At 32.9% G+C, this 121,896-nt stretch overlaps 5 protein-coding genes and 3 long non-coding RNA genes across 10 annotated transcripts; 3 read left to right on the top strand and 5 right to left on the bottom strand.

Annotated features, from left to right (window-relative positions):
• Positions 1-16,324: 16,324 nt before the first annotated feature.
• LOC25489022 (aspartyl protease family protein At5g10770) lies at positions 16,325-20,372 on the bottom strand. Its single transcript, XM_013604425.3, has 3 exons — positions 20,116-20,372; positions 17,435-17,842; positions 16,325-17,333 (listed from the first exon to the last, which is right to left on the bottom strand). Exons 1-3 carry the CDS (start codon positions 20,264-20,266, stop codon positions 16,489-16,491), a joined length of 1,404 nt encoding a protein of 467 aa, XP_013459879.1. The 5' UTR covers positions 20,267-20,372; the 3' UTR covers positions 16,325-16,488.
• Positions 20,373-22,562: 2,190 nt separating this feature from the next.
• LOC25489021 (zinc finger CCCH domain-containing protein 18) lies at positions 22,563-29,239 on the bottom strand. Its single transcript, XM_013604424.3, has 4 exons — positions 29,048-29,239; positions 27,168-27,476; positions 25,071-25,131; positions 22,563-24,023 (listed from the first exon to the last, which is right to left on the bottom strand). Exons 1-4 carry the CDS (start codon positions 29,171-29,173, stop codon positions 23,038-23,040), a joined length of 1,482 nt encoding a protein of 493 aa, XP_013459878.1. The 5' UTR covers positions 29,174-29,239; the 3' UTR covers positions 22,563-23,037.
• Positions 29,240-36,342: 7,103 nt separating this feature from the next.
• LOC112416065 (ethylene-responsive transcription factor 3) lies at positions 36,343-37,791 on the bottom strand. Its single transcript, XM_024779691.2, has one exon. It carries the CDS (start codon positions 37,390-37,392, stop codon positions 36,715-36,717), a length of 678 nt encoding a protein of 225 aa, XP_024635459.1. The 5' UTR covers positions 37,393-37,791; the 3' UTR covers positions 36,343-36,714.
• A 21,836-nt stretch (positions 37,792-59,627) lies between these two features.
• Positions 59,628-64,471, top strand: LOC25489019 (cytochrome c oxidase assembly protein COX11, mitochondrial). Of its 2 annotated transcripts, none has more exons than XM_013604420.3 (8): positions 59,628-60,105; positions 61,699-61,786; positions 61,998-62,364; positions 62,470-62,522; positions 62,980-63,052; positions 63,359-63,463; positions 63,746-63,826; positions 63,905-64,471. In XM_013604420.3, the coding sequence occupies exons 2-8, from the start codon at positions 61,710-61,712 to the stop codon at positions 64,004-64,006; spliced, it is 858 nt and encodes a 285-aa protein (XP_013459874.1). In that variant the 5' UTR covers positions 59,628-60,105; positions 61,699-61,709; the 3' UTR covers positions 64,007-64,471. The 2 variants fall into 2 exon arrangements, with proteins under 2 accessions (XP_013459874.1, XP_024635512.1); XM_024779744.2 differs by having other exon boundaries at positions 59,629-60,105; positions 61,675-61,786.
• An 11,638-nt stretch (positions 64,472-76,109) lies between these two features.
• Positions 76,110-76,726, bottom strand: LOC25489015 (uncharacterized). The gene is made up of 2 exons (XR_003010296.2): positions 76,578-76,726; positions 76,110-76,470 (listed from the first exon to the last, which is right to left on the bottom strand). It is a non-coding gene; the product is annotated as an uncharacterized lncRNA (long non-coding RNA).
• A 1,782-nt stretch (positions 76,727-78,508) lies between these two features.
• Positions 78,509-79,952, bottom strand: LOC25489014 (uncharacterized). 2 transcript variants are annotated; one of them, XR_003010321.2, is made up of 3 exons: positions 79,817-79,952; positions 79,383-79,710; positions 78,509-79,293 (listed from the first exon to the last, which is right to left on the bottom strand). It is a non-coding gene; the product is annotated as an uncharacterized lncRNA (long non-coding RNA). The 2 variants fall into 2 exon arrangements; XR_003010320.2 differs by having other exon boundaries at positions 78,559-79,710.
• Positions 79,953-91,494: 11,542 nt separating this feature from the next.
• Positions 91,495-91,997, top strand: LOC25489013 (uncharacterized). Its single transcript, XR_003009862.2, has 2 exons — positions 91,495-91,609; positions 91,691-91,997. It is a non-coding gene; the product is annotated as an uncharacterized lncRNA (long non-coding RNA).
• Positions 91,998-102,709: 10,712 nt separating this feature from the next.
• LOC25489011 (small ubiquitin-related modifier 1) lies at positions 102,710-104,764 on the top strand. Its single transcript, XM_013604412.3, has 3 exons — positions 102,710-102,893; positions 104,183-104,332; positions 104,430-104,764. The coding sequence occupies exons 1-3, from the start codon at positions 102,804-102,806 to the stop codon at positions 104,493-104,495; spliced, it is 306 nt and encodes a 101-aa protein (XP_013459866.1). The 5' UTR covers positions 102,710-102,803; the 3' UTR covers positions 104,496-104,764.
• Positions 104,765-121,896: the final 17,132 nt, after the last annotated feature.

Below are 121,896 nucleotides of genomic sequence, written 5' to 3'. Positions count from 1 at the left end.
TTTTATCTTAAAGCTTTATATATATATATATATAGGGTTTTGCTAGAAGACACCTTTTATGAAGGTGTTTTTTAGCAAGTTATTCTATGAGCATTTGTTAAAAGACACCAACTAAATTTTATAAATGTGTCTTTTAGCAAAGTTATAACTAAAAAGTGAAAATCACACCTTGAGGCGTGGGTTGTCAAAAGACACCTTCATGGGTGGCTTCTAACAAAACTCATATATATATATATATATATATATATCAACTTCTTTGAAAAATAATTTTTTCACAATGGATTGAGAAATGATTTCAAAACAATGTTTTGAAAGAAGTTTTTTAACAATAGATGTACAAAAAAATATACATTCAAAAGGTAAATAATTAATTTGGTCTTTGAATATGTAAGACAATGTTATTATAGTTCTTAAATGTATCTCATCGTAAATCTCCAAATGTTTTCTTGTTTATAATTTTATGGAATAAATTGACTAAAGATAAACTTAATGACTAAATTGACCAAATAAATCACATTTGAGATCAAAATAATCTTTAGACACTCAAAAATGTATTTGTAATTTTAATACATTTAGCAGCTACAAGTACCGTAGCTCACACATTCAAATACGAATATGGTTGTTTTTGATATAATTTTTTTTTTTTTTGGTAGATGTTTTTAATATAATTTAACTCTAGTGTGGTTATTATTATTCTTAAAAAAAATATAACTCTAGTGTGGTTATTGGTCTTTTAAATATATTTTTATTATTGTTTCCAGTCTAGTTAGTTATCCCACGAAGAATCCACTATCGCCATGAAGTGCCGCACTCGTAAGTTCTCTTGCTAGATAGTTAGGTCTGCATTTTCATTTTTAAAAGAAAATATTATTATCATCTACATTTACATTTAGAATAATATAAAGCAACCAAACCCAGGCAAGAGATTTGGATCCCTTAAAATATATAATCATGGGTTCGCTTTGTGGTTATGCAGAAATTTAATTGGAAGAGAAGAATCTATTTTCTGTTATTCATAGATTTTCCAACGATCAGTCGATGCTAACCGATAATGAAAATTTCATACTAATATCATGATAATCAAACAAAATATATATATATATATATATAGAAAACATGGAGTTAGTTAATCTTCCATTTTCCACTTACCCACTTCAAATAAATAATTAACTAAAATCCTTCATAATCTTTATGTCATGGTGGATTTGATATCCGGCGGCTTATTAAGCATTTGGAGATTATTAAGTTTGCTCTCTATCCAATCTTTCAAATAGATTTGGCTTTGTAGGCGTGTATGAAGTTTGGTAGAAATTACCGGCGAAGCCAAACTAATTTTCACTAGGGGTCCAATGTAAAGATGTTTAGCATTAAAGGTGGTGTAGGAGAGGGGTTGATAGTTGATTTATCGATCACTTACGGAGAAAGGTGGGAGATGTAGTAGGAACTTTATTTTAGTGGGATCCTTGATTGGAGGGAGGTATTCTTAAGGATAGATTTAGTAGTCTTTATGACCTTTTTGATAGCAAATTGGCAACTGTGGCAGATATGTTTTTGTTAGGATGAGGGAGGAAGACGAGGCTTGAAAATGGTAAAGGAGGTTGTTAACTTGAGACTTGGGAGGAAGAATTGGAGTGTGAGTGTTGTTCGTTTTTATTACCTATTGTTTTGCATGCTGATGTGAATGACAGGTGGATTTGACAACTTCATGCCTCATCAAAATACATTGTTACTAGTGCTTACAACTTTTTGACATCAATGGATCAACCTTTAAACAATGACCACACTATCATTTGACACAAGGAGATTACTTTAAAAGTCAACGTCTTCATTTGCGTTTAATTCGAAATCGTCTTCCAATAATTGAGAACTTAATCAGAAGACATGTACTTCAGCCGAATACATCTTTTTATTCATGTGGATGTGGCTCTAAAGAAGATATTGTATCTTTAGGTGGTTTCTCTTAAGAACATTTGTTATGCTTTTTATATGATCTAGCTTTCATGTGTTTGGATTATTTGGTGTGGCAAGAATGTTAGGGTCTTCACACAAAAGGGAGAATCTATTAATCAACTTATAGATGAAATTAAGCTTCAATCCTTCTGGTGGTTGAAGGCAAATCACCTTTTTTTTTTAACTATCACGTGTGGTGGCTTAATCCCCTTTTATGTTCGGGAGTTCATTTTTTATTTTCAATCTCTTTTGTGCTTTTAGCGTGCTTCTCTGTGGTTGTAACACTTAGTTTCTTTTTGGTAACCTCATGTAACAGACACTCTTCTTAGCTCTTCTTTGGCACCTCTTATGCTTGAGAGACTAAGTTTCTGATAAATATATTCGATTTTACCTTCTTCAAAAAAATGCAAAGAAAAATTAAATTGTTTTAAACTTTATAAATTAAATTTAAGGGTTTAATATCTTAAATCTCTATAAAATTAGGCTTCAAAGAGTCAAATATATTTATAATTTTTTTTGAGAGAAAATATATTTATAAATGAATAATTGCTAAATAATCTAACAAACTATTTTTCAAAAATAAATAAATAAGCAATTTGAATTAAACAATCATCTATTTGATCATTAATCATTTTTATTGATGAAAATGCATTCTCTATTGTTGTTGTAGTGACCGAAATGTTAAAATAAGACAAATAAATTATTAATCAAATAATAATTTTTTAACCACTTTATTTATGCTAATTTTTTTGCATGTAAACTTATTTGAGGTAGGAAACAATATATTAATATATTATTGGGGTAGCTAACTATAATAATATACTTAATCATTCAATAGAAATACAAATCTTGGGTAGTCAATGCCACCCTATCACTCCTAGTATAATTCAAGAAAAGTTGAATCGATTCAGTAGTGATATGTTTCAAAAACTTTTGAATTGTACCATTTGAAGTCAGAAACTTCTGATGATACGATTCAAACACTGGTGAATCGATTCAGACACTGAAAAATGATGAATAAGGCTAAGTTCCATATGTGTGAACAATGCACAAGACACCAATGAATCCTAGGTCAATGAGACATAGTTGCTAGGTGATTTAACATGACTATATGCTAGAGAACAAGGAGAAAAACAAACATCAAAAGGATTAACTAAGGAACATCATCAAAATCACAAAAAAGTAAAAAATTATATAAGCTTCAATCTCCCTCTTTTTGATGCTCTCAAAACAAGTTGATGATGTGATAGCTCCCCCTGAAACATAGCATTCAAAAGAAACAGCAAACACAAGCAATAGAAAGAAACATAGGGAATAGCACAAGGACTATAGCTGTCAAAACGGACGGTCCGGCCCTAAACGGGCCGGCCCTAACGGGCTTCGGGCTTTATCGGGCCGGGCCAAAAAGCCCTGTTGAAAAATGGGCTTGAATATTAGATGTAACGCCCACTTTTGTTAATTGCTTATTTAATCGAGTTTAGGCGATTATATTATATTTATATAATATATGCATGATTATGGTATGATTTGAATGATTTACGACTATATTGATGGTTTGATTGATATTGAGATAAGTTATGAGTTTTTGGAAGATTTGATAAGATTAAGGGATTTATTTTATTGTTAAATAAAATAAAGATTGGAAAATAATATAAAATATTTAGTTGAGGGCTGTTTTGATATTTTAGATAGTTTTGGGGGAGAAAGTGAGATAAGATAAGTAATTAGGATGAGATATAAATAGGAGAAGACCTAATATTTTAGAAACTCATTGTATGTGAAAACTTTTGGAAAAGGGAGAAAAAGCTTAGAAGGGAGAAGAGCATAGAGAGGGCTGCGATTTCTTCATAACCAGGTAAGGGTGAGACTAATAACTCAGTAATATTAGTTGTTGTAATTCTGATGAATAATTAGCAAGAATTAGGATTAATTGGAGAAAACGAAAACTAGGTCAAAACCTTAGAATTGATGATCAAACGGTGAGAATTGGTTTAATTGATGTAGAAAGTGTTCCTAGACCTTGGATAATGTTTAGGACGAACTTTGGAATCAAAAACAAGCTTAGAACCATGTGAATCGTCGAGTTTTTGTGAATTTAGAAAACCTGGCCGTAGCGACATTCATCGCTCGCCACGGCGAGCTATGATCCTCGCCTCGCGAGCTATGATCTTCATCGCTCGCCTCGCGAGTCCTTTCCCTTCGCCTCGCGAAAGTTTCTGGCATCGCTCGCCACGGCGAACAACCCTTCCTCGCCTCGCGAGCTAAGGCAGAGAGCATGTCATATTTTGTGTTTCGACCTTTTTAGTTGGACCTTGAATGCCTTAGAGTGCCTGAACATACCTAGTAATGATTAGGAATGAATGTAGGGCAAGATTAGACCCATAATGACTTTAGTTTTGGAATTGTTTAGTACTCGCCATGGCGAGCAAGAACTCTCGCCTCGCGAGCACCTCCAGCTTTGAGTGTTATGAGTGTTGTGCGATCTGTGTCGCACGTTTTGATCAAGAGTGAACCCCTAATTGATAATAAGACCTAATGATGACGTTAAATGCAGTCTGTAAAGCTGTTTAAGATATGTTGTTTATAATGGAATATGATTAACGTGTTGCACAATGGTGTAAGTTATGAAAGTTTAATTTATGATATAATTGATGTGCTATTGATATAATGATATCATCCTGTTATGTGACTTGATTATGCTGTTGCTGTTATTTAACTAAGTGCATTGTATATATTTATATATGATGAAATGATGACGTTTAGCTCCAAATTGTTGGATGCATGTCGATATGTTGATTACGATGTTTTGTTCATAAGAGTCCATGCATAGCATCTCATTGAGCTTAGTCCTCACCACATTTATTAGGAGCTTTGTCCTCCGCACGATTTTTAGGAGCTTTGTCCTCCGCACGATTAAAGTATATTAATACTTATGATGACGATTGGTAACACATGCATATAAGGAGTCTAAGAGCATTGTCATATTGTCATGTCCATAATGCTATGTTGTTGATGACGATTGAATATGTGAATACGTGATATTTGTTTATCGAATATGTGAATACGTGATATTTGTTATTTGATTATGCAAAGTTATTTAAGAATGAATATGATGTTAATGTTAACTATGATTCGAATTACTTGATTAATATTATTTTGTTATGAAATCTCACCCCTTCTGCTTGAAAATGTTGCCCTTCGTATGGGTAACTTGCAGGTGATCGTGCTTAGTGTGCAGTTGCTTCTATGAGTGGCATTGCCTCACTGTGTCGTCTAGGTCGCTCTGATACGTAGCGGGATGGGGTTTATGTTTATGCATGCTTCATTCTCTTACGTGACTTATATGTTATTTTTATAATGTTATGGATTATGATATGAACTGTTTGATGGGGCCTGCGTGCCAAAACGTTTTATGAATTATGTTTATGATTTTCCGCTGCAATGTTTAAGATATTGGTTAAACTATTATTTAACTGTTGGATTACGTTATATGTGATATCCCGTTGTTTTGATGCTTACTCTGATAAATGTTTTTAAAAATTTTTATGTTGGGAAAACGGGGTGTTACATTAGAGCCCGAGCCCGGCCCTATACGGGCTCCCGGGCTAACGGGCCGGCCCATCTTACCTTTTTTTTTAATGTATGTGTAGTGAATTCATAATCCACTTGAGAACAAAGGGCAGAAACTGCATTTTATTGTGAAGGATTAAAATTTATTCTCATTAACTTGTAGAAAAAAAATGAATAAACTTATGAACATTAACAACAGACGTTGCAGCTTCAAAAATCAATTTAACATAATCAAATAAATCCTTTTAACCACATACTCCAAATATTGATTAAAATAATATGCATTAGATCCCAATAAATACATAAACCAGCAACATAGACATAATATTTTTCAGCACAACTTGAGTAATATTAAAGCAGAAATTAAAAATGGAATATAATAGAAATGGATGGAAGAAGACGAGTCAATGAAGAACACGAGTTACACGATGACGGAAAACGAGACGAACGGATGAAAAATCGACTGCGCAGCTGAAATTTTTATGGTTTGTGAAGTTTCCATGGTGAGAGAGTGAATCTGAGGGAGAGAGACGTGAACTGGTTTCTTTTGTTGGATGGGTAGAAAGCTAGAAATTGCTTATTTTGTTGGATTGGGCCAGAAAAGTGAAATTGGGCCACACACACCACACAAGCCCAAACAGTAGCTTCATTTTGTAATTTTAATTACACGGGCTGGCGGGCTACCCGTAGCCCGCACGGGCTAGCCCTAACGGGCTTCGGGCTTTTACGGGCTGGGCCAAAAAACCCTATTTAAATTTGGGCTGCCATTTTTAGGCCCAAGCCCTACATTTTTTTCAGGCTTTCGAGCCGGCCCGTTTTGACAGCTCTAACAAGGACACCATCCAACCATTTCTTCCCCCTTTGAAAACGTCAAAAAGGATAGTAACCAACACAAGTAATTTAAGTAAAATAAGTGGACAATTACAAGTTATAACAACACAAGTAACAATCGCAATTGAAAACAAGTGAACATGCAAATGTAAGCACACAAGATAAGGATACGCATGTAAGAAACTTGAATTAATGAAAATAGATTAAGGAGAATAAATAAAAAGAAGCTCTTGCTTATTTAAAGCAAGAGGTATCCAAGATACCTAATTTCCTACGGATTTTGAGAAAAGACTCGGATGGTAGTGGTTTTGTAAAAAAGTCAGCAAGCTGACTTTTAGTGTCAACGTACTCGAACGTTACATCCTTCTTTTCAACATGATCCCTGAGGAAGTGATGTCAAATCTCAGTATGCTTAGTCTTTGAATGTAACACTGGATTTTTGGTGAGATTTATAGCACTAGCGTTATAACATTAGATTGAAATGCATCCTAGTTTTAAATCATAGTCAAGGAGTTGTTGTTTGATCCATAAAATTTGTGAGCAACAACTCCCGGCTACCACATATTCAGCCTCTGCGGTAGAAAGAGCCACACTTGTGCTTTTCCGGTCTGATTTAAAACCGGCAAAGTCAGAATCTAAAAACCCAACTAAACAACATAACTCCCCCTTGGATACCATAATCCAAAATTAGTAGTGCTACTCAAATATCTGAAAATCCTTTTTACAATTTTTTAAATGTGATTCCTTATGGGAGGCTTGGTATCTAGCACACATACAAACACTAAACATAATATCGGGTCGACTTGCGGTTAAATAAAGCAAAGAGCCGATCATACCTCGGTATTTCTTGCCATCTATCTCGATGTCGGACTCATCTTTGCCAATGGATAGTGCGGATTCCATAGGAGTTGAGATTGACTTGCAATCTTGCATATCAAACTTCTTTAGTAGCTCGAGGGCATATATTGTTTGACTTATAAAGATTCTGTCACGGGTTTGCTTTATTTGAAGACCAAGGAAGAAGGTGAGCTCCCCCATGAGAGACATCTCAAACTCTCCCCGTATCAACTTAAAAAATTCTTAACACATAGGGCCCTTTTGTTACGGATTAAAATCAAAGTGATTTTGACATAAAATAATTTAGAGATTATATTTTAGAGATTTTATGAAAAATCATAATCTATTTTACATTTGTTTACCATAATAATAATCACTTTTTTTAAACAAATAATCTAGTTTGTTTGGATACAACTATATAAAAGGGATTTTTTGTTATAAAATTAGTTCAATCTTTTAAACAATATTTTCTCTCTCCTCTAAAAAAAATCTTTTTTTTGAGAAGTTGCTCTTAACAGCTTCTCATTTAAAGATATTTTTAGATTTATTTTTTAGATTCTGATTTTTTTAGAAAGCTGTAACAAACGGATGCAAAACTCTTAAAAGTGATTATTTTTTTAAAATAAGTGATTTTTTTCTTAAAAAAGTTATAACAAACGGGCTCATAATGTAATTAGTAGAACCGAATATATTATCATCAACATACACTTGGACAAGTAGGATATTTTTTCCTTTACGTTTGCTAAATAAGGTGTTATCTACATTTCCACGAGAAAACCCTTTGTCTAACAAAAACTTACTCAAACACTCATACCAAGCTCTAGGAGCTTGTTGGAGACCATATAAAGCTCTTTTCAATTTGTAAACATGATCCTGATATTCAATGTCCTCAAATCCGGGTGGTTGGGAAACGTAGACATCTTCGTTTAGAAAACCATTTAAAAAGACGGATTTAACATCCATTTGAAACATTTTGAAATCAAGGCAAGAAGCAAATGCCAAAAGCAATCGTATAGCTTCGAGTAGGACTACAAGAGCATAGGTCTCCTCATAGTCAATCTCTTCCTCTTGGTTATACCCTTTACCTACAAGTCTTATCTTATTTCTTATGATTAACCCAGTTTCATCCAACTTGTTCATTAGACGTACAAAGTCTTGAATTGTGAAAATAGTTTAAAAAATTGTATATTTATAGGGATTAAATAATTTGACAAAATTTAAAACTTTTGTCACTCACTAAAACGCATAATAACTTTTTATCTCAAATAGTACAAGTTGTTAAAAAAACTAAAATAAATTTTTATCCACCAAACAATCAACAAGATAAAAAAGTTGTAAAATACCTTAAAAGTTTATCATATATAATTTTATCTTTTGTTGTTTTGTTCAATCTTTATCTTTTGCAAATCAAACAAACCAAATGAGTCACAACGCTTCATCTAGGTTATAACTCTTAGAAATCATGGTTGAACCTGACACAATCAAATAAAACCAACTTGTAAGGTAAGGATTGCCCCCACTTATAAACATATGTTCATGTCATCTTTTATCTGAAGTGGGACTCTTGAATAAACCCCCCCCCCCCCCCCCCCCCCCAATGACCAGCACGATTGAGTTTGGTTCGTTGACATAAATAGTGGGTGACTCAATAGCGAAAACCTGATAATAGGTGGCCTACTGGATCTTAGAGAGACTCTGATACCATCTTAAAAATCGTAATTAAGCCTAATACGGTCCTACAAAACCGGATTGTAAAGTGCAGATTGTTCTCATTTATAAACACATGTTCAGACCATCTTTTATTCGATGTGAACTATTTAACAAGAACGGCATAGTTAAATATCATTTGCATGAGTAAATAGGTGTAGAGAATAACGCGGTATCGTGAAATTCTACCATCTATGACTAGATAAACTTTTCTTAGAATAGATAGATATTGATAGATTGTGAAGGTTTTTCTTTGGGACTTGGGGTCTTTCTATGTCATTTTCCACACGAAAATGTGACTGCCAGCAACTAGCAAAGGAATGCTTGCTCTTCTTAGGATATCATGCGCAATATGTTTGTATGCTGGTGGACCTCACAACCCTTCCATTCCATTCACACATGTATTTGGATTCCATTCATATCCCTTTTAATTTGATTTGGGCATAAAGCACTTTTGGTATACCAATATCGCAATTGTGCGATTTTCACTCCTACATTTTGAAATGATTTTGATCTCAACATTTTTTCACTTTTAATTTGGCATTCTCCCTCTCAATGTTCCCCAAATCGAGTGTTAACTCTCCGAGTTTACCGAGTTTACATTTTTAGGTATCAAAATCGTGTTAACTTAGAGGTAAACTCGATTTCTGGTAAAATCGAAAAGTTTGACGAGTTTGACCGAGTTGACACTCGGTAAACTCGATCGAGTTTACATCTAAAGAAAAAAAATAGGCCCAATTTTTTGGGCCCATTTTTTTCAAAACCCAATTCTTATTCTACAAGTCCAAAGACTGAAACGTTTACTGAATAGTTACCTTTACAGTAACAAATTGCTAGCTTCCTAAATGAAATGTTTCTTTTTCTTTTTTATCTGAGTTCTTAAAACATAAACATGAGAGCACATACCAGTTAGGGTTACGATTCCGACGGGGGAAATTCCGATTGCGACGTCGGTGTTAAGGATGTTGGTTAGGGTTGCGGTGGTGGTGTTTGATGACCTTTTGAAGAAATTAACTAGTTTATTTTTTGGACAGTTTTATTAACAACTTTACGAACTTGTGAAACTTGCTTTTTCGGATGGTTTTATGGATGACTTAAACTTAGAGACTTATGAAACTTATTATTTTGTGCGTTAATTTTTGTATTTTGATGCTAAGTTGAGCATAACGTTTTATTATGGTAGTTTGGTATAATTTTCCTTTGTAATTAAGTCATATTTTTCACTATTAACCTATTTGCAATATTATATTAGCATATATGTCATGCGTATAATAAATTTCATATAATTTTAATTTTAGGTCGTACAAGTTCTCGAGTCGAGTTTATCTAAGCAAAACGAGTTGAGGTAAACTCTCGAATTGCGAAACTTTGCTCTCTCAAAATTACACTGATGTGAGTTTTTTTTTTTTTTTTACGTAAACTATTGTAGTGAATATGACTTTCCTTTTAATAGAAAAGACGATAATAAGTTTGGTGCATGCGACGAAAATTAGAGTTTCTTATTTCGACCCAATCTGCATCTACTTATTTTTTGTTCTTTCTTTATGATTTTAAAAATAATTCACGTTGGCCATAACATTTTGCTGCCAAGTCAATAAATGGTATCACATTAGTGTAAATTTGAGAGAAAAATAAGAGGGGTTACTAGATTAGAAAGAGAAAAAATATAAGGGTTCAAAATTTGCTAAAAAAAGAAGTTATGGGTTAAAATCAGGGACTAACCTAATGTTGGTGCAATTGCTCCCACTTTGTTTTCAACATTTATCCCATTTCCCTTAATACTTGCTTCTTTTGTCAAATAATATAAAATGTTATTGAATTAACAATTGATTTAACATTCGTTTGGAACCTCTGCGAAAATTTACATTCAGTAGAAGTTACTAATTGAGGCTTCACAATTTTCACGTTGAAAGTGCATTCAACGTGGAAATAAGCCTCAATAAGTTGATACAAAAACACTTAATCTCTAAATTAAGACACTCTTCAATTTAGTTCCTCAAAAACATTTTAAGCTTTTTGATTATATCTAAAATTGTGTTGTGATATGATTGAATGTAGACCACATCCAGTACACTTTCATGGGTGGACGAAAGCTGGAACACAAAAAGACATTCGAACCTAAAAACAAAGAGATTAATGAATGATATTTACCTTTGTCATTTCTAAGGGGTCCATTACCATGTTCTTTAGCCATGAAGTAACATCATTGAAATTTCAACATCTTAGTTCCCATTCTCACTGTGACTCAAAATCTCAAAGGAAAATGGTACGAACGAATATATGAAATTTATCCAATTAGCAATCATTAAACTTCTCATAAAAAGCTTTGATTGGAATTTAAACGAATGTTTCTTATAAGAACCGGCACAACATTGAATTTTGTTGCGTGATATATTTAACTTATTTGGATACGACAAAATTGCAAGGAATTTTAATTGGTTAAATAAAAAAGAAGAATTATAGTACTCTACAGTACATGATAATCTAATGGCTTCATGTCCTTAACAAGCTAAATATTGAAATAATTAAGTAGTGTAATTATGTCTTATTTAGTGTTTGGTTTCACACTTGAGTAATTGTCCAATTTATATTGCTTAAGCTAAACTATGCTACAATTAATATTGCGTTAAGATAAAATGATGCAATTTTATTCGTGTGTCCAAATTACCTAAGGTTGAGATAAGGTGCATGGGGCAACATATTTGTCACTTTGTGCAAATTAGAATTAAAACCATTCATGTCGGTAAGAATGTAACCATTACAAATCACTTTCAAAAAAAGAACCGTGTTTAATTCAAACTTCAATTTTTCTTTATTTGTTGATACAAAAACAACGAAATTTTATAGAACAGGTTGTCATAAATATGAATATATATTGAAAAAAAATGATAATGAAATAATGCAACATCCCACATGATATATTTAATCCTAATTATGGTAATACAAGGACGGCATTATGAAATATTCTGCATGTAATGATGGATTAGTAGTTACTATCAAAGAGAATGTGACATATATGTCGTGGTTTAAATAATTTCGTTGCATTTCTAAATTATATAGTTATATTGTTTTTCATTCTAAATTATAGTGTTTGTATAGCATCATATCATCCAAGACAAGAATGCTGCTATCAATGCAACGTGAATTTTTAATTATTAGACCTTTTGCTTGATTATTATTTCATGAACAACTAGAGCTAGTTGAACTTACAAAGTTTCAGTTCACATTTCTGCACCCATGATTTTGTAAGCCTGGTAAAAGAAAATTTCTGACCAATTATATGCCCATATTAAATTTCCGACCAATTAAATATTTAAAGAAATTCCCAAAAAAAAAAAAATTTGAAGAAGTAATGTACTTCTTCCATCCCAAAATATAAGCAGAAATTGATCAACAAAAACTAATATATTTGATTTACATATGTACTAAATACATTAACTTACGCTAAACCATTTTTACTTACATTTTGAAACGGAGGGAGTATCTACCACCATTACCACTGTTGCGCATCACATATATTAGCTATAACTTGCTTCTCTTTAATTTGAGTGTGAATATTTAATAATAATTTTGATCGGCTTACTGAACTTCTTGAAAAGGTTAAACTCCAAACATATTGGTAGTTGAAAGCGAACTACGTTACGTTCGACTTTGAGTATCCCTTTGGAGGCAAAATCATTTATGTTGTTTTCGAGCTACTATGTAATTTCTTTTTTTGCTTCTTTGACTGTTGGTAGCCTGACTGTATTGTACTTAAACTCAAATTTAACAGTTACCTCTAGCACGCCTTATGCTTGAGGGACTTTTGTTATTCCATTAATATAATTTGTTTAGTTTATTAAAAAAAAATTAAGTGTGAATATGTTTCACTCTTCATTTAATTACTATACATTGGGTAAAATTAATTTTACATATACACCTAAATATATATGTTTTCATATTCATTGATTGACGTGACAATAGATCATTGCATAAAAAAATGATATTGCATACTAGTTATTATGCCTAGTAAAAAAATTAAATAATTCAGATCATATAAGCTCATGTAAAAGATTCTTCGTAGGGCCATATTAGATTCTTTATTAACATGTCTTTGATTGAACTTGGTTGTTCATAGGTCATTTCAGGGTTCCGTGTCTTACAAGATTTGGAAAGGTTCTGTCTGATTTCCACCATCACCGCTCATGGAGGAGTCTTGTACTCCCTCCACTCTTTAAACCATATTAAAAAATATGTTTTTTAATTTATTAAATAATTGATATATTATAGATTAAAAAGTCAATTATTCAATGAATCTAAAAATTAATTATTTTTATAATAAAGACTCAAGTGATAGTAAATATAAGAGAAATACTAACTACTAACTTCTGAACATTTGTTAAAAAATTAAATATAATAAAAATATATTAGAGTGTGTAATCAACATTATGAAAGTATAAAAAATTATGAATATATTCTTTTCTTTTTTCCTTTAATTATTTTTTTCTTTTTCTTAAATTTCTCGTAAGAACAAATGAGCATGACCCATAGTCTAATAAATATGTTAAAATATGCTCTCTTTCTAAGTAAATAATAATAGAAAATGAGAGCTAGAGAGAGAGGTGGCGGCCCTAGATCTAACCTACAGCCACTTCGCCGCGATCCTTTTCGTCGGAGGTGAAGAATTTTTGGAAGGGAAGGGTTCCTGTTAGGGTTACATCATATGGGGAGAAGGGGGAGAGTCTCTGAAGCACATATACTCTAAAATGCATGACGTACTGGTATCCGATATGTATACTGCACCGATACTTGTCTGATACGTCCCGATACGTATCAAAAGAGTATTTGGAGATTAAATTTTATTTTTTTAAAAAACAATTGTCCGATACTTTTCAGATACATCGAAGATACGCGAGGGACGGACAGTGGAAAATCGATACGCGCACGATATATGATATTTCTATTATTCTTTAGATATATGTAATGGACTAAGTAATAGTGTTCTCTTTATGGGATATATCATATATGTAATCGACTAATTGTCACTTTTATTATTATAAATTTTACTTATACTTATGTTTTTGTTCATTATCTATTTTGTATCTTTTTGTTGGTTTGAGAACGCTGATATTGTTGATTGTCACGTTAGGACAATTTTATTGTTGTGCCTTATAGTTGTTATATGTCTGTTTCGACTAGGTTTTGCGCCTTCTTTTTTTTTTTTTAATTTTAGTCCATGGTTCATATTTTAAGTTTAAATTTAATTTTTTATTTAAAGTATCCTGGTTGTATCGTCTCTTGAATTTTAAAATTTTCCTGTATCAGTGCAGTATCGTATCCATATCGTATCAAGTATTTGAGCTTCATAGGAGAGAGTGGATTGTGGTGAGTTCAAGATGTCAGAAAGCAATCCGACCAGGTGATCGAGGATAGAACATATCAACGGGTACATATCGGCAAGTATGTTCGTTCGGGCTACAACAAGTTTGAGGTTAGCAAGACAGGGTTTCAAGATAATTGTGATCGCAGACAATGGTTTTCAGGTTTTGGCATAATACGGTCTCACGCTTCAGATTTTGGAAAATATAGGGTCTCGCGTTTCAGGCTTGGACAACATTTACCACTTTGATGAAAATTATAGGTCTCGAGATTCACTTTTTGACAATTGTGAATAGCAATATCATGAATTGAACCTTATTCTTGTGAACATTATGGTGAGCATAATCGTTCATGTTCATCTTCGCAACAATATCATGATCCTTCTTATGGACAACATGAATAACATTACAGTTCTTATTCTCGTGGCTACTAGGTTCGACAACATCACTCCCCTTCACGTGGGCGATCACGCGATCGTCGTAACAAGTTCTGACTTCAATTGCACAATCAGGAACATGGTTGCAGCTTTATGGTGTTCCTTTGCATGAATGGATTATTCAATTTCTTAGTTTATGCTCTTCGATGTTTGGGAGGCTCTTGAAAGTTGATCTTTGTACTAAAAAACTTGAAATGATGGAATTTGCCTGTATTCTTATTTCTATAGCATCCTTGGAATCTATAAATATTGTGTAAGAATCGTTGATTAATGAAAAGTCATGTTTTATAAAACATGTGGAAGAATTAGAGAGTGGGCTCCCTGTTGATGTGTTTTTTTATGCTTCTTTTTAGGGGAATACGAATGTTGTATTTTGTTATAGGCCTTCTATGGGAGCTTCAGGTGGTATTTTATCTTTATTGGATACATCAGAGGTGGAGGTGTGGCATACTAGAAGTTTGGAGAATGCTCTGATTATTAATGGTCGGTTTGTTAAAATTGCTTGCATTTTCTTTGTTTCTAATGTCTACGCTTGTGATTCTAGTGTTTGGGTGAAGTTATTAATATCATGAAAATTGTCCTCATTTTAACCAATTCATTAATAAAAATGTTCTTTTTATTTACCTTTGTATGATCGGCATGGTTTACGTGGTATCTGGGAGATTATTGTTGATGGATAGTTTTGGCAAATGTACCAAATTGTTATCAAGTAATAGAGTGATAAGTGAATATTGTATCCACTCAGATTGTTATTCCAATTAGGCAACTAGTGTTACTTATTTAAAATAGAAAATAAAATAAAAACAATAAATACAAGTTGTAAATCGGGGGAATTTTTGCAAGTTAAGTCTGATTGCACATAATAGTAATGAAGTAGTAACCTGATTTTGATTGCAGAATGTTAACAGCGGTTAGGATTCTTCGAATCCCCTCTATTTATTTATCGGACCTTCGAATGTAATTTATCTATCTTGTAATGTCTTCAGAGACCTTTTGAATCATCATTCATGGTCTTCCAAAATCTCTTCCAAAACACCTAAGTAGTGATTGGTTGCGGGAAAACTAAAAATACATGACTCTAAACGAAGACATTGCAAAATATCCTGAAAATCGTAGACAATTGCTCTAAAACTCCTATATATTGGATCCAAACCTAAATAAAGTGGTTGAAAAATATGCTTAAAATAACGTAAGATGACTTGTCATCACTTTTCAATGAGCAGCCTTGACAAATTATTACTTTCTAAAGATTGGTGTGTTCAGTGGCCTAATATAATTCAAAGAGTTTTACTATGCGATCTCTCATATCATTTCCCCTATTTTGTTATCAATAGATGAGGATAATTGGGGCCCACACCCTTGGCGCATGTTGAAATGTTGGGTTGATAGTTGTATATTCTAAACATAAAGTCATTGTATCTGACCGATACTTCACAGATACTTTTAGATACATATCTATAAAGTATTGGAATTATTTTTTTTTTATTTTTAAAAAGTATTTTATTGAATACTTATAGAATATTTGACGGATACGTAGATACTAATAAGATAGTTCACATTTATGTATCAAGTACACGTGCTACATAGTTAAATAGTAATTGTTTGATTCACAACATTATTCATAACATAATCAAATTTAAACCCATAAGGAAGACACCTAAATAGAGTATGTCACGTTACACAATATCATATTTTTTACGACACAGCCCTTTGGATCAATTAACTAATCATTGATCAATTGGATATATGTATTTGTTCAAATAAGAATGAATCGTTGATCAAAATATTCAAAACTATGTTCACTTGCAACCATTTGGTCCAAACCCAATCTTACCACCACCAACATCATAAACAACTTCTAGTGTTCTTTGTTGCACATTCCCAAAGATAGTAATATCACTATCATCTCTATTCGCTGCAAATGCCAAACAAACTTGCCTCGAACTCACAGTGAAAAGTACTCCGTGTGCACCAAGCTCCACGGTGACACCACCACCAAAGACAAAACTAATCTTCGGAACAACCACATTATTCCTCCCTCTAAGATCGTAGCATGTATCTAAAATGGAAAACCCCGAAGCAGCTGGATATTTCGCCATTTCTTTCCGGAAAGCATTACGAAGGCTAGCATAGGTAGATGGTGGCAGCCGTGTAATGACGGTACCAGAGTCAATAATGGCGCCACCGGAGGAGAAAATAGAGGATGATATTGAAAGCTTGGTTTTGGCAATACTGATTCCAACGATGTCAAGACCGTAGAAGGAATTACTACGTGAGATTGTGGATAAGGGAGTGTATTTAACGGTGTTGTTGGCCACCTTATAATTATCGGTAGCTCCAAATGTGAGGTGGCCAACAACGCTGGAAGTAGAAGGAAGACAATAAGAGAAAATTTTGTTGTATTTTTTAGCGGTTTGTTGGACAAAAGAGATTGGATGACGACCAAGGCCTAATATGCCGGCAGACATGCCGAACAGACCTTGGTTGTTTTCCCCACATCCGAGAAAGAAACCATCAATTGCGTCTGTTGGTGTTACTGTTAGTCGTTCACGGCTGAAGTATCCTTCGGAGAAGGATCCGTCACCATAAACCATACCATATTTACATGCTTTTGTTAATGGATAACATGTTGGAGGATCCATTCCTATAAAACAAAATGAAAACATTTTTTTTGTTTAAATGGTATTGATTTTTATACATAATAGTAATTTAACAAAACAAGTAACTATATAGTAATTTATTTACCTGTGGATGAAATGAGTTGAGTGCAATCTGAAGAAGTACATGAAATATTGCAATAAGAAGTAGACTTTGATGGATCAAAAATTTCATCTTGCTGTGTGTAACAAGGACGAGCACAAGGTTGACACTGAGTCCAAGTGAGATCACTACCAGTATCAAAAACAAGAGACAAGTTCCTTTTAGGAGTACCAAGCCCTACAACAACAAAATAGTTCCCTGTTCCAATAAGGTTACCATAAATAGCAGGTAGGTTATCTGAAGATAGCTTGGAGTGAATATAGTTCACCCTTTCTTTATCAAGACTTAGAATATCACTGTGTGTTGGAAGAATACTTGCTTTGCCATTGTTATTCAGTTGGGAACAAGGCCCATGCTTGGGTACCACATCTAATGATGCTTTTCTTTTTGGACCTGAATTCAGAAATCAACAATGTTCACTGGTGTCAACTTATTGTTGGTTAATCATTAGTTTTCCGATCACTATTTTAAAAAATAAATTCTTTGAAATTTTGGTCGCTATTATAAGCATAAATTAACTACATTTTATATGAAATCTAGAAATAATTATGGAAGGGGAGCGGCGGCCTAGTGCCCACGGCTGTAGGGGTCCAAAAAATAATTATGGAAGAGGCGTACATAGAAATACTTGGTTTAAAGGGGTACATATAACGATAAGCATAAAAAGAGCTCAAACATTGACTAGACTTCCGCTCATCAACTGTTTCATCTTCTTTTTAAAACCCATCAGCATTTCATTTTCACACACTTAACTCAGCGCTTTCATTTTCATCCCCTAACATTTCATTAGTCAAAATGCAAAACTTAGAAGTAAAACATAAATCGCAGAAGCAACACCTAAAACACAAAATATCTACTCCTTTATAGAGACCAATTTTTTTTTAAGATGCTTTTGTGTTTCAAATTGCAGCTACCCGGAATTTGTATTTAGATTTCATAATAAAAGTTTTATGTTTGAGACGTCAAATTTGGTCTTCTATTATTTTTTATTAAAGGTTTTTATGTTACTGGGTATGAGGGAAGTATATTTTATACTATTATATAGATTTATGATGACGAATGATTATGAAGCTCTTTGAGAAATTTTAGAGATAATAAATCAATTGAACTATCAAATCTGATAATGAAACTTATATAATGTTTGGTATGTTTACTATCGTTTTTCTTAATTTTATTGGGTTTGATTTGGCCCGCCCAATTTTATTTTATTTTGTTATTATTTTTTATTAATAATAATATATAGGACAAAATGTATTTGACACACGATGTTTTTGAGTAATAACGTAATTGGGATTTCAAAACATCGTATTATCGTGACCACCATGATCAATGCATATCTCATTCACCATATATAAAAAAATAAAAAATAAAATAATTATGATATATTATATAAGGGGTCCCCTTTCTCAAAGTTGACCTAAGACTCTTAAAATGCTAGGAACGGGTTTGGTATAGTATTTGTCTATAGGAGAACAATTAATAATATGCCAAATAACACGTTTGGTCCTTTTAGTTTGACAGAATTTCCAAGTTAATACTTTAAATTTCGAAAGTTTCAATTAGGTCATTTTAGTTTGACATAATTCCTTTAAGTTTCAAATAGGTCCTTTTAGTTTATAAACTATTTCACCGTTACCCCTACTGTCAGTTAATAATTAACTGAGGTTGATGTATCCTTAAGTTGTTGTCTTGGATCAAAACGTTGTCTTTTAAAAGCTCTAGGGTGCCAAAACGATATGTTTAATCGTCACAAATGATCATTCTAGCACTATAAATGATCATTTGTGACCATTAAACGTAGCGTTTTGACACCATCGAGCTTTTAAAAGACAACATTTTAATTCAAGTCAACAACTTAACGGCTACATCAACATCAGTTAAACGGAGACTGACAGCAGTGGTAACGGTGAAATAGTTTATCAACTAAAATGACATATTTAAAACTTTTGAAACTTAAAGGACCAACCTGAAAATTCTATCAAACTAAAAGAACTTAATTAAAACTTTTAAAATTTAAAAGTCTAACTTAAAAGTTCAGTCAAATTAAAAGGACTAAAAATGATATTTGGTCTTAATAATATAAGGTGGAGTTTCACTAAAAAATACGAGGAGGAGAATGACTTTACCAAGAAGTCAAGAGACATTAGAAGCATGTCTCTCAAAGACTTAAAAGACAAAATCTTATCTCAAGTTGGTTGGATTATTTACCCACCAATAATTGTTTTCTATTATTAAAATTATCATAGAAGTTATAAATAAAGGGAAGAGGATAATAATTTGATCAAATTAACTTCACTAGTTACTGGTTGATTCTTATTATCAATAATGCAAAGTAAAAAAATAATGGACACAATATTCTTATTATCATTTTTTTTTGTCAAAAAAATAAAAATAATGCAAAGTAAAAAAAATAATCATTTGAGAGTGATGGTCACAGTATTAACTATAAATTCCTTCAAAAAAAAAATAACTATAAATATCCCTAGATTAAATATAAATAAGTTAATTAGGAGCAACTTTCTAATTAAGTTTTTTTTAAAGAACTTTCTAATAAAGTTATCGTTTAATTTATGCCACTACCAATTATGTATCTACTTTCTAATCAAGTTAACTAATTAAGCTTATAATACATTGGGAGAGGGAAATATGGAAGATTATGAGTTCACCTTTTGTAAAGCTGCAAGAAGATGATGGTAAGAGAGAACTGATGCTAACAAGATGGTATCTTTCCTCCCATGTTGTTTCATTGGCAAATCTCTTCTCCAAAAAGCATAAGAAAAAGAGAGTAACAAGAGAAACTATGAAGAAATGAGACATTTGAGCTTCTGCACACACTCCTTATTGTGTGCTTGGCCTTTATATATTAAACCATTATTAGCGAATTCATCAGTAATTATTGTGTTCCACTCATTCGGATGTTATAAGTTTGAAAGTGTAATTTGGATGTGTAAAATAATTTTTTCCATCACGTTTGATTTTTTAGTTTTTGAGTTTTAACATATTTTGAGTCCGGATTCTAAAGCTCTAATGTGTAAAACATTTTTTTGTTTGGTTTGTTTAGTTTCAATAATTTTATATGCTTCTAGATTCTATAATTTGCACATGTAAAAAAACGTAAAATACATGTTCGAATCATATAATCTAAACGTGTGAATATTTGCGGATTCAATTTGCAAGTCACATGAACATAATAATTGACAGATTAATTAGATAGAAGTTCATGACAAGAACAAGAACAAAAAAACTTAAAACGATAGTATGAGAACAAAATTATATTAACCAAATAGATAATTTTTGGGACCAAATAGTATAAAATACGCTAAATTGTTCTTTTAATCTCTTAACTATTTATTTGGTATCATTTTGGTCCTATAATTAACTTTTGGTCCATTTGAGTCTCTTAAGTTCATCTTGTTGCACATTTTAGTCCATTTTATTAGTTTTAATTCAAAAAATGTTAACTTAATACAAAGGTGACAAGTAAGGGATGATTTGACAAATATATGATGATGACATAGCATTTGTTACATTGTAGAGAGATAACCCAATTATATTAGAAGGGGGGGGAGGAGAGGAAGGAATAGAAGAAATTTTGAAGGATGAAGAGAATAAGAACAAATTACTGCGAAAGAAACGCGCTTCACTTCATTGAATAAACATTGTTGAGTAAAGTGCTTCCTTAGCAGTGATTCATTCGTCTTTCGTTGAGTTCTAAACCTATTATCTCACCATATTTTTATAATATTATTAATAAAAAAAAAGTTACAATTTGTTAATTTGGATATATTAAAAAATAGATATAAATTAAACCATTTTAAATTAGATTGGATCGGTTTTTTTTTTAATTAGTTGTCCAAAACTGAACTAAACCACATATGATTTTATCTTTGAATCATATGAATTTTTGCCTTAAAACCGCACCCTAGTCAGATTTGCCAATCCAATTTCTTCAATTGTGTTTAGCTTATCTAACATATGTTTATACAATTATTTATTTACTCATTATTTTTTAATAAAAAAAATGAAATTGTTTATTTAGTAGTGTCGATGTTTTTTTAATAATATAAATTCATTTAATTTTTTTATTAATTCATAAAATTTCAAATAGTAAAAAAATTTGAAAAAAAAAATGTAATTGTTTTACGGATAATTTTATCACTTGAGGATGATATATAATATTATCATGGTTGCGATCATATGTGCATAGAATAACCGTTTATCATGTATATATCATATTGTATCCTTATCATCTTCTATATCATATGATATGATATCTATATCAGATCATACCCACCCTTAGAGAGATTGTGAGATAGCTCCCTTGTTCATATAAAAGTTGTTTTCATTTTCAACTCTAATTGACAACCTTTTCACAGCTCATGCATGTTTCTATTTTGATAATTTGAGAATTTTATTGAGCTAGAAAAATTTGTTTGAGTATAGGCTAAGATTAAATGTTGGGGAGTTGACAAACTCCAAGGGTGTGTTTGGTTTGCTAAAAAATGAAGAAAATGACATAACAACTTCAGTTGTCTAGTGTTTGATTTGTAAAACTGTTTCAGGTACAGGACAAACTTGAGGCAAGGGACAGGACAAAATCTCATATTTTTGTCCCTCACCAAACCACAACACAACTTTTTGTCCCACGTACAAGTTGTCTAAAATACCAAAATAGCATTTCTTCGGCCAAAAATCGTATAAAATAAAAATTATTCAATGCCATAAAAATTTGTCCTGTGTCTTGTGTTGTGCTGTTCTGTCTTGTATTGTTCTGTCCAATACTTACTGTTTTGCAAACCAAACACACCCCAATATAGAGAAATTTTCAACCATAATTTTTAGTTATTTTTAGAGAAAATTTAAGCTACTATAAAAAAATCATATATGTATACAAATATCCGACTTTTTAATGGTCATTTTACAACTTTGAACTAGCACCTCAAGTGTATATAAATATCCAATTTGATTTGTTCTATATTTTGCATAAGAGAAATAAAAGATAAAAAATAATGCAAGCCAAATTTGTGAATTACTTGAAGAGTCAAAATAACAATAATATGCCTAAAAGAGTCAAAATAATAAACATTATATATATAGCATGTGAACATTAGACTTGATTTGTTCCACTTTAAAAAATTTACTATGTAATTGAAATCATCCAATCTCAAATCAACGATTAAGATTGCCAACTGCGTCAAACCGAATGAAAAGCCCTAATGTGATGTCTACTAGGGGCAATCCTAGACCCATAATTTCACAATGTAAGTGAAATTGAGATGCGAGATTTACAACTTGGACGCGGAACCAAATAAATGCAAAGTCAATTTCATCCAAAATCACATTTGGCAAACAATCGCCCAAACATACAGTAAACCAAGCAAGCAAACTTACGGCTTAAAGAACAGTGTGTAATGCTGACCACTCAGGTAAAAGAAGGGGGAAAATAATACTACATAGCAATCTACTAGTATCTTGGTAGAGTTACTTGCACCTGTGAGATTAGATTTCTTTCTTTTTCTTCTTTTCAAAGCATCTGCATAAGGATCTATTGAAGGCATTACATTATTGAACTGAGTCCTAAGTACTAACTAAAACTTAAGCCATCTCTTATCTTTTTCTTTGCTAACAACATCATCTGAGGCAGAGGCATGAACTGCTTCAGCCTCAGCCAATGCCTTGCGGGTTTGGACTAATTTTTTCATAGCAGCATCATAAACAGGTTTTTCTCTTTTATTTGCTTCTGCCATTTGTTCAAATTTTAGAACCTGCACTTTCAAATCCTTCACATCATTCTCATAAGCAACCAACATTTTTCTATCCACCTTTTTACCTTCACCTGAACCTTTACTTTGCTGCTTCTTCATTGATCCATTGGAAGCTTCACCGTGCATGGCTAGTTGAGTGTTTATTAGCGAGAAGACATCTGGGGCCGATTCTTCTTCTTCTTTTGCGGCACGAATTGCTTCTGCAAATCTCTTCTCGCGTTTTCTCTTACCACCTCTGGTCCGTTTCTTCCTTTGCTTCTCTGTGTTCCCTTCCACTTTATGAGACTTAAGTGCATGATCTAAGGACTGCTTAGGTGGTAGAACCTTCACTGGTATGGGATCAACCATACCCTGACCAGTTAAGCCTAAACCCATTCCTTCTTGGTAACCCATATTCGCCATCATTTTGGAAGCCATGCCTCTGGTATGGTTCTCCCACTTTGCAAATATAGCAGTTTCGGTTTGAACGCCTTTCTGTAAGTTGGTACTATCCATAAATCCTAAACCCTGTGGTTCCTCTTCCTCTGAGCCGCTGTAATCGGATTGTTCTAAGCTGGAATCACTATCTATGTCACTCATATCTGCATACTCAGATAATACCATATCTTGTGCACCAAGCTTCACAGAACTTCCATCATCTCGGAAAACAACTTGTCCAACTCCAGCTTTTTCGTCCCATGACTCAAGCTCGGCTGCTCTCCAAATGCCTGCATTTGCATTTGAGACTGCCCATATACTTGACCCAGCAAGGGACGGCTTCCAAATTGTTGGAGCATATTCCTTAAGGGAAGTCAGTTGAACATCAACTCCTGTAAACATAGATATTACAAAAGCTATTACATACATAACAAAATATATGAACGCGATCACTAAAAAATAACCAACAAGCAGATGATATAACTATGGGTAGATGCTATGCAAATATATTGGATCTTAATATTATCTCTTAGTATCTCAAATCATCTCTTAGAGCTAACTTCAATATTTATCAATTATTATCATGACTATTTTACCCTGTTTGAACAGTATTAGGAGTTTTGCTCTAGAATAAATAAGGTTTAATACTAAGTTTATGTATCCTCACTCATCAAACTATAATAACAATTCCGTGTCTATAATTTTTCTTCTCTTCCCTCTTTATCTGAAATCCTATAACCTCAACAGGCATAAAACAGCAACCACACATTTGAAAATATATGCATGGTGTATTAGGATCACAATCAGAAACATCCAAACCAAGAGTAAATATCCAGTTTAGAGAAGAGGGGGCCAAAAATAAACAAGGGGATTCCATGGCATCTAACTCTTCATATTCTCAAACAGAAAGAAAAAAGCAACTGAATTAAGAGTACTAAGTCTGTTATTTGTTAATTTTGTTCATTCTTAGCCTGAATGAGTGAAGCATTTCACCCCCAATGCCACAAACATTGAATTGGAAAAGGATTACCATTTTAAAAATAAAGTTCAAACAAATAGCAAGCAATGAACCTAGATGAAATTAAAATGTAGATAGGAATAACTATACCACCCTCCTATAGATTCAAGTACACAAACCACCTAAAATTTTTTCAAGATGATAAACAAAATTTATATCTCATAATGAAAAAGTTTTCCCTTGTGATGATAACCATAGTTATGTATAACGATAAAGGAAAACTTGGACACCAAAAGTTTATTCACATAAACTAGCTCTCGGATCTGAACAAAGACTTGACTCAACAAGAAATCAAAGAAATAACGGTCCATATACTCAGCGAATATCTGCACTTAAAAGTGCAAGTATCACTAAAATTTAGTGAAAGAGCTTATTACAACGAGGTCTGTGTGATTTCTCTTCTAATCTATTAGCAGCTTACCATGGGATAGGCGACAGTTACTACCAAATCGACATCGTTGTTGTAAAAAGAACTTGCACATCTGCACTTTGGTGTTCTAGTGTTAGTAAATGTCATGAAAAACAATTGACTTCATCGAATAATCTAGAACCTAAATTTTGAGGAATTAAAATGCTGAGATAAACATCTTCAAAGAAGTAGCAATTCCATATCTACTTCACACACATATTATCCACATAATGTTCAATCAGAATGATTTTTCTTGTTTTTCATGGTATTATAAGGTAATTAATGGCAGATGAGGTTACTATGAAATCCTTGACAAAATATATGACCGAAATGTTAAGACGACGAAATATGAGACACAGAATAACAAAGACAAAAACCAATATGGCACAATAAAGAGTGTTTACACTTCCAGATTTTACTAGCTAAGAATAGTTCATTGATGGGGGGTGATTGGAACCTCTAAAACAAAAAGAAAAAAAAATCAAGTTCATTGAATAAAAATTATTGTGAGATTTGCCTGAAATTTTACTAATTTAATAACTTAAATCATTTACAAAAGAATGCTACATGTAGTTTGTACTCCCTCTGTTCCTTTTTAAGGGTCGTTGTTTGACCATGTGCACCATTCACATAATCTAATTTGATCATATTTATTTATTAATATATAAAACAATGTTAGCATATAAGATGTTGTTCAATTTGTTTCAATGAATATTTTCAAAATATCAACTTTTATAATTTTTGGTGATAGATAACTAAAGATATTAGTTGTCAAAGTTGTGCATTGACATGTGTGAAGTGGTCAAAAACGATGCTTAAAAAGGAATGGAGGGAATAATACTTCAAAGATGTACAGAATGTATCGTATTTTCATAAAAATGATTTCTTCTAGTATCTTACTTCCAAAAACCAAAAAAAAAAAGTTGGAATTTGAAAATAGCAGCAAAAAAAAAAAATACAGCGTGTCAGAGTTTCAAGAGTTGGGTCAGGGACTCAGGAGGACTACCAATCTACACTAACAAAACACTCGTATAAGCAATATGTCAGATGAGTTACTAAGGTACAAATTCAAAGTATGATGACAAGAACCTAAACTATTGAAACATCAAATTAAGAATACATGTCCCCTAAGCTGCACGATTGTAGCATGCTTCAAAAAGATATGAAATAATGACATGCAGAAACTTCCATTTTCTAAGAAATTTTTCCAATTGTCAGCAAGATATTGGTCATTTTTAAGATTGGCCTATTTAAAAGTCTAACTTGACATAAAAATCATCTAAAACCCTATTTTGCAATAAGAACTTTCAATAAGCATATATGTTCAAGTCTTTTACATAGAACAACAAGATTAAATCTTTAAGAGGGTAAAGAAGTATATGATTTTAACACATGAAAAACTAATACAATAATAGTAGTACTAGTAACAAAAAGAATTATTTTATTATTTACATTTACCTAAATAGATTTAGTCCTATAAGTGATTTTATATGATATGTCAAAATATGCCCACTCACACAAGAACCCTTTGGATTTCAATAAGACCGTCTATATTGTGCGTAAATTCAACTTTTAAAAGAATAATTTGGACCACAAGGATAAAAATCTAAAACACTTGGACACCATACCCTGAATAACTATCCCAAAAGCTAAACTTGTGACTTGTGAGGACTTAACACATGAACGTGGTTTTATATAGTCTCATAAGGACTTAATGACACTTAAACTAAGACAACATTTAGCTGACCATTTTCCTTTTTTGGCATGGGGTAAAGGTGAAGAGGGTAATGAGGGTATTGGAGACAACATATATGACCTAATCATTTGCTTTTTTCTCTACTTCTAAATAAATCTAGGGAAAATTAGAAAGCATCATATGCCTGTGTTGCCTAATTTCCCTTCTATATAAATATTACATTCATTTCAAAATTTGGCGAACTGTTGATTTTTCAGGCTCCCTTATTTTATTTTTATTTGTTATAGCAGCGGAAATTAAGGGGTACAAAAAGTATATTGGTTAAAAATATAGTATAGAATCCTTCAATATACATTTTGTCGCCAAAATAGACGAAAAAATAGATACACTTGACCCAAAATGATTTTACATACCAGCATATTTTCAGATGTAGGAGTAAGAAAAGAAATCTTCGCCACTGAATTATCCAATTGCATCACTTGACCATTGTACCAACGCCCATCTTTGTAACGGAATCTACATTTAGATCCAACAGAAAAGCTTTTTTCTTCTAGCGGCTCTGGTTCAACATCTGCAGGATCAAGTGGCTCCACTTTCTCTTCTTCAGCAAAAATATCAGTACTGCACAGCACTGTGTCTGCTTCGGATAATAATCTCGCACGCTTTAGATGAAGAAGTCCTTCCTCGGCATCCTTAATTGCCTGAACAAGTTCCTCGTGAACCTGGGAATTGAACAATTTTAAGATTCAGTCTAAAAACAGCCTCGGAATTCTTTGAATGACGGTCATAATCATGGTAGTTAAAATCAAACACCAAGCCATATCAATTGAACCTATGTTTTGCACCAGTTTCTGCAATCTCAATCCCATGTGAGAATACAATATTTTGTGATTGAAGATGAATCGCTTGCTTACTTCTAAGAGCACAATGAATCATGTCATACCATCCATTCTAGAATAATTCAACAAAAGCATGTTGGTGGGTCAGGCTGGGGTGAAAACAATTCACCCAGTATATTTAACCCACCCAGACTCGTATAAACAAGGACACCATGAATACGGAAAATAAAGAGAGAGAAACAAAACTGAATTGGTATATTATTTGAATGAATCTGTTATGAATTCTGAACATGGATTTTGTTTATATGCAGAATGGATGACAGATGTACATGACTAACCACCTAAACTAGCTTAGCTAAATAAACAAATTTTAATTACTGAATTACAGACTTAAATTAGCCTTTCGAAACTGTCTTCCTTCCAGCGACCACAACTCGGCTATTGAGTGTAACCAAGGCTATTTAGATTGACTTAATTGAGTTCATATACAGGCATAAGCACTTGTTAGACTGTTTGATAAAGCTTATGACATGTCCATAACCTATTTTCACCTCTTTTTTCATAAGCTGTCCAGTATAGTTCATGAAAACAGTTTCCACTATAGTTCATGAAAACAGTTTACAGCTTATATGAAAACATTTTGACTTTATTTTGAGTCTCTTTGGATTGGCTTATTTGAGATTATCTACCAGCATAAGTTTTGTGGGACTGTTTGGGAGAACTTATGAAAACAGCTTATGACATTGTTCACAAGCTGTTTTCAGCTTATTTTCATAAGTTCTCCAAGATAGCTTATGAAAACAACTTATACATTATACGAAAACAATTTAACTTTATTTTTTGCTATAGAGATATCTTATACATAACCGCTTCTCACGATGAGTGTGTATTCTATAAGCTACAAATAAGCTCTTTATCCCAACCGGGCCTATATCTTTTATCATATGAGACCTTACACATCCGCACTTACATGTTACATTGTTATAAGCGCTTAATTAAGTTGTTTATCCAAACTGAGCTAACATATAAGTATGACCTAAAGTAGCACAGCAATAAACCCTAAAGGTTCCGCTTCTAGAGATGTCATAAATCTGTGAAGCACAGACACTTCTCGGATTAGGTGTGTCCAAGTGTCCGACACCGACACAACAACCATGATTACACTAAATTATGTCATTTTCTCAAATTTCTCAAATTATTATCCATGTCCACGTGTCGGTGTCCGTGTGTGTCCCACGTCCATGCTTCATATGTCATAATTGACTCATGTTTGGTTGCTTTCGAGTAGAACTTATTCTACATGAATCTAGGGTTTGTAGCTTCTGATTCTAGAATTGATTCTTGCGCGCAATTATTTAGTACAATCATTTCTACATGAACGTATCCAAACATAAAATACACCAAACAAAACCTAATAAATGGAGAATTAGATTCAATATTGAAATTGAAGATACCTCGAGGAGTTCAGAATTGGTTGGATCAAGGAGAAGAGCATGATCGATAGCAGTGAGAGAATCTCTTTGTTCATGTAATTGAAGTTCCAGTTGGTTTTCAAGAACTCTCTCTTCTTCGCTACCCATTCCTGTTCCACCTCACAATACAAACCAATTTTCCTTCTTTTTCTTTCTCCCTTTCTCACTTTATTAAATTACTTGTTTTTTGGAAAATTATTTTAAATGGATTTTTGTATTTATTTTTAAGTGATTAAGACTTGCTCTAATTTGATAAATAATTTATTTAGTAAAAAATAGTTAATGGATGATAAATTAATTTGTAGTGGATAAATAATCTAATTGAACTAGACCAAAAAAAAATATAAACTAAATAATCTAATTGAATTTTTAGTAAAATTAAGGATTGAACTAACCTATAAATAAGAAATAATATAAAAAATATATGTTAATTAATATATTTTTCAATTAAGATTCAATGTGAAAAATTGGAATAAAATATGATATGTTATAAGCTTTTAAGTTATAAGTTACTTGAATTAACTTGTCAAAAAACGTTACAAGTTGGTAAAAATAAGTTATAAGCTTATGAGAAAGTAACGGTTACGAAACAAATCTTTTATTGCCAAATAAATTTATAAGACATAAGCTATAAACTCAAAAAAAATGTTTTGTCAAACAAATCCAAAGAAATATAAGTGTTTTTTTATAGCAAATATAGTTAAATTTTTTGTCAAAACTTTGTTTGATAAACTATTACAAAGAACTTATAGAGTTAAGCTCGAAATTGATTGTAGACGTGTTAGCAACCAAAAAAAATGCTTATAGACATATCATAAGCTATTTTTTACTAGTTCTCTTAAATAGTTTGACAAGTGTTTATGCTAGTTGAAAGTTTAATGCTTAGCAACTTGACTCACATTAACAACCCAAAAAAGACACAAATATAGATTCATACAAATATGCTTCCATCTCAAATATTTAGATAATTGCACTAGAAGATAGTCCCAACACTGTCGTTAAGAACCTAACCATCGAAATTGGTGACGGTTGCATCTTAATTCACTTTAGATCTAGTTTCATTAGCATAACTGGTGTTTTTTATGGACCTAGTCGTGGCATCAACGTCGCATCCTTTGGAAAAGGTGGAGATTTTGCTACAGTTGAAGAGGTACATTGACATGGAAAAGGGAAGTGGGTATGCAAGGAATGTCGCATACGAAGATATTAAACTTGGATGAGTCAAGAACCCTCTGATTGTTGATCAATATTATGATCGTCATGGTATGATAGTGCTAGCAAAGTATTGAAAGTGAGTGATGTTGTTTACCTCTACATATGTTGAACCTCCGAAAGCAAGTGAATGACATCACTTATCTTTTGAAAGCATACAATAAAACACTTCTCATTTTTCGGATTTTGGAATGCAAAAGATAAAATAAAAAATGCAAAAGAGTATTTGTGAGGAGAGAATGACACGATAAAAAAAAACTCACCGACCACAAACGGTTTTGAATCCCTCATGGATTACCCGCACCTCATACACCACAAAGTTGTTGAACGAACCCGACTTTTTCTATTACCTCAGCTTACATGAAGTATCTCCTTCTACCCCTTTGCAAGTCTGAGCTTCAACTCACTCCCTCTATGTCCCACACAAGACCCACCTAGTTATAAAAAAACACACATCATATTTGATTGTACTTTTCTCGACTCAAAATAAGATAATTCATTTATTATATCGTCCTTGTTTTTTCAGTTATAATCATTTGATTAATTAGGTTGAAGTTGGTTTTAGTTTCTCTTAATTGTTGTTCTTCATTTCTTCTTTTGTGAATTCAAATAGTTCCACTCCTGATTTAGTCGTAACTCGTAATTCCCCAAGTTCTACCTACCCCTTTCGTTTTTGTAACAAGTGATTCTTCAATTACCTTTTACAATATTTATTCCCTATTTATGTTAATTCACCAAATGATAGTAATACAAGCTTCCAAACTGCTAGTTAATTATTATTTGACACCTTAAATTTGACTCTGGTATAATAGGAGATGAGATTGTACGTTGATGAATGATAATTGGAGATGAGCTAGTACAAAGGTGGGCTCCACAACACTTAATTGTCGATGAATGAAATCGGAGATCAACTGAGGTCATTTTTAAAAGATCGGAGTAGGAATGAGCAAAATAGAAAGGGAGAAGAGCAATTTTTCATTGAAAAAACCATTGCTTCACTATTTGAGCAACAATCTCTAAAACACCTCATAATGCAAGTTTCTCAGCCCAATTCTATTGTCTCTCATAATAAATGCAAATGGAACCCATGACATATTCAATAACCTATTTACACTCTTGTGACCACAATCTCCCCATCAACAACTGCATCAACTCCTTCCCTTCTCAATTAACTCTCATTTCAGTCACTTGTCCTTATCCTTCCCCAATGTGACAGAAATTCGCTGAACCAACAAAGTGGTCCAACTCTAACACTTCCTGTGAAATATTAAATATTACCAACCCTAATCAAAATACATGTCTTGCATTTCAAATATGTAACTCACCTATCACAACCTACTATTGGAAATCTAAATCTAAATTATATTTAACCTTAGGTTCTTATGTAATATTCCAAATTGAAATATTAATTTTTAATATGTAAGATAATATTATTTTTTTACTTATAGTTATCCGTATATACCATTCTGTTTGTATGCTAAAGTGGATTTGGAGCAACTATTTTTTATTTTACCAACATTATTAGTGGCCATACAATCATAGAGCATTTTTTTTTTTATGTAAATACAATCATAGAGCATTAAACAGGGGTATATGATGGGGTATCATACCACTGCTCTCTTATCCTTTTATATTTTTGGATCGGATCAGATTAGGAGAGCTACACCAACTCATCATTCAAGAAAAATCACCAACTTCAATAAGTATTTTAAGATGGAATTTATATATGATTATCAATAGAATTTTTTTCTTTTTTGAAGAATATCAATAGAAAAATTTGAAACTAAATCCAAATTATAATAGTGCCAAGAGAATATATTCAACCAGAAATCAAACGCTTTGTAGCGAAGAAGTTCTTGTACTCCTTCTTTCCACAATTATAAAATTCTTTTCAAACTTTTCTCTGTTGCATAAATATAAAACTCTTTTTAAAATTTATTTTTTTCACAAAAATACCCTATTTGAAGTAGCATTGAAAAATATAAGTATTGTGTTTTCTCTCTTTTCTATACTATATATAAATGACATACATGATTTTAGGTTGGTATTCTCACTTCTAATTATATCTTTAAACAAAATTATTTATATTGTTGGTGTCATTCAAAAAGATAAAAATGTATATTATATTTGTTATGTTGTTAGTGTTCATTAAAAAAGATAAATTCAGTTTGTTAAAATATAAAAGTGTAAAAAATTTATAGATATACTTTTAATCAAAATCAAAATTCTATTATTCATAATTTAAACGCATCAACGCAGTAAAAAGAGCAGTCATACGGACGCAGAATGTCCATCTTATTGTCCGTGATAATGATAATTGTACGAATAAATGTGTAAAAGTAACACCAATTTTTACAAATTTATTATTACAATATAATGATTGATTTTGTTAGTATTTGTGTTTTATTTTAAGAAGCCAACATGATTGTATTAGAAAAACATATGAACCAAGTTAAGTATAATTGTGCCTAACAACATGTTAAAACAAAGAGTCTAATTACAAGACAAAAAATGGGAAAGCCAACAAGCAGCGTTAATCGAAAGGTAAATTAGGCTTGAACACCTTAAACCATCACTAAAATGCAATTTCATCCTATTAACAATATGATCGATATATATATATATATATATATATATATATATATATATATATATATATATATATATATATATATATATTTTTTTTAAAACTCGGTATCCGATCCAAGAATCGATTAATCCGAGGGAACCAATCCCACCGCCCACTTGCGGGGGCTCCGTTTAAAGCCAGAGCAAGCTCTGTATGGACTTAGCCTACCGAAATTGACACCAGAGGGAATCGAACCTGAGACCTCTGGAGGAGCAAACTCCAAGATCCCAAGTCAACCACTAGGCCAACCCCAAATGGGTTAATATGATCGATATATGATTTTTTATTTTGGAAATTTATGAGTAATCTAAATGGAATCCATCCAAATTATATGAAAACAAGTGCGAACATCCTTCTTTAAAAAAATGACCACCAACAAACGGAATGCAAAATGGAATACAAACATTGTCATAGAAATACACTATAAAAACAGATGATTATTCGACTCCTCCATCACACAACCACCAAAACATAAAAGATAGTCAACTTGAAGAATCCCACGGCGAGCCAAATTATCCTTAATTGATAGTCTATTTTTTAACAATCGTCAAACAAGAAGAGACACTTAGATACACATATGTGTTCCATATGATGTCTTTTGTAGAAGATCGAGGTTGTTGATCATCAAAAGTTAATAAGTTGTAGACTCCTTTTACCGACTGGCCTTGAATTGGATCAAGCTTCCAATTTCAAACATCGTATTCTTACATAACAATATTATCGAACAAAGAGTAACACTCCACAACCAATTCCTCCTCTCAAACAAAAAATTGATATGTTTTCTATCTTTGTTGTAGATTCTTATGATAAGGGAAAAAGAAAATATAAAACATTGACATTTTTAGATAAACAATTAATTAAACTCTAATAGCATAAACATTTATCGTATAAATCCTTATGTGTAGACTACTTTTTGATAAAGGATAAAATTAATTAAATATTTATATTTATTGATAAAAAATTATTCATTAAAATGACGCTGATAACCATTTTACAAACATCCTTTAGAAAATTTAAATTTTGTTCTTTGACGTTATAATATTAAGCTTGTACTACCGGGTTGTTATCACATTAACAATTCAAACTATTTGCATATAATCTATAAACTATTTTCATAAACCGATCTTTTAAACACGTTATAAGTTATTTTCATAAGTTTTTTCAAACAACCTCATAAGTACCTCACAAATATTAGTTCATTAGGAGTTAATTCAAATAGATTATTGCTAGTTTAGACAAAGGAACACCATGATCCATGAATATTGATCATTATTCAACCACAAGTTATTGATAACTATTAACAATATGGATCTTAATAGAGATGGATGTTGCGTATGAGTAGTGGACTACTAGACAAGACAATAATATGAGGCAAAATAAGTTGCACCAAGAGGTTAGAATTTAGAATACCACAAGCAAAAGGCAATGGCTAGTGAAACCTACTACCTTGAAAGTTCCATTTCATGTGGTTTAGGAAACAGACAAATAAAAAATTTCAAATTCTAAATCAAAATGGTAATAGTGTTTTTGCATGTTGCAGGCCTCAAAAGCATCAATTCAAACGACCATTTTGTTGACTTTTCAGGAATCTCCTTGGTTGTATGTATGTGACCATCCCTTTGTATTTGTATTCCCTATGTAATGAAGGTGCTGTGTAGGGTCAGTCCCACATCTACTTGCCTTTGGTTGAATAATTAAATAAAGAATAAGGATGCACCTCCTCTTAAAAGAAGGAAATGTGTTTGATACTTGAATGTATTGTATTTATTTTGACTATAGTTTTAGGTATATATAATAAGAGAGCTTAATTTTTGAAAATGTGTCTTTGTTTTGAAAATTTTGAGTTTTAATAAATTTCAATAAAGCATACTTGTTTTTAGATTTTCTTTTTTGTGGCCGTCTTTGTTTTGAAAATTTTGAGTTTTAATAAATTTCAATAAAGCATACTTGTTTTTAGATTTTCTTTTTTGTGGCCGAAGTTTAAATCACCTTGCATATATTATACATTGTTAATAATAACTGAACTAAGCTCAAAAGACTTGATTTTAGATATTTACAAAAATATTATACTACTTAAGAACATATAACAAAAATACAGAAGCAAGTCTAATGATATAAAGTATGCATTAAAGAATTGAGAGGTATAAACAAGAACCTGCTACTTTCATTGCGTCTGAAAAAGTAGTTATTTACTAGCTACAAAAATTAGCTTCAACCTATATTACTTTCTTTGTCATACTCTCTTTAAAGTGGGTTGAATTCCTGTCTATATAAAAAAATGAAAATAAAAAGATATAGAGAATTATTACAAAAATTAAATACACACAGATAATTGATACATCATAAAAAATATCCAACGCCCTTACAGCATTTCAAATAACCATGCCCAGATTTTTTTTTATGTTTTATTTAGTGTAAACCACGTATCATCCACGCGCAACTAGAGAAATTGGGAACACATTTTACGTGCAATCCCAAATTCAAGCACGTTTGAACTCCGATCACGCTAAGGTGAGATGACAAAGTGAACCAACATTTTGTATGTTTATTCATTTTGTCATTTCACCTTAATGACCTACTTGGAAGTTAGATTGATTCCTTTCTTGTACGATATAATTTAGAAAGTAATACTCCTATAAGTTATTATTAGTAAAGAAAAATGACCCAGAAAAAGGAGAATGAATCATCTCTTCTATCAAATCATTCACTCCCCAACATCTAAATTACCCACCCTGCCAAACATCTTGAGTGCTATAGAAGGCAACATCATTGTTCTTTTTTCTATTCCATTGCACACAAAATAAGAAAAACAAGATTAAATTATCACCACCTACATCTACATCCCTCACCTAACAAAGTTTCTTCCCAACCTATAACAAAAAGATTATAGACACAAAATTAAATCTAAGGGAAAACACTATAGTCATGAGAAAAGCATTATGTGCCCTAAAAAAAGCTATGTTTTAATTGCTAATCCTATCTTCCAACCATATATATTGTCAAATATCAACTACTTGAGAAATTTCTCAAGTATTATGAGGGAAAAATATGTGTAATTGAGATCAAATACTTAATGAACATCACCTAATGACGAATCTTTAGAGAGAACCCAACAATTTTTTATCAGACTTTATCTTTTCTTCGATCGAACTCCAGACTATTAGAGTAGGGAAAAGTTAAAAAAGTAAGCATAGGTAAAATGTTATTAATTCATACAGCAAATAAATAGAATCTAATCTGATTATAGAAAAGTGATTTTGGTCAGAGAAGTGGGTGATGCAAAGATGAAGACCAAAATCATATGAAGCCCCTAATCTATAATCATTCCAAATTCTATCTAAAAGATAGATCTTAATAAACCAAAATCAGATGAATCCCAATCAATAATCATTCCAAGAACTAATTATAATGGATAGATCACAATAATTTCCAGTTATTTCTCACCATCCTTAAAATCTAATAGATAGATCATAATAATTTCCAGTTTTTCCTCACAATCCTTAAAAATTTGAGAACAAAAACATAGAAAATAAAATTATGATGAATAATAATATTAGCCTTTTTTTCGTACATCAAAGCAGAAGAGAAGACAAACTCTCACAGAAATTAAGATTATATTATCATAATCTCATAACCGATCATCAATCATAAATTTCATCTTCATTTTCATTTTCATTTTTTCCGCATAATAAAAAAAAGAGGAAAAAAAGAAGAAAAAAAAATTAAAAAGTGAAAAATTTAAAATAATAAAAAAAAATCATAATTTCTTCCACAAACCAATACATGAAGTTCATATCATTTTTCATGATCAGAGGCATAGAACGGTGCAGTGTAGATCCTCACCACCTGCCACGTCAGCATCCTCCAACGGCGGCGCGTTGAGATCAAACGGCAGAGGAGCGCGTTTAAACGAAAGCATCACCGACGAAGCCGCGTTGTCGTTGTCGCCGTCATCGACAACGGAAGATGATGAATCACAGTCACTCCGGCAATCTTCAGGTGCAACCGGCGGTGTACGAGGATACCTTCTTCCGGTCACCGCCGACGGGATAGCCGGTGGAAGAAATGGGCGTGGACCGCTGAAAGATTCAACGGTACTGCTCATACCAGATGAAGTAGGTCTCCGATGATCTTGATACTCACCGGCAACAACTCCGGCACCGGCGCCGGTGAAGAAACGTTGATCGGAAAACGGATCTCCTGCTGCGTCAAGATTATGGTAAAAAGGCTGTTGAAGAGGAAAATTCGTCTTTGCTTTTGGTCCACGGAGGTTTCTAGCGGCGGTGTCGTATGCACGCGCCGCTTGTTCCGCCGTGTCGAAAGTTCCGAGCCAAACTCTTGCTTTCTTCAAAGGGTCTCTGATCTCGGCGGCGAACCGTCCCCACGGTCTTTTTCTAACACCACGATATCTCGGCTCTTTGAAAAAAACCGGGTTTGAACCGGGTTCAGCCGCTGTTGTTGCGGTTGCGCCGTTTCCACGACCCATCTTCAAAGGTTCAATCTTTTTTGAATTCTAAGATGACCCAGAAAATCAAATCGGTGAAAAAACGTTTCAAAATTGATGAATTTGATGAATCAAAGGAAAAACCTTTGACCTTTTTCTCTTGTTCTTACAAAAAAGTCATTTTTTTTTTTCAACAAGGGTTGAAATGAAACTTGATGGATGAGATATAGAGAGAGAGAGAGAGAAAAAATGATGGGTTTTAAAGTTTCTAAGGGATTGTTTGGATTAAAGAGAAGATTTTGAAGAGGATGATGGAGGAAGAAGAGAGAGAAAGATGAATGGGTGGTGGGAGAGAGAAAGAGAGATTGTGGTTGAAGGAAAGTAGCATAACAAAGTTAACAACACCTTCTTCTATTGATCTTGTTCATCTATCTATCTATACAAAAATATATATATATTAATTAATATTGAATATTGAAAATGGACCTAAAAGAGTGTTGTTTTCTTTCTTACCTTTCCCTGTGGGTTTTTCTCTGGCTCTGGCTGTAATGCCCTTTCATACACTCTTTTCTTTTTAGTTTTTTACTTTTCTTTTATTGACTAATTTTACTTTGTTTTTGATTTTAATCATTACCTTCTTCTTTTCTTTTTGATTTCTCTCCCATCTTTGTTTTTTATTTTTTTAGATTTTTTTTTTTTGTTTTAACCTTACAATTATTAGGAAAATGAACCATAGAAATTTTAAGTTCAACGATAAGATCAATGAGATCTGATAAAAAATTGTTCTACTAAAAAAATTGAACTTAGGTTTTCTAACACTTATGGTAGAGATTAGTTTGCCAGTAACATCATTAACAAATTACAAATCAACATTTCTTTGACTTCAAAGATATATTCAAAGTCAAATATTTCTAGTAGAGTATAGATGATCGATAATGTAAAAATATTTACACAATTAATGTATTATATATGTTAAATCTTTTAATTTAAACAACTTTTGCTCTAAACCACTTAATAAGTGGTTCATAGTAGAGAATTGATCTTCTACCATGTGTAAAGAGTGTGATCTCTTACCATTTACATAGAGAAACACATAACAAATTTAAATAGTGTAAGTTTGAATAATAAGAAAGTAAATTTTATTCTATCATAGTATATGCAATTACACATGAGAGAATTCACTTCCTTCTTCGTAAACAGTTATTTGAAGATTACTTGAATCTCTAAAGTGATAAATATTGCATTTCAAACATTAAAGTTCAAGATCTTTTTTCCGTTCCTAGGGCTAAGATGATAACTTGATTAATGTTGGTTCCGCAAAAATAAAATAAAATGTGCTTAAAATGTAACTCAAATATGTTATGTTATCCTTTATTGTCATATTGGTCGAAGATAATCATATTTGAAGTGGATCAGACACTAAATCTAAATATAATTTTTAGTTGCAATATAAACTTTACTTTGTCACTTCCTAAAATAAAACTTTAATTTGTCATGTCGTGGAGTCTAACATCTTCGACCTAACTTTATTGTTATTATTTTTTTTAAAACTCAGTATTTAGTCTAAAAATCGACTAATATGATGAGTATAATTCTATCGTCCAGTTTCAAATCCCCCATTTAAAAAGAGAGCATAACTCAATATGGACTTAGTGTATGTTTTTTTTTGTGCGGTGGAGAGAATTGATTTTGATTAAAAATAATTCTAGTTAAAAGTGATTTGTGTTTAGATATGTTCAATTTAATAATCAAAAGATATAAATCCTAACTTCAAGTATAATCAATTATAGAGACAATCAATTTTTTTTTATCAAATAGCCTAGTGGTGGAGCTCACCTAGCGCCTACATATATTATACAATATATCTATCAACTGAGTTAAGCTCACATGAACATACATAATCAATTTTACTTGACAACAACCAAATATGTCAAAATTAATTTTACATTTCTATAATCAATTTTGATCCCTCTAAAAATAAAATTATACATACACTTAATCTATTGATATTTGCATGGAAAAAATGAAAAATAAACTTTAAAAGAAAACACAGTTTTAAAATCTCAAACTAACATCACTAAACCAACTCAAACTAGTTCACCTCTATTCTATTTTTAAAAGAGATTGTTGATTGATTATCATCAACATTTCTAGTAAAATTCTTTTCCAAAATAATAGTCCATGGTAAACCACGTAGTAATATAGTCCACGGCACAGCTTGCCTTTATTTTATTTTATAGTTTTCTTGCACACCTATCATTTATTTATTTATTATTTTAGGTGATGGAATTTAGGTGGTATCTTGAAATGACTAGAAAACCCTTGTGGTTTGTACGCGTAAGTAATATTGAGATGAACGAAAATGAAGTTGGAAGGTGAATGTGAATGTGAAATAGGTTGGTTTGGTGACTCATTGTGGTGTTATTGGTAAGGTCTCTTTCATGATATCACAACTGTTCCTAACTTTTATTTATTTTTATTTATTTTCTTTGATTTTCTTCTGTTTTTGTTCAGCGTTACAGACGGTAATATAGGCAGAAAAGTGATAATGCACGTGGATACTTTAATTAGATTTACTTGCTTGAGAACAGAAGCAATAGATTTTGGATTTTGGAGAGGTTTCTACGCCAGGTTTTTATTATAAGGTAATAAATATTTTTACAATTTAAAGCCAAAAAAATATGTTTTTACTATTAGAAGAAGAATGAGTATTTGTTAGCTATAGAATCACATTGAATACCACCATTCATAGCTACGGGAATAAATTATAAATCTCTTTATTTGTAATTATCAAATCAGCTTTTTATGGAAGATAATTATTTAAAATAATTTTCGAAAAAAGATATTCAAAATAATCAAAATACATGATAATAATGTAAAAATAATTAAAATAATATTCAAAAAACTATATGTAATAAACAAAGCTTAATTGCGGTTTTGGCCTCATAAATATCACAATTTTGCAATTTTGACCCTCTATAAAAAACAATAATAAATCAGCACTAAGTTTACCTCCTTTTGCACTTTGGCTCCAGACCAATTTTGATCAAGTCAATGCATATGTGGCACCCACATCACTTTACTTATTAGACTTAATTGCAGTTTTGACCCTCTAAGTCTCACAATATCTTAAGAGGCCAAAAATGCAGTTAAGTCAATACACTAATAGTAGTATGTGTACGCTCTTAATAAAAGTTGTACACAAATTATTTTTTCTTATGAATTACATTAACAATTAAAAGTGTTCCTCACACTACAAAATGTATTAAAGAGAAACATCAAAGTCCTGCAAATAGAGCACAAACAAGCCAAAAGAAATAGTGTTTAGCCAATGTTCAAATAAGAGAAAGAGCTAAGCCACCAACCATGATAACCAAAAGCTAAATTAACATATTTTGCATTCGGCCACCAATAAAATAGTAACTTGACTTTATATAAAAGATATTCTATTATTTCTCTCTTTCCAAATTACATAAACACATGAAAACCAAATAACGTATGGAAAAGATCGTCGTACTTTTGAATCTCCTGTTAAAAAGACCAAACTGCATAAAATGATCTGAAATATTTGAAGTTTCGACCGAAGAGAAATCAATCCAATATCGAACATACTACCAATACTAGCTGGAACTTTGTGCAACTTAACATTTTCCGAGATAAACAACTCTGCATACTGAGAGGCCCTGTAAGTGGATTTAACAGGTAAGAAATGAGCAGATTTGGTTAATCTGTCTACGATCACCAAAATCGAATCATGTCCTATTTGAGTACGAGGTAAACCGCCTACAAAGTCCATGGATATTTTCTCCCATTTCCACTGTGGAATTTCCAAAGGTTCAAGTAAACATGTCGGCCTTTGGTGTTTAATCTTAACTTGCTGGCACACTATACATCTTGCTACAAATTCTGCAATCTTAGTTTTCATCCCAGGCCACCAATAATCTTTCTTCAAATATTGGTACATCTTGGTAGCACCCGGATGAATAGAGAAACTACTCTTATGAGCTTCTTTTAGAATAAACCTTTTTAGTTTCGTATCATTTGGAACACCAATTTTGCCCTCATATCCAAAACGGGTGCCTGCGCATAAGTGCACTACCAAGACCCTTGGAGGATGCATCACATTAAACAGTGTATCTCTTGTTGGGGTTGGATATAGCCAAAACTAGTGCTTTGGTTAACTTCTTATTCGAAGTTCTACAACTCTTCTCACATTCTTCATCCCAAACAAAGGGCACATCTTTCCTGGTAAGACGTGTCAAAGGCAAGGCAATTTTGGAAAACTTCATGATAAACTTTCGATCATAACCTGATAAACCCAAGAAGCTCCTAACTTTTGAAACGTTCTTAGGTCTAGTCTAATTCTGAACAGCTTTAACCTTCGATTGATCCACTGCCACTCCTCCATGAGAATTGACATGTTTGATACATCTAACGTTAACGTAGAAAGTAAAAATTCAAACTTTGTCATAATTTTAACTACAAAAATTTGACTTCTGCAAACATGCATAAGCCAATTTTTTAGTTTTTTTTTTTTTTTTTAAGGGAATGTTTTAGCTTTTAAATGACATTAAACTATAGGATTTGTTGAAAATTGACTTAAAATTTGGATGTTGAAGTTTTGGAAAAATTGTAGTACGATGCAGGGCATGGTAGTACGATTTTGGATGGTTCAGGCTAGTGTTGGCACTGGAAAATCGTAGTACGATGGGAGAAATCACAGTACGATTTTGTTGGATAAGGCATAATATTGTACTGTTATCTGCTCCATCATAGTACGATGGGAGAAATCGTAGTAGGATGCTGCGAAATCCTGAACACTAATTAAGATTTTATTCTCAAGTTTTTGGGTATGGCTTAGAGAGAGAAACCTAGGAATACAAAGGAGGTAACTTTAGGGTTTTGAGTGTCTTTGTAGTGAGGTTCTCTTGAGGGTTGGGAAACATCGTAAACACTTTGGGTAGTGAGAATGTCACCATTGGAAGGATCCAAAAGTTTCCTTTAGTGTTTTCTCTTAAGATTCATTGTAAGTGTGAGTGGCATGAAAAATGGGTAGAAATTAGGTTGTGTTCTTTGTGAGCTCTTGTGCTAATTTCTTGTAACTCATTTGTATCACTTTCATCTTAGTGGATTGGAGAGGTGCTCTCTCCTTCAGACAGGGACGGAGCTAAGTAGTAAAGAAATGGGGCAGCCACTGTAACGCCCTAGTTATTTATTTAATTATTTTATTATGTGGAGTATATATATATTATTATATATGATGTTTGATGATTTATGCGGAGTATATATATGCATATATTTGTATATATGTGATTTTTGGATGTTTTATGTGGTGTATTATTTTATTATATGGTTTATTTAATAATAATTAGAATAAGTATGAAATATTAGTTATTTTGGAGTTTGGGGAGTTATTTAATAATTATTAAAATTATGGGGAGCTAATGGAAATATTAGGGAGTTAAGTAATGGGAAGTTAGGAAAAGAAAGAATCAGAAGCAGTTTTACGTGAAACAAAGCCAAGGGAGAGAAAACCAGGAACAAGAGAGAAGAACCAAGGGAATCCATTTTTGCTGTGCATTTTCATTCTGAACTAAGGTAAGGGTGAGGTTTACTTCAATAGTGTAGATTTTAAAGTCTGAATTTGAGTTTAACAGGTTTTTGGAGTGAAATTGAGAAATTGGGTTTTAATGGAATTTATGGTTTTTGGGGTAGATATTGCTGTTTTGATGTTAGAATTGGTTGCGGGTTGCATAGAACACTTAATTATGTATCTGTAAACTGATTTGGGGAGTGATTGGAAGAAAAATGGGATTTTTGGGTAAAACCAGTTTTCTGCCCGTACAGAAGTTCATCGCTCGCCTCGCGAGTAGCTGTGCTCGCCATGGCGAGTGAGCAACTTCATAGCTCGCCTCGCGAGCAGTCCAACTCGCCATGGCGAGTAGCCCAGATTAAAACTTGATTTTTGAAAAGTTGTTATAAGATGTTTTGGGAACGGTTTAAGGTACCTAGATGATATTAATGATGAATGGTGGAAGTTTTAGGTTAAAAAGATGAATAGGGAGCTTAGAATTGGAGTTTGAGTGAGAAAATGTCACTTTTTCCCGAGAGCACCTGATTTCCACTCGCCTCGAGTTCGCCTTGAACTCGCCATGGCGAGCTAGTGTTTTTGGTGAACTCGCCGTGGCGAGCAGATGTGCTCGCGAGGCGAGCAGTGCAGTTTTGCTTGCTTGGATGATAAGGTTTGAGTGTTGTTGTTTAGGCATAATTATATTTAATTGTGCATCATTCTGAATGGTTGAATCTCTGTGGTTGTTGATTGATGATGAGGAATGCATTGTATGTTTTAATTATTAATCATACATGTCGTTTAAGTGGAGTCACATGGAGTTGCATTGCATGGTCAGTTGTATGTAGATATACACAAGTAGGTCCATTGCATATGCATAAAAACAACGGTGAGGGCTTCGGTCCTGGAGTACTAGTTGCTCAACAGCGGTGAGGGCTTCGGTCCTGATGAATGCTTTAACCATTCAAAAGCGGTGAGGGCTTCGGTCCTGATTGGTACCACATGCATAATGCATTTCATTAAGAAGTCTAAGATGGTGTCTTAGCAGTGGTCATGTCATTTGCATGAGTCTTGGTTGTTGTTTCCGTTTTATCTGATGGATGATGTTGATGTTGAATATACATTTATTTATATATATTCATTGTGATCATGTTGTATTGTTGATGTTGTGGTAATATGTACATTGTATACATCCTTATTAAGTGGATTATTATGATGATGTTGTTGTGACTTGTGAATAAGCTATTAATATTTGCAAGATGATATATTGAAGTTCTAGGGTGTTAGATTCAATTGAAAATTTAATATCTATATTTATTGTTGTGAATCTCACCCCTTCTGCTTGAAAATGTTGCCCTTCCTATGGGTAACTTGCAGGTGATCCTGAGTAGTAGGTGGTGGCTCAAAGTCGTGTCTAGGGCTCTGATACGTGGGATGGGATTTATCATTTTTGTTATTGTTGCTTTTCCTTTCCATGTATCAAATTTTGGAACTTGTGGTGTGGAGCCTTTTTGTTGTCTTTGAACTATGATGTTGAATTATGTTAAGGCCGTTAATGCCATAGACTATTGTTGGATGTTCATGAGGTTATGGATTTTGAAAACTATTCCGCTGCTATGTTTTCATATATATAAGTTGATTTGATTAAATAGTTTTATTTTCTATTTAAGAATTTTGAAATGACGTGTAGCATGCCCGTTGTGGGATTACTCTGATGTTTATATGCTATTTTATTGCTTTTGGGTAACGGGATGTTACAGCCACCACCCATAAAATATATAGTACCCTATAGTACTCATGTGTATATAAGCAGTTCGCCCCCCATGTTTTCACTTATACTAGTTTTTATTTTTTTAATTTAATTAAAGGTCCACTCATATTTTGCACCAAAAAAAAAGTCCACTCATATTCTCTCAATAATAGCATACTAATTTAATCAATTTATTAAGTTCTATTCCTATTCCCAAGTAGAAGAAAAATATGAAGAAAAACATGATATTTTTTTTTAGAGGAAAGAAAAACATGATCTCGATGGCTACATTTTGGTATGTATTTTTTTTTGGCAAGATATATGTTTTTTATTTGTCATTAAACTTAGTATACACTTATTAATAGTAGATGTTTGTTTTTTTGGGAGTAGATGTTTATTATTTTTTATCTTATTTATTGTGTCTTATATTCTGCCCCCCTCGATAAATTTTTCTGGCTCCGTCTCTGCCCTCAGAGTAGGTTTTATTGGACATAATTGGGTCAACAATTTCTTGGTGTGTTTGTTTCTCTTCTCACTTTATCTTATGCTTGTGGTTATGAGCTTTTCACTTTGATTCCTAGATTAGATCTAAGTGTTGTTATTGTTGTTGTTTGTGTTTACTTTGATATTGGTTACTACTTTCCTTTGCTTCACACATCTTTATTTCATTGGTGTGAGTTTTGAGTCCGAATTCACAACAGGATTAAATGATAATTTAGGGTTATATTGGACATTAAATTATCTACTCTTGACTTATGGACTAAAAACACATGTAATTTTTTTCTCATGTCAACAATTGAGAGTTGAACAAGTATAGACTAATACCTCAAATTCATCCGTGATTTTTTTAAAATCGGCCAAATTCGTTACTGAATTTTGCGAAATAGCTATTTTGTCCTTGAATTTACAAAATGTCAATCAAATCAGTCCCTCCGTTAAGTTGGTATGTTAACGGAGGTGTCGTGTAACGTTAACCTCTTACAAGGCTTACCACGTCAGATGTCACGCAAGCAGGGACCAAATTGATTGATTTACAGAAAATTGCCAAGAACCAAATTGATGAATTTTCAGAAAATTGCCAACGGCTCTTTCTTCTCTTTCTCCTCTTCCTTATTAACGACTCTTTCTTCCCCAAATATATAAATTTGGAACCCTAATGTTATAATTTGTCACCTAGAGTTTAAAATCCCCCAAATTTCTTCCATGAATTGATGTCAATGTACTTCCCCAATTCAAAAAACTTAAAACCCTAATTTTTTTGATTCAATTCGAAATTCAAAAATCAGTGGTCATCGTTGAAGATTCGGTGTTCAGAAATGATGGGTGGTGGGCGTATGGGCAAAAACAACTACAACACTCGGTCTTCATCTTCAAGCTCTATGTACAATGATAAGGTGAGAGAGCTTCAATGTTGGTGTCCTAAAATTTGTGTACTAAGAAAAACCAACACTGTCAACAATGGTTATGTGATGTGTGAATGATTTGTTTAAATAGTACAGATTTTGTCTTTTGATTGTATAGGATGATGGTGAAAATTGTAAATTTTTTGTGTGGGTTGATGAAGCTGAAGAACTAGGCTATTTTAAAAACAATGGTGTTGGTCGTGGAAGAAATGCAAGGTTGATGGAGAAGCCAAAGGATAGGGGGAGAGAAGAAGTTTTGAGGGCAAGGTTGATGAATAAAGTTGATTGTGTAGGAAGTGAGCTTATGTTGATTAAGACATTGATATGAGTATTTTGTTTGATTGAGTTGTTTAAAATGCTATTCTATTGCGCCAAGTCCATGTAATGTTGTAATGAAAAGAGGTTGTCAATGAATGAATCAAACCTTTCTGTAAAAAAAAATCAATCAAATTGGTCATTGAATTATATACATATCCATCATATCGATCCTCAAATTAGTGAAAATACCATCAAATAGGTCCTTGAATTTTCACAACAATTATCACTGTGGTCCTTGGTGCATACATTTGCTGAACAAAGTAAAAAGTAAAAGACAAACACTTTGATTATAAAAAGATAGACATTTGCATACTATCATAAGTCATATATTTGATGTTCATAAGTCATTACATAGCCAAAAAAATAACATTACATAGCCATCAAGTCAACAAATCATTTGATGTTCTTATGTGAATACATATCCAAAAAAGCATAAACTAAACAAGTCCAAAAAGCATTAATTAAACTGGTCCAAAAGCATAATTTAAACATGCATCAATGCTTTGGAAATCCTGAAGTTGGGATAAACTCCATGTATTGGGGTTGAGTAGAAGTGGATGGCCCGTAATTTGGATTTGGAACTCTACTAACTCCAGGAGCAATTGGATTTTGTGGAGCAGGGCCCCTCACTAGTATTTGTTTATGCATGTCATTTGAAATCACTGGTCCTCTCATGCCATATCTCCTTGTACTCATTCTCTGCAAATAAAATCAATCATATCAGCCCTTAAATTATAACAAAATCCATCAAATTAGTCCTCAAATTATGACAGTAAGTCTCAAATCGATCCAAGACAACACAGGAAAAATTACACTGAAAAATTAAATCTCGAATTTTTACCATTTTCATCAATTTAGTCTTTGTACACGTGGCCGCCTTATTGACACGTGTACATGACAACACAACATGCAAGAGGACACATTATCACCACTAACAGAGCTTTTGGACGGAGGGACCATTTTGATGGACGTCTGTAAAATTCAGGGACTAAATAGATATTTCGCAAAATTCAAGGACGAATTTGGCCGATTTTTTAAAATTCAAGGACAAATTTGAGGTATTAGTCACAAGTATAAGTAAGAATTAGAGTAACGTTTAGGTAGAGGGCAAAAGACTAGAAAACACTTCAGATTCAGATGCATATACTTCACATCAAATTTTGCATTCACTTCAAATCAAATCTTAAAAGGAGAAAAGGAAAATTTATAATATAGAACATGATATGAAAATGTTGATATTAACTACAATAATTCACTTGATAATAAATATATAATCTGGAGGACAATGTTAATGATAATGGTGATGACCCAATTTTTTTTTGCACGCCCTTATTCTAAAATGATTGATTTACAAGGATGACTCTTTAATTTTATATTAATTACAAGTTTTTTATATTAGTTTTTATTTAAATAAAAGATGGTTACTTTTAAGTTTTTAATGTTTCTTTTTATTAAGGATCCAAATTTTAAAATTAGAGCAAAGTCTCCAACCATTTAAAATGGCCATATAATTCCTTTTAAAATTCCTTAACTAGTGCATAAAACACTAGTTAGCATTTTCAAATAAATAGTAGCTCATTTTTCTATTCAGAGCATTTTTTGTTCTTTTTTCTACGAAAAATGCCAGCAACACCACTTTTGAACACGCTATCTAGCACCCACTATTTTATTTGATGGAATTCATATATGTCCCACCATTTTATGTTAGTTATATTTTTAAAACATAGACTCACATTGACTTTAACCAATAAGAGAGTGTAAATATGAAAAAAGTTGTTCTAAAGAGAGCGTTGCTAACATTAGGGGTGTGCAAATGGATTATCCAAACTGACTTAAACTAGATTTATGAATACAGTTTGGATCAAAAATCTACTTTCACAAAAAGATTGGATTTTTTTTAAAACTGGTTTGAGACAGTTCAGTCCGGTTCAGTACTGGTTCATAGTACCTGAATCGGATTTTGTCCTGTGGAGTTTTTGAAATCGCGTTTTTGAAATCGCGTTTTTGAATTTGGATTTTGTCCTGGCGAGGCGAAATGTTCCACTGTGGAGTTTTCGGAATCGTGTTTGATCAAATCAGCAACATCGCGTTTGGAGTTTTAGGGTTTGTGAAATGTTTTCAGATAGGTGGGTTTGAGATGGTAAATGGGTAACGAACACGTTTTAATTGGTAACTGATCAGTTTTGATCTGTTTTAAAATGAATTGGATCAAGTCAAATGAAAGTGGTTTGGGCTTTTCTACTTTGGTTCACCATATTCTCAGGTTGGGTCGGCTGATCCAGTTTTTATACACACCCCTAGCTATCACTACTCTTTTTTTATTTAAAGTATTTTTTGTTCTTGAACAGCGTGCTTCATGACAGCTTTGCTTTTCCCTTTCAATTTTCTTTTCTTGTTAGTTACCTGTATTGCGCGGGAGATTGATTCCCGCTATTTTGTGACGCTACATTAACTGCAACTTATGCAACCATCCACTATACATGTTGCCGCCGCCACTTTTTACAAGAAATTAATGAATTTTAAAAAATAAACTTACCTCTAAAATACTTGAAGCACTATTAAAAAAAAAAAAAAACTAGAACCATTTGGAAGCAATTGGTGTTTGTTGTTATAATAATAACATAACATATAGTTTTGGGCAGAAAACAAAATCACCAAGAGGTTGTAACATGCACCGAATTATTCATTTGTTAACGATAGTAAATCGACATCACAACCTCCAATTCCATAGTGTTTAATTATTCGTTTTTTTTTTTTACAAATTTAATGGGTTACGTTAACAAACACCTTAAGGGTATTTGTTAAAGATTTAAAAGAGGAAATGATTTAGAAATCTTATAAAAAAAAGTTCTTTTTTAAATTTTCAATGGGTTGAATACATAACTTTCAAAAAAAAGTTTTTTATTTAAACTTCTAAAGAAGTGCCCAAGAGCACTTGTTAGCATTTCCGTCGAAATTTAATTATTCGGTTAAATAGACATAAACAAAAATTCAATTAGTGTTTGTGTTTGTATCTATTCGTGACAGAGAATTAAAACATTAACACACAAGTAGAGCAATAAGTTTATGAAATAAAGTTCCTCACTTGCAAAAAAATATACAAAACCACGTTAGGGCTTGGGTGGCTCAAGACTCATCCAACCAAAATAATTAAAAGAGAGAGATGCAAGGCCCTCTACGAATTTGTAACTCAATCTCACTATGAGTTACAATCATATTTTCAAATCAATCAAAACACATAGATATGTTGGTAAACTTAGCTTCAGCTGATATATATATATATATATATATATGCAAGGTCCTCTAAATCTCACTATGAGTTACGATCAAATTTTCAAGTCAATCAAAACTGTTGGGCAATTTAACTTCAACTGAGAGAGAGATGCTATTTTCTTTAGTTTTTTTTTTACTTTTTTTTTTTTTTTTTTTTTTTTACTTTTTACCATTTTCTTGTAGTATTGGATTAGTTTACTGTGTGCATGTTTCGAACAATTTTTTTATGAACAACTATGTCTTATTTTAAAAATTCATTGATTATAGGAAAAATAAACTTAATCAATTAAATGACTATAAAACTATACATATTTTTAGGCATGATTTACATTATTCAATAAATTAACTCTCTTCTTCTTTTTTTTTATAAATAAATTAACTCTATTTCTCCCAACTAAAATTATTGTTACAATTTCAAAAATACATTATATTTTATAAAAAAAAGTCACAAATATACTTATCACTAATTCATACAAATGTGGAGGGATTAATCTTAATCTATCATTATGATTTGGCATTTATTCTCCCAAATGCATTTGTTGGAAGAGTTTGAATCCTAAACCACTAATTTTAGGCTATTTGTTCCCTAAAGACCATTCTTTTGACCACATTATTCGGCCGGCACATATGGTGACCCTACCTTCATAAGAGTCGTAAAAATCCAAACACGCAATGACCCAAAATTGTCTTCACACTCTAAACAAAACTTGTTTTTCCCAATGAAATGAAAATTCATTAACATAGCTGTATATGTGTGTACTTTTTGCGTGAACGTTTTTTTGTTTTCCTCTTTCCTTTTCTTATTATTCAATTCAATGTTTGTGGAAACCCGCGTACCTATGTCTCTACATGCATTGAGTCTCATGCCTTATATTTGAATTTCATATAGTATCAATTTTTCTATCAAAAATAAAACATGTTTAGCAAGGTTTTTTTTCCACACGGGTTGTGTAAATTAATCGAAAACATGTTTAGCATGAATGGATCAACTTATTGTTTTTGACAAGCAACAATTATCACCCTAATCAAATAGTTGTGATGTGTTAATGAAAATTTGCTCAATTGACAAAGAATTGACTTATTCATAAAGTTGTAGGTTCAACTCTCACTCTTAGTATGCGATTTTTTTTAGAGCGTGATTTTAAAATACTTGTGTCGGTCTACCCCGACTCTGATGAGTACTGGTGCCCAAACCCAACTTATCCAAAAATATTACACCTTTTGTTACTACTCCATCTCAATCACTATTATAAACAAAACATCATTTTTGTTAGATTCGTTGATTGGAGTGAGTAGTTGCTACGTCCTCCTTTGAGCAATGTTTTAAAAACAGAACGAGATTGGTCGATCAAACCGGTAGGATAAAAAATCGGAGGGGTAATCGGTATGGTCTGATTATTGGACCGGGTAAGCAATGGAACCATTGAAAACAGGACGAAACCGTGAAAAACCAATGAATGGCGGGTTTTGGCGATCCGGACGGGTCAAAGCATGAATCAAGTAAATAAATAATATTTAAAAAAAAAACTGAAAATGTCCCCAAAAGAGGTTCAAATTGGGGAGTAGGAGCATGTAAGCGTAAGCCCTAACCAACCCACTAGTTATTGGGTTTGACTGTCAAGTTTCTTAAATAAAGGAGACAAAAAATATTAGCTATTAGAGAAGTCTCACATTGCTTAGTTTGGTGAATCAAGAGGAAGACCAATGCTATCTATATATTGAACCTAGGTTATTTGTTTTTAGATGCACCAATCAGTAGCACTTTAAGTGTATATCTGACTAGTGAGAGTGTGGTGTACTGAGGGCATTGGGGGTGAGAGAGAGAGAAGTTTATGTGTTGTAAAAGATTTCACATACTAATAATTATCTGGTTGTTGGTTTAGACAATGGTCGTGTGTTTTTTCCTTCATTTTAGAGTTTTCACGTTATATTCTTGTGTTGTGATTGTGCTTATTTTTCTTCTTCAACCTTATTATTTTCTATCATTAGTAACCAATGTCTCAGTCGTGCCTGATGACAGAAATTAACATGACCATTACATTTTTGAAGGATTGACGACGCAAATTCAAATACAATTATATTTGATTCATTAACAAGTGTCTTGAAGCACGACTGAAACACTCATTACCGGTTAACATTTTCTTAAAAATATTTAAATACTGGCACGCTAATACAAACACTTGCCTAATCCGAGTTTAATGTGCCATATTAGAAAGATTTGGGTTAATTGCAAAGGGGAGCTTTGCTTTGCTGACCTTGTCTAGAAAGAGGGAAAAGAGGCAGTAATGGTCAGGAACTGAAAAAGTGTGTAAGCAGGTTATGCTCATTGCTGAGTTCTGCTGACAGCATACTGTTCCTCAAATCAAATAGCCTCATGTCTTCGAATTCAATTTAAAAAAGGTGGAGTAATATCCTTCACTTAGATTTGGAGTGAAACAAGCGTGGATCCAAATTCAAAAAGAGTAAATTTCGCCAAGAAAAAGCAAAAGAATTTGGTCATATAGTCCAAAAAGAATTTTGTGTGAGATCAATGAAGATAGGGTTTTGATAACGAAATATAATTGTTTAAGGATTAAAAAAAAGAAATTGTTTACTTCTTGTGTCATAAATTAAAAGTCACTTTGAAAAAAAAATTATTCTAAATTTTAAATCACTTTATAATATTAATAAAACATTAATATAATTTATTTTATTCTTCCTTTCAATTTTTTTTTTAATCGACAAATATTATTAAACGTCATCCCGGCAAGACACAAGGTATGGACGAAACAAGATACAAATGGTGCCGCATATAGACGGTACATCATAACCACCTAACATGGCCCGTGAAGATAACCCACCAAAACACATCACCACCTAAGATGAGAGAATTGTTGTTGACACATATGCATTGACTGTGTCACACTAGTAATTTACCGAAATGTCCTTCGACAGTTAACTGCCGAATTATGGAACCGGCTGCAGTTAACTACCGAGGAAAACTTCGGCAGTTAACTACCGAGGAAAACTTTGGCAGTAAACTACCGAGGAAAATTGAAAACTTCGGCAGTTAACTGTCGAGGAAACCTCAAACCTGATTTTTTTTTTTTTTTTTTGACAAAAACCATAAATTGTCATTAATAATATTTATTAATTTTGAATGTTTTAATCATTATTTTGTACGTTTCAAACAATCGCAGTATTATACTTACGCATATATATATATCCTTTTTTGAAAATTACTTACATAAAAAAAAATATTTGTGCACAATGATTTTAATGCAGAAAATATAACAATATATTATACATTAAAAAAAATCGTTGTGCACAATTATTTTACCGATTTTTTTTTATTATTTGTATTTAAGTAATGTGCAAAACAATATTTAAATGTTTAATTTTTACACTGATTTAAATGTTATTCTAATTAAGATATATACACATAACTATAATACTGCAATTGTTTGAAACGTATTAAAATAATGATTGAAACATTCAAAATCAATAAATATTATTAATGACAATTTATGGTTTTTGCCAAAAAAAAAAAAAAGTTTGAGGTTTCCTCGACAGTTAACTGCCGAAGTTTTCAGTTTTCCTCGGAGTTAACTGCAGCCGGTTCCATAATTCGGCAGTTAACTGTCGAATGACATTTTGGTAAATTACTAGTGTCAACATCAATTCTCCTAAGATGGACACCTTAATAGAAAAAAAAACACTAGAAAGACAGTCCACAACCACTTATCATCACAACTCACCCCCAAACGAACACCCCTTGGAATAAAACTCTCAGACTTCAACACCCAAGTCGAGCCACATTCGAAAAGCTTCTAACCGAATGAACAAGCAGCTTCCACAACCTCTCGACCTCTGATCCATCGAAAGAGCACAAAACAAAAGCCTAAAAACCAAGTTGGGCTAAAGAGCTGGCTTCCTTTCAATTATTTATTACTATTTTGTTTTGTATGTGATGTATTCATGTTTCATGTAATTATTCTTTCAAAAAAATGTTTCATGTCTTTATGCAATTTAATCTATTCAGTGAGGATGGATGAGTAGCAACGGTAGCGAAATGTGTTTCGATGTGACAGTCCGATACGACAGTGACTAGTCTTCACGGTGGGACGAAAGGTATATGCAGGCACGTTAACAGTACAACGCTCAAGTCAGTAATGGAACTGATAAAGAGTGTATAGAAAGTGTTGTGAAAAGTGAATCATACATTGAGGGTGAAGTAAGGTTACCCTTATATAGGTCCGCGTTGAGAATAAAGCAAAGTTACCCTTATATAGGCACACATTGAGAATATCTGCCTTTGCGTTTCGTGGCATGTGATTAAGGACGATTAGAGGACACGTTAGCGTGATCCTCGCGTGGGGACGCACTCATGTGCGGTGCGGTGCACTTAAAACTGACGTGTTCCGTCAGACACAAAGCCTAATGACTATAATAGTTAAGCCACATATCGTCATGTAATTGGTCTTACCGGTCAAGCACACAATTACTACGTGTTTTTAGCAGTCCTGTATATAGTAGTCCTGGTGATCTGATCCCAATTGTTTTAATCAGCAATTATTAATTAATCTATATAATTGTGTTGAGAATATCTTGTTCTAAAAAAAATATACATAATGCGGGATAATTCTTATCTGATTAAGATAAGCTTGTTAGCAAGCTATGTGGGATGATGTATTTCGTTGTATATATTGTCGGAGGAGAAGGGGTATTAGAGGTGGGCATGTTGCATCCACTAATATTTGTGTATTTTACTAGTAACATACCCGTGCTGACGCACGAGTACAGTAACCGTTTGTTGTTTAAAGCAGTGATTTTCTTTTTAATGGTTGTTATATATTGTTATTTAAAAATTTGATGTAATATTTTTTTTTAGGTTTTGAAAATGTTAATATAACTTCTTTATATGTGATGGGCAGTTATTTCTCTATAATGATTGTTACATTTTCCAGAATATGATAATGCACATTAAAATATAATACAATTTTTACATAACATAAGTTTATTTAAATTTGTTAAACTTGAAACGTAAACAGTCTTATAATATTTGAATATAATGGAAAATGAGATATTGTGTGTATATTTTAAGTCTTTATAGATATTAAAAATAATATCCAACAATTTATTATAATATTACAACTTTTGCTCAAAAAAAAATAAAATTACAACTTGTCATGTAATATTATAAATAGTTTAACATCATTTTATAATTGAATTGAGGTGATGATATTATAAATAGTTTAAATGTTTTAGCATGAACAATTTTTATAAAGGACAACTTGTTGTGTAAATCAAAGTTAGTTTAGTCAATGAGAATATATCTTGTGTATTTTATTTTATTTTTCTGAAAGATTAGTCAATGTTCATTTATCTCGTGGGTTTTAGTTTATGAGGGTTCAATATCATTATAGAATTGAAGTGAGGTGACATGAAACATTTTAGCAAAATCAATTTTTTATAAATATCGTTTATCAAAGTTAGTTTAGTTTGTCTCGTGCATTTATGTTACTTTTGAAATTTTAGTCCATGACCACTTATCCGATGCATTTCAGTTATCTACGAAATTTTATTTAATCTCTGTTTATCTTGAGCATTTTAGTTGATAAGTGTTCAATATCGTTGTAGAATTGAATTGAGGTGATGATGTTATAAATAGTTTAAATATTTTAGCAGGAACAGTTTTTATAAAGGACAACTTATTGTGTAAATCAAGGTTAGTTTAGTCAATGATAATTTATCCCGTGTATTTTATTTTATTTTCTGAAAGTTTAGTCAATGATAATTTATCCCGTATATTTTATTTTTACTGAAAGTTTAGTCAATGTTCGTTCTCGTGCATTTTAGTTTATGAGGGTTCAATATCATTATAGAATTGAAGTGAGGTGGCATCATATACAACAGGAACATTTTAGCAAAACCAATTTTTTCTAAATATTGTTTATCAAAGTTAGTTTAGTTAGCGACAACTTCTCTCGTGCATTTATGTTACTTTTGAAATTTTAGTCAATGGCCACTTATCCGATGCATTTCAGTTTTCTACGAAATTTTATTCAATCTCTGTTTATCCTGTGCATTTTAGTTGATAAGTGTTCAATATCGTTGTAGAATTGAATTGAGGTGATGATGTTATAAATAATTTAAATGTTTTAGCATGAACAGTTTTTATAAAGGACAACTTATTGTGTAAATCAAGGTTAGTTTAGTCAATGATAATTTATCCCGTGTATTTTATTTTATTTTCTGAAAGTTTAGTCAATGTTCATTTATCCCGTGCATATTAGTTTATGAGGGTTCAATATCATTATAGATTTGAAGTGAGGTGATATTATAAATAGCATGAACGTTTTAGCAAGACCAGTCTTTTATAAATAACAATTGGTTATGTGTATAAAAGTTAGTTAGTCAACGACAACTTATTCTGTACATTTATTAATTAATTGTAAATTTCTTTTTGTGATAGTTTTTAAAATTTCCGCCACACCACACACACTACTACCACACTTCAACTCTAGACACATTATCACTCTCTTTCTATTATTCAAATTCCGAAATCCTAACACATCTCACATATCAATGACATTTTGACTATATATATTACAACTTGTACTGTGCATAATAATTATTTTTAATTTTTACCATGGACAATTCTACCCATGTATAATATTTATTTAAAAATTTGTATCCATGACGACTTGTCCTATATAGAATAGTTAGTTTAAAATTTATATAATTGTTTACTTGTATTGTACGTTATAATTATTTTAATTTTATGTTATTGACAACATCTCATGTGTATAATAATAGATTTTAAAATTTTCAACAGTGACATTGTCTATAATCCTTAAAAAAAAACTTATATCGTCTATAACAATTATGCTAAAAAATTTATCAGTGTCGATTTGACCTGTGTCAAATAATTATTAAATTTGAACATTGAACACTTATCAAGTGTGAAATAAAGATTTTAAAATTTATATCAACGTCGATTTGTCTTTTGTGTTATAACTATTTTATTTTATTTTATCAAAAACAACCTGACTCATGTATAATAATTATTTCATAATATGTAGCTTAGTATTTATTTTGAAAATTTAATAAATACAATCCCGTGTATGTGTTTAACGGTGATGATAATTATTTCTATATTTTTATCTGTGACGACTTGTCCATTATATAATAATTATTTTAAATTTTCAACAATGACAACTTCTTCTATGTATAATATTTGTTTTAAAAATTTGTGAGACTGACGACTTGTCCAATATATAATAACCATTTTAAAATTATATTATTGGTGAATAGTCACATGTATGACCTTAGTTTTAAATTTTTTATCAATAACTAACATGAGCAAAAATATTGGTGAATAGTCACATGTATAACCATAGTTTTAATATTTTTTTTTTTTTTGAGAAAAGTAATTTTGAAATTTAAATAGTTAAATATATTATTTTTATAATTTTAATATTTTTAAATAGTTAAATATATAATAAAAATTAATTGAGTGGTATTAATTTTGAAAGAGAAGATAACAACTTCTCTCTCTCCCATATACCATATATTTGAAAGAGAATTTTTATTTATTTTTTTGTCAAAATTTTAAAAGGAACTTTCAAAAAAAATATTGAGATAAAAAAGTTTAGTTTTTAAATGAGTTAAAAGAAAATAGGACGGACTTCTTTAAATTTCGGCCCATTAATAGCCAATAGCCCAAATTATAACACTAAAACAAAAATCATAAACCAAATATTCATTTCAGCTTCTCATTCTCTCTCTATCATTCAAGTGTTCTCCACCCGCATTAGAAACCCTAGCCGCTGCCACCCTATTTCTGGCGACTAACTACTCCGACCAGCCTTCTTTTTCCAAACGAAATGCATACTATTGAAGCTCTCTTTCTCCTCTATCTTTCTATCAAATTATATTTGCAAAAGGAGGAATCTTGAAAATTAGTAATTTTGAGATCTGTGTTGTCTAACACTTTCGTTGTTTCATTGTAAATTTTTACCACGTTTGACCCCATCACTCAGTTCAAAACTCAAATGTTTAGGATGCTTTAGAGTTCAGACCATGTTTTTGACTGCCTATTAACTGAAATTGTCACTATAGCACCTAAATATATGCACAATACTTCTTCATCTGCATCTACTACATCAATGGAGTGCAATTTTTTCTCAAACTTCATACATGCAACAACATCAACAAAAACAACATAAGAGACACTAAAAGATAAGTATCAGATCTGTGTAATTTCTTCTCAACTTTATGCATTCAACAACAAAAACAACACCATAAGTGACTATATGTATCAGATCTGGTTTGGATTTGAGATTTTTTTAATAAATAAGTTTTACAAGTATTGAAACTGTAGATCAATCATTTATAATCGAAGTCATTCAAAAGTAGACCTTCAAAAGTAGATATTAGTGACGACTTCGCCCATGTATAATAATAACTTTTAAAGTTAACAATGACAACTTATTTCGTGTATAATAAATATTTTACAATATAATCCCTCAAGAAAATATTTTATAATATATATAAGTGATTTTCTTAAAAAAAATATATATATAAGTGATGACATGTCACATGGTTAATAATTATTTTGAAATTTATACGAGCGACAACTTGTTTATTATGTTCTAATTTTTTTTTTTAAATTAATTACAGATAATGGTCATGTATAACTAATTTCCACTGATAACTGTAGACTAATTTATTTATTTTGCTGGACTTCGTTTTTTAGATATTGTTAGAAGATTAAGATGTTAGTAGATTTGTATCAGTGACAATTTCGCCATAATAATAATTATTAAAGTTTTTTTTAAGTTAACAATAACAATATGTATAATAAATATTTTATAATGTATATATATATATATCATGTGGTTAATAATTATCTTAAAATTCATATCGGCTAAAACTTGTCTCTTTGTGTTATAATTATTTTGAATTTGTACTCAATGATAACAAATGCTGTGTATAATTCTACTATATTTTTTAAGTTAGTTTTTCACTTACGTTATGGTTTGAAAAAAAAAAAAAAGAGAATAATGTTTTTTTTGAAGGAAGGAGAATAATGTTTAATAATATATATTAGTGTATCTCTTGTCTCGTGTATAATAATTATTTTATAATATATATCAGTGATGACAAATCATATGTTCAATACTTATGTCCTCGTGAACTTAACTCAGTTGGTTTGGATAATGCATAATATATCAAAGGTCCGAGGTTCAAACTCCGACCCCTACCAAAATATGTTCAATACTTATTTTAAAATTTATATCAGCATGTCTTATAATAATTTTTTAAAATTTTTGCGAAGTGACAACTTGTCTCGTTTACAAACAATTATTTTAAAATTCTGAAGTGATGAGTTGACCCTTGTATGATATATTTTGTCAATCTTTTTTAAAACTTGTCTCTTAAACTATTTATACATCGTCTTTTACTGCCTCACTTCAAATCTATACACATCACTCTTTTTCTACTACTCTCTTTGATATGTTGTATGTATCAAACGATCAATGTTTTACCGTTATTTTTATGTAACAATGAAATATATTTACGTTATGTTTTTATGAGTATAAAAAAAATTAAATTTTAATATTCATTAATTAATGTAACAACACGTCTTTAGATCTTGTAAAAAAACACGTCGTTAGATATATATATATATATATATATATATATATATATATGTGTGTAAAATAACATTTATTAAATTATATTTTTAGAGGTTAAATAAACTACTACTATTTTTTATTATTTGATAAAGAAATTATTATTATTATTATTTTTTATATATTTTTTAAAGAATTTATTTATTTTTACTTTTATTATGTTACATTAATTTTGCAATAAAAAAAGTCGATACCCCTTTACCCCTTTCTATCTCGTACAAACCTAGAGTATTTTTTATAATTTTCTTTTTATTTTATTTTTTGTCATTTAACTTTATTCCACACACACCACACCGTATTTATTTCAAAGTTAATTTTCTCTCTCTTCACCAAAGAAATCTGGAAAACTCTCTCATTCTCAAATAAACCCTAGCCGCCGCCTCCTCCCTCCTTCAGTGTCTCCGGCGGTCTTTACATTGCTCCACCATCTTCATTTTTGAAAATCCATCACCATAAAAAGAGTCCCCTCCATCTTCTCTACAAAACCCATTTAAAAATATCAGGAACGGACAACCTTCGCCGGTGACCACCACCCCGGAGCTTGCAACCACCGCGCCGGGAAAGAGCTTACGTGTTTTCATCCCAATCTTGTATGTTGTCCAGATCTTTACATATTTTGTTTCCATTACATGCAACAACAACAATACAAATATGAAATTGGAGTAGATCCCTAAAACAACAAAACGAAGCAGCTCCGACAAAACATTAAACTGGAGTGGCGCTAAACTTCATTTGGCCGGATAACGGAAGCTTGCTGTTCAGGTTCTCATTTTTTTTTTCCTTAATAAATTTACATGTAAACCTTAGTTCCTGTGAATTGATTTGAGAAATCATAGAATTGAACAAGATAAATTATAATGTGGAGAATCAATTAATTAATTTATCAAATCCCATAAACCCTCCTTTTATCTGTCATATCAAAATGGATTCACTTGATTGTTCCAGTTGGATTGATTTATTTGAGCTTATCTGCCGTCATAACTTTGGTGGGATTACTTATGAAAACAGACATTTTCACGAGCTTATTTTCATAAGTTCTCTAGTATAGCTTATGAAAACAGCTTACAGAATATACAAAAACAACTAAACTTTATTTTATCTTTTTCTATAAAATTAGCTTATTTAAGCTTATGCTATAAGCGCTTTGTGATATAAGTTGCAAATAAGCTGTTTATCCAAACAAACCCTTAAGTCGTTGGGGTGAACACTCCATCCATCCTTTAGCTTATATATGGTGGTAGTTGTTATACTGTTCACTTTATGCTGCTTAACTTGAAAGCCATATCCATGTTTTGATGAGGAATATCAACGTTCAATTTAGGGTTAAATATGTCTTTGATCCTACGTTTACAGCTCCTTCAAACATGATTAACAAAATAGAGCCAATATGATTTACATGTTCGATTCTAGGATCTATATGATAGTTCAACTAATTTTCACGTGAATGCATGCAAACACAAATCATTTTGCCTTAAACTAGCTTATAACTAAAATCAATTTTACCACGTTAGAACAAAACACAGTTAATATTTCTAGCTTTAATAGCAACAATTTCTACATAACTTCTAAGACACTGACACACTGCATTGTTTCTTTGTGTTCTATTTTGTTTGTGTGTATTGTGTGATGATTGACTTGAAAATCAGCAGAAAAAAATTGAAAGATTTTTGGTGTTTAGGGCTGTTAATTTGTGCCCAGGCGTGGCTGTTTTGCAACCACCACTAAAACCAGGGTTTAGAGAGATTTCTTAGGCCTTCTCTTGGTAAGAGCTCTAGGGTTGGGAGAATCATCTTTGGATTCACCTTCTAGGATACTAAATCATATAGTCTCTTGGTCACGAGAAGAGATTTGGGAAAAGGGTAGAATTAGGTTTGAAGACTGGTTCTTGTAATTCCTTTTGGAATCTTTGTGTAAAGTTACTCTCTTGATTAGTGATACGGAGAAAGTTGGTCTCTCCCCCAGAGTAGGTCATTATTGGACCGAATTGGATAAACAAATATTGTGTTTTTTTCTTCTTCTCCTTCCTCCTTCGTATTGCTGTTTACTTTTGTTTAAGATTATTATTGCATTCCTTTTGGTTTTGGTTGCCATTGGTTTGCTCCATACATCAAGTATTGGCGTGACTCTGTTTGAATTGACAACATATTGTGTATAGCATTCACTTTTATTTTCCTGATTCCTACTGATAAAATTAATAAAAATGTTTCATTTCATGTATTTTGGTTCGTAGATAAACTTCACCTTTGTAAAATTTTGGTAAAAGTTTATTGTTTATTCAATCATTTCTGAACACTGCTTCATAGAAGTTCACACTTATTTCTTTTCATGCAGATACTGAATGTCCTGTTTTTCTAGGGAAATAAATCATGGTCTGGAATATTATAAGTAGGAGAACTCATCTCTCACCATACCTTACGGCTTTGCGAAATTCCTCAGAATTCAGGTAATGTGATGCTTATATTCTTTCTGAACTTTGTGTTACTCATTTTCGCAAGCTATTGATCAATTTTGTTCTAAGGAATACTCCAAAGCATATTTGTAATTTGTATTGATGAAAATAAGATCTTTTACTTTACTAGTTGATGGCATTCTGTCAAATTTTCTCTCTACTTTAATGTGTTTTTATTTGAGTTATAATTTTATTGTTGATTCAGGGGCCAATCGATTATTCCTGAAGGACTAGGTTATAACATAATTAATCCTAGTACTGGATTCCAGCGTAATTTCTATTGTAAAACTCGGTTGTCAAGGTTTAAGCAGGAATTGATTACAACGTCGTTCCATCAGTCTTACCGCTCTTCAGCTTTTGCTTCACAGAATGTTGGAAGGTTGTGTTCCATGCCTGGTTTCCGACACTTCTCATCTCATGCATATGCATCCACAGAGAAAAAATCACAAAAGATGCTTATGTACTTGACAGGCTTGGTCTTTGGAATGGTTGGATTGTCATATGCTGCAGTTCCCCTTTACCGGAGATTTTGCCAAGCAACTGGCTATGGGGGAACTGTTACCCGGCGTGAGGTATGCGTGACTTTGTTTTCAATGGTTTTTCATTTTCTCGTCAAATTCAATGGCAATTTATTTTTCATTTGTTGATTACTATTTGCAAATTTCACATTTTTACAGAGTGTTGAAGAAAAGATTGCAAGGCATGATAGCAATCAAACAGTCACCTCAAGGTGTTATTTATTTTTACCCCTTAGAAGCCATCTTTTTACCAATGGTTTGTGGATAGGATTTTTTTTCTTCTTCTTTAGGTTGATGAATGTGTGGTTATTTGAAATTGGTCAATTTCCAACAGACGCACACGCGCACACTGGGCATTCATATATATGATAGAAGTCTTCGAATAAAAAACTATACAAAGGAAGATACCTACAGAATTATTTTTTAGCTGCACATAGAAAATTTTGCTGCATAAAACTTTCCTTCACCGAAACGTCTTTCATATTCCTCTTATCAGCCATGAAACTTTACTTTTGGCATGTTAGGGGACAATTAAGCGATGATTCAATAAGATATATACTGACAAGGAATTATTCAATAAACCTAAATTAGGGTGTCGTGTTTTAGAAGCTAGCTTTTTTCTTGTTGTAATGGGTTGATACTTGATGATCTACTTATTTTTTTCTTCAGGGAAATTGTGGTACAGTTCAATGCTGATATTGCAGATGGGATGCAATGGAAGTTTGTTCCTACACAGAGAGAGGTTTGTCTTTACTTAATATCGTCAACCTTACCACAAATATGCGGCGTTTCCATCATATAATTTAATTTTATATCTTGGAACTATTAAATAAAATTACAACAGTCCATGATAATTTATTGCTGGCAACGCAAAGAGGGCTACTGAAAGTCAGGTTAAAGCTCGTAGCTTTGCCCTAAACGCTTGGTTGTCATAATTTAATCTAATCTTTTGGGGGACAATGGTATTTTTTAAATCTAATTATAGATGGTAAATTTTCATGTTATTACTTGGAAAGTTGGATGTTGCATAATTCATTTGCTCTACCAGGTTAGGGTGAAGCCCGGAGAAAGTGCCCTTGCATTTTATACCGCAGAAAACCAAAGTTCTACTCCGATAACCGGTGTTTCTACATATAATGTCACTCCTATGAAGGTACCAACTACTGAATAATACTCTATTGTATAATAGAAGTTGCTATTGAACTCTTCACTTCACATGTCTATCTACCATGACAATCTGAGATTTTTGCAAGTACATATTTCAAAGTCCCACTTTCTATTGGAATGGAAGTCCTTTGAGATCTCTTTTTTGATGCAATAATAGAGGAGCTTGACTTTGAAGAATTATTTTCACTTTTTCCATATTCTTTCCTTCTATAACTATCATAGAGCAGCCATTTTATGAAATGTCGAAATCATAAATTTTCTTGTACAGGCTGCAGTTTACTTTAATAAAATACAATGCTTCTGTTTTGAGGAGCAGCGACTGCTTCCTGGAGAGAAGATTGACATGCCTGTAAGTGGTTTTTCAAACTGAATTCCATGAGTATGTAATAATATACATGCATCTTGATTATGTGTTTCTTGTATGTAGGTATTCTTTTATATTGATCCGGAAATTGAGGACGATCCTAAAATGGATGGTATAAATAACATAATATTATCATATACTTTCTTCAAGGCTTCTGAAGAATAAGACCAACTTGAACATATGAGACTTAAATAAAGGGCAAACCAGAAGTCCCGAAGCTCATCCATGAAGCTCAAGTTGTATTACCGATTTTTGGTGACCGATGAAGGATTAAACTTCATATTGTAATTTATTCTGTCTTACATTCTTTGTCTTACACTTCGTTTCTAAATTATGAAGTTATTTCTTCCGATGAAAGTGTTGGAAAACAACCCCTGGGACCGGGCTTTGAAGGTTCCAGGGAATCATTATTTACCTTGCTAGATCAGTGTTGCTTAGGGTTAGTTTATTGTATCATCTGGAATGCAACAGACACCTGGCAAGGGTGAAGAACCTCTAGATATTAGCCATTTAGATGATCATCATGCTATCGATTGTAAAAACTACAGAGGGATGAATCTTGATTTTAGTTTAACGGGGTCATGTATCGTTTCGTTTATATATTTAATGAAATCCCATTATTTTCAATAATTTAGATTTGGCAGTTTATAAAGATTACATACCTTGGCAAAATAGTTTATAAATCTGGAAAAATGTTGTATTAATAAAAAATGTTTTAAAAATAAGTCCAACCCTATGTCACCAAAGTGTAATCCATTTGTCCTCGTGAGCTTAGCTCAGTTGTTATGGACAATGCATAATATATGCAAGGTTCGGGGTTCGAATCTCGGCCGCCACAAAAAAAAAGTGTAATCCATTTTGTTGTCCGTCGTTCAGTTCAAAGTGGTTTTAACTGGACTGATGGGTCTATTAAGTTATGAGTTTTCTATCATATGCAAATTTAAACAAGTTAAAAATTCAAAATACTTTTTCCGATTCTATTTACATGAAACACTTGATTTTTTAGATACATTGAATAATTTACATATCTGATATAAAATTTAAACAAGATAGATAATATATTTAATGTATCTAAAAGTCAATAGTTTTTTTTAGTAAATTTATATTGGAACTTGTGTATTTTATATTAAATTTATAACTTAGACTGGTCTGATTTAATAACATTGATAAAATTGCTTAAAATTCCGGGAAATTCAAAAGTTGGGTTGGAGGAGTAATAAATAATGCTTTGAGACCCTTTATAGTCTCACAAGCAACCGTAAGCAGTGACAGAAGGCCAAACAGCGTTCTACTGAATGGAGGAAGACATACTTATCAAACTCACAGTCATGCCTATGGGAAGGGTTCGTTCATTTCTTTTTCAATCTTAGGATCAGTTTCAACATTCTTAAACTTCTTTTAGTTCTACCTAAAACTTTAAGATAAGTTTTATTCGGAGACAAATAAATAATGTTGCTCATTTGTTAACTAAAGTGGTGTTGTCATTGTCGTACACTTGCTCATAAATCCATGATCATTTCCCATCTTGTATTATGAGCAAAAAAAAAATTGAAACCATGAAATTAACATGATTTTATGCTGATGTTTTTGGGGTGGGTGGGTTGGATGCTGTAGGATGGGAATGAATTTATCTACAAGGGGAACAGAAACACTCAACTGAGAAAGCTCATGGATGATTATAGTGATCATATCTCTACGGAGCATGAATTAGTAAATTTTTTTGTTGACGGGCGCCGCCTCCATGAATGGCAGACTCCAAATGAGGTTTGTGTTTGCTGACGTATGTTTCGTTTCAATACTAGAAATGTTTCGTTTCTAAGGGGAGCCTTGGCGCAATGGTAAAGTGGTTGTCATGTGACTTAAAGTCACAGTTTCAATCCCTAGAAACAACCACTTGCGTAAAAAAAATAGGGTAAGGCCGCATACAATACACCAAATTGCGGGACCCTTTCCTAGACCATGCATATGCGGAAGGTGTACTGGGCTTCCCTTTACTAGAAATGTTCTGATAATAATTATTTACATTCTTTGTTAAATGACTTGAAAATGTATTTTGTATTATGAGTAGAGAATTTGAGAGAGAAAGAAAACAAAAGAGATAAAAAGATACATCGATTCTCATTGATTTATTACCGTGGATGAACAAGGTATATATACAAGATGGTGCGGTGTATGATTAGAAGCTATACTTAACACATTTTGTGATAGCTTCTTGTGCAAGTAACTAACTAAATTAATCAACTACTATTTGAACTAAGCATCTTCACTTATATTGTTTTGTTGATGTAATATTTTGCTCTATAGCTGGAATTGATGGATGGGGATATAATACATACCATGTGCGATTTTGGCAGAGACATCGTCCTCAACGTCAAAGGCCAGGTTCAATCTTTCTTTCAGTTTCTATGGTTTTGGTCGTATGGTTGTTTACATGTGTAATTTTTAACTCTGGTTATTTGGTCTATGAAATTTGATATTCTTTTTTAGAGCTAATGATAATTTGCTGAAGCGAAAGGGTGTCCCTGTGTTGTTTTTGTTTGATTGGTTCTGGGATGGCTTTGTTGAAGGTTTATTTTGTATCTGCATTCAAGGGGTTGGATGCAATTTAAACCTTGATTGTATGACATCTTAAAATCAATGATTTTAATTAAGGAGTTTATAATTTTGCTCTAAGTTATATTTTTATTATGAAGTTGATTCTCTGAAAGAGAAATGAATTTTGTATCTAAGGTTTGACCTTGTTATTAAGAGGGCCATTGAAAATGTTGATTAATTCATCACAATTAAATTCTTACCAATCTTATTAGCATTTATTTTACCTGCCAATGTTGGGATTTTGACTGTTGTAGGATGGGTACGAAGCTTCCTTCACGATGGATGAGTGTTCTCGACTGGAAAAGCTTATGGATTTTTATTGTCGTCGATATTGTTTGGATATTACTGAAGTTGTTTTTCTGTTCAATGGCCGTCTCATTCGGGCAGACCAGACTCCAGCTGAGGTTTGTGTTTAGTGGCATCTGTTCATCGTTTAACTTTGAAAGTTGTTATTGGAAAAGCTTAAGAAAGTTTACTGTCATCGATATTGTTTAGATATTATTAGAGTTGCTTTCCTTTTCTACAGGAATTTGTCCAAGCAAAGTGTGCGTGTCTTTGTGTGTGTGAGAGAGAATAGAGAGGGGAACTTTTGGGGTGAAATCTAAATTTAGGGGAACTTATAGGAATCTTCTAGATCTAAGCTTAGCTTTCTATTAGCCGATTAACTTAGAGCTACCAGGTTTTTTAATTGTTGACTCAAAAACTACCAGAATCTCAAATAACTTTAGCTAATAGTTTGAAAGTTCTTATTGGTTGTTAGGGTCGGGAAGTTGTTTGTATCAGTTGAGACTTGAGAAGGGTCATTAACTGCTGCGGGCTACTCTCAATACCGGGATACATAACTACCGATTACCGTGACTGACTTTCCTTCCTCCAACTGGGATTTTCGTAACCCTAAAGACCCGCTTGAGTCAATTTCGTGTTGGGGAAAGTGAAATAATGACTTTGTTCTTTTGTTAATGAGGGCATTGTGTTCTATTTGCATTGCTGCTCACGATTTGGGTTGAGAGGGTGAAGAAGAGGCCTGACAATCCTAGATTTTGAGCAAGTTTGACTTCGGTGAGTGGGTGCTGGATTGAGAGGTAACTGCAGTAGTTAAAGGCTGATTTGGTATAGAAAGTTGATAGGATGAAACTGCAAAGTGCGTTGAGGTATTGAGGATTGAAGAGTTCTGGTCGGAGATTTAGGTGATTGTTACTCTAAAGCAGAAAGCATCACATTTACAAAGGACCACATGTTGCTTGTGAATCACATAGCAGTTTGGGGTTTTAAGGTTATACCTCTTGTAGCGGCCCCTAGGCGCTATGCAAAATTCCGTTGAGTTGTGTTTTTAGTAGCAATTGTAGCTGACAAATGGCGGCCAATAGTGAAAATTCGAATATGCCATCCAATGTTGTCAAATAGAATTATGGGGCATCTCAGGAAAATCATTGTTCGTTACGGATAGAGGGCATTTTCCTTTGTAAGAGCTTAGCACCGTATAGGGATATTCATTCATTTGTATCTACGTTCTTTCTAGAAACCATTCACTTCTAGTATTCCATTATTGCAGCTATTTCATGTTATGTGTTTTTTGTTTGCATCAGCGAGCAACAGTTATTTCTTTCTGTTATTATTAGTAATAGTTATGTTCATTTTGTAATTGTTTACATTCATTGTTTATGATTTGATTTTTTTTTTTGTAGCTGCATATGCGGTATGACGATGAAATATATGTTGTTTCCTATGATCAGATTGCACACATCGAACTGAAGACAAAGTGTCAGGTTTGGTCGTAACTGACTTGTTCTTCCCTCTCTTACTATCATTCTTTATACTTGTGCAGCTATAAGTTTTCCATTGTCGCCTTGCTGGTTAAACTTGTAGCCTATATTCTTTTGTTATGAAATATACGCGTTATAGTTAAAGTAATACTAATACTAATACTGATACTAATATAATAACAAAGTCTAATTGTTCATGCTTATTTTTATGATAGATGGCAACCAATGATGATAACAGTGACTCAAAGCTATGGCCTTACTTAGAAACTAAAGCTTTCATAAACATTATGCTTGATGAAGTTGCATTACTTACATCTCGATATGGAAATATATCAAATGACGTGTGGACCTCAATGACTACTAAGTTGAATGCCGTAACAAATCGTTCCTATAAAAAAGAACAACTAAAGGAGAAAATGCATAGCCTACATGCCATGTATTATGAATTTTATTCACTCTTGCAAAACGTCGAGTTTAAGTGGAATTCCGAAACCAACACTGTTGCTGCAACTGCTGAGGTCTGGCAAAATTATCTTCAGGTATGTCTTAATTTTTGTAGGTTTCTCCAATATTGTTGATGTCCTGAATCCTGATGATATGCTGATATTATTTTAGGCAAATGATAAAACAACTCAGTTTCAAAAGAAAGGGTGTGATCACTATAAGTTGTTGGGAATCATATTCAGCAACAAAAAAGCAAATGAAGTATTTCATTACTCATCTTCCAATGACCCAATAAATACTAACGAAGAATACGAGCTTGATAATCAATACCTAAATATTGTCAGAGGGAGTCATGTACATGATGATATGCAAGAAGTTGAGTGTGTCACATGCAATGTAAGCAGAAAAATCCCATTGAAAGATCATAAATCCATGAAAGTGTGTATGTCAAGGGATGATGCTACTTCTTTTGTAACATCAGATTGTTCTATTACCAAGTGTGTTGCTGCTCTTGAAGAGATAGAAGACATTTCAAATGACATTTATGTGAAAGCCTTGAAAGAGTTTAAGGATCCTGATTGGAGAGAAATGTTTATCGTCATGTCGAATGATCGGAGACGTGGATGGTTATGTAGTCTTTAAGGACAAAACTTTGCTTCCATGCTATTGAAAGATAGACAAGAAATAATTTTATGTAAAAAGTGAGCATGTTACTTGCTATTGCTAAAATTATTTTTGGAAATAAGCAAGCATTCTTTGCCTTTAATAATTTGACTCATAGTGTGAAACCTAAAATATAGAGCCTGCAGTTTATTTTCCAAACAATATGCGAGCAAAATGCTATATAACCCACACCTAAAGTATCAATTGATTCTACAATGATAATTTTAATTATTTTATTTGGCATTTTTATTTATTATTAATTATTTGGCATTTTATTTTTATTTTAAATCAATAATTATACATGTGGCATGCCACATGAGCATTGACCGAGTTAAAATTGGAAAAAGGATGTTTATTGCAAAGGGGCTAAAACTTAATGGATTAAAATTTTCATTTTTTTAATAGGGGACCAAAATTGCAATATTGGTAAACTTAAGGGGTCAAAAGTGTAGTTTAGCCTAAATTTTATTAGGATTAGTTTATTTCAAAGGAGCGCAACCCTAGATTAAGTACTTATGTTGTGACAGACAGGGCCCTAATATTGACATTACTATTTGGATACTTATATCTTGATATTCATATCTTGTATATTAATATCTACCTATCTAGGAAGTAATTAATTAAGAATCTTGACGAAAGATATCGAAAATGCGTTGACCCTAGTAGTAAGTACTTAGGAGGTGACATTATTAATATTGAGTAAAATATGCTGAACCTAGGATGTAACTAGTAATTCTTAACTGAGGAAACAAATGTCTCTAGGGAGTGAACCCAGTAAAACCATTCTCTTAAATTCTTGGTAAGGTAGACGCTGACAGGGCTTCCCGTTTGTTGAACTACTAAGAGTGAGAGTGAGTGTGCTATGAGTGTCCTCAGATCAATAGATGAGAAACCCCTTTAGGAACATTGGTCTTCATTGCCTTTGAAAATTTAGGAATGCCAATATAAAGTCTATGTTTCAATTACCTTTGAGGTGGTAAGACCCCATAGGTAACGATCGCGGTGTGACCAACAGGTGCAACCAAATATTGGAGGGATAGACCGAAATCAACCGAGATAGTATAGACCCCGCACGTAAGGATCACTGTGTGATCAACATGTGCAACTTGACAACCAATTAGGTTAAAACGTCCCAACGACCTCATCGCTTGTATAGTCAACTTAAGATAAATAAAAGCGACATGACTGTTATTTAATATCCAACAAATAAATAGGGGATGCGAAGAATCATAACCGCTACTTACTTTTCTGCAACCAAATTAGGTAACTTGCTCTGTTGCAAATAGATAAAAATTGCAATCTCTAACCCTTCAACTCTTTTATTTTATATCGTTAACTTAAAATAAGTAACACAAATTGTTTGGACGAAACGACAATTTTTGTGGATACGATACTATACTTATCAGTTTATTACTTGGTAAACAATTTGGTACACTTGCCTAATCAGATCATCAACCATCATATGAAAACTTATTGGAGCATCTTCTAGACCGTACAAGTCCTCCATCGCACGAGTAGCATAACAGATTCATCCTTTCACCATGTTGTAGGACATATAACTTAATAAACACGCGATTACTCCAACTGAACACTCAATTTTTTTTTTGCTTTCGCACCGGTTTCCGACCCATCAAAGATGGGCGATTAATCCGGCTCGCGCATAATGGGTCTCACTAAAAACTTTATATCATTTATTAATAACCCTATATTATTACATTTCAATATTATAATATTTAAAAAATGTGGATCCCACATAGAAAGAGATAACGTAACCACTCTCCCTAATAGGCATAGTTTTAAAAAACGGGTTTGACCAGGCAATTAAACTAGTTTGATCGGGAACCGATAGGTATATATTGAGCCACATTTTGGATCAACCATGTAATTAGACCAGTGTAAACTAGTGGAAATTGTTGAAAACAAGACATAACCGGTAATTGGCAATTTTGGAACCAACCTTGTCAAACAAATATGGGAAATGTAATCCCCTTGTTTAGCTCAGTTGGTAGGGGTCGGGGTTCGAACTCTGGATGCTCCACTTCTTTCACAATTAAATTGTGTGAGCTCTAGCCACTAGGCTACTTGACAAAAAAAATGGGAAATGTAAAAGAGCGCCTTTAGGATATTGGTTAAGACGATAATAATATAAATATTGCATTGAAAAATTAAGCGGATAAAATAGAAATATTGCATTGGAAATGATGAAAAGTGATAGATTTAACTTTTTAAAAGTTAAAATATTGTTGAATCCGATGCAATCATATTACTTTTAGTTTCTTTAACAAGTGTCATTTTTAACAAATAGTAGAAAAGACACCGACAATCGATAAATATAATTTGGTAAAATAGTTTTTCTTTTTCTTCTAATCATTGTATTTTTTAATATTTGTGTAAAATTTTTAAATGACATTCATTTTAAAACTGAGAAAACAGTAAATATTAAATAATGTTATTCTCAACAAAATATAGCTAAATGTAAGGTGATTTTGTTTATGTATAAACTTGTAAATTAAATCAATTGTGTCGTTTTATAAGTGTTTAATTATTTAAAACACAAAATCATATTAATAAAATCGCTTAAAATTCCGGGAAATTCAAAAGTTGAGTTGGAGTATTAATGCTTTGAGACCCTAACCCTTCATAGTCTCACAAGCAATTGTCAGCAGTGACAGAAGGCCAAACAGCGTTTGCTTGTCTACTGCATGGAGGAAGACATGAAACCAACCGAACATGACAAACTTATCATACTCAAATTCATTTTCATTGTTGGATTTGTCTTTAGATCATTGATCTTTCTATTGTCATATGAAGGTTGTATACTCTTCAAAGTATCCTGAATTTTGTATCCATGTTTTTACTTTGTTGTCAAGAGATTTATCAGAAATGGAAGTGTAGTACTTTAAATTCTTGATTACTGTGATCATATCTTTACGGACAATTACATAGTGAGATTTTTGTTTGACAGGAGCTGCATCGGTGATTGGAAGACTCCAAATGAGGTTTGTGTTTGCTGACATATGTTTTGTTTTGATACTAGAAATGTTCTGATAATAATTATTTACATTCTTTGTTTATGACTTGAAAATGTTTTGTGCTCTAGCTGGAAATGGAGGATGAGGATATAATACATGCCCTAGTTGGATTCCCTTTAATGGAATATAACAACAACAACCAAACCTTTTTTTACTACGTGGGATCAACTGCATGGATTAAATTATGCCTTAACGTTCTATCATAAATCATATTTCGGTCCAACTAATTATACATTTTATTTTATTTCTTTCATGGAATATCTCTTTTTTAATCAATATTAAATAGATAGGAACATGTTTGTGATGATTAGCACTTAGTTTGTTAAAGTAGTTAATTCAAGTTTTTTAGGTTGTCAAGAGTTTATCGTAGAGTTAGTTATAAAGTTAACTTGTAACCCAAGCAATATAGACTATAAATTAAAAGGCCCATGTATGTGTTTGTATGAGAGATTATCAAATATAGAAAGAAAATTGGTTTAAATATGGAAATGGTCCCTGCAAATATCTAGCGTTTTGGTTTTAGTCCCTATAAATTTTTTTTTTTGGTTTTAGTCCCTGCAAATATAGAATATTTGGTTTTAATCCTTGGTATTTTGTTTTAATCCTTATAAAATCATTTCATATTGAAATTGGATCCCTATAATATAAGTTAAATATATGTTAATTCCTAAACATTAAATTATAACCAACCTTCAAATTCTTCGTCAAGACAACATGGATACTAGCAAAATTACTTTTTCATTTTTTTATGAGACCAATTTTTGTTTTCTTGGCTCTTATTTTTCTTTTTTTTTTTCCTAGACAAATTTTTCTTTCATTTTTTATGATAAACAAGTTTTAACTAGTACCTCATCCCAAACTTAAAATGTTGTTAATTTCAAAGAGAAACCAAAAACTTAATTTCACACTAATATCAAGTACTTATCATCCTATCTAAATCCAACGAAATTAAACAAATATAACATTGAGTTCAAAATTTATGACATGGTTCATCACCAAAACAACAAAGAAAATTTCATGGAGGCTCAAAGTGGATTAGCATATAGGAAAATATAATAATAAAGGTGGCTTTAAAAGACTTAGCGTTCCGAATAACATGCTTCATGTGTAAGAAAATGGACCAGTAGTCCTTAGAGAACCAATACAAACTCTAGGAAAATAACATTCAAACATGACCAACTAAATGCAAAAGAAATATTTGGCATTACTATTGGAGGGGGGGTTTAAGACTTTTTTCGGTTATTTTCATGAAAACCATGATGAATGTATGAACATAATGCTGAAAAATAAAGAGAGTAGGGAAGAGAAAAGAACACAACTCAACTCAAATGTAGCATTTAAATTTTTAATTTTTTTTTAGTTATGTATAGTACATTATAGATTTCTCTCTTGCATTGACAAAAAAAAAAAAAAAAGATTCCTCCGTTTGTAAAAGTTTAAATTTTTTAACAAGGGATAATTAAATATGAATTTTTATATTTTTAGTGTTTAAAAATTCATATTTAATTCACGTCTTGTTAAAAAAATCTAATTTTTTTTAGATAAATTGTTATAATATTCTAATCATTCTTGCAAAAGTTTATTAACAAATATGAAGGTTACACATGAACTGACTTAAAAACAATAACTAAAATTGTGGATGGAAAACTTTTAGGAGTCTAAAAGTCGAAGGAAATTTTAGAGGGATAAAAAAAATTATAATATAAAGGAATCAAAAACATTTTTAACAATTTGAATAGCAAAAATGAGGGTTGATTATCGAAGTATATATACGAGTTGAACACACTTAACCTGGTTAAGTCTTCATGCTTTATATTGTACTAATAGACCTACCGGTTAATACACCCTTAAGATCGGAGATTTGAACAATCTCTACAATCTCAAGGTACTCTCATGGAGAGACCTGCTCTGTTAAGCCAGCGATACTAACCTGGTAAAGGTTGTGCAATAACGATCCCCGTGAAGCATGAGCTAGGTCCAACTCAATTGGATATTATCGATAATTTCCATCATTTTATTACCCCCACTTGGGTCACAAGCTTATTACCCCCACTTGGGTCACAGGCTTGCGTTACCAAAGCCCGGTGTTTTTCATATTCTCACTAGCCACATATAAACAGCGACAAACTCTTTAATTAAACGATGTGGGACTATGAAGGTCTATGTCATTATATAACGTTTCTAGGAGTTGATTAGGTTTTAGAGTTTATTGCAAACCAATTGATCTTGGGACCTTTACTTGAATCAAAATTGAAAACATATACCTACAAACACATGTGAAGTTTTATTTGGAATCACAAGTGCTAAAACACACCTACGATACATGGGATATGACTTTTTTCATACTTGAGTCATCGTTGTGAGATTCTGTTTTCTACTATAATTAAATGATGATTACTACAACAAATAGAGTATACTTTTATCAACTTGACTATATTCTCGAAACGACTTAATTCTTCTAGACCTTTGAGGACTTATACAACTACTTCTGAGCAAAAATACACATTCAAATATAACTTTGTTTCAACACTGAGTATATGCAAGCCACAGTAACTTTCAATGACTTTGGAGAAGGCCTTGTTCAGAAGTCTTTGGTCTACAAGAGAAAGTACCATTGAGGGGCTCTCAAATACAGGCAGTGCATTGTGTACAAAATATTGAAAAGGTAAGACTAACCACTGTGCTAATTTCTAGGTTGGAATATTGTTGATAGTGGTGATGGAAGCACTTGAAGTTTTTTTCTTTTCTTCAAAGGGAGTGTTTTTGCTCTTTGTTGTTGAGAGTGGAAGCTTGTCTCTATATGTATCTATTTGAGAACTACCTTAGTTCTGAAGTTAATTAAGCCTAAAATTCTTATGAGCTATGATGATCCAAACTCAATATTATCTTGCTTTATTTAATTTAACAGTTCAGATTTTGTCTAAGTCTTTTGATTTATATCTGGTGTGAATGCATTTTGACTCTATATATATATATATATATAGCCTTAATGTGTGCAACAACTACCTTCAACGTTCAATTCCCTCTTCCCAACGTCTGTCACGTCTTTCTGCTCTTTAGTCAAATCATGGTCAAACTGTTTTTGAGGAAATATTCCTCGATAACAGTCTCAATATCCGCGCTATTGTTTGCGAGGAAATTATTCCTCGAACAACTTGTGGGCTCCGTGGGATCATACATTGGATTGTATCGTCATGTTAGGCTAAGAGTAATCACACAAGTGAGATTGACATCATAATTCAAAGTCTTATGTTAATTCAAACTTGACAAATTAACATCTATCCATTAAGTGTTGAACTCTCTCTGTGTATGATCCACCACCAAAAACCACTCATGCTCCCCCACAATGTTGAACCGGGACATGATATAACTGTTGGGTCTGGAGGAGTCAACACTGTTATTGATCAACACGTTGAAGAAAGAGCAACCAAAGAAATGAGAATGATATACCATCTTCTTCCAAATTTTAAGGCATAAATATGAGTTTTTTCACTTAACTTTGGTTCCACTTTCGTTCTTTTATCAAATGTTGAGTTTTAATTGACATTTGATAAATCAAAATATACTCTATCTTGAGTATGACAAAATTTTAGCCCATGCTTGGCAGATGTCCACATACTAGTAACCTAATACTTTTCTGACTTTTGTTTTGCAAGGAATCTTTCGTCGGCAACACCTATTGTTTTCGTGGAACTCAATTTCCTTGGAAATATTCGCAGGAAATATCTAAATTTCTTGTAGTGATTGAGCAACACAATATATTCATAAAAATAATTATAATATTCTTTATTGCCTTAATTCATTTTATTACCAACATCATAGAATACAAAGCCACAGTTGCAAGGTCCTTGAAATTATAAAAACAAAAATAAATAAAAATATAACAATTATTGGATACCCTTACAATAACTAAAAAGAAACTATGGAATATTCTAGTGAAATGTATATTGCATAGTTTTTCCTAGTGTAAGGACTATTCTTCTCTGCATGGCGTAAATGTACTCTGCTAGGGCTCGTACTCAACAACCAAAAGGTGGTTCCAATCTAGAATATATACATCGGTTCGATTCGCACCTTACAAAGGGATTCGAAATATCTGGTGGACAATCATTAACATCGTTGCAATGTATTGCTGTAATGAAAAAACAAAATAAAATAATATTACTAAAACGAGATAAAAGATTGTGTACGAACTATAATTAAAAAAGAAAATTTGAAAAGGATAAGAAAATATATTACCATTAATGTTTTTTGCAACAAGAAATAAGGAGATACATAAAATCATATAATACACGAATTGGAGAGTTTTAGCCATTTATTTATGTCTTTGCGTGTAACAAATAGAATATAATTTATTCATTTTATAGTGTATAAAGCTCATGATATGCTAAAAACAATTAAGAACACTTACTAAAGGGGTAACGTCGAAAATTGTTATTTATTAGAATACTTTTTTTTTTAATTAACTCTCAACCTTTGGTTATGAAAAGGGGACATTTTTTAGTCAAAAAAGAAGAAGAAATGGGACATTTTAAAAATTAATATTCACAATCGCAGTGAGAACAGTTATGCACAAGTTGTACGTATTGTAGAATTATATATATAAAATCATTTGATCGTTATGAGTATAAAATTTTGTAGTTACATGATTTCACCAATATTTTTTATTTCGCATAAATTCTTTTATTCACATTTATATACAAAATATTATTAAGAGTTATGTGATCGCACTACGTATTTTAAGAAATAGCTAGGATTCTCATTAATCCTTTCATAAATTCCTTCCTAATTGGATAGATCCATAAAGTAAATGAAGGTACTTAAAATAAAATAGATAAACACAAAAGTATACTAGATCACAAAATATTGTTGCTACATTTAGTTCTCCCCTCTAGAATAAGAATGGTTCATACTAGTCCTCTTGAATTTTGATGATAATAAAGTATTGAAGAACAATTGGAATACTAACAAATGTTCAAGTGTGCATAATCTACCTATCATTAAGAAAGAACATGTGAAAAGCATCAGAAAGGGATTGGGAACCTTAGAAGACTATTGGTGGAAGATCTACTGGAAGGTCAACCACATAACCTGATTGACTACTTGGATTAGAGGAACCTAGAATCCACGTAAGCTTTTGTCTTATTCTGTGAGTTATCTCTATCATAGTATCTGATAGAGTAGTGCTTTTGTCTTCTTCTGTCTACGTGTGCAACCAGACAAAAGCATTAGGAACGAAGAGAGCAACAAATACTTTGTTCAGCAAAGGAAATTCAAAGGACTTTCCAACAGAATTATACATATCAGGCAAAGGGCCAATGTTCTTGATCAAAGCTTCTCAACGACTATATTTGCGCCGACACTCTTCTCCAAAGTCTCTCAAATCACTGCATATAAAAGGAGCTGAAAACTTGAAGAATAAGTGATAAACACTCCACTATTTTTCTGTGCCAAAACTCTGTCATATCAAATAGCGCAAAACACTTAGGATTATTTTTCAAGTTTTATATCTTAAAAATCCTAAGGAGTGAGTTTTTTCATTTGTTCAGTTTACATTATCATTGTTAAATATAATGTTTATGCTTTTATATTTTAATCATGTTGTGATATACTGCTTAGAAATAATTAATGTTTTTCTTACTTCTCTTTTTTATTTTATTCTTTTTGTTGATGATAAAAGGGGGAGTAGGATATAGTACATTTAGACTATGAGCCCACTAAATTTACATTAAAATTAATTTAGGAGAACCTCCTTCTCATCTCTTAGTCTCTGGTTTCATGTGAAATTATTTTTGAGTGACATTTTTAAGTTTGAAATGAATTTAACTAACTTGGATAGAACTCAGGGGGAACTTACAAACCTCATACCCTAAAGTCAACTTGTTAATTAGATTAACAACAATTGACCATTAATACTAGTGTTTGTCATCATCAAAAAGCGGAAGATTGTTGGAACAAAATGTGTTTAACATTACCACCTTAAGTTTTGATGATAACAAGGTATTAAAGAGTCAATTGGATATGCTAATATTTGTTCAAGTATGCAGGATCATAGTCAAAATTTATAAGTCTGAAAAAAATATTTTGGTTCTAGAAGAACAAAAGAGAGCAATGGAAATTGCCAAGGAAACTTATGTTGCAAGACAGAGTCTGAAGTTCATCAGAGTATGTAGTCAATAAGCTGCAGTTAGTTAAAGTTTGTTAATTTGATGACACATGATTGCAGAAGGAATAGAAGCCTAGAGCAACGACTATTTTAGATGAATTATAAGGCATTTGATGCTTATCCTCTGAAGAGCGCAGGAAAAGGACATAATACAATTGTACAACCACTACTCCACTACCTTGGTTGCAATAGTACTGCTACAGTTGTGTCTATGCTGGTTATTCTCCAAACAAGGAATGAGTTTCAAATTATTCCCTCCAAGGACAATAACTAAATTAAGCAACAGATCATTGGTGATGATCAAGCTTCAACAACGACTCTTTTTGATGTGCTGGCAATCATCAACGTATCTCTCACACCTCTATATAAAGGAGTGAAGACTTGAAGATTGAGTCTTATTCGATTTGTATTGTGAACACCACTGATTATATATCATATGTTGAACCTCAAACATTTTTCTATGTAATTGTGTTTGTTTAGAAGTCTCTTGCATTTGTGCTTAAGCATAGGAAATATCTTGCTTGTGTGCTTCAGTATTTGGAAGTATCTTGCTTGTGTTCTTGAGCATTTTTAATCAGATATTGATTTTAGTGAACTCTCCTTGGAAGTGCAAGGGAGACAAGACTACTTCCGGATTGTGGAAGGAACCTGTATAATTGATTTGTGTCTTTGTCTTCTCTCTCTATCTTTACTTTATCCGCTACATTAGACTCTGAACTTTGTTCTTGAATTTGAACTCTATCAGACTCCGAACAATTCAACCCCCCCTCTGTCTTGTGTTTTTCTCACCTTCATACAATACAAAGCCATAATTGCAAGGTCCTTTAAATTATAAAAACAATAATAAATAAAAATATACAATTATTGGATATCCTTACAATATGCAGGGGCATTGCATAATTTATGTAGGGGTCGGAGTTCAAACTCCAAACACCTCCATTTCTTCATATTTATGTGTGGGCTTCAAACGCTAGATTAATTGACAAAAAAATACTGTGGAATATTATAGTAAAATGTATATTGCATAGTTTTTCCTAGCGTAAGGGACTATTCTTCCTTGTATGGCGTAATTGTACTCTGTTTGGGCTCGTACTCAACAAGCCCAAGGTGGCTGCACTCTAGAATATATACATCGGTTCATTTTGCACCTTACAAAGGGCTTCCAAGTACTTGGTGGACATTCATTGTCATTGTTGCAGTGGAGTGCTGTAATGAAAAAACAAAATATAATAATGTTACTAAAACGAGATAAAGATTGTGTACGAACTAAAATTAAAGTAGAAAATTTAAAAAGGTTAAAAAAATATATTACCATCAATATTTTTTGCAAAAAGAAATACAGAGAAACATAAAATCATATAATACACGAATTGGAGAGTTCTAGCCATATATTATGTCTTTGCATGTAATAAATAGAATATGATTTATTCATTTTATAGTGTATAAAGCTCATGTTAAAAACAATTAAATATTTTTAGTAGATCATGTGTTGTGTATGTCCCTTTATCACACTTACTAAAAGGGTAACGTAGAAAATTGTTAATTATTAGAATTCGTTATTTAATTTTTTATAATTAACTCTCAACTTTTGATTATTGAAAGGGGACATTTTACAAATTATTATTCACAATCGCGGTGAGAACATAGTTATGCACAAGTTGAATGTATTGTAGAATTATATATATGGAAACACTTGATCGTTGGAAATGAGTATAAAAAATTATGTAGTTACATGATTTCACCAATATTTTCATTCACACAATTTTTTCTATTCACATTCATATACAAAGTATATTGTGAGTTATATGATCGCACTAAAATATTTTAAGAAATAGGATTCTGATTGATCCTTTCACAAATTCCTAATTTGATTCATCCATAAGGTAAATTAAGGTCCTTAAAATAAAATAGAAAACCCACAAGTATATTTATACTAGTTAACAAAAAATTGTTGCTACATCTAGTTCTCCTCTCATAGAGAGATTTTCCACTAATTGAGGGCTTAATCTACTAGTTGTGTATTCTTTGTTTTGTCTTTACAACAGTCTAATCAATTTCCTTAATTGAGATTTTTAATCATTAAACTTGCTCACAATCAAACATGGAAATTTACTTCAAATAATTCTTTTATATATCTTTTGTTCAAATTCATACATAGTTTTTAATTGTTTTTATTTGAGATAGTTTAGTTTTGTGATTTGAGTTGTATATTGATTGTTGAATTAGCAAATAAAATTCAATGGTGAATTTCTTTTTCGTAGTTGAATTATTTTTGCCATACATTGTTTTGATCTTATAATTATATTCATAAGCATAAATCCAATAGTCATCATTATTCTCAAAAGTTTTCAAACTCACGCTTTCGCAAACGCATAATTCGAAAAGAAGCTATTCTTCCCCCCACCCCCATTGTGTAAAGCACCCATTTAGTTTATATCACATACTCCATCCACACAAGTGTGTTGTTAGAAAAGTAATTACCATTTGATAATGAATTTTGTCTTTACAATAATCTAATCTCAATTTCCTTAATTGAGATTTTTAATCATTAAACTTGCTCATAATCAAACATGGAAATTTACTTCAAATAATTCTTTTTATATATCTTTTGTTCAAATTCATACATAGTGTGATTAGTTGTTAATTGTTTTTGTTTGAGATAGTTTAGTTTTGTGATTTGGATTTTTGAATAGGAAAATAAAATTAGTTTTCAAACTCACGCTTTCGCAAACGCATAATTCAAAAAAAAAAAGTTATTCTCACCCCCCCCCCCCCCCCCCCCCCCCCCCATCTTCCTTGTTCGACACATTTACTCACTCTACGAGATTATTCATGTATTTGTCCTCGACAACACTTTTCTCTCCCCACAAGAACATTAAGCTTATTGTCCTCAGAAACACATCTACTTTCCATATGAGACTATGAATGTAATTGACTTTGACAATACTTTTGCTATCCCCTTGAGACCATGAAGCAAATAGTCATCGAAAATACATTTTCTCGTGGCGAGACTATAAAGTTAATTGCACTCACAATAACTTTTCTCTCCTCAAGAGATAATGAAACAAATTGTACTCGACCATATATTTTCTCTCCGTGCAAGAAAATTATCCTCGATAAGATCATTGGTCTACTAGATAGGTTGTAAAAAATGAATTATACACAACACGTATAAAAGTTTCATCACTTGTCTTTATAACATTTTTTCCCCTGCAAGCTCAAATTCACCACTCTTATACAACAAGATTGATGATGTGAGGGCAATTGTCCTGAATTTCCCAAAGGACTATGTTCGATGGTCCAAGATATTTGCTAGACGATCCAAAGCATATGCTCGATGGTACAAGGGATATGCTTGACAATCCATATGTTGAACATAGATCCAACACCATAAGAGGACCTACATTGTGCTCTCGGCCCACCATTGTTTCGTCTACCATAGACCTAATATAGAGAAAGGCCAAATACTCATATTTGGTCGTTGATACTATATGCATCCTTTGTTCGAAACCTAGAACTACAACAAATAGGAGCTTATGATTCCTACAATCTGTAACGCCTCATGTTCTCGATGAAGAGAAGATACAAACAATTGACAATTACAAATTCAACCATATGTAACCTCTCTCTAATGGCTTTTCAGGGTTTACTACGAGGATCTTCACTTCCTCACCTTTAAAAGAGGACTTCCAATGTCCTCCAAGGTACGAATTATTCTATCCTTAACCCCTTTTCTAGCTTAAATACTGACTTGAGTGTTAGTACAACTACACCCCCTCTGATTCAAGAATTTCTCTAAAGAATTTGTGTAGCACACACCATCCGAATATTCTTGTTGCGACAATTTTTGCAAGTACTTATTTTCTCGACTCAAAATCTTCTCCGATTGGTAAGGGTTAGTTATAATGAAACTTGGGTTTACTGTTGGCATAGTGCTCTTATTTATCACCAGTCTGATCACCGTCCACAACTTGTCTCTCAAGAATTTTCTTTGGGAGGGTAAGACTCCTTCTTTTCCCACCGTATTGATTTCTCGCGCGTCCTATGTAGTTCGGATTATATAATCCGAACACCATAAAAACCTCTAAAACATGTTAAAATATTTTGCATTTTAGAATCCGAATAAGGCGCGCGAGAAAATTTTTTGAAGGGAAAGGTAATGATCAAAAAGTAATAGTCAAATTGTTCCCACCACTGAATTTATGATTTATTTTTGTTAATGTGTCAATTTTTTTTTTTTGACAAAAACAAAACGATATTCATTCATTCAAATTGATTGAGTATATCAGATACAAACACCGCTAAAAATGTAAAGGGTGAATCTCCGAACAAACTCACAGCACCCAAGTTAATAGCATACAACGGCAAAATGGCTACAAATAATATGATAAAATCTAAGTCACCGAAATACTCATGATTTCAGATATGCTACGTTGACGTCCAAATCATTGATTGAATTTGTAATTGACTGATACCGATATTTCAATAGAAACTAAACGAACACCGCGACAAAACGTGAAATCAAAAGTCAGACAAGACGACGAACAACACAACACTTAGACGACGAAATAAAAAAAATAAAAAATAAAACACAAAGGAAAATGTGTCAACTTTAAGTAATGGGATAATATTGCTAAAAAAAGAAAAACAAGCAATGGACTAATAAATCACAGGGAAACGTGACAACGTGGTAGATACTGGTTCTTTACTCCTATCTATGCAAGTCCTAATGAAGAGAATAGAAGAATTTTATGGAATGATTTGAAGCATATTGCAGATAGTATGCAAGACCCGTGGATGCTTGCCGGAGATTTCAATGATATTGCCTGTGCTGCAGAGAAGAAAGGATGGGCTCCAATCTCTATTAGGAAGTACAATAAATTCAAGGAGCGAATGGATATGTGCCATTTGATGGACCTCGGTGCTATAGGTTCAAAATTTACGTGGAGGGGACCTATTTATCACGGAGGCCAACGTATTTTTGAAAGACTTGATAGAGCTTTGAGTAATGGGAAGTGGAGGTTAGAGTTTCCTGATGGGTATGTAAAATTCCTTGCAAGTTTAGACTTTTCTGATCATCATCCCATTCTGAAAAGTTCGCGTGCTAAATGGTTAGCTGATGGTGATCGTAATACGCGATATTACCATTTGAAAACTGTTACTAGGTCTAGAAGGAGAAAGAATGATATTCTCATGCTAAGAGATGATCAAGGGCAGTGGATAGAAGATGTTGAGCAACTTCATGACATGGTTAATGAGTTTTATAAGAAGTTATTTTCCAATAATCATTGTAGAATGGAGTGGCTTCAAACAAATGTCACTTATCCTACGTTGGAGGAGGATGTGTTAGTGTGTTTGAGTGCGCCAATAGAAGATAACGAAGTCAGAAGTGCGTTGTTTAATATGAATCCGTGGAAGGCACCTGGACCGGATGGTTTTCCTGCTGGCTTCTATCAAAAATCGTGGAGATTGTGGGAAGCTCGGTTTGTGATTTTGTTCGTAGGGTTTGGGACGATCCGAGTGGTCTTGCAATGGTAAACCAAACAGATATTTGTCTCATCCCAAAAGTGCGTCAACCTGAATTTGTTAATCAGTTTCGGCCTATTTCCTTGTGTGATACAATTTACAAGGTTGTTAGTAAAGTGATTGTAGAAAGATTAAAAAGTTGTATTCCAAAGTTGGTGTCTCCTTATCAAACTGGCTTTGTTCCGGGGAGAAATATTCATGAGAATATTATTGCGGCGAAGGAAATGGTTCACACTATGCACAAGATGAAAGATAAGAGGGGTTACTTTGCTATCAAAGTTGATTTGTCCAAGGTTTATGATAAACTTAGTTGGGAATTTATTTGGAAGGTTCTGTCAGAGATTAAACTCCCTGAGAGGCTGGTAAACGTTATTATGCATGCCGTTACTAGTGTTGAAACTAATGTTAAATGGAATGGTGCTAGAACGGATTATTTTCAGCCACAACGCGGAATCCTTCAAGGAGACCCAATTTCTCCGTATCTGTTTGTGCTATGTATGGACAAATTATCTCATCTTATTTTGAATGCAGTGACTAACGGAAAATGGCATACTCTAAGAGCCGGAAGGAACGATCCAATGGTTTCTCATCTTATGTTTGCAGATGAGTTATTGTTATTTGGTGAAGCAAGTGAATTACAGATGAATTGTGTCATGAGTATTATGAATTCTTTCTGCAGAATGTCAGGGCAGGAGGTGAGCCAAGAGAAAACTAGTATTTTGTTCTCAAAAAATGTGGGAAGAAGTATTCGGGAAAGGTTGACTCAAATTTCTGGTTTTGGAGAAACAAATGATCTTGGGAAGTATCTTGGAGTTCCGTTGAATGGTATAGCACCTAAACGTGGAGACTTTCAGTATATTGTTGATCAAGTCAGCAATAAGCTTATGGCCTGGAAAGCTAAACAACTTTCCTTTCCAGGGAGAGTTACTTTGGCTAAAAGTGTAATGGAGGCAATACTGATTTATCCTATGATGACAAACAAAATTCCAAAGGCATGTTTAGATGATATCCACAGATTGCAGCGGAATTTCATTTGGGGTGAAACTGATAATGCGCGAAAGTACCATGTTGTTGGTTGGGATGTGGTAACTACACCAAAAAGGATGGGGGGTCTTGGATTGAGAAGGTTAAATGTCATGAATCATATGACTGAAGGATGAGTAGTCAGTCATATGACTGAAGCTAGCTTCTGGACAGTTGGGGATGGTTGTGATATAGAGGCTTGGAGACATGCTTGGATCAAGGAAGGGTATTGTATAGCAGATGACAATATAGCAGTACCGCAGGAATTATGGGAAGCCAAAGTATGTGATCTTGTTGATTCAAATGGTGAGTGAAATTGGCAAATTTTAGGTGATTGGTTACCAAATGATATCAAAAGGAAGATAGCTGCCATTCTTCCTCCAAATGAAGCAAATGGTAGTGATATGCAAGTGTTAGTGAGAGAGTTCGGCACTTTATGTGGATGCTAAAGCATGATAGGTTGCTAACAAATTGCAAGAAAAGTAGGATGGGTCTTTGCCATTCTATGTGTGCTTATTGTGGTGACGTGGAGGAAACAAGTTTACATGCTTTAAGGGATTGTCCATTGGTGCTGCCGTTGTGGAAAGGTCTTAATCTCAATTTAAGCCATGATGCTGGTTGGAGGGGGGATAGAGATTGGAAAGATATTTGGGCAATAACATGCCATTGTTTGTGGACATGGAGGAATTAGGAGTTGCATGAAAATGATTTTGTTAGACCAATTAATCCTGTGAATCATGTTTTTAAGTTATCAGAAGATTATTATCAAGCAAGAATGATGGAGAATGGATCGGTGGTTTTGCTAAATTCATTGGCGAGTGCAATGCGTTTGTGGCGGAGCTTTGGGGAGTGTTGGAGGGTCTGAGATATGTGAGAAGGATGGGATATGCAGCAGTAGAATTGAATGTAGATTGTGTTAGTGTGGAGAAGACTATAAAGAAAGGTGTGACAGATAGTCGCTTGGGTAGAGCGCTGGTTAAACAAATTCGTCGTTTAAGATGGATTGGTACGTTGTTGTTTCTCATTCATATCGAGAGGCTAATCGGTGTGCAGATGCTTTAGCCAACATTGCTTGCTCTTTGGATTATAATCTGAAGATATTTGAGACATGTCCGACTCAAATTAGACATTTACTTATAGCTGATATTATGGGGATTGCTACCCCTCGGTTAATTTCTTTGTAGTTTTTCCTTGTTTCCGGGCTTATGCCCTCATTTCTATCCAAAAAAAAACTTAGTGAAAAATAAAGTAAACCGTAAAAATCAAATTTCTCAAAAATTATGAATTGACTCTGATAAATTTTTTTGAAAAAAAAATTCTAAAATCAAAGTGAAGTACATTTATTTTTTCATTTTTTTAAGAACTTCATTTTTTTATATTAAAAAGAGGGTATTTCAATTAAAAGAGTTATTGTAATAGCACTCCTAAATCTAAATGATTGAGCTCAAGTGAATAATGAGCTTCACTGTCCAACTGGTGAATTTAAGCTTGAAAGAGGATTTCGTCAAGGTGATCCTCTTTCTCCTTTTTTGTTTTTCATTTGTAGTTTGTTCATGATACTTTATTGGTGGGGGTTAAAAGTTGGGCCAATGTTAGAGCTTTGAAGGCTGCGTTAATCTTTTTTAGGAGACTTCTGCTTTAAAAATTAATTTTCATAAAAGTATGTTATTTGGTGTTAATGTTGTAGAGTCGTGGTTGCATGAAGTGGCTTTGGTAATGAATTATAAACATGGACGCCTCTTTTTTTTGTATCTAGGTTTCCCTTTGGTGGAGATCCTATAAAGATTCAGGTTTGGTATCCTTTGATTGAGTGGGTTAGAATAAGATTGTCGGGTTGGAAAAGTATGAATTTATATTTGGGGATCGGCCGATTCTCCTAAATCTGTTATGTCATCCATACCGGTTTATTTTCTTTCCTTATTGAAAGCTCCCTCAAATATCATTTCTTCTCCTAGTTCTATTTTAAGTGTTTTTTTCACGGGGTTGAGGTGAGGATATTAGGAAAATGACTTGGATTAAATGAGATATTTTATGTTTGTAAAAGGAGAAAGGTTGTTTGGGGGTGAGGAGGTTGAAGGAATTTGATTTATCTTTACTTGGTAAATTGGTTTGGAGGGTGTTGGAAGAAAGAGAGGGTTTTTGGTATAAAGTTTTATGTGTGAGGTAGGTTGAGGTCGTAGGGAGATTACGTTTTGGTAGAGGGAGAAAGTTTGGTGTGTTCGAAGAATTTGAAAAATGTCAGGGTGGGGGCATGTATGCTAGAAGTTGGGTGTTGGTTCGATAACATTCAATGTGAAGTGGGAGCTGGGTCTTCTACTTTGTTTTGGAGTGACCCGTGGTTAGATGATTTTTTGTTTGATGCTACGTTTAGTAGGAATTTTGACTTAGCTGAAAATAAATAAGTAACAGTGACGGAGTATAAGTTGGGTTGGGGTGTGAATAGTGAGGCATGAAAGGGGCGTATGAGGTTTTTTGTGTCGAAAAAGGAGTTTGTAAGGGAGTATGTGGAGAGATTGACTTCTGTTACTTTGCAGGTCGATGTCGTTGATTGTTGGGTTTGGAGACTTCACTCTTTCCAACGATATACGGTCAAAAGTGCTTATAATTTTTTTACTAATGTAGAGACTGATTTTGATGTGTGTTATAAGCATGTTTTTTTTTTTTGAAGAAATGTGTTATAAGCATGTTGTTATGGATTAAATTGATTAGGCTTAAAATCAATATCTTTGTGTAGAGGTTAATGCAAAATAGAATTTCAACTAAGGATAGTTTACATCGGCGACATATTTTGGATGTTTATTGTTCAACGGTTTGCGGTGGCTTGGAGGATATTCATCATTTATTCACTAATTATGTTGTGTTTAGAAGCATTTGGTATTAGGTGTTGTAACGGTTTTTCATGGTAACTTGATGTTTAGCGGTCTTGATGCTAAAATGACTTCTACTATTATCTGGATTTCTGTTGTTTGGATAATATGGAAGGAAAGGAATAAGATGATCTTTGAAAATAAGGCTGATCATCTTCAAGCGTTAAGCGAAAAAGGTCAAATTATAAGTTTTTTGGTGGCTGAAAGCTAGTAATATTTTGCTTGATTTCAATTATCTTTTTTGGATGAACAACCATTTGTATTGTTTAACGGTTGTTTCCTAGTTCTTCTTCCTTTGTTTTTCGTTGCTTAGTTGGTTTTGTAATGTTGTGACTGTTAAGTTTTTTGATACACCTTGTGTTGGGGGATTTTTTTGTATGTTTTAATATATTTCTCTTTTAGCCTTTCAAAAAAAAAAAAAAACGGGTTTGACTGAAAGATAAATCATTCGTGAAACCTTAGTTCAATTCATATGTAAAACAATTACCGATCATACAATGCTTATCAAATGGCCGGACTCTAGATTGTTAGAGGTCCTTTCCTTAAAAACCTAATAATGTGTTTGGATGGGGGAATGTTTTGCGGGAATGTAATGTTTTGAGGGAATTCAAATACTTTGAGGTGAATTCCATTGTTTGGATAATAATTTGTAAAATTTTCAAAATGATAGAAATTTATGAAGTATTTTATTCAAGTTAAATTTAGAGAATTTCAAATGACACCTAAAAGTTAAGAATTTCAAATTCTGCATTTTGGTCCTCAAATTTTCCAAAATTTTCAATTTGACCCCAATAAAATTATAGAAAATTGCAAATTGACCCCTCAAAATTTTTGAAATTTACAAACTGACCCTAATTTCAATTTTTAAATTTGGCCCAAAAAAAATAAAATTTACAAAAAGTGGCCCAAAATGATGATAATGAAATCTTTTATTACTCCATCCAAACAAAAATATTGAGAAATGAAAGCATTTTAATTGAATCATTTCAATTATCTAAAATTCTAAATTCTTTAAAATTTCCCAATTACCTCATCCAAACACACTCTATTAAAATAATAATACTACTAATCTTTTGCATTAGTAGTTTATATATTTAGAAGTTAAAGTAATGATTAGTTATTTTTGGGAGTCATGTGATTTATGTTAGATGGTGCGGATATTGAACTTAACTTAAAATCTAGCATGAGTAATGAGTTGTAAGTCTACCGTAACATACAAGGTGGTACATACTTTCTTGAGCCATTAACGTTGATGGCGATTATTGGTTTAAAGGGACATATTCTTAAAATTTTATTCCAGCATGTATTTAGAGAAGACAACGGTTGTGCGAATTTTTTTGTCAAACTCATATGCTCTTCAAGATGATTAGATGTGACCTCAGGCACGGATGCACATTGTGTGCATTGGGGTTAATTGACCCCACTTTTTTTATTTTATTTCAACCAATAATAGGGTGGTTTTATATCTTGACCCCACTTTAAATTGTACATTGACCCCATATAAAAAACTAATACTTTTTTTAGTCACATTTGTAAGCAAAAAAATTATATTTTAGATTCATTAAATATCTAATGTATTTGGTATATATTCAATGAACCTAAAACATAATTTTTGTCTTATAAATATGATCGGAGGGAGTACACTAGAGGAAAACCCTAGTTATATTGTAAAATAATTTTATATTATATTTGTTGTAAAATAATTTTATATTATATTTGTTAAAAAGGTTTTTCTCTCATGTGCAATTGCACGTGTTAAGATGTTCAAAATAGTAAGTTTGTTTTAAAACTCGTGCATTTTACATAAAATATATGACTTTCTAAATCAAATAGTAGTATTACTTTCATATTTTCTCCTGTAATTTTATGTATATGCATTGACCCCGCTTATTGAAATTTCTGGATCCGTGCCTGTGTGACCTTTTGATAGATCCCTCTATCAAAGTTAAAGACTATGTTAAAATTTAAAGGTATATTGTTTGGACAATCATTTTTTGTATAATTTATGAGAAAGAAATATATGTATTGACGCGAAAACTAAAATAATAGAGAGAAAGGAAAAACTTAATTAGTGTATGAGAGAGGGATTGTCTCAAAAGTTGTCGCAAAATGACTGTACAAATATCATTTCTCTAAGATTTAATTTCACGCTGAGCCTTATTCCCAGTGTTCTTGTTTTTAATAGTGTGGCCGATGGAACTTAATTGTTGTTCTTACGAAAAATTGTGAAAACAAGGTTTTTAATATGATTTGCCCAATTAAAAAGGAAACTTTTTGGTCAAGTATTGAAAAGAGATGGTTACGTGTGATAGGCACAATGGAAAGCAAAACATGGGTTTGCAATTCTGAAGAGGTACAACATGATGTTAAGGAAGCTACGGAGATAAAGACTTGAATGAACAGACTGAAACGGAAAAACGAGAGTGACGGCTACGTGAAGCAAGAAACGAGTTCACGGATGAAAGGAAGGAGGCAGTATTCTATCTGGTGTTAATTTGGATTGATTAATTTAGTTTCTTCAAAAAAAAAAAAAACATTTAGATGTTTTTCTATGAAGCACAGACACTCGTGTCCGACACAGACACATATAATTATAAAGGCTTAACACTGACAGAGGTTTTGGAGAGAATATCTTATTCAATTGAAAAGCAAAATACTGGCTATATAGCCTTACACAATTGAAAACAGAAACAAAGCAGTAACAATCCCACTTTTTACAAGGCCTACAACGTGGAATGACTTAGTCACAGAGAAATTCTAATTCTTATCTACACAACTCCACTTCCCTAAAGAATAGGACTTTATTTAACAAACTGATAAACATAATAACAGTAAATATTAAAGGATAAATTATTATAAGCTAACAATAATTACATTTAATTATGTGATTTTTTTCAAATTATTAGAGGTGTCGGCGTGTTAGTGTCTGGTGTCCGTGTCTGTATTTATGCTTCATAGATGCTTTTGATATGTCAAAATGTAAATGCTAAAATCAGAGTACAAAACATAAAACAACACATATCAAACTTTTAAGGTATTGAAGAGTACAAGACACAAAACAAACACCTAACAAACTTTTAAGATATTGAACAACTTTTTGTTTGTACAATGTTAGTTAAGAAAAAATTTATTTTGATATTTTAGATAATTTATACTTTGAGACAAAAGATTGTGTTGTATGTTAGAAATTGTCTTCTATCTTCACAATTCAACTCAAAAGGCCTCTACAAAGGAAGAGAAAGATGCAAAAGTAGGTATTATAAAAGTATAAGGACTTAATATTTACATGATTTTGGGGATTTTACCTTATAATTTTTGTGGGGTAACATTTAATTTTTAATGGTAAAAAATAAAATTACTTAAAAGCTTTTAACAAAGTAAAAGAATAACTACCGAAAGTGGCCCTCAATTGAAGCAACATGCATCCATCATTGAACATGACACATTGACGTATCTAAGAGACACTTCAAAATATTTAATTTCGCAATTGTCTTTTTGCAACTCGGAAGGATTAAGATCTATTTAATTTAATTATAATTGACAAACCATAATATTTTCATTATAAAAGGATAAAAAAAAAACTTCAATTTATTTTATGGATAGGACGAAAAATATGGCTCAAATTCTTAAATTTATTTATGCTTTTATAATCCTTCTATCTTTATTTTTTGTTGTAACCAATAGTAGTAGTAAGTAATATATTTTTTACAATATACACACAATTTGGCCTTCTATTACTAACAATCCTTCGTTCTTATTTGACATCGTAGGTTTTACCCGCTGCAGAAATGATGTTGAATGTCCACAATATTCTTGTTTACGTGGTCTAAAAATGAAGTGCATTTGTTTCAAATGTATGTGTGTGTGAGTAACAATTATAAGTTGAAAAATTCATTCAAAAAAAAAAATTATAAGTTGAAAAATAATTTTATGTTACTTAATAATTTTAGTCTATTCGTGAACATCCGATGAAATAAGTGTATCGTTTTATTTGTACTTAGTTTAGTAATCTTGGTACTTTTTAATTTTCCTCATAATTTCATTTGTATTTCTATGATATTTCAATTCCTTTATCAAGCTCGAAACTGCTTTAATAAATAATTAAACAATACATAACATATGTAAGGGTTGAGGTTCGAACCTTGAACGCTCCATTTGTTCATATTTAAAGTGAATTTCTCTAATAGTTTAGCTATTTGATAGCAAAAAAAAAAAAAAAAACTAAACAGTGTACCAAAATTAAAAAAATAACTAAACGGTAACCCGCACATGTGGAGATGAATTTTAAATTGCAATTTATTGATTATTTTGCATTTATCTTTGTATAGTAGTGTGTAATTGAAAGGATCAAACCTAGATATAACATCTACGGTGCTTTGTCAAAATGAGTTTCACCAAAAATGAACTGTTCATGAGAATCAAAGTTCAATTTTTGGATGGAACGATTCTATACACGTATATACCTACAGGCTACAGTATTGTAGCTAAGGGGGTGTTTGTTTCGGAGATAAAAGATGTATACTTGATAATATAGAATTGGAAAAAGTATTCTTATGTTTGGTTGGAAGGAAAAAAATAATAATACGCCTAAGGATAAATAATACCCAGGAATATATTTCACCCATGCTCTAGTCATTTTTATTCCCACGGGAGAAGGATGGGAAAATTTACATTTCCAAGAATAGCACTGGTGTGCGGATTATGCAAGTGTATCAAATCGTTTACCAAATAATAAAATGATAAGTAGAGTATCGTAGCCACAAAGATTGTTGTTTCATCCAAACAATTTCCGTTACTTATTTTAAGTTGACTATATAAAATAAAAGAGTAAAGGGTTAGAGATTGCAATTTTTATCTGTTTGCAACAGAGCAAGTTACTTGTTTTGGTTGCAGAAAAGTAAGCAGCGGTTAGGATTATTTGAATCCCCCCTATTTATTTGTTGGATATTAAATAGCAGTAATGTCGTGTTTATTTACCTTAAGTAGACTATATAAGTGATGAGGTTGTTGGGACATTCTAACCTAATCTCAAGTCCCGAGACAAGTTATTTGAAGACGAAGACCTAAAAACGACGAAAATCGGAGAAACTAGGTCCGCGATACTAAACCATATGCCTTGGGCACATGGAATGCACCTTGGGTATATCCAAGTTAACACTTGGTGCGCCTTGAAATGTGGGGGGTGGTGGGCAGACGTATTTTTATGCATTTTTGTGGGTTTAGCCGCGTTTTTAACCGAAACCTAGTTAGAAACTCTCCCTATAAATACTAGCCTTTCTCATTCAGAATTTCACTGTGGCAGTTCAAGAGGAATGCAACTTTGGAGCTTCAGGATAGTTTATATCTTCTCCTTGATTTACGAGGGTATGTTTTTATCTTTTAGTAATTTGTTTTTAGTTACCAAGCGTAACTGATTCTTTTTAGGTTAGAGTCCTAAATGAACCTCTGTTTATTTTTGTTAGATATTTATTTAATTTAAAGGTGACATTACTAAGACTGAGTAGTAACTCTGCCAAACCTAAGATGTAATTGTTTGGTAATTAAGGAAACAAGCGACTTCAGGGAATAAACCTAAGTAGAACCATTCTCTTAAACCCTTGGTAAGGTAGACGAGATAGGGTTGCTCGTTTGTAGAACTACTAAGTGAGAGATAATGTGTGATATGAGTGTCCTAAGATTCATAGATGGGAAGACCTACAAGAACCTTGGCCTTCACTGCCTTGGAAAATCTTGGAAAGCCAATTTAAGTCTATGCTTTCAATTACCTTAGAGATGGTAAGACCCCACACGTAAGGATCACCGTGTGATTAGCAGGTACAACCAGACTTAGGAGGGATAGACCTAGTTAACCGAGATTTATAGACCCCACACGTAAGGATCACCGTGTGATCAGCAGGTGCAGCTTTCAATCTTCTAGGTTAGTCACGTCCCAACGGCCTCATCACTTGTATAGTCTACCTAAGATTAATAAATGCGACATGACTGTTATTTAATATCCACAGTATAAACAGGGGGATTCGAAGAATCCTAACCGCTGTTTATTTTTCTGCAATCAAAAAAAGGTAAACTTGCTCTGTTGCAAACAGATAAAAATTCCAACACTCTAACCCATATCTTTTATTATATCGTCAATTTACAAAAATAAGTAACTCGAATTGTTTGGACGAAATGACAATCCATGTGGATACGATACTCTACTTATCACTTTATTACTTGGTAAACGATTTGGTACACTTGCCTAATCCGCACATCAATTATTAATATTAGTATATGAATGGGATAGAGATTTTGGGCTGAATTTTTTATAATTCTAATTATACCCTTAAACAAATTTTTCTATATTAATTTTAGATTGGTGATGATAATGATTTATATTATATTTGTTAAATTATTGTTGTGTTGTTGAAAAAGATAAAAAGAAAAAAAAAATTGGTTTTGTTACAATTTAAAAGTCACAATTTTTGTACTTATAATTTTAATCAAAATCAAAATTTCATATAAAATACCGTTCATAATTTACACATGTTAGCACAATAAAAAGAGCAGTATTTTTACGCTAGTTCTTATTATTATTATTATTATTATTATTATTATTATTATTGTTATTATTATTATTATTATTATTATCATCATCAATCAAGCTTTCAAGTCTAATTATGTTGTACCTTGGACTTAAGTAACAGATGGGAGAATTGTGTATGTATCATTTGAGTGTCCGTATTTTCGCTAGTACTTATGATTTTAATTAAAATCAAAATTTCATATAAAATATCGTTCATAATTTATATGTCTTAGCGCAACAAAATGAACAGTATCTTTAAACTTATTATTATTATTATTATTATTATTATTATTATTATTATTATTATCAATCAAGATTTCAAGTCTAATTCTGTTGTACTTTGGGCTTAAGAAACAGATGGGACCATTGTGTATGTATCATTATGTGTATGAACTTTTGTGCCTCTCATATATATAGGGAAGGAAATGTTTGTGGTGACAGTCTGGCAAACTTTGGCTTATCTCTGTTCTCTTTAGATCTTTTTTTTAGGAGAGAGTACATTAGGACTTTTGATTAAGCATCTTTTGAAAAGGTTTTGGTCTAATCCCCTTTTCTATTTTGTCCTCTTTTACTTTTCTTTCAATGAAATGATCAGATGTTGTTGCATCATTTAACAAAATAAATTATTATTATTAGTCAAAAGAAAATTATTATTAGAATAATAAATTTCAGTCAAATAGTTCTGAAGCAAAAAAAAATCATTCAAATAAGATATTAATCAATTGACCTTTTTTGACAAGAAATTAATCATTCAAATAAGATATTAATCAATTGACCTTTCAGTCAAGTAGTATATGTTTTCATTTATTGCATTAACTTTCATAGTCATCTTAAATAGCCTTTTTTTTTTTAGAGATCTTAAATAGCCTATTGTAAGGTATTATTTGTCAGCCTATCCAAAAATAATGACAACACGCATAACTCTTCTCCCCTTTACCTCTTTAGTTATGTTCATTGCTTCAGGTGTGGTTGCTGGTAACAAACTAATTCCACAGTTAAACTTTGTTATGCTTTCAATGAAATGACTTGCATTTGTAGAATATGAGAGTGATGTTTTAAATGAATATATTTTTTTAGGTTTAAATAGGTCTTTCGTCCCTGCAAATATATGTTATTTGAATTTTCGTCTCTGAAGTTACTAATCCTTTCAGTCTGTCCCTGTAAATATTAATCATTTGACTTTTGGCCCTAATTACATCTGATTAGTAACTTCAGGGATGAAAATTCAAATGACCTATATTTGCAGGGATGAAAGACCTATTTAAGCAAACCACATCGTCCAATCATCACTTGCCACATGGGCACCACATCGCTAATGACAGTCCACCTCAGCAAAAAAACCTAATTAGGACAAAAAATCAAATGATTAATATTTGCATGGGCAGATAGAAAGGATTAGTAATTCAGGTAAATCAAGAGTTAGTAAATCAGTGAGTTTTCCAGACTGTGGATTATTCGGTGTTAGTAAATCAAGAGTTAGTTGGGCCTATTATAACTAGAATGGGTCTCCGTCAAGGAGACCTGCTCTCCCTGTATTTGTTTATCTTGTGCACTAAAGGACTATAGGCTTTTATACATCAGGCAGAAGTCAGAGGCAAATTACATGGAGCAAAACTATGTAGGGATGCACCTACTATTACTCACCTTTTCAGGGCTACGGAAGAGGTAACGCACAAAATGAAGAGTATTCTTAATATGTATGAAGTTGTCTCAGGTCAAGCTATCAACTTGCCGAAGTCTTTAAGAAAACTCTCGTCCTAAAGTTAAAGGAATGTGGGCTAGGAGCACTTGCAGTCAACCTTGGGGTCACTTCAGCATTGAACTCTGAGCTTATTGGATCTATGATGACAATTGAGATTGCTCATTGCAAGAACTAGCATAACCTATGGTTAGAAATTGACTCTATGTTAGTTTTCTTGCCTTTTAAGTCTTCTAAGATTGTCCCTTGATTGTGCATGTGGATAGGATATAAGGGGTGCCTATAAAAGCACATATCTCTATAAACACCCAATTTATTGATGTCACAATGGGGGTGCATATTTAACATGGTATTAAATAGGGAAAGAAGTTATTATTATACATGGTCAGACAACACATAGAACAGAAAATGCACGTGTAGTGCTATGATGATGAAAATAATATAAAGTCCCTACCACTTAAGCAAATACGCAGTCAAATAAAATACCTCTACATACACAAACATAGTAAAATATTACCAGATTATAATGCACATGAATTAAATATCAATCTTTTCATAAAACTCACATTTTCATTTTTTTTTCTTTAATTTATCAAAGATCTAAATTTCTTTCTCAAACATCACAAAAACATATAAGGTATAATACAAGGACAATGGAGTATTTTGGATGGTATACTCCAATGAAGAAGGCTAACATTGTTGACTTGAGAAAAGAAGTCAAGAGGCTAGCATACGAATGGCTTAATTTTAGGTGTTGCTGTTACGGATGAATGAAGGAAAGTTTGAAAGTATTATACTGAAGAGGGGCACTCAATAATTTGACCAAAAAGAAATCATGGTAATGAACTCAAGGGTTATTATAATTGATTTGCATTCAAGGGTTATTATAAAAATTGAATAGGGAATTAAAATCAAGTTAAGAATAGAGATATTTGGTGTGAGAGAGTGAGAGATTAATTTACGTGCATAAAAGCAGATGAAAAATATGCAAACAACACTGTCACTGATGCACAATTCCAGACCCTGTTGGACCAATTGTCTTTGTTGTGCAACTGCTAGAGACCTGATTAAAGAATCCAATGCCCAAATGGAAAAAGACAAAGCTACTGCTTCTCTTAAGCGAACTCGTTTTGAAGCTCGTAAAAATGTCACCACCCTCTCTAGATCACGAGATGATGTTGAAATTGAAACTTTGATTTTCAATACCGCTGCAAACTTCCCGTTCCGCACAATCACTTATCCTCGGATATCTACCTTCCTACCTTGCTTTGCTACTCCCATGTGCTACCTTAAACATATGGACTATCTCAAATTTATTTTGGTATTCTGTTCTACATCCAGACCTTTCGTGCTATGGAATGCGCTGGTTTGCTGTCCCCCGGTTCTGAAATCCTGACTTTGCTCAATGATTTTCAGACCCAATACTCCCTGAAGGATGTTTACGTCCCTGGTCCTCTTGTTCAATGCTTCAAGAACATTTCTTGTTTTTTGCCTGGAAATGTTTCCCCTTCAATTCCTGCTCGCCCGGGATGGAGTCATGACCGCCACTACCGTCTCCAAAACCACCTCACCACTCATCTTCCTCACATATATTTATTTGCTTCTCGACTTAGATCGTCTTGCACTGCTGCTACTCGTGCCAATGTGACCGGATCATCATTCACCGCTGATGTTGACGGCCCTAAATACTTGGCCACCCTATTCAGTCAGCCTTGTGCTCACAATGCAAATGAATTTGCTAATCTCACTGGCCCTGGTGCCTCTCATGTTTATGCAGGAAATCTCAAACTTTGGCAAAAAGCTGCTGCGCAGATCGATCATCTAGGCTGCCCCGTACTACTCGATGTTAATGAACATGAAGTAGTAAACAATTGGGCCTCTTTCCTTGGCTTTGACGAATCTATTGAATGGTTCGGCACCCTCAATTATATGATGTCTAATTACTGCCAATTTTGGAGAGCGTCTCAACCGCTTTCTGAATGCTCACCCAATGGATCTGCTGCTGGAGTTGTCGTCTGCCGACAACTCTCTGGTTCCTTATTCAACGAACCTGGCTGGATTGCGCAATCAGGCACCCGCAATGCAACAACCCACAGAAGCGACAACCAAGTTGGACACTACTCGATGAACCAAACTCCCACTCTCAACTTCTCTGCCTCTACAACAATCGAAGACATACCTGAATCCCATCTTTGTGCTGCTTCTACCTACAATGTCAACTTGCTCCCTGCCAACACCGATGCTGCCCACTACCACCATGGAAGATTCTGGGACATTGTCCCCAACACTCGTGGACTCATACGCGCTCAGATTATACCTGGCGCCCTTGCTACAATCACTCGCGAGTTTTACTGCGACTCAAGGATCCACCCTGATCACGCTTGAAACTACAAATCTAAAGACGACTACATTCCTTTTCCTGATGCAACTACAGTAGACGTTCCTTCGTCAAGAATTTTTGCTGTTTTCTTGTTTTGTCTGGTTTATTCTTTTCTTAGTTCTTTAAATTTCAATGAAACCCTATCTATGTAAGCTTTTTTAATCATGACTTATTATTACTAGCAATTTAGGAAAATTATGCTCATAATTCATGGGATATTATCATAGAGGAGCAGACCACATGTAAAAATTATGGAAAGGCATCCTTTGTATTAAAAGCATTTGAGGCTTAAAATTAAACCAACATGAACCATTCTTGGCTATCTTGTTTTCATGTGAGAGAGATGCTATTAATCCTGGTCAATTTTGATTTTGAACATAAATATAAGGGACACAATGGTAAAGAATGGAAGAGGACGTTTGCATAAGGTCTCATGAATTTTAGCACTTGTGTTAAACGTGCATAACAAAAATTTGGCACATGGAACGTCGAAAGCTTCCTTGATCGATTGAATGACTAAGGTCGCGTTTGGAATTGCTTATTTTTTAGCTTATGAAATTTTTTTTTTTTTTTTTGTGGTAGTCAGAGTTTGAACCTCGGACCTTGCATATTATAAAAAATTGTTTATACAAATAAATAGTTTTTATGTTAACTCATGAAATTTTACCGTATTCTTAGCTATTTTTTCATAAACTACCTTGATAAACGTATGAATAATAGATAAAAACTTATTTATTTGCATAAATTGTTTTGCATAATCTCAAAAATAAGTCAATCCAAACAGACAATAAAATAGTCTCTCCGTCCCACAATAACTGAGTCATTTGCAAAAAAAAAAAAATGGTGTCTCGAAATAACTGAGTCATTTCACTTTTCAATACAATATTAATTACTTTTTTCCTTTTATAACTCTAATTAATACTACTTTCACAACTTCCAATTCAATATATTCTACTTTGCATTTATGATAGTGAAAAATGCACCAATACTTAACAAGAGCATTTAAAATCATTTTCCTCTCTCCTTCATTTATACATTTGTCTTAGTATGTGTGAAAAGAAAAAATGGTTCAGCTAATTCGGGACGGAGGGAGTAAAAATAAACCAAATAATAATTAAAATAAAAGCAAATTATTAAATAGGTAATATTTTTTTAGGGGTTAAATAGGTAATCATGTAATGAATGGTTATCCCATTCAGCGGCGAAGCTCGCAAAAAATTTATGCAGGGGCCAACTATAAAGAAGATTTTTTTAAAAAACAAACATATTAAATTTAAGAATAAAATATATTTTTAGTCCTATAAATTATAATTTAGGGTTAAAAAAATTATTCAATTTTTGTCTTTGTTTTTTAAATTTTTTTAAAAAAAAAAAAGTGTTTTTAGTCTTGAATTTAATCTCTAGCAAAAAATTAAGGACTAAAATTAACAAATCTTAGTCTTTTCAAATGTAAATAAATAGGTTATTTGCAAGAAACTCATTGTACATTTAATTTGTCTATGACTATTGTCTTGATCATTTTTATTGTTGAAAAAGGTTTCTTTATTGTTGTTACTGAGACGGGAAGTATCAAACCAATACAAACATAGCTATAAAGTGTGTGGTGCTGGTGGGCTGAGAGCGTGTGGGCCTACAATTGTATTACTTTATTTGTTAAATAAACGAAATATTGTTATTATTTATTATTTATCTCTTTTAGGTGTTAATCTTTCGATTCTTATACAACATTATCAAATAATTTGAAGTTCGACCGGAAGTTAAATAAAAGATAGAAAAAATTATTTCATCTAAAATTAAATTTGGGGTAGCTAAATATAAAAATATACCTACTCGCTAAGAAAAATATTTTTTTGGGGTAGCAAGGGCTACCCCTCCCTTGTACTACCATCCGCCCCTGATCCCATTATCATTCTAAATTGATTAGTCCTTATGAGTTTAGCTCAGCCGGTAAGGACAATGTATAATATATGCAAGATCCGGTGTTTAAACCTCAAACACTACCAAAAAAATACTAAATTGATTAAATAAAATAGATAAAAATAAGACTTTTAATAATTAATACTACCTCCGGTCCTATTTATAAGAGAAATTTAGGTCAACAAAAGTGAATGTATTTGGACTGAATTTTTAATTAGATACATCAACTTTTGTTGACCTAAAATTCTCTTATAAATAGGACCGGAGGGAGTACAATAGAAGGTGTAGATTCCTTTGGACATTAGGTCAACGACATTTTGTTTGAAAATTTGTCGGACAACATTGCAAACAAAGTTGTAGTGTTCCCTACACCGATTGAAGTTGATGGGCCTGACACCATTGGGTAGGAAGGCGTTAGTACTTTAAGTTGATGTTCCTTCTGCAATGTCTTATCACATCCTTCATTTTAGTATTTTGGGTGGTTTTTCTCGGGATAAAAATACATATTACGTGGCTTGCTTGTGTGTGGATAATTTGGAAAGAAATAAACAATTGTTTTTTGAAAAACAAGGAGGAATCAATTGCTAATAGAGTAAGATTTTTCTCTTTCATGTGGTTGAAAGCAAATGATCTTTGTTTAGCTTTTGATTTTCATAATTGGTGGTTGCACCTTTTAATGGTTGTCACATAATGTGTAATTTCTTTCGTTTTTCTTTATTCGTGATTGTTTGTAAAACTTTTAAGTTTCTTTGGCACATCTTATGCTTATAGGAATATTTTCGTGGTATATAATTTCATTATGCCTTGTTAAAAAAAAGTACAATAAATTGAGGGACATAAAGACTTGACTTATGAGCAAAAAAAGAAAAACTTAACTGAGTAAATACATAACTATCCCAATGGATACGATAACCACAAATCTCAAACTAAAGTAATCAAACACACAACAATGACACAATCTATTGAGCCCGCGTACGGGCGCGAAAGCAAATTGGAAAAAATATATGTGTGCGGGCGGATGAGTCAACAATAAGATATCTTTATAACAACAAATGAACCTGTCCATCAACACAAAAACAAATTCATACACCCCAATTTAATGGACATGTCATTTTTAGGTTTTTGTCAGAATATGGCAAGGTCTAACATTTGTATCAGATGCCGTGACTATGTGAAAACCATTGTTCACTTAATCAGAGATCGTAATGATGTCGATTATGTGTGGAATGTGGGCTAGGTTTTGTGGAGCTTTGCTTTTACTACATCATATCCTTCAATGATCGAGCGTATTTGAATGTTTTTCGTCCCTCTAGCAATCTTTTTTTAGCAAGCCTTTGGTGGGAATTTGTGAGCGAGAATATTAGCAATGTTAAGATACATAATTTAACACACTTCTTTAACACATTTCAATAATAATTAATTATACTTACTCAAAAAAAAAAATTAATCATGTAATTCATTTTTTTTAATTGATTTGTAACAAACTAACCAATTGTTCATCGATTTAGTTTGACCCGTATTTTGTGAGAGAATATTGTAAAATCTGAACCAAACCATCGATTTTTCATTGGTTTGGATTTTTCTCTCTAAAATCGAACCAAAGTGACATGTCACGACCTAATAATCTTACTTTTTTTTAGAGTCCTAATTTTCTTACTAGTATATGAGATAACGAGAGAGTATAAACTTTTTATTTTACTAAAGATAAGTATCAACTTATTGTTATTCAACCCAAGATGGATTAAATGAGATAATACAAAGAATTTTAGTTTAACCAATGTCTTAGATTCAAATATAGCCTTAAACATGTATTAGTTTTAAAACTCTTTGGGAGAGTTTGTAGTCTATTTTGATCATACAAAACTTGAGATTTTAGTATTTGCAATTGCACTCAAAGAATACTTGTTTTACAAAGACAACCTTAAGCATGTATGTACTAGTTTATTGGAGAGTTTGCGGTCTATTTTCATCATACAAAACTCAAGATTTTGGTATTCGCAATTGCGCTATGAGAATACTTGTTTTACAAAGACAAAAAAAATTCTCGCTCCGAGAATACTTTGTAGACAAAAAAATTTCTTATTATTAAAAAAATCATCAGTTTCTTGAAAATATATTTCAGTAAAAAAAAAAATCATCGGGCCTAGGCCCAAATGAATTATGTAGCTTGTGGGCCCAAAGCTCGAGAATCTGAACCGTCGATTTCTCCAACCTATAAGAAACCCATCAGCGTTTCCCACAACACACATAGCACAATTGTCGGCGGTAACACAGAAAAGCACTTTTGTTCAGAGAATCGCGTTTGTTGAGTCGGAGAATCTGAAGATGTCGTCAGGTGCTGCTGCCCCCAACACCGAAGAAGACAAGAAGCCCGAAGCAGGTGGTGCTCACATCAACCTCAAAGTCAAGGGCCAGGTTCGTTTCTCTCCCTTCGATCTTAGGGTTTTTGTCTTTTTATGAATGTTTTTGACTTTGTTGTATTTATGATTGTTTAAAACTAGGGTTTCTGTGGTTTAATTTGATTGATGTTTGTGTTATATAATTTGTTTATATAGTATAAGTGTCAAAATTGAAGGAAAAAACAGAGAATTTTTACTTATATGTTTAGATTAAAGACGAGTTCGACAAAATCACTGTGGAACTTTGATTTTGTGTAATTCCACTGTCAATCCAATCATAACTGAGACTGGAACTTCTTTTATGGTGTTTTTTTATTGAATTTGTATGCTGTACTGTTTTTATACAATATGTAAGGACTTTTTGTTTTGGAAACGATGTATTAATTTCGGTAAAATGTTTTGAATCACTATGTTTGATTCAAGATATTAAAAATGGGTTTCTTCCCGCGAATATCACTGAAAAGTATCACTGAAAAGAACGCGGCAAGCTTACAAAGCTTCCGCCGACAAAAAGCAAATACAACTGCGGCAAACCATAGAGAACAAATTTATTGTATCATTTGATTTTTGATGCTCTTTTTTCCTCTATGAAAACAATTTTTAAAATAATTACCTTGTGAAACTTTAAGAAACAATGTGAAAATAAGTTTTTATACATTATGAGATAGTATAAATAATTTTATCACTAATGCTATTTTTTACATATGTTTAAATTAATGGGGAGTTCGACAAACTCACGGTGGCACATTGATTTAATGAAGTTCCAAAGTGTAGTTCTTGTCAAATCACTTAGTCACTGTGATTTTGCCAATTCCACCATCAATCCAACATTTTCATGGTGTTTTTTATTCAATTTGTGTGTTGGACTGTTTACAGACCATATGTTAGGACTTTTTGGGTTTCTGTTATTAGTTTCATTGGTAAACTTTAGATGCTATGTATTAGTGTTCATTCTTCAGTTTATCTCCCGCTCTAACTTGTCTCCTATATGATATTGTTAACTTGTTCTTCGTTCGTTTCTTTTTGTTGCGTTCATCTAAAAACATATTGGTCTAATCTTGATCTTAATTGTTACATAGTTATTTATAAGCTTCTTTCTTCAAAAAAATAAAAAAAAAAATCTGATGTTTTATTAGAGAGTAGAGATAGTGTGTATCAGTGTTGTGCTCATATTTGAAACTCTTGACATGTTTATAGTTTTCTATATTATTAATCTTAGTTACTGTCAAAAGTTTAAGTTTGTAGACATCATTGAAATTAGCATAGTGTTATGTATGCTAATTTTGGGATTTTAAAATGTTCTAGGATGGGAATGAAGTGTTCTTTAGGATCAAGAGGAACACTCAACTGAAAAAGCTTATGAATGCTTACTGTGATCGTCAGTCTGTGGATTTCAATGCCATTGCTTTTCTATTTGATGGGCGTCGCCTCCGTGCAGAGCAGACCCCAGATGAGGTTTGTGTTTACGACATTTTCTCATCACTTTGTCTATCATTATGTTCAAATAAATCTAACATTCATGTTTTTATCACTTGAAAATATTTTGTTGCAGCTGGAAATGGAAGATGGAGACGAAATCGACGCCATGCTTCATCAGACAGGAGGTTCTGTTGTCTGAAAGAAGCAACGATGTTTCTGCCATATTATGAATAGAATTAGTTTGTGACTTAGTGCTAGGCTATAATGCATATTATGCATTTTCTATCTGCTAGCATATCATACAGCCATTGAAGCTGGACTTTGTAAAGGCGATGTTTCCTTTGTTAATATGGTTATGAGTGGATTACAATATACCAGTGAAGGTAATACTCGTTTGTATTGAGCTTGTTCAATAAAATCCATATGGGTGGTTGATATATATATCTCAACTCTGAAGCATTTATTGAATGTTCTGCTCTTGTCCTCTTGGATTAAAGGGGATTAAACTAGATAATAATCGTTTATGTGCGTGAATTAGTACGTGATTTTTTGTTAGGGCGATCGTTGACTATGAAATCAATTCATGTTCTGCTGGGAAGCTTGCGACCATTAAATTTCCCCGTTTTTAAAACCTTAAAACCTAAGTAAGTACACAGCAAAAAAGAGACTGAAGTTACTAGCAGTATATATTGAACTGTTAGCCAGTCTGATACATAGTTCTCGAAACATAAGTTAGTAAACCGTAAAAAAATGCTTAAGTTAGTAGCAGTACACATTGAACTGTAGCATGAAAGTTACTAGTACATGGTTGTCGAAACATAAATTATTAGTAGTACTTGGTAGCTTTGAACTGAGGATAATGGGACAAACTAAAAATCTAATCTAATACATCAATTAACGTTTTGTATTAGATTAGATTTTTAGTTTGTCCTCGTAAGCTTTAGTTGGTAGGTTCAATGCATAATATATGTAAGGTTTGAAGCTCGGTTATCAAAAAAAAAAAAAATTGTGGTTTTTTTAACATTGATCGTTTGACATTTTAAATTGATCATTTTTTATGTCCCTAAAATTGATAATATTAGTCCTTTAATTTGTGGTTTTTTTAACATTGATCGTTTGACATTTATGTGGAAGGTCTTGAAAGTGTTTGAGATAAAATATGATTACTTGCATATATTTTCTTCTTAATTGCATACGTTTTTTTGTATTGTTTTTCAATTCAATTCTAATCTTTTTAATATACGTTTAATTATTATAAATTAAGTAATTGATCGTCTTTGTTTCAAATTAAGATTGAATAACACATCTATTAACCCTATTATAACCCTATTTTGAAAGCATAAACCTATCAACTTAATAAATTTAACTGAGTTCAATGGAAAGAGGGTAATGTTGCATATATTTTATGACTTAAAAGACTAAGTGCACACTTTTACCAACATAGATGATCAATTTGAACTAAAATAAAAAATGGGAAATGTTAATTTGTGCCCTTATGGCACATGTTAAATATTCCATTAATAGAAATTATGTATCGGAAATTATGTTAATTTATTGCTTAAAAAATATAATATTAATTTTTTTCATTTAATTTTACCATTAGTGGCAAGAAATTTAATGCTTAACATGTGCCCTAAGGGGAGCCTGCCCTAATTTTTTAGTGAGAGAAACTCTGTCTTCTCTCTAAGTTTTCTTCCTCTTTCACTCATGGAGGAGAGGTGATTTTAGGTCAATTTTTGACCTAGAATCACCCCTCTGCATCTTTTTTCCCCTTCTTTCAATCCAAATAAGTGATTTTAACATACATCAAGTTTTTCTTTCGTGTTTTTTTGTGATTTCGTCGTCTTAGTGCGACGTTGTGGTGTTCGTTGTCTTGTGCGGCGTTGTTTGATTTTGCATCTTTTGTTGTGCGGTGTTCGTTTGGTTCGTATTGAAAGATCAGCTTCAGACAATCACAAATTCAATCAATGATTTTGGTGTCAACGTTGCAGATCTAGAAGCATGGATATTCTGGTAATTTAGATTTCATCATATTATTTGTAGGCATTTTGCCGTTGTATGCTATTAACTTGGGTGCTGTGAGTTTGTTCGCAGATTCACCCTATACGTTTTTAGCGATATTGATCATGTTATTGTCTCTGATGCATTCTATCAATTTGAATGAATGAATATCCTTTATTTTTGTCAACAAAAAAAACATGTGCCCTAAGTACACAAGTTAACATGATCCATAAAAAATAAAAGAACTAATCTGATAAATTAAGACCTTATGATGTTTTTCATGTTAAATATTCATATTTCCTAGATGATTTAATTATACATTTGGCCTCTCAAATTTTACAAATGAAAAATTTTTGCTCCAATATTTTAAATATGTGATTTTGACGCTCAACTTCTCTCCCTTTCTAATTCTATAGTCCCTCCAAACATTTTGGTGCTGATGTGGCTGATTTTAATGATAAGGTATGACAAGTGTTCGCCAATGTGGACATTATCATTTTAAGAAGAAAAAAAACAAAAAAAATAGTAGAAAACGTTGTTTGTTCTGCAACTAATCTTAGGCAAATTCTATGGTACACTCAAAAATTTGAGTGTATAGGTACACCCAATCAACAAATTAATAGTTAAATGTGTTATTTTTTGAAGAGAAAAATTGTTTTCCATCACCTATAATTATAATAATTAAATCTTATTAACCAAAAACGTCTACGAAATAAAATTTAATTTTTCTGAGTTTTTACTACTCATAATAGATTATTTTGATTATTTTTTACAATAAAATGTAAAAAAAATTAGTATGATTTTCATAAACAATGAAATGACGTTTTTTTCTTATGAAATGACATTTTCTAAAATATAAATATCAACAAATAGCTCTATATTCCATAAAAATAATAGTTAATTTAAAGATTTTTGAAGTAGGAGTACCGATACACCTTAATTTGCGGGTGTACCGTAGAAATTCCCCTAATCTTAATCCCTTCATTCTTCTTAATCCCTTCATTCTTCGTTCTAGAAAACAAACACAGAAAAGAAAAATGCAATATATGTCAGTTAGGTTGGGCAAGACTCAACCAATGCAGGATAGAGTTTGGAAATCTTAGGTCAAATACATTCTTTGTTCTTTTAAGTTTGACAACTTTAAGTTTTTTAATTTTTAAATAGGTCATTTTAGTCGTATAAAGTTTGCATCAATAGCCTTTTACATTCAATTAGGGATGGCAAAAAAAATCTGCATCCATGGATATTCGCGGATAAAATACGTCACGGGCACGGAGCGGATATCTTAATGGATATCTATGGATAAAATAAACGGATTTTTTTAACTACCCGCTAATTAATGGATAGGGATGCGGATTTAATGGTATCCACACCCGCGGATATCCATACCCGCTATTAAACCAAGTAAATTACATAAATAACTTCAATATCATTCAACTTCCTGAGAAAACACCCTAGGTATTGTGAGTGTTATCAGTTATTACGATCCTTTTAAAGGAAATGAAAGTGGTTGGAATTGTTGAAGCTTTGTTTTTGTTGAATATGATGATTTTACTTATGATTTTGTTAAATCAAAGAACTTTATTTTAATTAAATGTAAGAGACTTTATTTATGTTTTTGTTGAGTCAATGATCTTTATTGTTAGTGTAATGTATGAATATTATGTTTCGCTAAAGAGAAAAGAAAATGCATGTGAAGAACCTTTGTTTCTAAATTTTAGCTAAAAAAAATTAAACAAATTTTTTATTTTATTTTTATAAATGTTATCCATGGATATCTGTATAAACCCGCGGATCGCATGCTAAACGGATATCTGCACGAATATGGATAGGGTACGGATTTCATATTTATCTAACGGAGGGGACACAGATATCACACTATCTGCATCCATGGATATCCATTTACATCCCTACATCCAACTCTATTAAAGAGTGTTAATGTTTTAATTAATTTTTATTTAAAATAAATAAATTATATCAATGTTCCTCGTTTTTTTCTTCTTCGAAATTCCACAAACCTCCTTCATCATCATCGTCATTTTTTCTTAAATATCAAACAAAAATCGAGGAGGTGGATATGGAGAGACCGCCGCGACCTCTCCTCACTTCGTCTTCCTACCGCCATAAATTAGATCAAAAGAAACTCCTTCATGCATGTCGCTGTCATTGTATCTCTAGGACTTGTCGTTGCTTTCGTAATGTAGAACCTTTTGTCCCCGTCGCCGTCATCTTATCTCCGAAACTTGTTAGAACTCGCAAAGGTGAGAGAAACATATATATATATATATATATATATATATATATATATATATATATAGAGAGAGAGAGAGAGAGAGGGAGAGAGGGAGAGAGGGATGGAGCGAAGGAGAGATGATAGTCAAACAATGATTGAAACACAATGAAGATAGACTGAGAACAGGAACAGTGAGAGGGAGGAGAAAATAGTGATGAAGAGAAGAGATGGAGAAAATGAGCTCGTTGATGGTTACGTTAATGTTCATGATCGGAGTCTCTCGCCTCTAAGAGCGAACACAAACCTAGGAAAACCCCACAGAATCCAAGAAATATATATATATATATATATATATAGAGAGAGAGAGAGAGAGAGAGAGAGAGGAAAATTGTGGATAATTTGGATCTGAATTTGAAAAATTATGGTTGAAAAGGGATGCATTTATGATTTGAAATTAATATTGGTGAAGTTGGGTTCAAGGTTGTTGTTGGAATTTATTTATTTTTTTGGAAAAAAGAGAGAATGGGAGGGATAGGGTTAAGTTGTTAGATTTTGAAACTCTGATAATTTTAATTTGGAATTGTTAGATTATGAAACTGTGAGAATTTAATTTGGGATTGTTAGATTTTGAAAATGAAGATAATGAAAAGGGAGTAGTTTTTTTTTTTTTGGGTTTGAACATGGAGATGGTAGATTTTCGAATTTGAAGATGAAGATTGAAGAAAGAGAATAAAGATGATGAACAATAGTGTATTGAATTAACAACACTTATTTGAAACCTAAAAAACTCAAGGCTAACACGGAACTTTTGTCAAACTTAAAGATCAAATGAGGTATTTGACCAAAATCATATTAGCAACAAAATTGAATGAAACCGCAAAATTGGATTAGTCTCAAAATTAAAGTTCAGTAATAACAACGCCATCGAGTTCTGTTCAATTCCACCATGCTCTTGTACCAAACTCAATTTTGTTAATCGTTTATTTTTTGTCTTCGTAGCAAAGGTAATGTCTTTAAGCTTTTTTAATTTTTGTTTATTTTTTTGAACGGAAAAAATTAATCACAAGAACAAAATGCATAAACGCGTGCAAGGTTGAGCTTCCATTGTTGAATGAGGAAATCATTCTAAACTAATTTGAATGTAAACTAGTAGAACACGTGACCTTTCCGTTTATTTCCTTTTTTTAATTTAAAAAATATAATATCCACGGTGACGAACAAATGGCATGCCACGTCATTGAAATTAGCCACATCAACCCCAAAATATGTGGGATATTACAAAATAAAAAATAAAGTAAAGTTTTTTTAATGTCTTAAATCATGAAGATTCCACTGGTTCATTTCGTTTATGGCATTTAAGATTGGGCCATATTTCAGATAATGGTTTAAAAGTTATTTCCAAAAATTTCCCTTTTGTACCAAGTAAGAATAATATGCCACCTTGTGATTTACCTTTTCCACAAAGTATATCAAAATCTCTTGCACCTTTTGATATTTTACATGCTGATTTGTGGGGTCCTTATACCTTTTCCACAAAGTATATCAAAATCTCTTGCACCTTTTGATATTTTATATGCTGATTTATGGGATCCTTATTCTACTATTTCTCTACTAGGCCATAAATATTTTCTTACTTTGGTTGATGATTACTCACGATTTACTTGGGTTATCTTTCTTAAAACAAAGGATGAAATCAAAAAGAGTCTCATTAACTTCATTGCCTTTATTGAAAATCAATTTCACACTACTCTAAAGTGTCCTAGGTCTGACAATGGCATTGAATTTGCCATGGGAGATTTTTTTATCTTCTAAAGACATAATTCATAAAAAAAATCTTGTGTTGAAACACCTAAACAAAATGGGATTGTTGAAAGAAAACATCAATATATCCTTAACGTGGCTAGGTCTCTATCTTTCCATTCCAATCTCCCATTAACCATGTGGAATTTTAGTGTTCAACATGTTTTTCATATCATAAATATACTTCCTAGTCCACTTCTCAATCTTAAATGTCCTTATGAATTACTTTACAAGCAACCTCCATCCCTTGACCATCTTAAACTTTTTGATTGTTTGAACTATGCAACTACTTTACAAGCTCATAGAACCAAGTTTGATTCTAGTGCTAAAAAGGTTGTTTTTTTTAGGATTTGAGGATGGTACTAAGGGATATATCCTATATGATTTAAGTTCACATGATATTTTTGTTTCTAGAAATGTTGTTTTCTATGAAACATATTTTCCTTTACAAAAATCTAAACCTGTTCATAATGCCTCCGGTTTTTCTAAGCCTTTATCATCAAATTCTGTTCTTGATGATCTTGTTTCTAATACACATGATCCTTCACCCTTACCTGTCATGTTAGAACCTGATTGTACATCACCTAGCTCTGTTAACATAAAACCCGATCTTGATGCATCATCTCCACCATCCTCCAGCCACGCATCTTTATCCTCATCTTCTCATGATAATCCCAATTGTACTCCCCCTCCCCCCCCCCCCCCCCCCCCCCCCCCCTTATCATCCTAGTTACTTAGAAGATTATCATTGTTACTCTGTTACAAATTTTGCCAATAATAACATCCCGCATCCAAATTATCCACTTTCATCTGTTCTTTCTTGTGACAATTGTGCTCCAGAATACAAATCTTTTTGTTGTTCAATTTATTCTATTATTGAACCTAAGACTTTTAACCAAGCTTCTAAACTTGATTGTTGGAGAAAATACATGGTTGCTGAGTTATTAGCACTTGATGAAAACAAAACTTGGTCAATAGTTGATCTTCTGATGGTAAAACTCCAATTGGATGTAAATGAGTGTACATAATAAAGTATCATGCAAACGGTTCCATTGAGAGATACAAGGCTAGAGTAGTTGCAAAAGGGTATACTCAAATGGAAGGAATCAACTATTTTGATACTTTCTCTCTAGTAGCTAAAATAACTATTGTCAGACTTTTGTTAGCATTGGCATCAATTAAAGGTTGGGATCTTGAGCAATTAGATGTTAACAATGCTTTCCTTAATGGTGATTTAAATGAAGAAGTATATATGACATTGCCTTCTGGTTATCCTGCTATCACCGGTTCTAATAAGGTTTGTAAATTGTATAAATCCCTTTATGGATTAAAGCAAGCAAGTAGGCAATGGTACTCCAAATTATCTTCTGCACTTATTTCTTTGGGGTTTGAACGATCTGTTTTTGATCACTCTTTATACATCAAGTCTACTGATAATGAGTTTACTGCATTATTAGTATATGTGGATGATATAGTGTTAACGAGAAATTCTTCTCAAGAAATTCAAAATGTTAAACACTTTCTAGATCGGAAATTCAAAATCAAAGACCTTGGTACTTTTTGGGGCTATATGAAATCTAGAACAAATTTTCTCAGCCTTCTCATCCATAATAATTGAGATATATGCGGTTTGCATGACATAACCTAAAATGCAAGACAAATAAGGTTTTGTCATAGTTACCCCTCTCACAAAAGATAAGTTATTTAGCTTTCCAACTAGACAACTTGTTACGTATTTATCAAGAATAAAAGTGTAAGAGTTTCGAGAGACCATTTAGTGAATCATAGTGGCTTCTAGATAGGTTCCACGATCATGTGTTTACTTAATGCCAAGACTCTGACTAGGCATGATTGCATTATGCTCGATTACATTCTTTGAGTAAAAACCTAGTTTTAAACAAGTTAATCTTGTGACCAACTTGCTCCATGTTTGCTTTTGCTACTAAAACTAGATCATCCCAAAAAATAATATAATTTAGGTCCCTTATTCCAAAAGGCAAGGGTTTCTAAATATCATTTTTATGTGTCTTGAATTTACTGAGTCAATCTCTCCAAGGTAAGAAAAAATAGATAAGGAGAGAGATGATTTCTCTATCTAAGCCCTTTAGAAGATTGGGACCCAGAGGAAAACTCCTCGTTCCAATTAAAGCTCATAGAGGCAAAATAGAAGCATTAATACGCCATGTCACAAGTATGCATATGAATAGTAGGAATAATAAGATCTCTCTTATTAAGTTCCACTCAATGCAATCTTAGACACCTTAATTTTTCCTCTAAAGAAACCTCAATTTTTAATAAGAGGGTTTATTTTTCTTTTTTAAAAACAATAAGATGCAAAGAACATTCATAATCGTCCTTTTCAAAGTAAAACAAAGTAGTTCACTTTTTTTAAAACCTTTTAACTTGACTATTAGAATAATTTGTGGAAAAGTTCAAACATAACTATACAACTAGGGTTTCCTAAAAAAAAACTACACATCTAGGGTTAAGTAGCATTCACTCCCAGTCTTTTAAGCGAAATATGGTTTACTCCCAATACGAAAAATAAATTCCAACCTTGTGTTTTCAAGATTCTTTGGATATCAACTATGATCCTCTCTGACTGTGTAAGTTAAATTACGTGACACACTGATTGTATAATTAGTTTTGTTTTTCAATTTTTTTTCATCCTTGTGTATTTTCCACTCACTTCCTATCTCCCACTCAATTCAACATACCCATCTGTCGTCCCATCCAACCCATTCTTCACCCCCACTCCATCATTCCCTTGTCCTTACATCTCCTCTGCAAACCCATACCTTTATCAACTATTTCTCCACCTCCAATCAATTTTTTTGTATAGATTTGAGATTTTAAATTTGGGATTTTATTTTTTGGATAGTTTGATTTGGGATTTTGTTGCATGTAAATCTTAGATTTTTTTTTCCTTCAAACCAATCAAATATCTATGTAAAAGACACGCAATCATCTTCTTCCCTCGAACTTAAGACAACACCCTAATTTGTGGAGAGAAAAAATAAAAAGGTTGGAGATGTATAAGTGTTGTTGGTGGCTTAGTTGACTATACAAGATGTAACACCCCGTTTTCCCAATATACAAATTTCTTAAAACATTTATCAGAGTAAGCATCGTAAACAACGGGATATCACATAAAACGTAATCCAAAACAGTTAAATAATGATTTAACCAAATAGTCGTAAACATTGCAGCGGAATTTAGTTCATAATCCATAAATCAGTTTGGCACGTAGGCCCCATCAAAATATCTCAAATGAGTTAAATCAACTTAACAAAACATAATAAATGTTCAACATCATAAAACATAAACATGATAGTCACGTAAGAGAATGAAGCATGCATAATCATAAAGCCCCATCCCGTTACGTATCAGAGCGACCTAGACGACACAGTGAAGGCAAGGCCACTCACGACGGAATCAGCACACTAAGCACGATCACCTGCACGTTACCCACGGTCGAGGTAACATTCAAACAGAAGGGGTGAGATTTCATAACAGAATAACATTAATCAATGCAATAAAGAATCATGAATTAAAATCCTAATTAATCTTGATCATAATCAATTTAAAACATAATCATCATTGTATCCTTAATAAGCATTTATCACGTAATCACATAATTAATCATCTTCAACAATATAACGTTATCACGTAATCACATAATCAATCATCATCAACATAGCATAATAGACATGACAATGTGACAATGCTCCTAGACTCCGTATATGCATGTGGTACCAATCGTCATCATAAGTATAAATATACTTTAATCGTGCGGAGGACAAAGCTCCTAATAATCGTGCGGAGGACAAAGCTCCTAATAAAACGTGGTGAGGACTAAGCTCAATGATATGCTATGCATGGACTCTTAACAACAAAACATCGTAATCATGTGCATTCAATAACTTGAAGCGAAACGTCATCATTTTCATTATATTCATAAATAAACATTGCATACTCAGTTAAATAACAGCAGCAGCATAGTCAAGTCACATATCAGCAGGGAGATATCAATATATCAACAGCAATTCAATAGAATCATAATCGTTTCATTATATCTCACATATTGCATAATACATTAATCATGCTCAATTAATATCAACATATCTTAATAGCTTTACAGACTGCATTAAACGTTATCATAAGGTTTCATTACCAATTAGGGGTTCACTCCTGATCAAAAGGTGCGACACAGATCGCACAACCACTCAAACAGCTACATTCTGGACTTGCTCGCGAGGCGAGAGTTCTCACTCGCCATGGCGAGTACCACTCAGATTCCCAACTAATGTTGTTTTGGGTTCAATCCTGTCCTAAAATCATTCCTAATCATCTCTAGGTATGTTTAGGCACTTAAAGGCACTCAAGGTCCAACTAAAAAGTCGAAACTACAAAATATGACATGCACTCTGCCTAAGCTCGCGAGGCGAGGAAGGGTTGCTCGCCATGGCGAGTTGCACCAAACAACTCGCGAGGCGAAGGGAAAAGGCTCGCGTGGCGAGCGATGAAGCTCATCACTCGCGAGGCGAGGATCATAGCTCGCTGTGGCGAGCGATGAACGTCGCTACGGCCAGGCTTCCTAAAATCACGAAAATTCATCGATTAGCATGGTTCTAAGTCTGATATTGATTCCAAAGTTTGTCCTAAACATTATCTAAGGTCCAGGAATACTTTCTACATCAATCTAACCAATTTCCACCGTTTATTCTCAAATTTTAGGGATTTGACCTAGTTTTCGTTTTCTCCATCTAATCCTAATTCTTGCTAACTAATCATCAGAATTACATTCACTAATGTTACTGAGTTATTAGTCCCACCCTTACCTGGTTATGAAGAAAATCGCAGCCCTCTTGGTCTCTTGCTCCTCTCTATGCTTTTTCTCCCTTTTCCAAAAGTTTCCACGTGCAAAGTGTTTTTTTCTAAACCTAGGTCTATTCTTTTATATCTCCTCTTAAAATACTTATCTTATCTCACTTTCTCCCCCAAAACTATCTAAAATATCAAAACAGCCCTCAACTAAATATTTTATATTATTTTCAAATCTTTATTCTATTTATCAATACAATAATTCTCATATCATAATCAAATCCTCCAAAACTCATAACTTATCACGTCATCAATCAAATCACTAAATTCACCACAAATCATCAAAACATATCAAAATCATGCATATACTATATAATTATAATATAATGGCCTAAACTCGATTAAATAACGATTAAACGAAAGTGGGCGTTACAACTCTCCCCTACTTAAAAGATTTTCGTCCTCGAAAATTTACCTCAAGCAAACAACTCTGGATAAGACTCCAGCATCTTACTCTCAAGCTCCCACGTCAAGCTTTCACCAGTCGCTCCCGTCCAAACGACTCTCACGAGAGGTATCTCCTTGCCTCTCAACGTCTTCACTTTACGATCATCAATCCTCACCGGTAAAGTCTCTACCGTAAGGTTGTCTCTAACTTGCACATCGTCACTTTGGATTACATGAGATGGATCCGGAACATACTTTCGAAGTTGCGACACATGGAAAACGTTGTGCAAATTCGCAAGATGTGGTGGTAAACCCACTCGGTAAGCCACCGTTCCAACTCTTTCCAATATCTGATACGGACCAATGAACTTCGGGGTCAACTTCTTTGACTTCAAAGCACGTCCTACACCAGTCATAGGAGTGACTCTCAAAAACACGTGGTCTCCTTCTTGGAACTCAAGATCCTTCCTACGCTTATCATGATAACTCTTTTGTCGACTCTGCGACGCTTTCATTTTCTCTTGGATCATCTGAACTTTCTCAGTAGTTTGCTGAACAATCTCTGGTCCTAAGACCACTCTTTCTCCTGATTCAAACCAACACAACGGAGTTCTGCATCTCCGACCATACAAAGCCTCGAACGGTGCCATTCCAATACTAGAATGGTAACTATTATTATAAGTGAACTCGATCAACGGAAGATGACTATCCCAAGTTCCTCCTTGCTCAAGAACACAAATTCTCAACAAATCCTCTAGCGACTGAATTGTCCTCTCCGACTGACCATCTGTCTGTGGATGATACGCCGAACTCAATCTCAACTTCGAACCCAAAGCCTCTTGCAAACTCTTCCAAAATCTAGAAGTAAATCTTGGATCTCTATCTGATACAATGCTCGAAGGAACACCATGCAGCTTCACAATCTCTTTGATGTAAATCTCTGCCAACTGGGCAACAGGGAAACTAATATTAATAGGTAGAAAATGAGTTGACTTCGTCAACCTATCAACAATAACCCAAATTGCGTCGTTCCCTCTCGGAGTATTCGGCAAACTCGTCACAAAATCCATCGATATACTATCCCATTTCCATTCTGGCACGTCTAAAGGTACCATCATCCCAGCAGGTTTCTGATGCTCGACTTTCGACTTCTGACAAACTAAACAGGAATACACAAACTGTGCCACATCTCGTTTCAAACCAGACCACCAGAAAATCTTCTTTAAATCATGATACATCTTCGTAGCTCCCGGATGAATACTCAAGCTACTTCTATGACTCTCTTCAAGAATCATCTTCTTAATCTCTTCATTGTCTGGGATACAAATTCTTCCTCGGAATCTCAACACACCTTGATCATCGATTTTAAAATCACTGTCTTCAGTCTGATCTCTAGCAACCAACAAGTCCACAAACTTTACATCAACTTTCTGTGCTTCCTTGATGCTTTTCAGAAATTCACTATCAATCTTCAGCATACCCAGTTTCACACTCTGAGGTGACCATTCGCAAACCAAACTCATATCTCTAAACTGTTCAAGCAATTCGAACTCTCTGACCATCATGGCGGACATATGCAATGTCTTCCTACTCAAGGCATCTGCAACAACATTAGCTTTACCTGGATGATAATTCAAGCCAAAGTCATAATCTTTCAACAATTCAAGCCATCTTCGCTGTCTCATATTCAATTCCTTCTGATCGAACAAATACTTCAAACTCTTGTGATCACTAAACACCTCAAATCTCGAACCATACAAGTAATGTCTCCATATCTTCAATACAAAGACTACGGCCGCCAACTCGAGATCATGCGTAGGATAATTCTTCTCATGAATTCTCAACTGTCTTGAAGCATAAGCTACCACTTTACCTTCTTGCATAAGTACACCTCCTAAACCCAACTTGGACGCATCACAATATACCACAAAAGGTTCATCTGACTTCGGCAAAATTAACACTGGAGCAGTCGTCAAACGCTTCTTCAATTCACCGAAACTTTTCTCACAATGAACGTCCCACACAAAAGTTTTACCTTTACAAGTCAACTGCGTAAGCGGAAGAGCTAACTTAGAAAATCCTTCAATAAACCTTCTATAGTAACCAGCTAAACCCAAGAAACTTCTAATCTCAGTAACTGACTTAGGAGTCTCCCACTGTGATACCGCTTCAACTTTAGACGGATCCACCGCAATTCCATCACCAGAAATAACATGGCCTAGAAAACTCACTTCTTTCAACCAGAATTCACACTTAGACAATTTAGCATAAAGCTTCTTCTCTTTCAACACTTGCAAAACAATCTTCAGATGCTCAGCATGTTCTTCTTCAGTCTTGGAGTAAATCAAAATATCGTCGATAAACACAACCACAAACCGATCCAAAAATGCATGGAAGATGCGATTCATATACTCCATAAACACTCCGGGTGCATTGGTAACACCAAAAGGCATAACTTTATATTCATAGTGACCATAACGCGTTCTGAAAGCTGTCTTCTACATATCTTCATCCTTTACTTTAATCTGGTGATAACCTGATCTCAAATCAATCTTGCTGAAAACTAGTGCACCCACTAGCTGATCCATCAAATCATCAATTCTCGGAAGTGGATACCTATTCTTGATAGTTACCTTGTTCAACTGTCGATAATCAATACACAACCGCATACTACCATCTTTCTTCTTTACTAGCAAAACCGGCGCTCCCCAAGGTGAAACACTTGGTCTAACAAACTTCTTCTCAAGCAAGTCTTCCAACTGTTTCTTCAACTCAGATAACTCAGAAGCAGACATACGATAAGGTGCCATCGAGACCGGCTTCGTTCCAGAAACAAGATCAATAGAAAACTCAACTTCTCTCTCTGGAGGCACATCAGGAATCTCATCTGGAAAAACTTTAGGAAATTCACACACCACCGGTAACCTATCAATCACTGCTTGATTCTCAACAGATAAAGAAGCCATCAATGAAAACATCAAGATACCATCGCGTTCCAGTTGCTTCAGTTGCTTAGTAGATAAAAACTCTGCACCACTTTCCTCTTCGACGGAAGAGAAATGCACTGACTTGCTAAAACAATTAATAAGAACGTGGTTGTACTCTAACCAGTTCATACCCAAAATCACATCCATACCACTCAAAGGTAGACAAACTAAATCCATTTCGAAATCACGACCAAACATAGACAAAGGACATTTCAAACATACGAGAGAAGTAGTCACCGAACCCTTAGCTGGAGTTTCGACAACCATCTCTCCATTCATATCAGACAAATCAAGACCCAAAGTAGAAACACAATCGAAAGCAATAAAACAATGCGTAGCACCAGTATCAATAATAGCAACTAAAGGAGTATTATTAATATAGCATGTACCTCTGATCAAACGATCCTCATTCTCTGTCTGAGTCCCAGTCAAAGCAAAGACCCTACCAGTAGTCGGCGCCCTCTTAGGCTGAGTACACTGTGAACTAATGTGACCCTCTCCATTGCAATTAAAGCACACAATGTCTGTACGATTGCAATCAGCCACCACATGACCCTTCTTACCACACGGGACACACTTCTTGATTTCCTCAGGACAGGCGTTGCTCTTGTGGCCTTTCTCACCACAATTGAAGCACAGAATCTCTGCAGCATCCTTCTTCTTAGGCCGCCTAACATCGACCATCTTCTGTTTCCCTTTGTTAGCGGGGGCACTGTACGGCTTAGGACGACTCTGCTGTCCCTTGCCCTTCCTTTCATTCACTACCTTGTAGTGAGCCTTCGTATCCTCTTCGTAGATCCTGCAGCTATTAACCAAATCCTGAAAAACTCTCAGCTGTTGGTACCCAATCGCCCTCTTAATGTCGGGCCTCAAACCGTGCTCGAACTTGATGCATCTCGAGAACTCAGCATTCTCTGCAGTATAGTGCGGATAGAACTTAGACAGCTCCACGAACTTGGCAGCATACTCTGTCACGAACATATTTCCTTGCTTCAGCTCAAGGAATTCGATCTCTTTCTTCCCGCGAACATCTTCCGGAAAGTATCTTCTCAGGAACTCTCTCCTGAAAACAGCCCAAGTCACAACAGCTCCCTCCTGCCCAAGGGTAGGCAGAAGAGCAACCCACCAGTCATCAGCTTCCTCGGCCAGCTGATGAGTACCAAACCGCACTTTCTGATCCTCCGTGCACTGCATAACCCGGAAAATCCTCTCAATCTCCTTAAGCCACGTCTGGGCTCCATCAGGGTCATAACGTCCTTTGAAAGTCGGAGGGTTCTTCTTCATGAACGTCTCCAACATCCTAGCTTCAGCATTTGCACCGGCATTCACGTTAGGTTGTTGTCCCACAGCTTGGGCAACAGCTTGTAGAGCAGCAGCTAACGCAGCATCGTTTCTTCCAGCCATTTCCGGGATTCTACAGAAGTAGCAACAACAACATAAGATAGTAATATAAATATTACTAAGACTCGACACGACTCTCTAATTGACCGAACGGACCGACCTGCTCTGATACCAATTGTAACACCCCGTTTTCCCAATATACAAATTTCTTAAAACATTTATCAGAGTAAGCATCGTAAACAACGGGATATCACATAAAACGTAATCCAAAACAGTTAAATAATGATTTAACCAAATAGTCGTAAACATTGCAGCGGAATTTAGTTCATAATCCATAAATCAGTTTGGCACGTAGGCCCCATCAAAATATCTCAAATGAGTTAAATCAACTTAACAAAACATAATAAATGTTCAACATCATAAAACATAAACATGATAGTCACGTAAGAGAATGAAGCATGCATAATCATAAAGCCCCATCCCGTTACGTATCAGAGCGACCTAGACGACACAGTGAAGGCAAGGCCGCTCACGACGGAATCAGCACACTAAGCACGATCACCTGCACGTTACCCACGGTCGAGGTAACATTCAAACAGAAGGGGTGAGATTTCATAACAGAATAACATTAATCAATGCAATAAAGAATCATGAATTAACATCCTAATTAATCTTGATCATAATCAATTTAAAACATAATCATCATTGTATCCTTAATAAGCATTTATCACGTAATCACATAATTAATCATCTTCAACAATATAACGTTATCACGTAATCACATAATCAATAATCATCAACATAGCATAATAGACATGACAATGTGACAATGCTCCTAGACTCCGTATATGCATGTGGTACCAATCGTCATCATAAGTATAAATATACTTTAATCGTGCGGAGGACAAAGCTCCTAATAATCGTGTGGAGGACAAAGCTCCTAATAAAACGTGGTGAGGACTAAGCTCAATGATATGCTATGCATGGACTCTTAACAACAAAACATCGTAATCATGTGCATTCAATAACTTGAAGCGAAACGTCATCATTTTCATTATATTCATAAATAAACATTGCATACTCAGTTAAATAACAGCAGCAGCATAGTCAAGTCACATATCAGCAGGGAGATATCAATATATCAACAGCAATTCAATAGAATCATAATCGTTTCATTATATCTCACATATTGCATAATACATTAATCATGCTCAATTAATATCAACATATCTTAATAGCTTTACAGACTGCATTAAACGTTATCATAAGGTTTCATTACCAATTAGGGGTTCACTCCTGATCAAAAGGTGCGACACAGATCGCACAACCACTCAAACAGCTACATTCTGGACTTGCTCGCGAGGCGAGAGTTCTCACTCGCCATGGCGAGTACCACTCAGATTCCCAACTAATGTTGTTTTGGGTTCAATCCTGTCCTAAAATCATTCCTAATCATCTCTAGGTATGTTTAGGCACTTAAAGGCACTCAAGGTCCAACTAAAAAGTCGAAACTACAAAATATGACATGCACTCTGCCTAAGCTCGCGAGGCGAGGAAGGGTTGCTCGCCATGGCGAGTTGCACCAAACAACTCGCGAGGCGAAGGGAAAAGGCTCGCGTGGCGAGCGATGAAGCTCATCACTCGCGAGGCGAGGATCATAGCTCGCTGTGGCGAGCGATGAACGTCGCTACGGCCAGGCTTCCTAAAATCACAAAAATTCATCGATTAGCATGGTTCTAAGTCTGATATTGATTCCAAAGTTTGTCCTAAACATTATCTAAGGTCCAGGAATACTTTCTACATCAATCTAACCAATTTCCACCGTTTATTCTCAAATTTTAGGGATTTGACCTAGTTTTCGTTTTCTCCATCTAATCCTAATTCTTGCTAACTAATCATCAGAATTACATTCACTAATGTTACTGAGTTATTAGTCCCACCCTTACCTGGTTATGAAGAAAATCGCA

Source organism: Medicago truncatula, chromosome 3 (genome assembly GCF_003473485.1).
Source record: "Medicago truncatula cultivar Jemalong A17 chromosome 3, MtrunA17r5.0-ANR, whole genome shotgun sequence".
In the NCBI taxonomy this organism is placed as follows: domain Eukaryota; kingdom Viridiplantae; phylum Streptophyta; class Magnoliopsida; order Fabales; family Fabaceae; genus Medicago; species Medicago truncatula.
The sequence above is the reverse complement of the archived record's forward strand: the minus strand, read 5'-3'. Positions and strand labels throughout refer to the sequence as shown.

Coding starts and splice junctions, on each gene's coding strand:
- LOC25489022 (XM_013604425.3), bottom strand. CDS start 20,266: ATGTCTCATTTCTTCATAGTTTCTCTTGTTACTCTCTTTTTCTTATGC. Junction 17,843..20,115: donor TTCTTGCAGCTTTACAAAAG/GTGAACTCATAA, acceptor TTCTGAATTCAG/GTCCAAAAAGAAAAGCATCA. Junction 17,334..17,434: donor TCAACTCATTTCATCCACAG/GTAAATAAATTA, acceptor TTTGTTTTATAG/GAATGGATCCTCCAACATGT.
- LOC25489011 (XM_013604412.3), top strand. CDS start 102,804: ATGTCGTCAGGTGCTGCTGCCCCCAACACCGAAGAAGACAAGAAGCCC. Junction 102,894..104,182: donor ACCTCAAAGTCAAGGGCCAG/GTTCGTTTCTCT, acceptor AAAATGTTCTAG/GATGGGAATGAAGTGTTCTT. Junction 104,333..104,429: donor CAGAGCAGACCCCAGATGAG/GTTTGTGTTTAC, acceptor ATTTTGTTGCAG/CTGGAAATGGAAGATGGAGA.
- LOC25489021 (XM_013604424.3), bottom strand. CDS start 29,173: ATGGGTAGCGAAGAAGAGAGAGTTCTTGAAAACCAACTGGAACTTCAA. Junction 27,477..29,047: donor CCAATTCTGAACTCCTCGAG/GTATCTTCAATT, acceptor TTCAATTCCCAG/GTTCACGAGGAACTTGTTCA. Junction 24,024..25,070: donor TAACTGTCGCCTATCCCATG/GTAAGCTGCTAA, acceptor CTATGTTTACAG/GAGTTGATGTTCAACTGACT.
- LOC112416065 (XM_024779691.2), bottom strand. CDS start 37,392: ATGGGTCGTGGAAACGGCGCAACCGCAACAACAGCGGCTGAACCCGGT.
- LOC25489019 (XM_013604420.3), top strand. CDS start 61,710: ATGGTCTGGAATATTATAAGTAGGAGAACTCATCTCTCACCATACCTT. Junction 62,523..62,979: donor AATCAAACAGTCACCTCAAG/GTGTTATTTATT, acceptor TTTTTTCTTCAG/GGAAATTGTGGTACAGTTCA. Junction 63,464..63,745: donor ATAATGTCACTCCTATGAAG/GTACCAACTACT, acceptor TTTCTTGTACAG/GCTGCAGTTTACTTTAATAA.